Source organism: Haemaphysalis longicornis, unplaced genomic scaffold (assembly GCF_048455015.1).
Source record: "Haemaphysalis longicornis isolate Haplotype H1 unplaced genomic scaffold, Haemaphysalis longicornis Haplotype H1 scaffold_4, whole genome shotgun sequence".
Classification (NCBI taxonomy): domain Eukaryota; kingdom Metazoa; phylum Arthropoda; class Arachnida; order Ixodida; family Ixodidae; genus Haemaphysalis; species Haemaphysalis longicornis.
In genome coordinates, this window is record NW_027526361.1 from 181,460,727 (window position 1) to 181,603,529 (window position 142,803).

A 142,803-nucleotide genomic window follows, 5' to 3' on the forward strand; every position below is an offset into this window, starting at 1 on the left:
TGCTTTTCGCCTCCATCAGAAAAGCGGCCGCCGCGGCCGGGAATCGAACCCGCGACCTCGTGCTCAGCAGCGCAACGCCTGGCAGCATCCTCGCCCAAATAATAATTATACCTGCTAAGTGGGGAAATCAATTATATTGGACAATTTTTGACTGCATTTCCTCAAATACTGCCGCAACATGCTTTGCACAAAACAATGGAAATAAACATTGACAAAACTCTAGTGACTCATCTCTTCTGGCACGTGACTCCCGCGGAATCGTTTCCTTGCTATAGCAGCGCATTTTCTTCTTTATACCTTAGCACGCATTGACATAATGAGTGAGCAATATCCACTACTGCTGCTAAGCTTCCGCTTTAGCGGCAGTGGACATATTCGAAGTCAGTCTTCCGGGAAAGTTGGAGCGGAATCATGAAGCACGCATATCTCGCCGGGAAAAAACGGAAAGGCGGGGGGGGGGGGGGGGGGGGGGAGGCTACACATCTCGGGTCCCAGTTCTGGGGACAAAAAAAAGTCGTCACTCCCCCTACCTCTTTTCACACATACAATGCTGTGATACCTTGTGTTCCGGGAAGGTAGGTGGGGAGGAGGTACATTTAAAACGCGATTCAATCTGCTACATCTACAAAAGGCATATGTGACATCGCATCCTAGTGCGATGATTCAGTGTTTTTCTGTGGAGGCACGATACTAACAGCGCTGTTTTGCAGAAATGAATACTTATCTCACAAACCCAAACGCACAAGAATATTCCAGTGACGAAATTGTGCCTATAAATACTCAGAAAAAAAACAGCAAAACTTTGGTGTAAATCCCTAAACTTCGAAAAAAGAACAATTAAATTTTTGTACACAGCGAACTTTTAAAACAAGCGAACGCAGGCTTGGCCTCATCGTCGTTCACTCGTGAACTTCATTACTCCAGTTATCACTCGCGCACCCCGCCGTGGTCTGAGCCCAAGGACGCGAGTTCTATTCCCCGTCATACATAACTTTCCTTGAGGATACCGTGAACTGTCTATGATAACAACAGTAGAACAGCAATGTGGAATGCAGAGAATTCCACAAGGAGCAAACGCGCATCTACGCTCTATTAAAACAGGTGAAAACAGTTCTTTCACTGCAAAAGAACTCCGTACGCCAGTCCAAGGCGCCGCCGCTCACACGAACTGAACGAACGAACAAACGAAGAAAACAATGAAGAATGACAAACTGAAGCACTGATTAACAACTCATCTTTACTGCACAGGGTCACAAAAAGAAAGAACGAGCCTGACACTGCTTCACGCCACTACAAAAAAAAAAAAAAGAGAAACCGAACAAATTAGTGGGCTGGCGTGCCACTTGTTACACTCCGAACCGCTCTCTCGCTAACGATGTCAACACGTCCGCGGACTACGTTTCCCAAACACAAGCGCCTAGCAAATACCTTGCGCCCGCAAGCAGATCAAGAACTTTGAAGCTGTTTTCAAAGATTGGACTTTCCAGAATTCTTCCGTCCTCTCTCCTGCTGCAGTTCGCCGAAGCGGGCGCCCGGACACAAAAGACGTGCCATCCACCTCCACACCCGGCGATAACCAGTTCTTTTGGTTCCTCTGGCACCCTCCCACGCTAAGCTGAAGTGACCGCGCTGTCACGAATGTCTAGTACGCGGCGTTGCCACTGCCGCCAGTGGCGCTGACAGCCAACATTGCGACCTCGGCGGAGTTCGGTTATCTGCAATATAATATTATTACTGCTGCTAGAGGGGTTGGTAATAATTCTATAAAAGATTATTGTAAATATTAACATAGGACTCACAAGCCGCCGTAGGTTTTTTTGATATCTCGTGTCAATGTTTTCACGCTCAGTTTTCACAAGAATGCGTAGCTGTGGCATAGCCATCGCAAACCGACTTGAAACCAAGCCAATGTCGCTTGGTCGCAATCCCGGATGTGCGGGGTCCGGCGTGGTGCGGTCGTGCGGTCGTTCTCGCTGTTCTGTGCAAATTTATAGCTTTCCTCGTGTTGTTGGCGATTTATGTGCCGTGTGCGAATCTTTTCAACCAGCATCGAAGGTCAGACATTGCAGTGCAGCTGGCGATACATCGAATTTATTGAAGGAAAAGCCATCGTATGCGCTCTTCTACCGCCGGTGAACATCCTTTGTGTCGTGTTGTGTTTGTGCGCTGTGATCGTACGGTGAAGCTTGCGAAGTGAGGTGTTACCATCCCTGTTAGCCACGCTTTGGAATCCGTCAATTTCACCACGCTGGGAGCCCCGCTGGGAGCGACGTTGTTATAAGGTAAGTTCATTCTTTCCGAGCGCTCTTGTGCAGTGCGCGTCAGGCTTGTCAAGGGCAAGCGAGCACGCGGCTTCGGAGCATGCTGGCGACATCTGCTGATAGCTGCTGGGTTAGAGATAGCTTGCCATTGCGCGTGCGTGGATCTCGGACAGGCCCTGGCCGGTCGTCGTTCAGCTTTGGCCTCTAAAATTTGGAGACACCACCACCCGCAACGGGTGCTTCTTTTCTTCGTGCCAGCCGTGAGCGGTGACGCCGGAGATCAGTGCGTTATTTGACGCGGTGCATTATCACCCCAGGGACTTACGTAATCGCACAACAGGTTCGACCGAAATCCCTGCAGTGAATTCTTGTTGCGTGCTTTCCGTTTGGTGCGCTTGAGATGCAGAAGATTGGCGCTCGTTGCTTTATGCGATTACGTAACTGCCTGCGATAAACGCGTCAAACGGCGCGTCTATCTGGCCTGTCACCGCTCATGGCTGGCACTGGGGAAGACCAGTGCCCCTCGTGGGTGGTGGCGTCTGCAAATAACAGTGGCCCATGCGAAATGACGACCGGCCCGACCCTGTCCGAGATCCGCGCACGCGCAATGGCAAGCTATCTCTAACCCAGCAGTTATCAGCAGATGTCGCCAGCACGCTCCGGAGCCGTGCGCTCGCTTGCCCTAGACAAGCCTGACGCACACTGTACATTTCATCATGACAAATGTTGTGCAGACCTTCCTGAATGGCGATACTCACGACTTGGTTATTTGTCGGTATATGAACAGTGTTTTTATTCCCGCCGTCTCCAGATCGACCTAAAGGGTATGATTTCACTTCAGCCTTGCAAAAATACTGTACGTAAGTGTAAAAAATTGAAGGGGGAGGCTATTGTACCGGCACACAACATTTTGACATCAATCAGTGTTTTATTGTCTTCCGCGCTGCTGTATTGCTTTCGCGTGTTCTATATTTGTATGTATCTTAAGCTAAAGATCTAACAAAACCTTTGAAGGCAATTGACGAATGAATAAAATTCCAGATGCAGTGCCGCTACAGAACGGAGCAGCAGCCATGAATTACCTAGTACGAAGTGTCATAAAAAAAGAAAGAACACCATGATGAAGATAAATAAATTGTTTGACGAACGAAGTTAACGAAAATGAAAAAAAAAATGAAAGAGGTTGAATCGAACAAGTGCCTGTTGGATCAATAACAAACGCACGAATACTGTGCCATGCAAGCACACCTGACAGCGCTAGGCTGAGAGGCAGATCTACCAGTCACAAACAGGATAGTGTGTTCAACCAGTTAGGAGACATGGCGGTAAAATATACTTGCAAGCTAAAGTGCTGGCAGCCAGCAATATATTTGCGTATTAATTTGAACGATTGCTTGGAGAAAGAGCGTTCCCTGAGTGCAGAGCAGTGACAAATGTGGCCTAAACCGTATTTCATCCCAGCTAAAAAAATAATGCCCAAGAATATAACAAATTCATTGATTGCTTTTGGAAAATAGAGACTATGTATCCGCAGAAGGTAGGGTTTAAACCCAAAACATCTTTACACAAGTCTGATGTGTTACCTCGGCACCCTAAAGGCAAGCAGACACTTTGGCTTTAAAACCAATGCAGAAAAAAACCTGCTGCGTTAGTAGTAGTTGGAAACAGACTGCACACTGTTGTCATATATTAGTCTTTTACCACTAAGTGCCAATTCTCTCCATATATCTTTCCGTGAATTTCTCATTTGCCAATTTTTGTCACAGGTGCTAGGCAGCTTGCGCTAGAACATGCACAGGCGTCAAACTTTCAAACTGATGAATACCAGTTTTGACTTAAGCACTTGCTCGACTTGCTAGCGTAAATTGAAATTTGCCATTGCTTCTAATCACAACCTGCTGACTGCCTTTCTCGGAGCAGTTTTGAATAAGTTGGGCTGAATGTGGTGTGAGTAATAGCAAAATCACTGAATAACATTTTGGCTGAATGTGGCATCAGACGTGCCACTGACTGATGCTACACCGGCATTGCGCGAGGGCTTAGTCAATCTGTTTTGACAGATGTTCTGCCTCTAGGAATTACCCAAATGATTGGTCGGCATGGTATCACTATACTGTTTTAGTGCTGCTAGTGTATAGAAAATCTCGCCAAGCAAAGGGATACAAGCTTTTAAATTATTTCTCATTTACAGAAACTGATGTTTTTCCCCTCACCAAACAAAACTGTTTCGTGTTCTCCTTGTGTGTAAACTGGCATTAGACGGCCTTGTTATACTGGTATACCCCTCTGGCATTGTTATGATGAAGGCAAAAATGTGGATATACCCATGTCTCATATGATCCCTTTAAGCTGCTGCTTAGTGCTACTTGTTTGGTAAACGTACTGCAAGGCACACACCACACTTCAGCGTTACAAGAGTGTAAAAGACTGCGAAATTCAAGTTATGTATTTTTCCTGTCACGTTCTTTTTGCCACGTTTTTTTTCCATCACGGTTCATGTATGTTTTTCCACTAGTCGGTAAGCACAAAGTATTATGTGCTCATCCATTCATAAAGCCATTTGCGATGATTGCCTGATGTAGTAACTTTAGATTACAGTACCATCTGATCCTAGTTTTTTTTAATCAAGGCTTGTTTTGTAAACAAGTTCATGCAAGTTGACAATTTTCTAATTTTGTTTTACGAGATTTCAAGCATTAAAATTTCAAAAAACAAAATCCACAGGTTGACAGGTATGCTTTTGCACAGGTTTGGGGTTTCTCCTGTCAGGTAGTGGCTCTACCAGTCTTTATAGGCCTATTTGGATTTCTTTTGGGCCTGAAAGATGTGGAAGACACGATTACGGACCCATGTGGGTGATTTTCTGGCTCCCTGCCGCCTTGAAACATAGTCGTTCCTGTAGATTTCAGGCGCCTTAATGCGGAAGGCATTCAACTAAAGGCATTCCACTCCCTACCAATTGTAGAATTAATTGATGCGGCTAGCTTGGCTTACGGCATTAAAATCTGAGGAAAGCTTATACATTTGTTGAACTGCTATCTCCCTGCTTTCCAAACATACAAGCCAGGTAACTTTTAAAATAGCCAGGTACTTAAACCAGCATGCTTAATGAGAAGGGATGCAATCATCATTTCGTACTTGACTGGTGCAAACAAACAAGTCTGTTTTTTGTATTTTGCAGGCTACACAGTCAAGTAGGCAAGTGGACCCTGCGAGGCTCCAGCCCTCCCGTGATGCTTTCGTGAGCAATAAAGCAAGCTTTGCCATGCAACACCTCACTATTTCGCCTGCTCATTGGACACCTTGACGACAGTTTTTAGAATGTTTTTGCAATATTGAAGCAGACTTAGTATATATTTAGTACAGTTAACTGAACTTTACTATGCAATTGTTGAAATAACTTGACAAAAAACTAACAGGAAATCAAACGGGCTGTCTTGAATATGCTCAGTAGGTTTTCATTTGACATTTCTCAACAGGAACTCAACAGGAGAATGAATAGAGAGTCAACACAGACTCAACTGGAACTCAACAGACTTTTCTCAATAGACTTTCAATTGACACGTCACAACAGGAACTCAACAGGAAAAGTGTATTGAGACTCAACAGAAAGTCAATTGAAAATCAACAGACATGTTGACTATAGTCAATAGACTTTCAATTGAAACTCAGCGTTGAGTTTCAATTGAAACGCGGCGGCCAATTTTCAACGAGAACTCAATACAAAATTTCTATTCAAAGTCAATTGACTGTCAACACAATGTACTGAGTAAAGTCAATTGACTTTCAATTCAATCTCAATAACCATTTTTGTAAGGGTTGGTTAACCGCTTCTTTCGCTCAATTGGAACGTCTTCTATACCAAAGACGATGAAACGGTGATCCGACAGGGTCGGGGTGTCCCGAACTGTCCAGAAAACTCCACAAGACCAGACTGGTCCAGCAGTCAACGTGACGTCAATCCCTGTTTCTGTGTAGTCGGTGACAAACGTAGACAGAGAATTCGGGTCATTCAGGATCCGCAGCTGCCGCGAGCTAATGAACTCCGCCAACTGCTGCCCCCGTGTGTTCACCACATCACCACCGCACAACGAGTTTCTCGCATTAAAATCGCCCGCAATGACCACATTTTCATAATTTTGACTGTCTAATATTGACGTTAAAGACGTGAGGATATAATCCAGAGCCACTGATGGAGCGGCGTACACTCCTATCAAAAGTATAGAAATGTCCGGCGCACTCAACACAAGGGCGATGATGAATGATGACACATGAACAGGGAAGATGTCCAAAGATGGGTTAGGAGAAACAACCATGCACCGCGGGGTTTGACCATGGTGGAATTTAAACCACCGGGGAGGAATCTGCGGGACTAGTTTTCCTAGAACATACGGGTCACAAACAACTGCAAAGTCAATTTTTTGGGCTTCAATATATGAGACGACATGTGCTGTCGCTGCGCGCGTGTGATCCAGATTAGCCTGTAAAAACTTGAGCGATGCCATTTTTCGGGAAAACCTAAGCAGACAGTGGGGAAACCGGCGTAATTTCCTCGTAGATTGTCTTCGCTCGAAGACGGGCGATGCGCGCAGACAAGACTTCGCAGCATGGTGCATTAAAAGTATGAGCAAATCTTTATTTCCCAGCCGCACGACACTCCCTGCACACCACGTTATTCTTGTTTTCAAGATTGCAGGCAGCTGCTGAGTGCTCCTCTGCACAATATGGGCAGGTGATGCGATCGTTTGGACAGCGGGTGGACACATGGCCATAAGAACAGCACTTCTGGCACGCCGCGACGTAGAAGTTTTCTTTGATGGGGCAAGAGGTCCAGCCTATGAGGAGTCGGTCACGATTTTTAAGTAATCCATACACCGCAGGTGATACCTCGATGATTTGCACATTGTTTCCCGCGCGGTCTCTGAAATATGTCCGATGACGGAAGCCGTCTTCGGGAATGGCAAGGTTGTTGCGCGCATTGATATTTGCACGCAGGATTCCAGGGAGAATGCTAGGGTCCACACCGGAAATTTTTAATTGCGGAAGACGGCGAGGGGGACAGGAAACCTTGAGAGCAGTTTTAATTTGCACGTTCGAAGCAATGGCCTTCTCGAGGTTGTCGATAGACTCTCGGTCGGCAGAGACGACGGTGAGGCCCGAGCGAGACGGAATAAGCTTCACTTGCCTTACTCCGATACCGGAGGGGTCATTGCCGAAGGTAGATTTAAGTAATGTGATTGTGTCTGGCCCCGGGTTAGCAGATGGCACAACGGGAGACAGCAGAAGAACATGGTTTGGGTTGCTGTAAAATGCCAGGTGAGCGTTTGGACCGACAGCATTCGATTGTTGAAGGGCAAAGGCACCAGCTGGGGTCCGCTGCGTGGCTTCGGAGCGAGCAGGATTTGCGTGCGTGGCACAACTCCCACGGACTGCTTCTACAAAAGTCGGCATCAACGCCGGGGACACAACTGTGCCTTTAGGGCCAGAAGGGGACTCGCAGTGAGACTTTACTTCAACAAGCTGCGCTCGTAATTCTTCAATGCGACCATCCGCCCGAGCAAGATTAGTCTTCAGGCCCACAATAATGCCTTGCATGTCAAAGAACAGACCCATTATCTTCTCTCGCGTGGCGACGGGAACCTTGCTCTGGTTGTCCGAGAGGAGGCTCATTAACTGTTTGCCCAGTATAATGGGATCCATAACGTCTATGGCCGATAAATCGTCACCACTGAGTGGGACGCAGTCTTCAAAGTTCGTCACAGAGCTTGCAGGGCTTTCTCTTGAACGGTGTGCTGGATTGGCCAAAAGGGGATGGGCACCTCCTTCCTGATGATGATTCACAGAACCGGGTAAATGCTCCGAGTCAATCCCGGCGGGATTGCCCAAACCAGAAAGCCTATGGGCCACGGCGCCGTCGGACTGCATAGCTTGCAAATCAAGGTTGTCAGTAGATACAAGATGCTGCGAAGAAACTTGCAACCCGGTCATAGGGAACTGTTTAACCTAATGAAATTGTCCCAGGAGTGGTGAGTCATCACTACCTTCCAGCTATTGTGATCGGGAAGCAATGGCGTTCCAGTGACGATAAGCCTAACTCTGAAGTCTCACGGGCAAAATCATAAACGTTCGCTCAAGGGACTGGGGTCCAGCTCACCGCAATGCCGCTGGTGTTCACGAAGACCGCTGTACAGATGACACACGTTGACTTTGGCTAGGAATTGCCAAAAGCAGGTGAAACAACGGAGGTCAGAAAACACCGCCTTCAACGGCTCTAGGTCGGAGAAGTCAGCAGATCCAGTTCCGCCCAACGCGACGTGTGACGAGAAGATCTTCTGGGCCCAAACAGAACCTGAGAAGACAATCAAGACTAATTATTCTGGAAACGTCTCTCAAGTCTCCGTACAGGACCAAGCCGTCGTTGTACCGCAGGATTCAGCATTTCAAAATGCTAAAGACGAGGCTGAGCTCGAAGGCATGCAAGTGGAAGACAGCTACTAGGTAGCGTCGAGCGTCCCAACGGAAAACGGACGTGGAGAACCCGAGATTATGCCTGCCGCAGGTCACGCCGACGCAGTTGCTGCCTTCCAAGCAGACGATAAAAACCATGGAGTTGCCAAGGGCCTTAAAGAGAAGGTAGAACTACAACCGTGTGAAATCGAATGTATCTTCGTTTCAGTCGTAGTGAAGAGCGAACGCCTACCGGAAGTAATGAAAAGCCGACCAGTTTAAAGCACCGCACTGCTCCTGGTAAGCTTCGGGGTCACATGATCAAACTCAAGAGAAAAATAACAAAACAAAGTGGCTGTTTAGTTCATTACTGCGCTGATTGAAGTCGAGCTTGATGAATGAGTGAATCAGCGACATCGGTACGCTCTGCGGTTATCAGGCGCAGCGCTTCGCTCTCCTTATGCGTCATGCAAGCAATAATCACGGCCATTCGTTTCTGTTATCACGCCATAACCTTGTCACATAGCAGCAGACGATAGCGTGGCAGCAGTGGAGGCCGGGAAGCTGATAATGCAACAATGCTTGCATCGAAGCAGAAAGCTCAACCATGTCACTTAAGCGATTGAAAGAAATAAAGAGATGCGGTAAAAAAATTACACCGTCTCCCCGAAGGGAAACTATGTGGTGACGCAAAGCATGGGGGTTCCGTGTACGTTCCACACCGGAGCAGAACCGGCGCAGGGGGTGTCTCAGAGCAGACTGAACGCCGCGCAGCGCGCGCACCTGCTTTTATACAGCTGGAGGAGGGGGGAATCGAGGAGAGACGCGCATGCGCAGTGGGGGTGTGGACGGCGCAACAAGGGAGGGTCATAGCCCCGACCATGAGATGGCTCCTGGAGCGACAGTGTTGCCGGTGTCTTTCTGAGCCGGCACGAGATGAGCCGAGCGGCGAGGAGGAGAGCGGAGTTATCACCGCTGGCGTGGAGAGGGGGACGAGAAGGAGAGGTGTGGACGCCGGACGCCGACGGACGACGGAGGGTCGACTAAAAGATGCTTTGCATTTAAAAAGATAGTGTTATCTTTAGGTCAACATCCGCCTTTCGCTCTCTTTTGGATCAACGTTACTCGATCGCCTTGTGGTGTTGATGCCAATTTTGACCCGCAGGAATGTGTTTCTCTTGCCAGCCTCACCTACCGTCTTAATTTTTAGAATACATATGCCCAGTGTTTTGATATCTTCTATTCGCAATATTTGATACCTTGGTTGCGATCTTTATGGGTGGAGCGTCATATTACACTGCATGTCGTCGTAGCTATACGTGCATCAGGTCTCTGATTGCTTACGTTGGCTTACGCAATAAACATGGCGAATTCACTGTGAACTTAGGGAGTCGAAAATAAGGCCCATGGACTCTAAACACACAGTGAAACTGGTAGCCATTTTTGCGCGGCGGAGGATGTTGAAAAAGATGACGCCTAGCCTCCCTCATGCCCATCATCATCATCCCTATAAGCTTGTGCCATGAAAAGCCACATCGGAACAGGTCGGTTTCTGCGCAGGAGACAACAGGCGCCATCCGACGTGCATTGATTGCTCAGAGGGGAAATGTTATGATCGTGCGTGGCCTCCGCGATTTGCTGCCGGCGGCGCGCCGCCGGCAGCCGATCGCGGAGGCCACGGATCGTGACTGAAATGAGACATGCGCGACCAGAAATCAACATTGACGAGTTATTTGGAGTTATTTGGACCAGACATCCAAAGCAGCGAACGCTACGTGTCCGTTTAAGACAATCATACGGGTGAAAAATAAACGCAAGATTGTTTTGTCATGCAACACAACAGATTCAATAGGCAAGCGGCACCATAACTGGCGGATTATCAGGATTAAACGGAAACACCAGATAGCATACAACCTAAGTGCCGCTCTTACCTCCGCGCCCTTCGTCGCCACATCCGGTATTGAGCAGACAGCGAAACCATCCACACTGTCCGCACTGCTGGCGTTCAAAGTGTCAATAATCTCCTCTGGCGTTCTACGTAGTATTTCCACCAGGCCGACGTGCAGCACATAGCGCCTGTGGATCGGTCGAGCCCTGCGCTCGTACGATGCGATGTATTTCAACGCTGTAGCAGTTGTAGCTCTCTTCCCATAGAGCAGGCCTACTGCCCCTGGCGAGTCCATGGCATGTAGGACCGCTGCAGCCATTTTGCCCACATTGGCGTCTCCCACTATAAGGACTTCTTTGCGCGCACTGCGTGCTGGGAAAACCCAGTTTCCCCCACTTCGGATCGGCATTCGGCCGTGCTCAATCGAAGACGAAGAGACAAGTTGTTGCAAGTGGAGATCCTTTTGGGCGGCTTCAAGCTGAGCGTGAGCACTTTGAGGAGTGTTGCCAGATGAGTTCCCTTCGAAACGGTCCCTTCGAAATTACGCTCTCTCCGGCCGAATGGGACGGCCGGAGCAACGGCGCGCCGCCGGCAGCCGATCGCGGAGCCCGTGATTCTGTGCATGGAACGGCAGGAGGACACGCCAGGTGGCACATTTCCATTCATGGACGCCACAGCTAATTATCGCTTGTGATTATATGCTCTTTCTTAACCCAAATGCTTCAGTTTCTGACCTAGTTTTGCGTAGCGGGCGCATTAGTCCTCCTTGCGCACAATTTCTGACCAATCCCCCACGTGGTTGCGTAACACGCCGAGAGGCACACTCACGTGCGCTCGGCATTTTCTTGGTATTTTTTCTGTTATTTGAGAGTGCAACCAAGAGCTTAAACAGCTGTGCTGTTAAAATCGCTGCTGTTGTTATTTTAAGTAAGCCATGAAATCTTATTACGTCCGACATGTCCCTAATCGACTCCCTTTCAAGACACTCATAAAAGAGTGTTCATCATTTCCCCACCTTTTCTTGTCTGCAAAACTTTAGGGAGAACAGAAAACAGGTGTGGCCACCTTACAAAACTTTTCGCAGCTTTTGGAAAGTGCTGGAATGCAGAAAGTTTAGTGTGTGCATTCAGGATTCGGTGTACTCAGCGTTGAATACCTTTCAAAAAATCATATTTTATTGATACGAGAAAATCATTATTAGACTGTGCAATTATCTTGTTATCCTTCTAATTGGGCTACGACAATTTCAAGACAGCTCAGTACTCTCAAGAAAAGAATGTTGCTAACTATGGCACAACTGCTAATAGCAAAACCACAATTATATCCAGTAATGTATGGAGCCAATTCTCCAAATAAGACGCTACAGGCCGGGTTTGACGTGAGCATTTTTTTTTATGAGCGGGGGGATTTTTTATACCTCACAGTGTTTAAAACAATATGGGCCTCATTTATTCACAATTAAGTGAACAGCCATTTAACGCCCTTTTCACGCCAAAAAAACCGAGTGTTCTATCGGCCATCCCTCTTTTCTATACAACCATACCTCTTTTCTATACAAACCTCTTTCTATACCAAACTAAACCTCTTTTCTATGCAAGTACAACCATAGTGAAAATAACGGTATTGCGGCCAGAAAAAAAAGGGTATAACCATCTGCCGCCGCCCTAATCACACCTATACAACCCCCTTTTAAGAGATTATAATGTACCCAGAGAATGTGCATTAGTGTGTTAGGATACCAACGAAAAAAGGGTGCAACCAGCCTGGAAGCTTTTCCCAGCTTTTCGAGATGACCCCAGAATGGAAAAAGTTTGTTGCGTTCATCCAAGGTATTTTATCATACAATTCAAACGAAATTCATTCTAATTGATGGGAAAAAACTGTGTTGCCATTAATCTCCTCGACTCACGACTCAATTTTTAGATTATACTCGCAAAAGCAGAATTTGCAGGAACTACCATTGATTGGTGTGCTGTATAATATTGAGTAGCAGCTCTTAATACCAAAAGGAAAATCCAAATATGAAGGGCCCTGTACTGCTTCGAATAGAAGCTACGGCGGTGGACTTGAACACCTGTCACTAACGGTGAGGTGGGAGTGTTTAAAAAAGCTCAGAATACAAGGTGAGCTGATAGAAGGTCACTGTAACAAACCACCTGCTGGTGCAGCATGCCTTACTTGTGTATTCGCTGGGCTTGATTTCAATCCCTGGCTTAGATACGTTAAATCATCGAAGAAAGCTCAAAGGAAGAAACCGTCGTGGTAATCCGATAACACCTATTAAGAACCCTTTCAACACCTTACACTCTTAATCTGGTTCCACGGAATTTCCAGTTAAAACTAGTGATCCCCATATTTTATGTGGATTCGGAATGATATATATATCTATATATATATATATACACACACACACATATATATATATATATATATATATATATATATATATATATAAAACAAAAATACCTTAACATAAATACCCGAGAAAGTGCTGGGGAAACAGCCCCGCCGGTAGCGTAGTGGTTATCGCACCAGACCGGTATTCTGGAGGTCGTGGGTTCGGATCCCACCCGGCGGGCATTTTTTCACCACTTTCTTTTCGACTCAAAAAATTCTTCATCTCTTTCTATGACCCACCACAACCTCCCCTTTGCTTTCCGAGGTTTTCTTGACTGCCAACCCCTATTTTCTGTCCTATTTCACGGAGCCCCTCATTTCCCATTTTCTGATTCGCTACATGCTTGGCGAGGGCCTCTGTTCGGGCAGTCTTGGTTACAAAGAGAGCTTAAGAGGGTTCAACGCTGGTCGACCACTCTCGACATGTCGTAGACACTCGAGTCACGGCCCGGGGGTTAAAAAGAAGGTCCCCTTCACCCCGAGTAGTCCGAGTGGCGCTGGCTACCACCCCCAAGTGCAGGAAACAAAAATTGACACGAAATTTCAAAGCTGAGATAACTATGTAAAACGCTTCCTTTTTATCAGGAGATATCTCCCAGCAAGTTTCAACAGCAACCGTTCAGCGAAACATATTTAAAATCCATTTTAATCTTCGCCCGCACGAGAAAGGCCAGAGCGGGTCGACGTGACATCATCTGCTACGTGCCCCAAACTGTCGACGCCGGGGCTCCCGTGACGAAGCCGACGCGCTGGCTGTGGTTGGCGCGCGCTGCTCGGGCGTGTGTACACGTCATGGTTTTGGGACTGACGTCATGCTGCCCGGGCCTGTGGGGACGGCAAAGACCTCGGCCGGTCTGGGCGCGCGCGTGCGCTCGCTCGCGCGCGCTTCCAGAGAGGCAGCGATACGGCAAGAATGGTGACGCCATGTGGTACATGCTGTCATGGCGGCCGCTCGGCGTTTTTTTGGCGAAACCGAAACTGGCACGAATAAACGACGCCGTAAATGAATGTTTACGCTGCGCTCGACCGTCTAATCTGTCATTCTATGATTAGTGGGCTGGTAGGCACGCATATCAGCGAAAAGAACTTAACATAAAAATTTCGTCAGTACTCCTTTAACATAAATACCCGATAAAGTGCTGGGGAAACAGCCCCGCCGGTAGCGTAGTGGTTATCGCACCAGACCGGTATTCTGGAGGTCGTGGGTTCGGATCCCACCCGGCGGGCATTTTTTCACCACTTTCTTTTCGACTCAAAAAATTCATCTCTTCCTATGACCCACCACAACCTCCCCTTTGCTTTCCGAGGTTTTCTTGACTGCCAACCCCTATTTTCTGTTCTATATATATATATATATATATATATATATATATATATATATATATATATATATATATATATATATATATAAGGATCTCACCTACAACCGTCCACGTTTTTTTACATGAGTGGTTTTTATCTGGAACTAAATAAAGAGGGGAAGCGCACGAAGAGGATACAGTTACTGTTCCACTTATGTTCTAGTTAAATTTGGGGGAAGTCCGCTGTAATACTTTTTGCTGGTGTCTTGTTACACATAACTCGTCCGCTGTAGTGAAGTATACTCTCTGTTTTGTGCATAAACAGAAACGATTAATCGCCTATATATTTGGTGGTCTTTGGTCGAAGATTCACTTGCGCGTTTAAAACACACGGGCATACGCCATGTAAAATTTTAAAAACTTTGCTGATATATATGAAGCTGTCTGGCAGAGTTTACTTTTATGAGGCTGCTAAGACATATACTTAGCGATTTCTTTTGACAGAAAACAAAATCCCAGTTCCACACTGTACGAAGCTGTAAAAGAACAAGGGAAGGATGAGTTAGCGCAAAGAAGAAATTGCAGGAACCCCTTTTTATGCAGTCTAGGGCGCTCAAGTGACGTTCGTGAACACCGTCGCAGGGTACAAGCCCGGCATTTCCTGCACGCACCGAGCGCCACCTACTGGTTCACTTGGTACACTCATTTTATTCGTTCATGCAACTGCTAAAAGAACTCTGCTGTTTGGCCTGAACAGCACAGAGGTTGAATCACAGGTTCTGGAACGAATGATTCGGGTTTGAGGCCCAGCAATGCTAATATTCCCCCCCCCCCCCGAGATCCATGAATATTTTTTTCTTGCAAAATGTTCTCTTAGCTCAAGTCTGCGCATTCTTTACACAAAGAAAAGTGGCTCGGTATCTTTCAGGCCCGTTCCGAGGTGGGGCATGCCATGCCAGCGCATTTACCGTACCATTACTGTTCTGCATCACACCAGAAGTGCCTCGCTTATGCACATCATGTATTGCCCTTTGGGGCATGCCAATGAGAGTTCTACACCTGAGAAAAAGAAAAAGGTTGAACACCTGCACCTGCTGGACCCCAGGGTAAGAGGCAAGCTACATGGAAAGGCATCCGTGGCGTACAAAAGAAACTTTATTGTGTAAAACAGCAACAAGAGCGGCAAGCCGGAGGCGGTGGCAGCAACACTGCACACCGCGGGAAGACCTTGACACATGCGGGCGCCAGCAAGGGCGCCACACACTTTGAATGAAGTGAAGGGGGGCATTGGTGGCGCCCTCTCCGTTTTACGGATAATAGCGGAGAGAGAACACAGGGATTCGGCGACAAGGCATGTTGCTGGGCTCTCATGCAGACGCGCGACTCGAAAGGCATCCACAGGCCCCTCCCCAGTCTTCCCGTCTGCTCAACGAGCAGCTTTGCCGTCATCAGCCACAAGCCTCAGATAGGCTCCCCTAAACCTTATACCACATCATCTTGGTAGTGCAAACACACCTTTCGTTCCTCTCAAAATTCTAGACACGCCACTGCTCTAGAACGCTACCACAATTTACGGCCCCGAATCGCAGCATACACATGGAAATCAAAAGACGCCTCCTTAGTTCAGGCATAAGGATTCCGCAACTCATATTCCAAGAGAAGACTGAAGCAAATTAGGGCTAACTTAAGTATTTCAAGCATGCACAGCCATAATATCTCCCGTGGACCTTTAAAAGGGGGTAGAACAGCCCCTAGTACCAAAGGAGATGCTAGCTCAGCTTTCAAATACCCGACCTCTCCTTTCCATGCTCCGAGACTAGCCACTGCTCAATTATGCTAACCCAGTGATGATTCCTCATTACACTTCCCAACTGCAGGAGCTAAAGCACAGAGTTCAAGCTGCCCTATAACACCACCAATCTATTGAGGAAGTTCTGATCCTCTGCGGTCGGTGTTAGTAGTTCAAGCACATGCAAATTTGTCGTTGTGGGAAGTTGCTTGACTGCACTGAACGCTGAGTTGTTTACTGGCTGGCCCCAGTGGCCCAGGAGGCCATCTCCAGCAGCGTGGCCCACACCTCGAATCGTGACAATTATGGCAGACCAACGAGTAGCGACACTGGCTGAACCAGGATGAGTTAGTGCTACCAACAAGAGGGAGGCTCAGAATCACCACTGCTGGTGGTGGTTAGCTCGCCCGACTCCTATTGGCTGCACTGGCAAGCTGTTCATGCCTTCGAGAGCAAGCTGCCATGCTGAAGGCCAAGCTCAGAGGACCAGGGGGGAAAAATGCATGTCCTTGCAAAGCAGGGGGTGAATTTAATCTGAGACCCTAACAAAGGCAAACAGACATTCCAGCTCCACTAAAAAGAGCAGCCACAAAAACACCCAAGCACCCTTTGTTTACCTACAACCATGCACTGCCCTTTGTTCTCGAGGCCTGCTTATTCGGGCCAAGACTGAGAGCTGTGCCAGTGTGATGAGCTCCCTGCAGTGCCTTTGAACACGCAAATTTAAATTAGTGCACAGTCAACTAAGGAGAGGGGGCCCACCTTGAGGAAGAAAGGTGACAAGTATTAAGTACAAGAGATGCCTGCCGCCAGGGGCAATCCAACAGGAACTCCGTGCAGCCCGCTACAAAATGGAAACGTTGCACGAGTCGACCGCTTGCCTTCTACCACTCGCTAGCTTACACCGCAAGTCAGTCACTTCAACAGCTTAAAAATTCACTGAACACGGCAGGTGTTAGGCCTTCGTCTGCCTCGTGCAAACAAGGCAATGTTGGAATGGTCTAGAAAACAGCTGCGATCTCCCTCAATGCTGCGAGAATTCTACGCGCATCACAACAAAGGGGAGGTGCAGCTTCGAAGCCACTGGCTGAGAATTGCGTTTGATCGCGTCCACCTCCCACGTCATCAGACCCAAAGCGAGAGCATCGTGCAAATCAACAGTCCTTGGAGAAGACACCATTTTGAACAACACTGCCCCTGCACTAGTCCCGAACCTTCAAATGTGCACTTTCTAATATTCACCCGACGCACGTGTGGCGACAAAGTTTTGCGTGCACTTTGGGCCTGAGAGGAAACTGCCGCGTCGTGACGCAGGGTGTGCAACGCAGACTTTACTCCAAACTAATGTGCGATAAGCACACAAAGCTGGAAGCACAAATCGCCACTTCAAATAAAACAAAAAGCTGCGGAGACTGAGCTAGAACAGAACTCTTTGTTCGAGAATCACTCGACCGAACTGCATAGAACCTGTTCCGAACTGACAAAGCAGACAATTAAGATTACTACGCACTTGGCGCTCCTTAGCCTCAAAAACATCCAGCCGCCTTAACGTGGGCACCACTGGTACTGACAGCACCGCAAAAAGAATCTGCCCGAAATGCTCGGACACCAACCAGTGCAAAAACCTGCGTACCACAAAGAGGCACTCCACATTTTCCAAGAAAAATGTCAAACAAACAAATTTTGTTAAAAGTGTGATGTGGCCACGCCTCTAGAGAACAGCACAGCCACCCGCTATTCTGGAGCAGACATGGCCACTTCGATCTAGCACAAAACCTTCGCGCAGGTACACACAAACTTTGCAGGCTTTCTCAGTTGAACGTCGGCAGACGCATGCCTTCTGGGTGAAAATATGCCGCACCAGACCCCATTCCTGCTGCATAGTTCTGACAGGACATGGGTAAATGTACCTGGACTGGTACGCTCCGCCGGGCCGCTAAATGCATCACTGAACCATTGCTCACAAAGTTGTACCAAACTTGCACACGCTACGGGAGAACACTTGCCGCCAATGTTCACATATTCTGGCATGCTGAATACAACAGCCGGCCACTGTGGCAGGGAGGTGTAAGCACACCTAGGAATCACGGCGCTACAGTGCATAGCCATGAGACAAAGCCATTCGCATAAAATGCTCGCACCAACGATTGGCGGCCCGAGCCCTGGATGCACAAAACAGCCACGCTTTTCAAAGTGAGTGTCCCCAATGTCAGACAGCACGCCGAGTACGCCACCTCGCAAAGGGGCACCCCACTCGTGCATTTCGTTTGAGGCATAGTCAGTCGGACAGCACTGCACATGCATTCTGAGACAAAGGCACAACTAGACTTGGAAGATTGCAACGCTGCCTGGCCTGCAATAGAAGTCCATTTTTCCAACAAGCAAACCACCACCTGCGATGCCACTTTTAAACAGTTACGTGCGGTGCTGTTACAAATTACAGTGCAAGACAAGGTAACGGCACCTGAGTACCACAAATGTCGAACACGCGCGCTCGGCAACTTGAAATTTACGCACTTAGCACCTTACGTAAGGCAAAGGTCACGAAACGGTCATTTTTCTTCGCTTCCTCACTAACGAGTTCTGACCACTGCTTCGTAAGCACAGCGCAAGTTCCAGTAAATACAAAGCGTGAGCAAACGCTTGCATGTTTACACTTTACGAAAAGCAAAACCACGACGACTGCGTGAACTATTGCACTGTTTTGTCAAAGCAAGTGCAAAGCCCACACATGCCACGAACCATCTTTTCCCCAAGGCGTAGCACGACATTAAACGTTGAGCATCTTCTATCCACGAGTTTCTAGAAATCTTAGCTCGTATAAAAAAAAAAAATGCACCAGTTCATCATAACCGAAGTCATCACAGCACAAAGCATTTCTGATGTTTTACCACGACTCCTTAGGTTCCGCGGCACAAAACTTTTGTTCCTTTGTTTGAAAACATTTGCACAGTTGTACAGCCCCCATCGTGAAAAGAGCAGTGATATGGTACAGATGGGATTTCCTCAGCGGTGCAAAATTGCACAGTGGAAACGATAACGTGCCGACGCGCGACAAACCCATGCAAACATCTGCATAAGCCAGTTCAACCATTGAGCAACCTCCTTACAAATGATCATGTTAGCTCCTTGCAGTCTGCCCCAATCGCACTTGCTCTGAGGCCGTCTGCTGCCGTTCGCTCACATACAAAAGTTGTCCCTACGTTTGATCGAGACCCCGAGAAAAGGTGCCACACGCAAAAGGGCGCAGTACAGGTGATACATGCAGAGTTGCTAAATGAACCGCTTCCAACAAAAAACGGTCATTCCTTGTTCACAAAGTCTGTGAGCTACTTCACCTCGCTGCAAAGACTACAAGGGAGAGCCAATGCTCCAGCATTTAGTTTTGTAGTTTTGTTTTGTATCAACATGCAAAGTTGTCACTTTTAAAACACATCAATCTGCATGATATGCTATGGTTATCGGAATTTCTTTCAGTTTCCCTTGACCACACAATTACAGAAAATGCAATTTATCGCCAACAAAATTCAAATAAGGCCAAACAACTTGATTTGCATGTGGCTTAGATAGCAGTCAATTGAAAACATTGAACACATATAGCACCCAGGTTGGCCAGCGAGAAAAAAAAACGACATGTTGATGTCGTGTTGATGTCGACATGTTGAGTAGGATATCTGTCTACACCAGTTGTTCTGGCTCATCCCCCCCCTTCCTCTTTTAAATTTGAAGTTGCTGAGTATCTGGACAGAAACTGCTTCCTTTCAAGCGCAAACACATTTAAAAGGATGTCAACAGAAGGTATGCCACTTCAACACACCCCACATACCCGAAATTCTCCTAGTGCACATGTGTGTGGGTTTAATGCAGGAGAGATCTCAATGCCAGCGTTTTTTTTTTTTTTTTCACATGGGATCAATATCTCGATAATTAAGCAGTTGCCGCAAATTGGCCAACACCTAACCACCTAGCTTCGACACAATTCGCTTCTCAATACACGAGCCGACATTGCATTGTTCGGTAACGCTCGAAGTAAATTAATACGTAGTGAGGGAAAAAAAAGAGTTGGGCCAGTTTTTTTGAGCTTCACCAGGGCCAAAACAGTGTAAACAAGAACTGAGGCCAAACTGAAGTCCCAAAAAGGAAGTGCAAGGTTTGCTGAAAAATGTCTTTTAAGAGAAGCAAAATGCTTGAAAGCCGTTAGTCAACAAATAGCTACCAGTTCTCCACTTGGCAACCACTCGGGTCACAAACCACAGTGCAAACAAAGCACAGCCGAGATTTGTGAACCGCATGTCAGTCATTGAATTCGCCCACCCACAACAAGGACCACAACAACTGAAGTTGTTCGAACTTATCCCGCGTGCACAAAAAAGCAGGGCATTCATGGCCATGAAAGCAACTGTTCTGTTCTGTTCTGAAAAGTTCTGAAAAGTTCTGAACTGTTCTGAAAAGTTCTGTTCGCATCCCTCACCAGGCAATGGCTCGCTATGTGGGGTGCTTTGGATGCCCTGGGAGGCCCAGGCTTTGCCAAGCGCAACAACAATGGCCGAACCACATGTGCTCCAAGTTCACGCAAAAAAGCGCCAACATCGAACTGGCACTCACTGCCACGGGGTCCTGTTGGGCTACTGAACACGGGCCGATAGGAGCCCGCCATACTTGACAAAAAGACATGCCCACGCTGCGTCTCGAGAACTGAGTTTCCTTGTGACAAGACGGCAGCAAGGGCTGGGTGTTGTGACTCCCTTGTGACAACGCCCGTCCTCTTTCTCCGTAACAGCAGAAGCCTGACGGCAGAAGAGGGGAAACTGGCAAGAGGCTGTCTCGACGGGGACTGCAGATATCTTCAAATGCACACCAGTTGCCAAACTCCGCTGCTTCATAATCCAGGCGGTGCGAGCACCACTGCTCCACTCAAGCAGAAAGGCAAAGGTTTGAGTGCGGTACCTGGCGGGCAAAAACTGCACTTCGCTAAACATCTGCTCGGTAATTTTAAACAAAACGTAACAAAATAAAGCTTGCCTTTCAAATTAGGACCCACTAGATGGGGTAATCTGTACCTGTGCTTCCAGGGTTTTTCTTCAATGACTCACGGCAGCAGCTGCAAGCACTGCACCTATTTTCTGGCAGGTGGAAGGCTAGTCAACTTGCCACAAGCTAGGCCTTGTTTGACCCCAGGGCAAGGGGACCAACTTTGGACTGGTTCTTGATGCCCGGGGGGGAGGGGGGGGGGGGGGGGGGGGGGAGCTACGGGGAGTTTCGCAACTGGCGTGCACTGGGTAACTCTGGGGGGCGCGAGGCGTGGCACTTTCTTCTCCCCCGTGACCAGGCCTCGCATCAGCGGACAAGCAGGAGCAGGGCCGGCCGTCAGGAGGCGGCAGTGTCGTCGTCCCAGGGGCAGAGCGCGCGGTCCAGCACGGGGAAGCGGAACTCGCGGCACTTGCGGCACGAGCGGATGCCGCAGCGGAAGGCGGCACGCTTGGTGTCCCGGCACCACTTGAGGCCGCACGGGAACCAGGCCACGCACAGCTGCAGCCGGCAGCCGCAGGGCGCGGGAGGCCCCGAGTGGCGGCCCACGCTGCCGCAGCGCACGGAGGCGCTCGGGGCGGGCCGCACCGCCGTGGCCAGCAGCAGCGGGTCCTGGCCCAGGGCTGCACGAGTGTTGCACCAGAGCAGTTTGTTGGCAAAGACGAACGGGCGGTTAGCGGGGAAAACTGGGCGGCGCGTTTCGAGGAACCTTTTTTGAAAAGATCACCCGTTTGCATTATCCAAACAACACTTCCTAAACACCACGCTTGTCCTTTTTATTTGTAGTTGCATTATTTATTACCTCACACGCATTTTCTTATATTTTGATGCTTCTTGTGACGTTTCTTCTTTATTTTATTTTCTTATTTCAATTAGCATGCACTTTTTTATTGTTACTTTGTTATAAAGCTGCACTAACTTCGATGTTAAGGTTGAATAAATCAAATGAAATGAAATGACACTTCTTTGTACTTCTTGTATTCTTTGACTGCATTCTTTTTGTACTGATATTTTGCGTCTGCTGTTACACTTGTAACCTCGTAATTTATTTTTTCTTTGTTGCTTTCCCAACTTTCTTTTCTTGACTGCAGTTATTTGAAAGATGGCAGCGCAAAAACAGACACAGACAAAGACAGCGCACTCCATGTTGTTGTGCTGTCTCCATCACCATCTCTTTTAGCACTGCCATCTTTCAAACAATTGCAGGTTATGCACTCCTTCTGTGAAAGGTGCAAAAGCAGCATGCAGCCATGAAAGGGGGTGTATACTTTTCAAGTTATGACTGCATCCCATTAATACTTCGTGCCTGAATAAAATAACTAATTAAGCTTAAATAACTCCTACTCATGCACTCTTTTTGTTCCTGCTTCAGCTGCTATCACCTTAGTCATGTACAAGTTTTTCCGGTTTCTTATTATTATTATTTTTTTTTTGTCGAACATGATATTGTCACGTAGCCAAAGACGACGCAGCTGTCTTAAAGGGAAAACAAGTTTATTGGAGAGAAGTTTTGCTCCCCTAACAACTAAAAGAATAGACAGGCAGCGAAGCAGCAGTCAACAAAGTGACATGCATAGACTGGTGTCGACGATTCAAATGCCGCGGCGTCTGCTCAGCAGGAATTTATTACTCGGCGCGAGGGTTTCTGGAATAGTCAAATTGTATCCAGAACACTGTGGATCAACGAAGATTATTCTAGGCTGGTGACGTTGGTTTGAAACGCTCTCCCTATCAAAGGAGACAACACGTGCGGTATAAGAATGGAACACGCTCACGGATCCCACAGATAACACAACCCAGTGCAGCCAGTCGGAAAAACAAAACATAAATAAACAAACCTAATGTATGCTTCGCGGCATTACCCCCCCTCTAAGAGTGCATCAACCCTATGCTAAAATAAAAGACAGTCCGAACAACAACAAAAAAAGTCTTGTTATTGTGTGTAATAAGGTTTCAGGTGAATCACGTGGACAACTTCGGGCCGCGTGCGTCGTCGCGATAATCCGGAATCATCATCGGGGATAACCTCGTAGGTAAGTTGGCCAACACGATGTAGAATCCAGTAGGGTCCGAAATACCGTCGCAGAAGCTTCTCACTGAGTCCGCGTCGTCGGATGGGAGTCCAAACCCAAACACGATCCCCTGGGTGGTACTTGGCGTCTCGGCGTCGGAGGTTGTAGCGCCCGGCATCCGCCAGCTGCTGGTCCGTTGTGAGAACTCAAACGAGCTGGCGGGCCTCCTCCGCATGTTGAAGTTATCCTTGGATGTCGGCGTCGAGGTCGTGGTCTTCTACGTGCGGAAGCATGGCGTCAAGAACCGTAGTTGAGCGTCTTCCGAAGACAAGTTCGAACGGTGTCATCTTCGTAGTTTCCTGGATCGCTGTGTTGTACGCGAACGTGATATACGGGGAGAACTTTGTCCCAAGTCTTATGTTCAACGTGGACGTACATAGACAGCATATCCGCGATTGTTTTGTTCAGACGTTCCGTTAGTCCGTTTGTTTGGGGGTGGTACGCCGTCGTTCTTCGGTGATCCATGTTGCTGTAGCGTAAGATTCCTTGCATCAGCTCGGCAGTAAAGAACGTTCCGCGGTCCGTGATTAGAACTTCAGGGCCTCCATGTCGCAGCACAACTTGACTTATGAAGAACCTTGCGACTTCTTGGGCAGTCCCCCTCGGAAGAGCGGCGGTCTCTGTGTAGCACATCATGTAGTCTGTCGCTACAACAATACACTTGTTCTCGGATCGGGATGTAGGGAACGGGCCCCGAAGGTCCATTCCAATCTGTTGGAAGGGCCTAGATGGGACGCCGATTGGTTGCAGAAGTCCGGCGGGTCTTGTCGGTGGCGTTTTTCGTCGCTGGCAGTCACGGCAGCTCCGGACGTAGTGGGTGACGTCGGATGCAGGGCGGAACCAGTAGTACTTCATCTTGATTTTCACAATAGTGCGAGCTGTGCCGAGATGTCCGGAAGACGGGTCGTCGTGGCATGCTACCCAAATTTCGTCACGAACGTCTGCGGGGATGACAAGAAGATAATTCGTTCTATTTCTGGGGCTGAAATTCTTCTTCACAAGGACAGAGTTTTTCAGTCTGAATGCTGGTAAGTTCCATTTGAATGCCCTAGGCATGGCGAAGTTGTGCCCTTCGAGGTAGTCGATTATGGCTCGTAAGTCGGGGTCGGCACGCTGCTGGGCGGATAGGTCGCTTTCCGTCACAACTCCGAAGAACGCACTGTCTTCATTGGAGTCTAGTGGTGGTGGGTCGACGGGGGCGCGGGAAAGGCAGTCAGCGTTGGAGTGTTTCCTGCCGGATTTATAAACGACTGTAACGTCGAACTCCTGCAGGCGCAAGCTCCACCGCCCAAGACGGCCAGAGGGGTCCTTCAAATTGGCAAGCCAACACAGCGCACGGTGGTCTGTCACAAACGCGAATGGTCTACCATACACGTATGGGCGAAATTTTTAAATGGCCCACATAATTGCGAGGCACTCTTTCTCAGAAGCTGAGTAATTTTTCTCCTCCTACAACAGACCACAGCTGGCAAAGGCGATTACTTTTTCACAACCACTTTGCTTTTGGACGAGGACGGCACCCAAGCCTATATCACTGGCATCCGTGTGCATTTCCGTTTCGGCGTTTTTGTCGACACGTGTGAGTACGTGCGGGTTTTGCAAGCATTGTTTCAGCTCACAGAATAATTTTTCTTGGGCACTTTACCAGCTGAAAGGGATGCTATCTTTCGTCCAGCGCGTGAGCGGCTCTGCAATGCATGCAAAGTTTGCCATGAAGCGCCGGTAGTATGCGCACAGTCCGAGAAATTTTCGCACGCCCTTCTTGTTTTCGGGCTTGGGAAGTTCGCAATGGCTGAAGGTTTTGCCGGGTCAGGTAGGACTCCCGCGGCGTTGACGACGTGGAACAAGAACTTCACCTCCTCATACGCGAAACGTCACTTTTCAGGCTTCAGCGTTAACCCCGACGTACGAATGGCCTCGAGTACAGACTCCAACCTTGCAAGGTGTTCGTCGAAAGTCCGGGCGAATACCACAACGTCGTCGAGGTATACGAGGCAGGCGTACCACTTCAGGCCAGCTTGCACAGTGTCCATGACTCGTTGAAACGTTGCTGGCGCCGTGCACAACCCGAACGGCATCCCCTTCAACTCGTATAGCGCGTCCGGGGTTATAAATGCAGTCTTCCCTCGATCTCTCTCGTCCACTTCAATTTTCCAGTAGCCTATCTTTAGATCCATTCATGAGAAGTACTTCGTGTGGTATAGGTGGTCGAGGGCGCTGTCGATTCGTGGCATAGGGTACACGTCCTTTTTGGTGATTTTGTTCAGTCGCCGGTAGTCAACGCAAAACAAACGTGCAGTCTTTTTCCTTCATACATACGTACATACTAGTTGTTTTCGCTCACAACTTTTTATCTCCAAAACACCTAGCATAGGAGGTCCCGCCTGCGGTTCGGAAACCTTGGGACCTCCTCCTGTAAATTACCACTATGTCAATACAACCTTGTACTTTATGAAATTTGAATTCACGAGTACGACCGGCGCATCCCAGGGGCTTTTTGATGGCTGTATAATGTAGTCGCTGAGCATGTCATCGACTAGAGTCCGAATGGCTTCCCACTCGGGTACAAAGACGCGGTAGGGTGACTGTCTGGTAGGTCGGGCTCCATCCTCGGTTATAATTCGGTGCTTCGCCAAAGGTGTCTGACGTACCATATTTACTTGCCTAATGAACCCTCCCCCCACTTTTTTTGTTGAAAATTTACTTTTTTGTCACTGAATAAAAAACGCGGCGGTAATATGTTTTTATTTTAAGCATGGTTGCTGATGCTGTAGGCAATCGCAGTAACTTGATATCGTGCTACAGTACGCGCAGAAATGCAAAAAATGCATTCCAAGAAAAAGAAATCTCATCAGTAGCCGGAGACGTGAGCGTGAATGCCGTGGCTTAGAATTTAAAAATTGCGCGTTTGCAGTGCGCCACCTGTTGAATGCAAAACAAACCTTGCGCCATAAAAACATTGCGGCGTGCAAACAAAGCACCAAACGTACTTCGCACTCCTTCCCTGCTATTTGATGTTCAATCTTGTTCCACCGGCTTGCGAACAAAGGACTAAACGTACTCCGCACTCCTCTGGTCTTGCTGTTACGCGACTTCGCCATTACGCTCGTGGTTTTGTTGTTCAGCTGTGTTCCAACCTTTTTTTGTGGTCCTGCTGCGCGGCGTTTTAAACTACGGTGGCGGAGCATGCGCTGCACATGGAAATGGCACAGCTGTGTGGCACTTCAGTGTTGACCCAGTGCGTGTAGGCTACGGGCGAAAACGAGAGGTTTTTTGGGCGGTGAACGAGGGTCGCTGTGTGTTTCGTGGGCCCAAAGGAAGTTTGCCGGTGTCGGAAAAGAAATTTTGGAGTGCCTTGACGACACGGAAGATGGTGCCGACAACCAAAGTGCGGCTGCAAGCGACTTCAGTGAGGAGGGAAGCTCCATGGCGAAGGGGGACGATGGCAAGTTGCAAATGGTAAGGCTCTGACAGCGCTTCTCTTAGCAACTTTATTGTATGAAATTTCAACTTTTAAAAATCTCTTGCAATTTTTTTCCCGCATAATGAACCCTCCCCCCAAATTTATGCTGAATTTTCTGGAAAAAAAGTGGGTTCATTACGCGAGTAAATACGGTAATTTTGAGTTCGACGAAATACACTCGCCGTAGCAATGCGGCAAAGCCAATAATTTGTTCCGTTCTTCTTGCAATAGTGTTGGATTCACGTCGAAGGGATGCGGAAGCTTGAAGGTATCTTTGGGTGCGCATTCAAAGTCGGCGACCACGGTCACTTCACTTGCTTCTTTCATTTCTTCGAGGAAAGAAATAGCAGCGCCCTTGTTTAAATGCTGGTCTTCTCAGTGAAATTAGTGACCAAAACGTGAGATTGGTGTTGCTTAAACTGCGCAATGCCTCTTGTGACAGAGACACCGCGGTCAAGAAGCAACCTTTGGTCACTCTCTACAATAGCGTCGACGTTACGAGCAGCGTCTTCACAGTAGACGGTGATCATCAAGCTTGCACGGGGTGCCAGGGTGACGTGATCATAGGCGATCCTTACAGTAGCACGGTGTTCGGGGTTCGGTTCCGGCGCCATAGAGTGATCGGAGAAAAAAGTTATCGACTTGGTCTGCAGATCAGTTATTGCACCGTTGTCGGTCAAAAAGTCCATTCCAAGAATTATGTCGCGGGAGCAGTTAGGCAAAATGACGAACGAAGCAGGGTACGTGGTGCCATCTATGGTGGCGCGCGATGTGCACGTTCCACTTGGCGTTACGAGATGGCCTCCTGCTGTGCATATGTGTAGACCGTCCCATCTGGTCGTAACTTTCTTCAGCTTAGATGCAAATGATCCGCTCATTACTGAGTAGTTGGCTCCCGTGTCTATGATGGTGACTGCATCAAAGTCGTCTATTGACAACTGGCCGTCGGACGCCGCTTTCCTCGAGTTCGGGGTGGGTCGTGGCGTCGTATCTCGGCTTGTGTGTGTTGACGGTTGGGCACTGTTGAAGCACCGAGGCGGAGACCGCGGGACGTGGGTGATTCTTTTTAGGCCGTGTCTAGAGTGCCGTCCGACGGTATTATAAGCAGTCCACTAAATCGACGTCCACCGGCGTTTTATACCAAAATTGCTGCGTCTGGAAGTATATTTGCTCTAGATAACGTAAAGCTAGGCAACCTAACCTAAACATAACATAAGATAACCTAACGCACACAAATAAATCATTTAAAACAGCAAAACTAACCTAAGGCATAAAAATTACACTTCAATAAAATATTGAAAAAAAAAAAAAAAAAAACAAGGCAAGAGCCGGTCTCGAACCACCGACTTTGGGATCAAGAAGCTAAGGCGGATCCTCTACACTACAACGACAGACTCTTTGGCCGGTGCTAGTCTAATGTGAAATATTCTAATGTCGTCGGACGGCACTGTAGCAATGCCTGCAATGATCAGCTAAAGTGCCGTCGGATGGCACTCTAGACACTGCGTTCTTTTTAATGGCGGATGGGACTTTACAATGATGGTGATAGCTGAGGGCAGCTGCTAATAGCCACCTCTTCCTCTTCTAATATTTTTAACAGGCACTATGCGTCGCCGTTGTCGTCGTCTATTCAGCGGCAGGTTCGGGCATGTCGGGTACACATCGCACCGTGTTGCTGTCGTCGTGTTCGGGAGTCACGTCAGGGATAGATTGGGTCGTCGGGCTCAGGGCATGTCGTGGATCATGGTCTTAGCGAATTGTTGCATCGTTGGAGGGTTTTCATTTTTCCGCCGTCATGCAACTTTAGCTCTAGAAGTTGCTGCTTTTAGTTTCCTCTACGTGGGCTTGGGGAATTCCCACACGTGAAATCTGCGTTGCTTCGATGGCTTGGCGATGGGTAAGGCGACGGTGAACGGTTGAAACGGGATGGTCCACGGCTGGTGTTGGACAGGTATTCTTCGATCTCAGATGAGTGCTGGCCAGGTTGGGAACGTGGTGTGTCAACAGAGAACCCTCGCAAACCGAGCCTCTTATAGGGGCAGTGACGGTACATGTGGTCGGCCTCTCCGCAGTGGTAGCACAGCGGATGATTGTCAGGTGTTCACCACACGTCGGTCTTCCTTGGGGCGGGGGGTTGCACCGCAGGTGGTCGGGCCGGCAACAGGGGACGACGGTACAGAGCCTCGTGACGATAGGGCGCAGGTTGACGAGGTCGACGGACAGCAGCCGTGTAGGCCATGGCTTGCGGCTCGCGGGGTGCTTCTGGTGTCGAAGTTCCCAGCGCTTGCTGCACTTCTTCTCTAATGACGTCGGTAAGGGAAGCGACTCGGGGTTGCGGCGGCGTTGGGAGAAGTTTCCGCAGCTCCTCCCTCACTACTGCGCGGATAGTCTCACGTAGGCTGTATGCCGGAATCCGCATGCTATCGACGTAGTTCGCATTGGCCGCGCCGACAAAGTTGCGGTCGTACTGCTTAGCACACATTTCGAGGGACTTTTCAATTGTGCTGGCTTTGGTTACAAATTCGGCAACGGTTTTGGGAGAATTACAGACAAGTCCAGCAAACAGTCCCTCTTTCACACAGCGCATCAAGAAGCGTAACTTCTTTGTCAGCACGCCAGAAAAGCCTCTTCATCTCCTCTACGAACACAACAATGCTTTTGTTAGGGTGTTGTGTCCGTATCTGCAGCAATACTTCGGCCCGCTTTTTTCGTACAGCCGTGGTGAACATCGTCAAAAATTGTGTTCTGAATTTGTTCGAAGACAACAGGGAGCTCTCATGGTTTTCGAACCAGATCCGTGCTGAGTCCTTAAGATAGAAGAACACAGCAAATGGACATCAGCGTGACATCATCCCGTGAAAGCCAAAAGAAGTGACGCGACAGCACTCGTCAGAAACTCGCGACGTCACTTCCTGCGCGCGGCCGCCGCGAGGGTGGAGCGGGCGTTGGCGCATTCACAAATGGGTGCACATAGCCAGAGCTAGAGGCATAACCGCTGCCCAGAAAGGCACTGTTGGCAAAAATAGAGTACCACACACGGGAAAGGAAGCGATAATATAGCCCTGAATCGCAATAGAAAACGCCATCAGGACTTTTACTGAAAGCGGTCATCGAATTTCCGCCGCAATGGGAGGCCTAGCAATTGCAGGCAGCTCAGCCGTTCAGCTCCTGCAGCGGCGCAGTCGAAACATCACCCCCACCAGCCTCCCCCGTGTTTTGACGTCCGCACAAAGCGGTGAGGTCATGCCGGGATTCTGTCAGATGCACCTTTCGGGATGAAAGCGCGGGAATTTGAAACAAACGATTTTCAGGTCGTTCAATGGAATTAATTATCGCGCGTGCTGTTTCATGTTCGCCAGACCCTTAAGCATCGATAAAAGAAATAAAAGCAGAACATAAAATTTTCGTGTCAGTACTCCTTTAACCCTGCACCATGTTTGATAAGATTACGTACATAAATTAGACCAGGCATTGTATTTGCCACGTCCCCCCCACAACATTTCCCTGACGTCTTATTCGGTGGCCTAGGAATAGTGTGTATGTGGAATCTTGAACGCAGACACTATAAACGTTGCCTGCAGCATTTACCTTTTAGTCTCCCATCCCTCTGTCTACCTCTGTGGAAAAATGCACCCACTGCAGCCAGTGCTCGCACAATAAGCTCTCCATGCCCTGATGAAATCAGTGTGGGAAGAGCTCGCACGAACAGAAAAACTGCTCATCTTCCAGAAGAAGCTTAGAAAGGAAGAGGTAGAAACAGATGCTCAGGATCTTCAAGCAATGTTTCACCCTAAGCCTTGCTGAATCGCCGTGCAACAAATGTGTAAATTCCAGCAGCCACTCCGACGGCCGAGACCTTTTGTACTTGCTTTACGCTTTCAGCTGTCATAATCGTAATAAATGCCGTCCGAACCCTGATCTGACATCAGTATATACCTCTAACTAACCCAAAGATCCTCACGTGGAATAACATTCCATTAATACTATTGCCAACAGAATGGCAGTGCACCTAGGTCGAAATTTCTAACACAGACCATCTTCACTGCAAATTACGATGTGCCTTATCAAGAGGTGACCCCAGTCATGACAAACTAATTTACCGCCTCGAACTGGTTCAGCATCACTCTGCATGTTCAATTCTTTTGAACTGCAAATGAACAGCAAGCATAACTGTAACGAAGTCCTGCTTCGACCTGTTTTTATTGCGCACTTGCCGCAAAACTTTTTGTCTAACCTTACTGCACAAGGTGTACCGCCACGACGAACTACGTGAATGAACTTTGCCTAACTTCCCAAATAACTACACGAAAAATTAACTTCCCCTCCAGCACAACATCATGATCCCGCCCAAACAGTGGGTTCTGAAGCATGCCAAGCTAAAACTTTACTCATTTATATTTAAAACATTTATATACTCTACTCTGCCTGTGATTGAAACCACTTTCCTGGAGAAATTGTGTCAGTCACCCTTAACTGTATTGTTTTTCTTATGATAATGTCTTAACTAAGGGGAATTTATCTTGTTTGTGTAGCCAACTAACTGGTTTAACTTGTTTATAACCTGTGCTTCCCAACCACTGCCCTCTGCGATTCCTCTGGCCGTGAGGGTAAACAAAAGTGTAAATAAATAAAATGTGTACAAATTCAGAGAATTGTCAACTAATGCACAGTACTCTTGACCTGCTTGTCTTCATTGCGAATTTTTCCTTGCCAGATTTGTGTTTGTGTAGCCAATGATGTCGGGTTATTTTATTTTTGAAGTTTTCCTTTGTTTTTTTTTCGCCAATGATACATGTTTACACTACTATGTATACCGATTAATGGCCCTAACACCACCAAATATACGTTACTGTGCAAATGCAGGGTGCTGCACACTTGGTCGGCTTTCACACGATTTTCTTATTCATTTTCCACCGTTATTACCAGCGCCTTTTTTCCGTCCGTCTGTCTTTCGGGAGGCGCGTACAAGATATGCCCATTTCCAAATTTGTACATTCACTTTGATCTTTTTTTTTTATTTTGCTCTTTTTTAACGTTCTGGTCCTTTAAAATTTCGTTACAATCACCAGCTCCATCTGCGCTTTTAAAAGGACCAGGTGTGCATTTCATGCCGCCTACCTGCGCGTGAGGGGGACGCCGCCCAGGCCTGCAGGTCTTCCTGGCGGGCAAAGGTCGCCTGGGAGGCATCCGCACACAGCGCGGCCACGTGCGGCGAGATGAGCTCGGCATGGGACAGATCCACGCTGAGGTCGAGCTGCACCAGCTCCCGCCCTCGGTCGTCCTCTGGCTCGCGCTCGGCCAGGGGGTTCCTCTGCGCACACGTGACCGGCACGGCAACGACAGTCGCACCCTGAGACTACGCTCTGCTGATTAGAAAATCGTGGGCTTCAGTTGCAGCACAAGCCCAGCGCTTGTGGTGTGACACGCAGGGTTAATTAAACAGGTTGACATGCCACGCAGCGCATCTGAACCGACCTAGGAGATACCAAGACACCATTATTTACGAAAAGAACATAAGAGAAGAAATTAACTTTGGTGGGTCATCAAATCAGGCAGGTAATTCTACACCAAGGCTCCTGAGGCCAAGCTCCTTGAGCAGTTGCTGAAAAGGAGTGCTCCAAGCGAATCAGCAGATGGCACTGGGTGGCCACAGGGCAGTGGGAGGGCGTTTCCCACACAGCGCTACGCAAGGGCTGACCTCTACGATGGGCCAGAACGCACTTGCAGCAACGTGTGGGAGACTCACTCCTTTGAACGGACAGTGAAAGCTCATTAAGCCGAAATCCTTAGCCTCGCTTAACCCACAATGCAGAACAGGGGACAAAAACACAGGGCACATTTGGTGGCTGCTGCCCTATGAGCTTAAAGGAGTACTCAACACTAAATTCTTGCGTTACGTTTTTTTCGCGCCTATAGCTGCCTCTGACCCCACTAATCGTAGAATGGCACATTAGACTGTCGAACCCAGCATAAATAATTACTTAAAGCTCCGTTTATTCGTGTCAGTTTCGGTTTCGGTGAAGTGAACACCGAGGCAACCGCCATGGCGGGAAGGCGCATTTGATGCCACTGTTCTCGTCACATCCCAGCCAATGCCGGTCTCAGCGCTCCAGAACAAGCCGACCAGCCGCAGTCGCACGTGACGTCAGCCCCAACAACTGTGACGTGATGCACACGGCAGAAAAATGAGCATCAACAGCACCGCGGCCGCCTCGACACGTCGTGGGAGCTCCAATGTCGGCCATTTGGGTCGAAGCGCAGATGGCGTCATGAGCTTGCTCGGCGGCGCGGATGACCTTTCTCGTGTGCACAAGGATTAAAACTGGTTTAAAATATGCTCTACTGAACGGTTACGGTTTAAAATTCGGAGGGGGTATCTCCATATAGAATGGAAGCTCTTTACATAGCTATCTGAGCTTTGGAATTTCGTGTCACTACTCCTTTAACACAATGCGGACAATTTTTGTCAGTCCCTCCCGTGTCCTTTTTAAGTGACCGCCTGCCCTGAGTGGCAGAAACACCTGAACAGCTGGCATGAACAAGCATGGACACCAACCTGCCACTACAACAGGCGCCGTGTTCCACATGCGTGAGAGCGTCAGAGCATGCACCATATGTCAGAGGGGCCACAGAGGGGCTCTAACAAGTTTCGTATGGTGTGGGTATTCAGAACTGCTTACCCCTGATATGCAAACTATGCTCGCCTGTTTCATTCCATGATATCAGCAAACAGGCAAAAACAATGCAGTTACGATTTCTCCGGTGCTTTCCCCCTCAAGCCAATCTTAAAGGGACTCTGCAACCGTTCCGATAAACTCCTTCACTATTTCCTTCACGTCTGGAAGCCCTGTGAAAGCTATAGTTATTGCCAGCACACAGCGGCACTGCGTGATTTGCCCGTCACAGCACAACTATCCGTCTTCCGTTTCTGCTTTGCTTTTGTGGCTTTCTTTATATTTAAAGTAGCTACCAAATGCGCTCATTGCTGCAACTGAACGAAAGCCGACCAACAGCTGCTACATGGCCTCTGCTGCAATGTCACTACAGCAGTCGAAGGAAGCCAAGACTGGGAAAGATGTTTTGGGCAAGTTTTCAAGTTATCTGATGGGCACAGAGCAGCCATTTTTGGCTGAGGTACTTTGCAACCCCCTAATCTGAGTACTGAATGTGTTGGCTGACTATGTTCTGCCAGCATTTAGGAGTTCGAAAAAAAAGTTGAAGTGTTGCAAGGCCCCTTTAAGCCAATCATTGCTTCCCCCCCCCTGTCTGCACAGCATGTTGGTGCAGAGCGGACTTGCTTGCAAACAGTCAGATACTGCGACAATGTCGGCACCATGATGAAATTCACACACCACGAACAGGCAAAATCTTACCTGTGATACAAGTGATCAACATGACTAAACTCCCAGTCAACACAACTCTCGCATACACAGGGGACAACACACACGCACAAGTAATAACCATGTTTAGGAAACAGTATTTGTAAAGTGCTTTTTCAGTGTTTTGCCCCAGTCTAAACTATTGTTGTAAAACCCAATATTTTTGCTCAAGCTTGCCAATGTCTGTCTCACATGTCCTCTAGATGACTGACGCGACTCCAACGCGACTGACGCGAACTTTGTAACCCGACGAGATAAAGGACCAACAGGTTAAAATTGAAATTTACTGCACGAACAAATTTATCAACTGAACTTCGGGTACTCAAAAAGTCTCATCAACCCATATTTTACACGCCAAGTGTGAATATAATGCCAGGTTCACCTATCTGGGAATAAATAAACCTAGCTGCTAAAGTTGTTCAGTCAATTGGATGCGCTCGTGTACGGCTGACTGCAGAAGTGTCCAATACTAGAAAGTTGGCGGCTAAAGCACTGGGTGCGTTAGAAGTGAGAGTAGAAACTACCCAACTGTGCCGACCACAAATACAAACGGGCTCTGATGCAGCGTTTTTCTGCTGCGTACGCTTTTCCCGCCCGTGCTCGAGCGGTTGTGATATTCAAAACCCATCCATGCCAGCTCAGCTTCAACAGCTTCAGATGTCACGCGGAAACGTCCTTGTTTTTTGTCTTGGCTTTGAGCGGCTTTGTTTTTTGTCTTGGCTTTGAGCGGCTTTGTGACACCTGATATGGCAGAGGTTATATTCCAAAGAGAATTTTGAAACGAACGCAAACAGCAGCAGGAAAACTGTGCAAACAGCTACTAGTAGGATCAAGTATAACTGAAGCAGTCGCGTCACTTGTCACTTCGGCGGAAAACTTTTTACAGCAAGGAATACAAGATGCATTGTTTTCGAACTAATATACGGTTTACAGCTTTACTATGCAGTAAACGCGAAATGCGTTAAAAAAAAATGTTCTTAACATGACGTCTGCCCTATGCAAACTGTTGGTGTTGGCAGGGCAGACATCTTGCGAAGAACATTCAGGCGCTTGAGATGCGCCTAACAACGGCCACTTCACAGACGTGTCCAAAATTTAGAAGCAATGAATTGCGAGAATATTTCAAATTTAGGTTAGTAGAAGGTCGTTCAAGCAGATAAAATTACGCGAAGGCAAATACATTTTTTCCTCATGGCCCCTATAATAATACCCTAAACACGCATGCTTCCAGAAGTCAATGTTTGTACAGAACTTATAAACAAAATTTGAAGGGACGGACAACCGATTTTTGTCGCGTATATGTTCTCTAGCTCATATGAAAGCCAGCAATTTATATAGCCCAGTAACCAACAGATTGGCGGAAATCATTTTAATTTGGCAGCAAACTTCATGAAATCGGAAGGGTGGCGGTTCGTAGTGTTGAAACTTGACACTACAATATGTGTCCCTGTCACGTGACCTGCAAGCCTAGCAGCTAATGTAACAGCTGAAACGTTTATTCACTTACTGAAAACCTTTTAACACAAGTATTTGTATCATTTTTAATGGTATATGTATTTTTAAACATTATTTTGAAAATTTTTAAGACACGCTGCCCGCCAACGCCGCCCACCGCTGCTGGGTTGCTCTCAGTGCGGCTAAATGAGCCTCCATGCCTAGAATGAACGGTAGCGTTCAGCAAGCAGACCCAGTGAAGGAGCTTTGACAATTCTGCCTGAGTCAGGGGCATTTGTTCTGCCAAAATATTCGATTTCAGTTTCCAAATACGCCAACGGCAGCTTAAAAAAAAAAAAAATACGCGTCCGGGAAGAATTGAACTTCCGACCTCCACAACGTGAAGCCTGTGTGAAGCCAAATTCTACCCATCGTGCATGCCAACAGATGGCGCCTTCATGCAAAAACAACTGGTGAGTTAAAAAAAAACTCAAAAAGGAATAAGAAAGCCTGCGATTCACACTTTTATTTAGCTCGGGACAAGTTTTTAAACATTGCTTTTCATTTCGCATGCACACAAAACTATGTTGCCGCGCTAGTGTATGTCATGGTTGCCAGCCTTATTTTTTGGAGGGACACATACGGCTCGTAGATCTAAAAATTTCAATTAAAAAGTTCTAGGGCGTTATCAGCAAAACCGCTTCTCGTCAAGGGGCTTTAAGTGATGCCCTTTCATTTGGGATAGAGGATATATACTCGACAAAAATCGGTTGTCTGTTCCTTTAAACGGGTCATGCAGACAAAACACGTTTGGTTCATTCGAAAGACTGCCTCATTAGAATCATACTGACACCACTTTTAACGCACACTTCGCTCAAATAAGCTATACATGTGCTTAGCTGCACAGCAATCCACCAATTTGGAGTTGTCTTACACGACACTGGCTGATTGGTGTAGGCGACATTGTCTTACATGACCCTGTTTGTCGAGGATGCTCCATGTTTCACGAAACGATTACTTTCTATGGTAACAAAAACAAGCCCGGTACAATTACGGTCAAAAACAGAGCAATGGCGGACAACAGTCCGCGGCTGACTATGGTAGCGCCATCTGGGAGGACTGATGGCAAGCAAGGCTGCACAGCCTAATGATGCACTGGAAGTTCATTTGAATGCTCGCCCTTGTGATTTCATGGTAGACGTAACGCAAACGCGCGATTAGGCGGGAGAATCAAAATTTTAACTTCAAATGGTCAATTTCTCGGTGAAGAAAGCATCGTTTGCTTCCGGACAAGTGCTGGGGGCACCATAAAACCCGAAATTTTTCGAATAAAACGAACTTGTATTTTGTCTGCGTGGCTCCTTTAAGGACACTTCAAAAGCTCCCAATACTGCCAAGACCGGAAGCTCCCAATACTGCCAAGACGGAAGTTGAAAATACGACATTAAAAGTACTACTACCTCATCCTAGTTTAAAGGGCACCTACTGCCTTCGAGCCCTAAGCTCTAAGAATATGTGGCGATGAATGCCTACTGAGTACATCAAAAACCATTCTATACAGTCCGTTGCTCTTCATCAAAACCCTGCAACGGTGCGGGTGTTTCCCCTTACCTGGCGTGCAGTCCCTGCTAAAGCTCTTTGTGCACTTTTCTGTACCTCACAACATGCAGAGATGCAAGGCCTTAAAATTGCGCAGCGACACTCTGGCTCTCTACCACGCCTCCTCCTGAGAAGCTTAACAATACTAGCAGGGACCCGCTGCAGTAGCTCAGTGGCTAAGGCGTTGCCGCGTTGCGCTGCTGAGCATGAGGTCGCGGGTTCGATTCCCGGTCCTGGCGGCCGCTTTTCTGATGGAGGCGAAAAGCGAAAACGCCCGTGCGTACGAGATTTCGGAGCACGTTAATGATCCCCAGGTGGTCAAAATTAATCCGGAGCCCTCCACTACGGCGCGCCTCATCGCCTGCGTTGCGTCGGCGCGTTACACCCTACAATCAACAATACTAGCAGGACAGGGCACCCTGTGAAGTTCTAGTAGGACCCAACTTTTCCTTTACGCCTGTCTGCTCTCCTTGATTCCCGACAGCTCCCCCTCCTCCAGAAATGCCACAGTTCCAGCCGACGGCCACGCCGTGTGCAGACCAAGAGAGCAGCAGTGCTGTATTAACCCTGTCCGGGTCACAGGCGTACATGTACGTCCTCTGCAAACCCCTTCACAATGGTCAATAACGTACATGTGCGTCATCGCTTGTACGTTTAAAAAGCGCGCCTTTTTCACCAACTTCTCCTGCTTGGCATGTGCTGCCACATTGCGGAAATACGTCAAATTATTTTCTTGCGCCGATGACTCTTCTTTTTATTTTTTTATGATTTACTTCAGCGGCGCGCCAGCTATCGCTTGCACATCCAGTAACGAGGGGGCGTGCTGGGTATCGCCCACCTACGGCCCTTACACCCACCGGGCGCCTCTCGCTTCTTGCGCCTGCCACGTACCAAGGGCGCCTGCGAAACTAATGAGGCTTTCTTCTCCTTTTTTGTATTTTTTAGGAGCGGTGCGCCGTCTATCGCTCGCGCATCCCGCCGCGCGCGCGAAGGCACAGCGGCTGGTTTCGGTATTGTCCTCCAAGCGCTTCCCGCTTTTTGCACCCGCGAAACTGATGTCTATCTGATTTCGATTAACTCAAAAGGTGCCAGCTTGTAACTCTTTCGTTTTTATTTAGATTTTTTCTTGTGTTACTCATGAATAAAATACATGTATGTAACAACACAAACAATTTTTTGTCACTTTATGGTCACCCTAAAAAAATTACGATAATTTTTTCTCGAAACAGATTCATCCGAAGACTTTAAATCAGCAATAAAAAAATCGAACCTGGGGGGTTCGCATTTGACAAAAAAAATTCGACCTTCAAAGGGACTGTCGAAGGTCGAAGTTTGTCGAAGCGCAGCAACAGGCTAGGGCAGGACAAGACACAAACACATGACCGTGATGATGATGATGATGGTGAAGTGCGAGAAGAAAAACGAGGACACCACACACAGGGGTGGTGCATGGTGCATGGGCAGAGTGGCAGGGGATCAGATAACAGCCCTCGCTTCGTGTACGGTAGACGGAATTGTTAAGCGAACTTGCGGAGCAATTCCGTAAAACAAGGCATTTGCTGCTTGCCTTTTGTTCTATCGAATAGCGGTTTCTGTGTGTGCAAAGCAGAGCATAGCTTTGTTTCCGCCCATAACAGGGTTGCAAGAGTCGACAAAGTGCACCGTTGACTACATAACGAGCGCGTGTTAAAGCATAATTAATGCTGCACACAAATAAAGCAAACCCCAAAGTTCACAACTGAAAATGAGGAATTACCTCACAACAAAGGCAATCCGAATTAACGAGCGAGGGCAAAGCATGCAATACCCTGTTTGTTCAAAATATGCAGGCACCTACAGTCGTCAGAAATGGTCAACCAAACTGAAGACAACGTCCAATAAAGTACAACGTTCCATGCGAATATTATTCTGTTTACCATCTGTTTGCGATGTGACACAAAAACATTTCATTCACTTTTTGTCATTTTACAGTGATTGTGGTGTGGCGGCTGGCACCGGCAATCAAAACCATGCAAATGCGACACAAATAAATCCAAAGTGAAGGCGCAGAAGTCCCGTAGTGCCTGCGGCCTTACAGCTAAGCAAAAACCAACTTCAGAAGCCCATCATAGCTTTGATGAAACCGAAACCTTAACCACATTGAAACCACGAACACGGTGTTCCAGCCAAGTTTTTGGGCATGGCGCATCATGGCAGTCGTACCTCACAGCTATATTCGGGCTCTGCGGCACAGGACAGTGCTGATAAACGAGTTTGGCGCAGCATGATGCAGGTAAAGAAGTTTTGTGCTCAATCACACAGATGGCACTGCTGTTCCACCCCAGCACAGATGACTGCTGGCTGGCTTCACCAGGGGGAGGATTTCCGCTGGGGCAACATTCTGTTGATGATTGTTGGGTTTAAAGCGCCAACGCGACGCAGGCGATGAGGCGTGCCTTAGTGGTGGGCTCCAGATTAATTTCAACCACCTGAGGGGATCTTTAACGTGCGCTGAAATCTCGAACACATGGGCGTTTTTGCTTTTCGCCTCAATCAGAAAAGCGGCCGCCGTGGCCGGGAATCGAACCTGCGGCCTCGTGCTCAGCAGCGCAACGCCTCAGCGGCAACATTCTGTTCCCTCATTTCCTCATGTGTTCCTCAAGTGTTCCCTCATGTTTCGAACACTCCTCCTGTTCCTTTAAAGTGAAGCTTTCATGGCCTCACGAATGGCGGTGTCGTAACCAAAGCGCACTGCAGGAAAGCCACCTTTACACGATGGGAGGGCACATTGTGATGATGATGCTGACACAAGAAAAAAACGCTTCCCATGGCCGAAATTGAAGCTGGGTCCCTCGTGTTATGAAGCCGACGTCTATCTGAACGTGCCATCATCACATTCGTGTCCGTCAGCATTTCCTTCGGGTTCACTGCACGGGTATTGGCTTTGGCCCTTGGCTGAGTTGATTGATTGATTGATTGAAGGGTTTAACGCGCTGACGCAACGCAGGCAATGAGGTGCGCCGTAGTGGAGGGCTCCGGATTAATTTCAACCACCTGGGGGGATCTTTAACGTGCGCCGAAATCTCGTACACACAAGCGTTCTTGCTTTTCGCCTCCATCAGAAAAGCGGCCGCCGCGGCCGGGAATCGAACCCGCGGCCTTGTGCTCAGCCTGAGTTGAAATGCCTTACAGCTAAGTCCTGTAATATGTGCCACCTCTTCGATCAAACAACACCGCACACTACAACTTCAGGGCATACTCTCTTCAAACAAGGGTGAGATGCCCTGCGTGTAATGATGACGATGGCAAGGGGGGCCCTCAGATTACTTGCGAGGGATTCGTCTGCTGTTTCTGGAGTTTAGACTTTGACTCGCAGGCAGTTCGCACTTTAAATGTGGCCGCTTGCACTTTGAGACTCTCAGGCTGTTTGCACTTCGATTGTTGATGCTTTGACGTTGAGTGCAGCGGCTTTGACTTTGGCATTTCGCCATCTCATTTTTGCAGCAAGAAAGCTTAGCGTCTCAACCATCGTTGTCATTAGCTTCTGATTTTTATGCAATGAACAAAGGTGATCCGCTGTTGTGCCCCACTGACCTAGGGGCAGAATCATGGGCTTTGGAATGAATTCCACGGACACGAGCCCCAGCAATGACAACATTTTTCCATGCCCCATTAATACTGCAAAATGTTCTCTTGGTTCAGTTCTATGCATCGTTTTCGTAAATAAGGGTGGTTTGGTACCTGCTAGGCCGGCTTTGGGGAGAAGCACACAATATCAACGCGTTCAGCTAATGTTCTGCATCACACCAAAAGTGCCCGGCTTGTGACCAGCATCCCGGAAAGGAACCTGCCAGCGCACGCGGTGGCCCACCTGTCGCAGCTTGGACATGGCGTCGACGGAGATGAAGCCCAGCCGGTTGAAGCGGGTGAGGAAGCAGAGCACCTGCGGCTGCTGCTGCCTGCGCCGGGCCTGGTCCACCTCTTCCTCTGCCAGAACCACCACCCGGAACACCTGCACCTCCTGCGGCAACAGAGGAGGAGGAGACGGTTGGGGTGGTGGCACTTCCCAGATGGGACACAGCTGTCAGGAGGCCACCCGTTATGGGGGCCACCAACACAGCATCAAAAAAAAAAAAAAAAAAAAAAACTGGTTGATTCCTCTGTCATAGGAATCGGTAAAACACGAAAGTGAAATGTGCAGCGAAATCTGCAGCTTAGCATGAATTGTGGGCCGGCGGCTGTATTGTGGGCGTGCTTGGCGAGCAATGTCCTGCTGGCGGGTCGCTTCGGCAAAGGTGTACTGGTGCCATTTCCGTGACGGATATGGCGTCGGTGAAATCTTGGTGTATCCCGGCATAAAACCCTTTTGTGTTAAAATATAAAACCCGAAAACCAACAACCCGAAGTATAACGTACTCTTTCGTACTATAGGTTGCTTCCCCGCAAGAAGACCCTGTGTGCAGGGGTGCACCCTATACAGCCCGCTTGCTTCGTTGTACTGGCATCACTTCCGGGAGGGATATGACATCACTGAAATCTTTGTGTGTCCATGAATAAAACACTTTTGTGTTAAAAAGAAAGACTGCTTTGCATTGATAACAATGACACCAATTTTATCACCGACTTCATACAAACAATTGAGACATTCAGGAAAACAGGTGGCAGCTCCACAGCCACTTTCTGGAATTTTTTCTGCAACATCTCAGAATCTTGTTTGGCCAATTACCGGCCACCAAGCTAAGCCACCCCCAAGAAACACCGACTGGGCGATCACAGTGGGGCCTGTGGTTTCGTTTCATTGTTTCACTTGAACGCTGACGGGTAGCTAAGCTGAGCGCTAAGCTGAGCCGAGGTAGCGGCTTGGAGTTCTGTTTGACGGAGTTAGAGTTAGGCCAATCGCCTTTCTCGAGTTTTGTTGATTTTTACCCAACCGGTCAAACCGCTCCCGCTCATCGACTAGCCAGAGTCAGATTTGATTAATAATCACTCTCAATGATTACAGATGATCGGCCGTCAAACGAACCGCCAAGCTTGACCACACCCGCTTCACAACAAGCAGCGAGAGCAGTCTTTCTTGATATTTACCCAGCCGAACGAAGCGTTTCCGCTCATTGACTAGCCAGAATAACCGTTAATTAGTAATCACCATTACGAACTCCAGATGATCAGAACTCTGGCGATGGACACGTCGGCCTTGGCTATAGTGAGCAGTAGTGGAGCGGCCGGTTAAGTGCAAAATCAGGACCAACTGCTCTCCCCGCATCAAATGTAAAATGGGCGTGAAGTAAGCAGTTACAAAATGCTGGCACAACCATGGAAAAAAAAAAAATAAAGCATGTCCGGGGGAAATCGAACCCGGTACGTTAGCGCAAATATCCGAGGCGCAACTTCTACACCAAATCTGAAGAATGAGCATAGCGTCTAATCAGCTGGTTCTGCTTTCGTCTGGATGGAACTGAACAAATTTCATGCCGGCTCCGTCTGGACGGAACGCTAAGCTCTCTGTTGTATCCCGTCTGGACGGAAGGATAACCCGCAGCGCTCAATTCTGTCTGGACGGAACTTTAGCATTTTTACATCGTTCCATCTGGATGGAACGCTAGCCACAGGCTTCTTTTGAATTAAAAAAGTAGCATTTTTCTTTAAGGCCCGTTTAGAACCTTACCATCCCTTCCAAAGAAAGTTGAGAGAGGCACGAGAGCTTCATCCAATTGAAGGAAAGTGCGTATAATCGATGGTCAAACTTTCAAAGGCCCAAATCACAAACGAAGAAAAAACGTGTGCAATGATTTTTCACGCCCTAAGTAAACATTTCTACGAACAATCTAAATGTATACCAATAAGCAGTTTATGGGATAAAGGTATACCATTGTATTCCTTCTTCACGTTCAATGGGTGCACTGTCTTATCTAGAACCGTTCCTTCCTCATGATTTAGCCCGGTTCTGCACACGCCCCGTGTGCCCACAGATCTTGCCAGGGCTTTTTGGTCAACCAATCGGTCTACGCAAAATGTGCTAGCTCTTCGGCAGAACTCCAGCGGCCCCACTGAAACGCTCTCACTTTGAGAGGGCAGTCCTCTCAGCCCTGCAACCTCAGAGCTTCCACATCGTCCACAAATTGAGAGGGTGTCGGGCTAGCGAAAGAAAAATCCACACTCAGCTGGGCTGCACCGACCAAGAAGTGTTGCGCAGAAGACGCACAAATTTTTACTTACCATAGATTATTTCCCGCTTAACTTAATACACCACAGCGGGTACCTTTTTCTCTGTTGGTTGGTAAAAATTTGGCAGGATAGAGAGTAATACAGCACGACTTTCTGGTGGTCGACCTTCCCAGCTGCTTGTACTTTTTGACAAAGCCACTGACTGAGGCAAGCTTATATGACACCACTGAAGGCATGTGGTTTTCTGTGGGTATACATGACACTGCTGGACTGACAGCAGCAACTGTCAAGTATGCATCAGATTGGGCCCAGTGCTTCGCCTAAAGGCCTTAGTATTGCAACCAGTACCCAAGGCTTGACATGCAATGGTTATTAGTTGACGGGAGTTCTCACAGGGTGACATTAGGCCTAATTCCCTCTCGGCATTAGGCCTAACGTTAGCAAAGCATAATGACATGCCAGGCAATGGCACACCCGCATTAAGTCAAGCTGTGGGTACCGGTCAGCGACGCTAGACTTGAAAGAGCGGTGTTAGGCCTAACACCATTGCATGCCCACATTATTGCCTCCTCCCTCCGCTGCACATTAACCTCTTTGCAAGTAAGTCATAAACTGAGAAGTACAGGAGTCTTCAGAAACAAGGCGTCACAAGAGACGCTTCATGAATGAGGCTTCACAAATTTCCCGCAAAACCGGCAGAGGTAGCCCAATAGTGCTTTCACACTATTCACATAGCAGTTCTGATACACAAATACACAGGTTCTGAAATGGTTGTCTTCTAAGACATTTCATGAAATTTTCCCAATCCTACTCGAAAACTTAGTGACTCATTTTTATTTATTGTAGAATATGATGTACGTCTGCTCCCATGAAAACATTCATCCACCCATTTGTACCCTTTTACAGGTGGTAAGCCTGCTGCACAGTTCCAGCCCACTGTTTGCCCTTTTTCTTTCTTTTATGATCTCCTTTCGGTCGAGGGCCAGAATTGGTGTCGCCGCCGTCCTTGCGCAGTGACGGTGCTCGCCGTGGTAACCGTTCTTTGAATTCCATCGTGCAGGAGAGTGGGTAATTAGTGACATGTCCGTGCGTTTCCTTTCTGCGCCTTTTTTCTTTCTAGCTGGCCCCATGCTTCCCACAGACAGAGCAGAGCCAATGGCTGAACACGTTTGGAAGGTTGCAATGCTTACACCTTTGTGACCCACCTCCCAATTACAGCTGCTTCTCGTCTACTCTGTATCTGTAATACTTTGCTTGCTCATGGTTACAAAGTCTCCCATTTAATCTATATTTTCCATTTTGCAACAATCAACCGTCTGTGGGTCCCACATACACGTTAACTTTTCACCCTGCCTGCAACCAGCAACGTTGCTGCAAAGCACCAGCAACGAACCCATGGACTTCTCTCTCCAACACTCCGAGAAGATTCCTGGCCACACACGTATACAAGCCTCAGGCCTAAAACTCTGCCTTACATTGGCCTGATTTAACTGGACCGCCAACAAAGCAGCCCACTTTCACTGCCATCCTCATGAGCCACTCCTGATGCCTGCATTTGCAAGACAATCCAGCTGCTCACTGCTAAATAATATGCACGAGTTCCCAGCATCCCTGCATTTTGCTTGCATTTGAACTATCTGAAAAAGACATGCGCACGACCGATGGAGATGAAAGCACACAGGGCACTTCGGCCACAAGAGCAAATTACTGTAGCACTATGGTATGGTTCCTTTGCCATGCTCAATCACTTTTGCAAATTAAACTGGGTTCCTAAATGACACAAAATAAGACAGAGAGACAGAGAGTTCTTCGATGTGCCACCAATACAGGACCAAACACTGAAATGAAGCTATGCATACTAAACGTTCACTGCAAAAGGGGGTGACAACGAAAAGAATACACGACATGATTCGCAACACGGGGTGCATTGTATTGCACATCTTTTCTGTCCTTGTCTTTTTGTGCAGTGAACATTTAACACGAATTACCAACCCACCCAAAACCTGCCCCTCATTAGGCTATTCATGCTGGTGGCTGGTATGCCAGCCAGTGATAACTCTTGACTCTTCCCTGTGGAAATTGACAAAAACCTCCTTTCTGTTTCATATATTTACACAACTAGTGTTCCACTTCAGCAAATACACACCAAAGTAGTTTCAGGCAAAGCTTACATGTGGAGGCTTTCTTGCACAGCTTCAGCATTATGCGAAAGTTCAAACCAAAAGGGCATGATTCTTTTAAAAATAGTGCAAAAAATAGCCGCAACAAGAACAGATGGCAAGCGCTCATCCTGCCAATTTTTCCTGTCTTGCGTCTATTTTTTTGCACTCTACTTTAAAGAAGCATGAACCAACTCGCCCAACAGTAAGTTTCATTACCAAGGGGGCATGTCGTGCATTGAAGCTCGGTTTGCACGTTGTGCTGCAGAGCTAACTTTTATTATTAAAAAAAACTTTGGTAAAACTGCCACGAATAGAATAAAAAAAAAACGCCATTCGCAAAGTTTCCGAAGCTTTTAACAGTCACACACCCCCGGTTACAGCTCGTAAATGTTGGTAAATAAGGCCCTTCCTCGTGAAAGTCTCAAGACTGCCTGATACTACTTCATCCTGAAACTCGAGAGCCCAACAGAAGAAGACGACAATCATTACTGTTTCCCTTTCGTTTCGCTGTTTGTAGGGCATTGCGACCAAGGAGGTGCTAAAAAATTAACGCTGCAGAGCCCACCTAAGCACATGCCCATGTGAACACCCAAAACTAAAAGATGGCTGATGCTTTTGTTTGTTCAGGCACAATCTGTTCGGACACATGGCAAATAATGTTGGGAAAAAACAAAGTGCTGTAAACAACATACTTTTCGTAGGTATACTTTATTTTCCCATACCCTGTCGCGAATCCCCTCAGCCTAGCCAAAAATTCAAAAATGAAACCCCCACTTAAAGAACAAAAACATTCGAGACCTTTGTTTCCTTTTAAATCAATGAACAAAGAAAACTATCCTTTCGAGCTCCTAATGTGATCATCATGTATCATTCTGAACCATATTCTAGAGTACAGTAATGCCTTATGAATAGAATCACACCTTTAGAATAAACTCACATTCATAGTCAGGTAGCGTGTCTGCCCAAGTTAGACACCTTGTATTGTGTCGTTACACCTTCCAGGTTGTCTGAAGATTATTTTAGAGCACTTTAGTGAATGGCAAGTCACCTTTGCAGAATTTGGCCATAAGAAATCAACATAAACCAAAGTTTCGTTCATCAATAAGAGTGGCAAGCCCAGGCACCATACTTACTGTGCTTGGTGATGCCCTACTCTAAAATGCAAGTGGGATTTAATGTTTATTTCAAAGAAAACTAAAAATTTACCTCACAACGATCAGCTTCTTTATTTGAAACTAACGTACCTATTTTGTTTCCCTTGTATTAGCAAACATTTTTTATAAATATGCTAACTCCAAGCTACATCTTACAACGTGCCTGAACGTGCCTAGGCGTGTATCCTGGAGTGTTGAAAACCTCAGGATGCGGCACCACACGGCGGCAGTAACGGGCGACATGTCCGGCGTATCCACAAGAGTAGCATATAGGGCGATTGTCCGGCGTGCGCCACGGATTGGATTGCTGCGCGACCACTTGCACTGGACGTCGAAATTGGGAGACTTGCTGATAGCTGGACGGCACAGTCACTGGGATGGTTGGTTCGAACGAATGGGTAAACGGTCGGGGTGGCTGTGTGACACATTCAGCATACGTCAGGGGACCGGTTAATGCAGCCGGTGAAGCCAGGGGAAGAGCAACAGTAGCTACCTGGGGAACAGTAAGGGGAGCAGGAGCTGCTACCACTTGGCGATTAGTTGGCAGGGCCTCGGTGACCTGTTCCCGGATGGTGCGCTGAAGAGACGAAGGAAGGCATGAAGGCGGTGCCTCCGTCCGCTGGCGTGGCTCTTGAACGAACGGCACAATCGATAGTTGGCGTGCTACTTCCTCGCGGACGAAGTCCTTTATCTTCGTCTCAAGTGAAGAGTACTCGGAATTGAAAGTCAAAGCGGAGAGTTCTGCATTTGTCCCCAGAGATCGCCGGACCAGCACTCGTTGCCTGCGCAGCTCATCAAAGCTTTGGCAGAGGCTCACGACCTCCGTCACGGTCTTCGGGTCCTTGGCAAGCAACATAGTGAACGCATCATCATCGATGCCTTTTAAAATATGCTTCACCCTATCTACTTCAGACATGGTCACGTCGACGCGCCTGCACAGATCTACAACGTCTTCGATGTAGCTGATGAAATTCTCCCCCTGCGTCTGCGCTCTTCCGCGGAGGCGTTGTTCTGCTTGTAGTCTGCGTACGGCCGGGCTGCCAAATGCTTGAAGGAAGCGGGTCTTAAAATCACCCCATATTTTGAAGTCACGTGCGTTGTTCAAAAACCACGTCTGAGCCAATTGCGTGAGATAGAACTCGACGTTGCTTAACTTGGTGGGATCATCCAACTTGTTGTGAGCACTCACCCGCTCGTATGTCGACAGCCAATCCTCAGCATCATGATCGCCCTCGCCATTGAAGAATGGGGGATCGCGCTGACGGATGGAACCAGCGCAGACGATCTGTGGCATCGCTGGTGCTTGTTGATCAACAGCGTCAACGGGGGTAGTGGGCATTGGGAGCCTGCGGCTTCGAAGCTCCAGGATTCGTGCTGGTTGACGTTGAAACCGCACCTCCACCACTTCCAATGGTGTTTAATTCGATCAGTTGTCCAAGCGAGAGGCGAGGAAGAGCAGTCTCTTCAAAAAACGGCGAAGCCAGAGATAACCTTGCAAGACGCACAGACAGGCACTGATGATGACCGTTGCAGGTCCGCAGCACATACCCGTGCGTAGATTGGCCATGGTTCCGCACATACCGTTCCCTGCTCCAATTGTTCATTACAATACAAACATAATTTACTTTCAGACATCAGCTTCATTTTACAGTAATGTTTTTGTTCAAGTTCAAGCTTCTTTCACATTTTTGGATAACATAAGTCAGCACAGAAACAAAAGAGGTCCCAAAGTTTCAAACTGCCCGGGGGGACCTCGTTACATAACGTAGTTTTGATAGAAAAAAATTCAGCAAGCAGTTGAGCAGGTTTTACAACATCCTAAATCATAATAAAGAAAAGACATAAATATAGTTTTTGTTCGGTTTATTTGCAGACTGTTTATGGCGCACCAACGATATATATATATCGTTTAATAAGTCCGAATTCAATCTTTGCTGAATCTCAGTGGCTGATTTATGTGATGTAAAGATGGTAGTATCATCAGCATATAGAAGGCTCTTTGAATGTGTAAGTATAGCAGGCAGGTCAATAATAAATAACAAAAATAGTAGCGGCCCCAGTATGGAGCCTTGTGGAACTCCAGTGTAGATTGATATAGAAGAGGAAGGTGTACTGTTGATGTAAACAATTCGAGTGTGGTTCATAAAATAATTACGAAGGAATTTCAAGGGAGGCCTGATATGCCATGTGCTTCAAGTTTACGTAACAACATATGGTGGTTAATTTTATCAAACGCCTCAGTTAGGTCAATGAAAACTGCTCCACCGAGTAAACCTTCGTCGACAGCCTTTTTAATTTGGTCAGTAAAACTAAGCAGTGCCAGTTCCGTAGAGTAGCCTCGTCTGCAACCAAATTGGTGCAAAGAGAGTAGGTTAAATTTCCGGAGGTAGGGCATTAATTGGGCATAAAAAAGTTTTTCAATTACTTTAGTAAAAAAAGGAAGAATGCAGATAGGGTGGTAGTTGTTAATAGATAACTGGTCACCTTTTTTGAAAACGGGTTTGGCTACCAAACTTTCAGACAATCGGGACATTTGCCAGCTTTAAACAACTCGTTGATGATTCGGCTAACACTGGCGATAGTTCTTAAGGCACAAGTGTTATGGTAGAATGGTGAATATAGCCTAGGTCGGGTCTAGTTGTTTTAAGAGATGAAATAACGTTATAAGTTTCTGCTGCCGAAGTAGGACGTAAATAAAAAGAATGAGGACAACGTGAGAGTACGGGTCAAGAAGGATTAATCTGGGAGCTATCAGACTTGGTAAACTGTTCACTGAAAGCGTCTGCAATGACACTGGAATCAGCAATAGAACAATTATGAATGATTATTTTCGAGAAATGTGGTGGAACACTATTGTTTAATAATTTACTGATTAATTGCCAGTTCTTCCTGGTATCATTGCCATTCTTTTCAATTTCTTTTTCGTGGTATTCACATTTGACCCGCTTCAACAACATTGATAGTACGTTAGAATACTTGTTGAACCAGTTTTTCAGGAAAATATTAGAAGGTTGGGCTTTTAACTTTTTTTCTGAGAATTTCTTTCTTCGATATGGAACGTAGCAATCCCGCAGTAATCCATGGATTCGTAGCCGAGCGATACCACTTTGTGATAAAGTTATTGACATACACTCTGTGATGTACGCATTTATTCTAAGAGAAAAATCCAGAAAAGCTTTTTGGCACATTGTTCTAATGCTGCAAAACCCGTCAGTACCATAATGAGAGCAAACATATTATGAAAAATGATCGCTTGATCCGCTTTTATATATATTGTGTAAGCCTTAAAGCACTAACGGCTGCCAAAAAACAAAAATCGGCCAGTGACAAATATCGTATTTTTCGGTCTATAAGTCGCACTCCCCTCAAAACCGCAGTTCTTCCAAAAAAAAAAAAAAAAATGTACGTAAGTTGCACCAGTGCACAAAATGCACTTGTTAATCAGGTAAGCTCAAAGTAGAGGATCAGTTCGTTTGAAAGTGCGGCCAAAGTACATGCTTGCGGCGGCCGCCACCTCTGAACGCCTCTCTCGGTAAGTAGTGCTGGACACGTGCATCTATCGTCGAAAGTCTAGACAGAACTAACTTCTCAAAAATGGTTTATTGATACACACAGATGGCATGTACTTACTTACAGCGTTTAGGCAAAACCATCTTCCTCCTACTCGCTAACAAATAATTCATTCACTTAGACCATAGAGCTGCCTTTAAATGTGCGCTGACATCACAGCACACCTTTTCAAGCGCGGACCATGCGCAGCCGCCACGTACCAAATTTACTCCACACATAAGTCGCACCGGTGGATGCACCAACGAAAATTTCAGAAAAAAAAAAACCCACTTATACACTGGAAAATACGGTAGGTATTGTATGTACCTACATATATGCTTTGATAGCACATTTTTCAGAACTGCCAACAAAACAGGGCTTCGTTACCTTTAATCCTTCAAGACACATGCAATTTCTTGGCATGGCGAGGCATGATTTCCCAAGAGGGTCAACGATATGTTTCTTTAAAAGACCATCGTTCTCCTCCGTCCAGCTCTCAAGCCACTTATGATCTGTGGGCAAAAAGCGAAGAGTAAAACACACTGTGCTCAGACATCTGGGAGAATATAAGCCCCAGTTGGGAAGCGCTTCCAACAAAGTCGGTTTTCAAATATTTCTCGGCATTACTAAACGATTGCAGTGGCTGTCACAGCAAAGCTGCATATGGATAGGTTCCAACCAAATCTGCGCCCATCAACAGAGCCATGTAGCAAAGAATTTTCATCTCCAGAGCTAGCATCAAATGTTCTGTAGCTCTCAATCTAATGCAGCAATTTGGGAAAGTAGCACAGTGAAATTGGCCGCCGAGACAACTGCATCCTAACGCCGAGTTTCATTTACTTGTCCCAGCTAGTTTACAATGAGTTGTAAACATCCCATCTGTCATCTATGCAGGGACTATGGTTACGGAAAATTAGCGTAACTTTTGTTTTGTGGAAACTATCTCAAAACAAATTACCTACATGACAACTGGCAAGTTAATCATTATGCCAATTTTCATCTATCTTTCATATTTACATGGGTCCCAGTGATGTTTACTGTAAATATTGCAGAATTCCCGTCTGCACGAATACAGCTTAGCTGGCCTTCCACCTGAACAGTAGTGAAGAACTCCAAATTTTTTTGCCTAACAAGAACATTGCATGTTTCACCTGTTACTACATGCCACAATTGCCTCATAGTACGTTAACAATTGTGAACCAATTTCTTTCAGCAAAGCATGTTTCGGAAAAGTAACTCTAGTCTTTTCTAAGATCAGCAGTACCAGACGTGAAAATTTCCTGATGCTTCTACATACAACATTCGGTCCATATACTTACGGCAGCGTGACAACAACGCAGTGCATTTATCCTCAGGTCAAAAAAAACACAAGACTGCTGGTAACCAATCAAACAAACAAAACAACATACTACAACCAGGGATGAGGCCGTTTTAGGCTTCATTTAAATAGTGTATAGTTCTAACAGTACTACAGGCTCAAATTGGCACACAAGAAAAACTGACTCTACACAATTTAAGGATACTGTCCCTGCTGTCAGATTATTAACTCTTTAATTGTCCTTCTTTTTTATAACTGTTCCTCCTTAATCCATCACACTTTGCACTGAATTTGTTATTGAAAAAGACATTAACCTAAAATACAGGTTAATAACATTTAAAAAAAAAAACATTAGGCAGGCTCTATGACTGCTACATTTTAATGGGGCAGGGGTGGGGGGAACAATTATCAGGGGAAGGACAAGATGACCATTTTGTTGGTTAACAATCAGTGTAATCCTAGCCAGGAAAACAAGTTTTCACCCCTATGGTTACACGTCAGTCGTAAAAACTGCACAGAGGAATGTGTCGCATCAAAGTCGTGTCTACATCTGGTGGGGTGCACCAACTGCAATAAGAATATTATTGTGCCCCTCACCCTCCTGGGAGGCAGGGTTATAGTCACACCTCCAGCTAGCGGGCAAAGGGACAATTAATGAGCTGTTGCATTAAAGGGGGAACACGGCTCTTAAAACAACTTCTTTTCACTTTCGAGTGAACTCTGTAAAACCTGTCAGTCTTGCTGCTTTCTCTCCACTGATTTCAAGTATGCCATTATTTCTTGAGTTGGTCAATCAGACCCGCTGCAGTGGCTCAGTGGCTAATGCGTTGCACTGCTGAGCACGAGGTCGTGGGTTCGATTCGCGGCCGCGGCGGCCACTTTTCTCATGGAGGCGAAAAGCAAAAACGCCCGTGTGTACGAGATTTCGGCGCACGTCAAAGATCCCCAGGTGGTTGAAATTAATCTGGAGCCCACCACTAAGGCGTGTCTCATCGCCTGCATTGCGTCGGCTCGTTAAAGCCCACAATCAATCGACTTGGTCAATCAGTTCTCAAGATAATTAGGCATTTTTGATGGAACAATAGACAAAACAGTGTCGGTCATCAAACCATAATCTTTATATTCTCCAATACTACGAACCCTGGCGACTGCAATATTATAAGCAGTCTTTTGATGCATCGCTTAAAACTAATTCTACAGCTCGTTTGAAATAGACATTCCAAATAATTCCTTGCAAGTGGCGCCATCAAAGTTTAGTGAGCTCTAGAATTAGGTCCAAGCGGTTCATCAAAAGACTGCTTCTCTTGTTGCATTCACCGGGGTTCAATGATAGTAGTGGAAAACGTAAAGGTTACAGTTTGATGACCGACACTGTTTTGTCTATTGTTCGACCAAAAATGGCTAACTATCTCTAACTGTCTTGGGAACTGACTGACTGGCTCAAAAAATAATGGCAGATTTGAAATCCAGGGGGAGAACACAGCAGGACTGACAGGTTTCACAGCGTTCACTTGAAAATGAAAAGAAGTTGTTTTTAAGAGCTATATCCCGTTAAATGGGCCGTGAAGACGAAATACCACTATGTTCAACCTGAGAGACCCAGCCTTCGGTAACTTACTGCGCTCCATTCCAACGCCGGAAGATGGGCTATTGGTACATTTATAGGTTATAAAGCACTCAAGGAGTGAGGGACGCGCAACGAAAACACGTGCGAAGTGCTTTTTTGTGTCCTTTGTGTCTGTTCTTCAACTCTTCTGCGCTTTTTAACTTCCAAGAGCTCTATCGTAGTCATGGAAGATGCTTGCTTACACGAAAAGAGGCAAACAATGTGGGAAAACTTTCAGAATCTGCGCTACAGTGACGTGTTACAGGCCAGCACTGAAAATCAGTCTGTTCGCTGCACGTGACCCAAATCAGTCGAACAGATTTAGGGGAAATCCCCCAAGGTGGAGTAAGTTTCTGCGAAGGACCTGTCCTTCACTTCAAGTTGTTGATCAATTCACTCTCGCCCTACAAACAGTTAGCCTCCGGGTTAGCTCAGTTGGTAGAGCGACTGCTCCGGTCAAGCGGTGGTCCCGGGTTCGAATCCTGGACCAGGATGAATTTTTCTTCAACTGCGAAGTTTCTGAGAAAGCTGTATAGCTTTCCTTTGTAGCCGTATGGCTGCTCTCAGGTGGACGTCAAACCTTCCTTCGTGACCCAATCAAAAACAACCAGACATCCCACTGCAGTCGGACAGTCATGTTTCGTGCCGGTGGTTTGAGCTGGCAGCCGCCAAGCGCGCGAACAATATTCTGTGCCGTCATTGCAAAATCGCTCAAAAGTGGCCGGGGGATCCCCACTGCTTCACAATGCTGCGAACCATGCGTTGGCTTTGTTTATTTATGTTTTTGCTATTACCGCCCGGTTGGGCTGGGCTGTGCTATTTGTGTCCTGAGTGAAGCCATGTTCCCTTCCTTCTTTCTCATGCCGCACAGATTATCTCATTTGATAGGAAGAGTGTTTCGGCCTAATTTCACTAGCCCAGAGTAGTATTCTTTCATCTGCAGTGTTCTCGATGTAAATCGACGGCTTGAGAAACACCCACGTTGAAAGATAAATGCCCGCAGAGCAGACACCACGGCATTCTTTTCGCCGACACTCGCCTGCTTCTTCACCGCCTGTGTAGTTTTTGAGCAGTTAGGGGAGCACAAGTTTGCTCCAATAAACGTGTTTTTTCTTCAAGCCAACTGTGTCATCTTTGGCTTCATTACAAAATGCATTCTTTTATATCTCAATTATTTGTTCGAACTTTGCAACAACATCGGTATCGCTGTAGTCGGGACACAGCACTCTGGCCCCTTCAACGGTGACGTCACCTCCTGCGAACGGGTGAAGCCAGGAGGACGGGCTTTCGCTGCGTCGTCTCTCATGCACGAACGCTGGCAGGCCTCCTGTGGCAATCCATCATGCTGCCCAGCAGGGACCCCTTGACAAAGCAGCTCGTTAACTTTCGGTCTTTGCAAAAAAACACCAGTACTGTGTGCACGTCGACTGAGACATGCACACTCCTGTCTCCAACAAGGACTCAAGAACCCCACCGTGAATGTGAACAAACCGAAACCACGAGTTACTGTCCCGTGAAGCTACTTCACTGCTTCCAGGCGTTAGAATTTTCAAAGTACAATCAAAGTACCCCAAAAATGTTAAACGTAACCTAATGTGAAGTCAGTGCACATTTCAACATGAATGAAATGAGTGGCATGATGCAGTGCAAAGGGTGCAGTTTTCAAGCCCACTGACGAAAAGAGAATGCGCACCTAAATGATGGCCTGGACGAAGGGAGTAGCAAGAGGGCGTCCTGATTAGGCATTTCAAAATTAAAATTTGGGGGGTGTAAAGCACCTGGGTGTCTATGAGGACAGCCATAATGGAAGGCTCCGGATTAATTTTGCCCACCTGGGGATCTTTTAACGCGTGCCCAAATCTTGATACGCGGGCGTTTTTAACTGCATCTGAAGAGCAACAACCACAACCGGGACCAAACCCCCGTCCTTGGACTCGGCACCACAACGCCTTAGCCACTGCAACAGGCCTGCTTAGACATTTGGTGCCAACCATAATTACAAGATGACCTCAAGCACATCTATTCAGGCCCAGAGCTACCTACAACTACCAAGCACAGCCAAAGTGTGTTCTTTTGTTGCTGAAATATATACCGATTCAATTACTCATGAGACCAGGGACTTCAAACAACGTCCCACCGTTGTTGGTGTGCTCTTTGAAAAGACGTTGGAGGTAAAACAAAGTTTTCCCGTATGGATTCATCAGCTTTTGTCCAGGAGAAACAGAGCGCCATTTCCTGGGGTTGACCAATAAAGTACAAATATCTCAACAAATTTTGATATGCCATCACAAATTCTGAGCCATGGGGTGGTATTTTACTGCAGCAACAGTAAAAGCAAGCCCCCAAAACTTGCTGAATGCATTCTTATGCACTCGTAATGTAAAAACAAAATGTGTTTTGAAAATTTGTGACATCACAAATAGTGATGTCACAAACGTCTTTATTTTCACCATTTTCTCTTTCTACCAAAGCGCAGCAGCAGACTGTGTATTTGTCATTGGATAGCACTGATCATTGATGCAAGATTTCAGCCTTACACCAGACATAACTGAGCGAATCTGTGCGCCAAGAAACTGACAAAGGACCAGACAGCGAAGAAACAGTGCACAAAATGGGAGTGGGCAGTTTACAGGCAGCAAATCAAGCGACAGGACATTCGTCTCGCTGTTATTGACGTCAGAGCAGACTCACCAGCCCAAAACTTCCTTCCTTACCGCACTGCCGCGACTTGAGATCAGCTCCCAGCAAAGCTTTAACAACACTGCCGGTAAAAACTGTTTTGGTGCTCTTTGTGGGCCGACTTAAGAGTGGGCCAACTTCAGTATAGACGTAACAGGCACGCAGGCTTTAATTTCATCACTGTAGCATTGTCATAACCATTTGGCCCTATTCACTACACCAGTTTAATATCCACACAAATCCCGCAAAGGTGCCTCACACACCTTTCATTGCAAGACGTTGGGCCAAGTCCCCATGCGTCTACCCTGCCTGTCTACCTGATCCCAAGGCACAACTGAAATAATCCCACCAAAGTAGGCACCGATTGACCATGGATCTACATTGCAAACCTAAGACTGAGGGTCAAGGTGCTCACTATGACTGCCCAGCCAGTTATCTTTGGTGGGAAACCCGCCGCAGTGGCTCAGTGGCTAAGGCATTGCGCTGCTGAGCATTAGGTCGCGGGTTCGATTCCCGACTGGGCAGCCGCTTTTCTGATGGAGGCGAAAAGCAAAAACACCCGTATGTACGAGATTTCAGTGCACGTTAAAGATCCCCAGGTGGTCGGAATTAATCTGGAGCCCTCCACTACGACACGCCTCATCGCCTGCGTTGCGTCGGTGCGTTAAACCCTACAATCAATCAATCAATCTTTGGTGGGAAGCCCCCAAAGTGTTTGGCCCTCAATGCAGAATGTACACTTTCAAAGGAAGCAAAAATGTAAGCGCTGCATACGACAGGCTATTATTCTCCAGGAAAAGATGCCAACGAGACTTGTTACGGAAAGACGCCACTTCAGGAGCCCTCAATGCACGGTGTACACAGAGTCAAGTGTAAAAAAGCCTGCACTCGGAGACTTGTTCCGGAAAGACGCCACTTCAGGAACCCTTACTGCACGGTGTACACAGAGTCAAGTGTAAAAAAGCCTGCACTCTGCTTTGTCCAGAGTTACCCACCAAAGGGACCTGCCCTGAATGTGGCCCCGGCATCAGTGAAGCGCACTGTGCATTGGGTAGGACTTCCTCGCGTTTCCTGATGCAAGTCGGAGAATGCGAACCAAGCTGCCTTCATCCCATACCTCTGCGACAGGCAACCTCGGAGAAAGTCTCGTGCCACTGCAGCACTGCCTCCCTTTCATTCTGATACCACGTCGAAGCAAAGTAGACCCTAACCCGCGAGACAGAGGTGGCAGCAAAAGGAGTCCATGGGCTTTGCAAGTTGGGACGTAGAAGGTGCGTTGATGTAGCTGGCTCAAGCACAGCCCCATCCACGGCACAAACCCACTCTAAACTAGCAGTACAAAGTGCTAAAGGCAACCGAGCACACTGGTTCCTGGGCAGACAGCTGTGGGCATGTGTGGCAATTGAACTGGCCGATTGACAAGGTGCTCACCTTGCCAAGTAGGCACCGTCACTGGACTTTAAAGTCACGCACAACCACGGTAACGTCCGGGGTGCCGCAAGGCTCAGTTCTCGGATCTCTCATTTTTAATCTATATTAATGAATTACCGTCAGGCATCTCCACCCCCATTCGGCCTTTCGCAGACGACTGTGTTCTCTACAGAAACATTTCTAGTAAAAATGATCAGCTCCTTCTCCAAAAAGACCTAACCCACTTAGAAGATTGGTGCTCGCTATGAATGATGAAACCAAACATTCCAAATGTAAATTTATGCACATCACCTGGAAACACCCTCCCCTTAGCTTTACATAATCGGTTACCTCAACCGACTTATCACGGGTGGAAACCTACCGGTACCTCGGTGTCCTTTTAAACAGCAAACTAACCTGGTCAGACCACACCCAAAAACTTGTACCCGATGCCTCTAAAATCCTCAGGTACATCTGAAGATCACTATCATGCTCACCTGCTAGAATCCGCCAGTTGGCATACACCACCTTAGTACGCGCTAAGCTTGACTACGCTTCAGCAATTTCGAACCCCCATCAAACGTAGTTGATAAATTCCCTTGAATCTACCCAAAATTGCGCAGCCCATTTTATTTTTTCGACATACGGCTTTCCTTCGAGCATCTCAGCTATAAAGTCGTCCCTCGGTCTCCCCACACTTGTTTCTAGGTGGAAAATTGCAAGGCTCTGTCTTTTTCATAAACTATATTATACATTTCCCGACATACACACGTCATCGTTGCTACCTCCATTGCGCACCTCACACCGCCTACATAACTCAATGAGCATGCGGCGTCTGCATGGTTTCACAAATGCATTCAACAAACCATTTCTTCCTATTGCCATAGAGGAGTGGAATAAACTGTCTGAATCTACAGCAACTGAATGCGCCCCTAATAAATTCAAGATGTCATTAACAGTACACGTGTACAACTAGACCCCATGACCTAACAGAGTGTACTACAGTCGACTTCACTTATAACGATACCGTTTATAACACTATATCGGATATAACGATGAACAGCTATGGCACCGTCCGCTTTTGTATGCTTTCCATGGGAAAATAAACCGCTTATTACAATGCGCCAGTGCCGCGATATCGGATATAACAATTGAATCGGGTTACAGCAAGCATCAAAAATGCAAGGTGCCGCCGGCTCTCGACGCCAACCAAGCCGATATCATGCGCAACGATGCGCCTCGCATCGAGGAAGTGAGAGGAGGAGGGGAACAGTTCTTCCAAATACCCCTTCTGATGCCGCCGCTTTGTCCCCGTGCCTCCTGCTACTTTGAATTTGACTGGGTGCCTCTTCAATTACCTCCATTTTTCCACGGATCAGACGTCAGGGACGGCGTTTTGGAAACGTCTGCGTGCCTCACTGAAAAGGCGATCGTTGCGCGGATACGTGCTGCGGACAGCGGTGGCAGTGACAACTCTGACGACGCGGTTGCACAGCCTACTCAGGTAGGACCTTCGCAGGAGGCCCAATGCATGATAGTTCCTCAGGGACTTCGTTTCCACCAATGACCCTTCGCTCAGCTAGGTGAAGCACCTATAGATGCTCTTGAAAAAGATGTGCGCCAGCTTCATGTGCAGCAAACACAGCTGAGACCGAGCATGGCTTCTTTTCCACAAATAGGTAGCAGTACAACCTTGCCTGCCTGCAAATAAAAGGTTTTGAGCTCTGCTAAGTCTTTTTATTTAGCAACCCGCATATAACAATCATCGGTTATAACGATGGGATTTTCTTGGCGCTTGGATATTACTATAACTGGACTAGACTGTACAACCAAACCCAGATGTTAGTGTATAGTTTCCATGTATCTTATCTCTTGTTCTCCTTGCTCTTTTTATTCAGTTTTACCCCATGCGCTAATCTGATTCTCGTTGACACATCCTTCTCCTACTGGCACCCCATGTGATGTTTCCTCCAGATTTTCTCTCGCGACTACATGCGCTCAAACTGTTGCAGGGATCACTACAACCCTGTTGTGCGCCAACATTGCTTGCGTACCCTCCGTACTGCTGGCTCACCTTTTTATGGATGATGTTAAATCTGTTGTTGTATTTTTCTCCTTACGTTTTTTAATCCCTTGTTACCCCATGAGGTCAAACAACTGCTGGGATGAGTCGTTTCTTGTTGCTCCCCAAAAACGACTTTACCTGCTTTACATGTTGGCTGATTTTTTTCCTCTTTGGTGAACACCTCCTGTCATGTTTTTCTTTTGTTTCTGCAAACATGTATATTCTGTCATGTTTATCGCTCTCCCCCATTTGTGCAATTTTCTCGATTTATTGCAGGGTTTAACGCGCCGACGAAACGCAGGCGATGAGGCGCGTCGTAGTGGAGGGCTCCGGGTTAATTTTGACCACCTGGGGATCTTTATCGTGCGCCGAAATGTCGAACACGCGGCCGTTTTTGCTTTTCGCCTTCATCAGAAAAGCGGCCGCCGTGGCCGGGAATCGAACTGGGGTCCTCGTGCTCAGCAGTGTGCAATCTTGCTGTTGTTGTGTTATGTAATCTTGTTCCTGCTGTTGTCGTAATTATGTAGTCATGTTATTGCTGTCATGTTTTCCCCTTAGTCATCATGACCATCGCAAGCCCTTGTTTCTGCCCCCCCCCCTCCTTATGTAAGGTGGGTGCAGTCCAAGCCAGGGCCCTTAATGGTACATAAATGATGCCCATCATCATCTCAACACACAGAACAGCAGGGCACTGCACTTGTAAATCTCAATTCTACCCCCCCAAAGAAAGCCCTGCTAGTGACGCATGCCAAAACTCGCCGTTTGCAAGGAGAACCATGCTCGCCAGGGGCCACCACGGTGTTTGATGGCAATACTAAACTAAGGGATTCCCCAATTTTGTCATTTCTGCTGAGTAGCAGCAGTGGCACACAACAACTGCCCTAGAAGTGCTGCGCGTCATAGCGTTAGCCTAGACAGCAAAGAATTCCCGGACTGTGGCGGGAAGCTAACCTTTACGGCTTTTTCTGGTGGTTATCAGCTTCATTTAACTGAACAGTCCGAAGATATCGTCTTCCCCATCTCCTGCGAGTATTCCAAGCGAAAATAGGCATGTTTCCAGCTGTTGCTGAGTGCAGACGCGCTTCTGCCATTGGAGTTACTCGCACACAGGTTTGCTTTCTAAAATACTCTACCCTACAAAATTTATGCGACGGGAGTTCACATACAGGGCTATTTGCGAATGGGAAATGAAACCAAACCAACAAAAAGCGAACACATAAACCCCCGAAAACTGAAAACTAAACTCGCCAACCAAATAAGGATTGCTATAATGACATATATACAGAAACAAGAAAACAAACGCCGCGCCTTAACTAGCGCCCTGCGAATCAGGTAGCTACGACGTCCCTTCTCCAGTACTATGCCATACATTCTAAATGGTTTCAGCTTCCATCCAGACGCTGCCATAGCCAGAGTTACGTCCGAGCATCTGTAATCATCGGTCGTAATTAACAAGTGCCAGTAACTCTGGCTTAATCGTCACTAAAGCGGGTCGCTAAGAATCAACTCACTGCGAGTTGTGAAACGGGCGTCATTTGGCTCCAGCCAGGCGGCATTTGTGCTAGAGAGTTTGGACGCAACCCCAGAAAATCATTTTAGTTGCATCTGGACGCAGCGCTAGCCACAGCCAATCTTGGAAGGGGCTCAGAGCGGAATAAGGAGCGCACATCATGCCATGGCGCGAAGGCTGACATCGAATATGTGAGCCGACTCGACTGACCGCGCGGAAGTCGATGAGCTGCGTGACGTGCGTGCCGTCGGCTCTCTGGAACTCGAGCGTGATGGTCTCGTCGCTGGTGTTCGCCAGCAGCCGCTCGCGGAGCAGGTCGCCGCCCGCGTTGCGCACGTTGATGACCAGCTGCGCCGGCGCCGTCCGCACCAGGCACGCCCAGATCAGGGCTGCGGCAGCGGGGCCCAGCATTCTGCCTGGCCTGGCCGCCGCTACCGCCGCTTCACCACTACTACGCGCTGCATAACCGCTCACGACCGCACCACCAGACACCCTACGGTGCACAGTCACCGTACTCGTCGAAACTAACTTTTCCCCTCATACTCTAGCGGATTCGGCTCGGCCCTCGACTTGACCAGAGTTGGATTCATACCGGCTTGACTAGTGGCTTCTTTACTCACACTTTATGTAGACCACCGTTATAAAAATAAATGTTATTAGCAGAGTAACTCTGGTTATTAGAGTACGTACCAACCAAAAGTATTTATATGCCATTTTATTTTAGAAAAAGTGTGAGAGACAGGTGGGTGCATTGCCACCGCGTTTCGAAACTATCTGATACTTGCGGCGCTTGTGGCGGCTACTGTTGCTTCTGTGTTGCCAGCACTTTCGCGAGTGACGCAACAAGTTGGTCTCCGCAGTCTCCGCGCCATCTGCGCTGCTGCTGCTGCTGCTTGTTTGTGGGCACTCGCCTTCGGCAGCAGTAACGCCTGCGGAAGTTCATGGCCGCCCTGTATTGAGTCATGTTGAGTCTTGGGCGAGCAATGTAGCGCTGTGTTTGTGGCCCTAAGTGTCGGTAAAAAGCGGGCGGCCAAGATGGTGAGCGGAGAGCCGATCGAGGACCTGCGCTACCTGTTCGACGCGCTCTGCGTGAGTGGTGCTGACGACGGATACGAGTCGTCCGATCGCGAAGATGACGACGACTGCTCGAGTCCGGCGGTGCGGCGCCGGGGGCCAGTGCGGCGGGAGAGCGTGCCGCGGCTGTGTCCGTACGGGAGCGGCGGCGGCTGGCGGACGCCGTCCCCGGACTTATGGCCCTCGTCGGTCGACTCGGCCGTGTCGCTGTCCTCGCCGACGTCGAGCGAGGCGTCGCCCAGTCCCCCGAGCAGCGGCGCTGAACAGGACGACGACGACCCGGACCGGGAGGCCAAAGTGAACCGTATCCTGCGCTACCTGCTTGACCTCGACCAACAGCCGTCTCAGCTGCAAACCAAGCAGCGGCCCGAGTTGCCGGCCGCCGAGCTGCCCGTGGTCGTCGAGGCGCTCAACAACAAGGCCTCGTCTCGCTTCAGAAAGATCCTGCCCCGCGTCCAGGACAGGTAGTCTCATTTCCGTCCCGTGCTTTTATTCGCCGGGCATCGTACTGTGGGCGCGATCGTCGTCTCGCCCTTATCTGCCCCGAACCGGTGGCCGCGCTGTTACTACGCAGCGCCACGAGCGAGGCCTTCGAACGATTCCCGGAAACGGCGAAGCGCGCTCGTCCGCCCCGAGCAGTGCGCGCTCGGGTTTGTAAACACCGGCTGGGTCGCGACCGCGCGTGCCGTGGTCGAGCCCTCCGCTGGGACGCGCTCTTCCGAGCGCTCGCCTGCTCGCGCGCCGTGGGTCGGCGATTTCCGTTCGATCCTTCGCTTCGACACTACTAGCCCGAGCGCGTTGGCGGTTGGTGCAAGGAAAGTGCGCGCCCCCTCGCTTCAAAATAGTTGAAACAAAGGCGCACGCGAATTTCGCTTTGCCGAAGTACTTGGAGGTGTTACGGGTGTAATGGTAGAGGACATGGGCGATAATGCTCGCAGCTAGCGAACTAACGGGAGGCACAAAAACGCGAGAACCTGTGCCACCTGAAGGAAATTCAAGAAATGTAAACTAAGACCGAATTCAGTACCAAATAGGAAGACTAGGAGGGGGCAGAAATACCTCTTGCACGAATAGGACTCGGTTTCAAAACAGTATCTTAAGGACTACAAATTGTGGGAAAATAAATCGCGATAAATGAAAGTGGTCAGCTTAAATCTCACTCGATTCAGGATGACACACAGTAGGCAGCGGTAGCTCAGACTGTGGCTGATGATGGTGCTGTGGTGAATTGAGGTGACTGGTGAACATCCACTGCGATGTGCCTTTCAAAGACAAACTGCCCCCCCATATATCTTAAAGGAGCACTGACACCAATTTTCGGCGTTAATATTATTGCACAGTTCGCTTCCTTCACTCAACAGAATACCCTGGCTGAAATATGAGCGGCCTGCGACGCGAAGAACGTAGTTCAATTGGATCGCATTTATCGCGCCGACGGAGCAGCGCGCAGAGCAGCACTCAGCAAATGGACATCAGCGTGACATCACTCCAGGAGAAGAAAAAGAAGTGACGCGACAGCGCTCGCCAAAAACTCGTGACGTCACTTCACGCGCGCGGCCCCGCGAGCGGCGAGAGGGCGCAGCCCTCTCTCAAGCGGGGGCCGGTGACGTCCGCACAAAGCGGTGAGGTCAAACCGGGAGGCTGTCATATGCGCCGTTCGGGATGAAAGCGCGGGAATTTGAAACAAACGATTTTCAGGCCGTTCAATGTAATTAAATATCGCGCGCTGAAGTATTTGAAGTGCTGTTTCAGGTTCGCCAGACCATTAAGCATCGATAAAATCAATAAAAGTGTAACATAAAATTTTCGTGTCAGTGCTCCTTTAAGCAACTTTTTCGTAACCCCACACGATGTGCCTCACCATTTTGAAACCCATCATCCCCCCACAATTAGGATAGCTGCTTGCAGGCTCATTTTGACGGGCCATGAAGTGCTCTGATACTTCGGGACGTGGCAGCAACTTACGGGCAGTTATCGCCAATCTCTTGTTGCTGCATATTGCCTACACTGAGGCAGTGTGCAAGCTGTGGCACTCAGGAGACGAGAGAGAAGTGACTTTATTAACAGAAGGTGCTCTAAGTTCGCGGCTCCGGGTGTGGAGCTGAGGGCCGTCTCGGCCCATTCGGTCAGCGGTCGCTGGCTTTGAGCGCTTGGGTAAACAAAATACATGCAGGCGACAAAGAATGGCTGAAGTTGCACAAACGTCTTTACAGTGTAGCTTTTGTGCTTGTGAAAAAAATCTCTGGCCATCTCTACTAACGTGAACCCTGGTGAGGGGCGAAGCATGCAGTGTATAAGTGGTCAAAACCGTTGGGAAGGAGAGTCGTACGGCTTTGCTGAAAAGTCTGTTGTCTTTGAAGCACGAAGGTCACTTGCACAAGATGTAAACTATTGTCCCAGTGTTTTAGTACCTGACTACATGAGACGCCAACACCCCAGCCCCTAACCCTTTGAGGGTCGAATTTTTTTTGCCAAATGTGACCCCCCAGGGTGGATTTTTATTTAAATTCTTTGAGTTTTTGAGAAAAAATTATCGTAATTTTTTTATGGTGACCATAAAGTGACAAAAAAATCGTTTGTGTTGTTACCTACATGTGGTTTATTCATGAGCAACACAAGAAAAATTCTAAATAAAAACGAGGGAGTAACAAGCCGGCACCTTTTGAGTGAATCGAAATCAGATAGACATGAGTTTCGCGGGCTCAAAAAGTGGGAAGCGCCTGGAGGACGATACCGAAACCAGCCGCAGCGTGCGCGCGGCCGGATGCGTGAGTGATAGACGGCGCGCCGCACCTATAAAATACAAAAAAAAAAGGAGAAAAGAGCCTTATCAGTTTCGCAGGCGCAAGAAGCGAGAGGCGCCCGGTGGGTGATACCCAGCGCGCCCCTTCATTACCGGATGCGCAAGTGATAGCCGGCGCACCGCTGAAGTAAATCTTAAAAAAAATAAGAGCCATCGGCGCAAAAAAATAATTTGACGTATTTTCGCAGTGTGGCAGGGCATGCCAAACAAGAGAAGTTGGCGAAAAAGGCACGCTTTTTAAACATACGAGTGATGACGTACATATACGTTATTGACCATTTTGAAGGTATTTGCAGAGGGTGTACATGCACGTCCGTGACCCTGAAAGGGCTAAGGGGCTTAGCCCCGAAAATGTGGGGTTGGAGCGCTCGCATCAACATTCCACACTGACGTAGTCATGCAGGTTATAAAATAAGTCCTCCAATTTTCTTGAAAAAGAAGAAGAACCAGTTACTCGGAGACTGCTTTTGCTCCCAGAGGCCACCGAGTGCAACTTTAACTTGTTGCTTGTTTGCTCGTTGATGAAGAATGAACTTTTTGTGCAGGGTGTCTAGCCACAGGAAAAACAGGGAAAAGTCGGGAAATTGTCAAGGAATTTTGCAATCAAGTACAGTCGAGTCCACTTATAACAATATTGAGATGCCGTGAAAATATCATTGTTATTACCTATTATTGTTATAAGCGGGTTATGCTGAAAATAACACAGAAAACGTGACAAACAAGAGCATTTAATGAGGGGAACATGATAAACAAGAGCACTTAATGAGGGGGAAGTTGCTTAAACTTTTCACTTTTTAGCAGGTAGAAAACCGTAAGCAGTCAGCTTCGACTGCTTACTGACATCTTTTGACATCTTTTTGCAAAGCGTCCAACTGCTGCGCGTGGCCGAGCGGAAGGTTTTTAGCAAACACAAAATCGCGCAGGGAGTCGATCATTTGCAACGCTTCCTGATGCGACACAACCTGCATGGGTTCCGGTTCCTCCTCGTCGTCACTGCTGTCGTCTTCCGCGCCGGTGACCGCAGCGACGATCGCCTCGTCGGGGAGGTCCTCATTTGTTGCTACTGCGTCGTCTGCGAGCCTCTTCGGCGCGCACTCGCCGCGGCGAGGCCAAGTGCGCTATCGCCTGGCCGCCGCGCGTATGCTCTCATGCCCTTTTGCGTAATAGGCGGGGTTGGGGTGGCATTGTCGCAGCGTTTTTGCATTTTTGTTTCGTTCAGGGTTGGTTCCAGTGCCCACATTTAATTGTTATAACCGATATTGCACCATGACAGCATTGTTATAAGCGGTTTATTTTGCCATAGAATACAATGAAAAGCTGACGGTGCCGCGGCTGCCCATTGTTATATCCGATATATTGTTAAAACCGGTATTGTTATAAGTGGACTCGACTGTATTACCAGTCAGGGAAAACGCCTGCCCACACAGTTTTATAATAGGGGAAACCAGTGTTGGAGGCCCCCTCGAAGTTACTGCACGCTACACGTTCGCACGTGATGAAAGCATGAACTGCAGGAAACGTTTTCTGGTTTTTGTGCAAGCGAACACTCGCCGCGCATGCCAGAGGAGCGCTGACGCCGCCGCGGAAACCACCCGCACGGTGCGTGCCGAGTGGCGGGTGGCAGCAGCGGCCGTGGAGTAGCGCGGTAGCTCCAACGACCGCTCTTTAAAATGCTACTGAAGGCATGAACGTGCTTGCTTGTGCCATAAAGGAGCCACTGCAGGCACGAAATTGTCGACGCGGCCGTGAAAATACCGCGCACGAATCGCATGCAAAAACTCGCCGTGCAGTTCACGCAGCTCACAGCTGGCTTAGGTTGCTGGGTGCACTTGCGCTGAGGGGCGATGTAGATGGTGCCTCAATCGCACGTACGACGCACCTTTTTTTTCTAACAGCGAATTTTAAGAGGCAGTGCTTTTTGGGAGCTAATCTTGAAAGCACTTCTTCCTTATGACATCACAAGCCAGAATTACATAATCAAAAAGGAACATGATGTACGGTTTACGCGTCACCATGTATTAGGTGTCAGGTTGCATGTCAAGCCAGGACAATCGATTAAAAAAAAGAGAGAGGTGCTCGCTGAAGCGCAACTTGAAGCTTCTGCCCTGCAAGATGAAGTGAACTCTCTCAAGCCATAACTGAAGGCAAGCAAACCTCAAACGAAACAAACAAACTGAAGTTAGTCAAGGTGAATTTTGAGAATGAGGGCAGATGCAACAAATGTGTTTTTCCCTACGATAGCATGTGTTTTTTTTACGCTTTTTATTTGCTTCATGGACCATTTCCACAAAATGGTGCCTGTTGTATCGGTCAGGGAATTTCAACTAAAATGGTCATGGGAAGACCTGGAAAAGTCAGGGGAAATGAATTAGGCAATTTGCTGGACACCCTGACCGTGATTGAATTTTCACTTATTTCACAAATTGCCTTCAGATGTTCAACAATGGGCTGTGCAAGAAACTTGTGAGGCAAAATGCAAGTGGTTTGAGAACAGCAGTAAAAGGGAGATATGAGCGAGCCGGTACGGTTGCATGATTGAAGGAGGCGCGAAAGTAGTGACAAAACACCGAGAAACAAGTGGGTATCGTTTATTCCTCATTGAAGGCAGCATTAAACGTAGGCTATTTTCTCTTCAGAAGCAGGGAGTGGAAGGAAACTTACTTTCAAAGCCTGGCATGTGATAATCATGTGAAGTCTTAAGTGGGTGTTGCAAATCCGCCAGGCTAGAATGGGCATTTATTTTCTCCATTGCTGCCACATACGTCTGTTATAGGTTTCGACTTTTTCTTTTCGTTGAGAGTGCCGAGCATGCAGTTGAAAGAAGGCTTGGAGAATGCTTGCCAATGCCTCACTTACGTATTAGCCACACAATAAATGTATGGCTTTTCTTGCTTTGTGGTATAAGTCCTTCAGTACTGGTTTTTAAGGAGAAAATCAAGTACATTCAGCTCCAACTTCGCAACAAATCAAAGCGAAATTTGAATGAGAATTTAGCAAAAAATCTAGTTTATTCAGTCATGGCGGCTCGAGAAAGTGCTGCTTTCGTCGCACATCAGCAGCTTTCGATTATCTGTATCTCGAGAATGCCAGCGTCGCCCACCATTGCCATTGGTGCCATTGCCATTACCGCCATTGCCATTTGCCATGGCATCCCCTGCAGTTTCATGCTTTGGCGCCTGTTTCAAGCGTTTCTACTAGACATTCAAAAAGTGTCAAAAGCATTTTTCTCCATTTGTACTTCTCAGCACTTTTTACGTCTTGTGCAACATGTTTCAACACATTTCAAGTACTTCCAATGGTCCGAGTTGGATGGCATTTTGCACACAGTCTCTTCAAAGTGTGTAGAATGTCGATATCTATTTGCATTTTCAAAACCTGTGCTGCATTTATTGGCAAAAATTTTAAATGTTGTTCCTGAATTTCTTTTTACAAATATAGGAATTACGTGAATAAATTTTACGTAGTTTTCGACTTACTACCTTGATTGATTGATTGATTATGGGGTTTAACGTGCCGATGCTACTCAGGCGATGGGGTGCGCCTTGGTGGAGGGCTCCGGATTAATTTTGACCACCTTTAGCATGCGCCGAAATCTTGTGCACACGGGCGTTCTAGCTTTTTGGCTCCATCAGGCCGGGAATCGAATCCGCATCCTCGTGCTCAGCAGCACAGTGCCTTAGCCAATGAGCCACCACGGTGGGTGACTTACTATCTTACCTAGGCAGCAAAATAAGATATTTCAGGCTGCTCTAAACAAAGATTTACTTTGAAAAAAGATGCGCATGAACAGCCCTATATTTTACTTTTGAGGGCTGTCTCACACAGAAATGAATAAAGCTGCATAAAAACTACGAACATATTTCGAATCAGCATTAAAAACTCCATCTGTGACCGAAGTTTCAGACCCTTGGGTGCGATGTTTAAAAAAAAGTGTTTTCGAGGAGTGTCTCGCCTTGAAGCAAAGCTGTATATTGGTTGACTGATTGTGATGCTTAACTCTTTCAGGGCCACGGACGTACATGTACGTCCTCTGCAAATACCTTCAAAATGGTCAATAATGTATATGTACATCATCACTTGTGTGTTTAAAAAGTGCGCCTTTTTCGCCAACTTTTCTAGCCCTGCCACACTGCGAAAATAGGTCAAATTATTTTTTTGCGCCGATGGCTCTTTTTATTTTTTTATGATTTACTTCAGCGGCGCGGCGGCTATCACTTGTGCATCCGGTAATGAAGGGGCGCGCTGGGTATCACCCACCGGGCGCATCTCGCTTCTTGCGCCTGCCACAGACCAAGGGCGCCTGCGAAACTGATGAGGCTCTTTTCTCCTTTTTTTTTTTTCTTTGTATTTTATAAGAGCGGTGCGCCGTCTATCACTTGCGTATCCGGCCGCGCGCGCGGGCGCAGCGGTTGGTTTTGGTATCGTCCTCCGGGCGCTTCCCGCTTTTTGCGCCCGCGAAACTGATGTCTATCTGATTTTTTCTTGTGTTACTGAAAAATAAACCACATGTATGTAACAACACAAGCGGTTTTCTTGTGACTTTATGGTCACCCTAAAGAAATTAGTATTATAATTTTTCCTCGAAATAGGTACATCCGAAAAATTTAAATCAGCAGTAATAAAAATCGACCCTGGGGGGTCGCATTTGGCAAAAAAATTCGACCCTCAAAAGGTTAACGTGCCGACACCGAAAAAGTCCTTTAAAGGAAACCCATGCACTTGCAAGAAAAAAACCGGGTTGGAGAAAAGTTAACAGGATGGATTAAAAAAAAAAAAAAAAAGAGTCTTTCGCTGTAATCTGCTGCTGCTAGAAGCACAGCTGAGGCGACAGTGGGGGCCGTGGCGGTGCAGGCGAAGTTGCAGCTTCTCCTTTACAGTTGCACTTACACATGGGCGCATTTTTTTTTTTTATTCGCAGCACTAAACATCTTATTCATATCGTGGACAAGTTCTGACAGCCAGCCACTTATTGTCTCCCAAGTGGAGCTCTGTTGGTCCACCAATGTATCGGAGATGGTTTTGGAAACAGCACGTTAAAACAGGACCACAAATAAAGAAACCAGACAGGACGAGCGCCGACTGTCGGCTAAGATTTATTCAAAACGAAAAAAACATTTATACATAAAACATTGAATCTGCGTGTGCGCTCTGGTAAGAATCGCATCCAAACACTTATAGAGATAACAGGTGCGTCTAAGTGCTCTCACTCCAGTTCCTTGAAAGGTGCACTGACATCTCATTTGTCGGATCACTGTCGTTCATGTTCCTCACTCTCCTGTCCAACCCCATTCAGATAAAACTGTTCCTCTGTTCCGTCATCCCGGTCCGTTTAGGCGAGAAATTGTAGAGGCGTTCAACGTAATCAGGCCTGGTGAAAAGTGCGTTAGTCAGGCCTCCGTTTGCTTACACGAGAAAGAACTGGCCTTCCTTGTTTGTAGTTAAACGCAGGAGCAAGGGGTAAAAATCCTTCCTGTTATCTCTATCAGTGTTTGGATGTGATTCTTATCGTAACGCATGCGCAGATTCGATGTTTTGTGTGCAAATGTTTCCTTCGTTTTGAATAAATCTCAATTGATTGTCAGCGCTCGTCTTGCCTGGTTCTTTTATTTATTTATTTACATACCCTAAAGGCCCCGAGGGGCATTACATAGGGGGGGAATTCACACAATCAATACTTAGAACGCATACAACAGAAGGGAGAAAAGGGACATCGTGGTGAACTTTAACGATGACATGGCGGGTTTAAAATCGGGTCAAAGTCACCAATATTCAACAGCCACTGTCAACATTGGACAATCGCTTACAATCACCGCAGAATTCTTGAGACTCGAAATAGGCAAAAAAGGGCTTTCTGAAATGAAGCAGGTTCCCTCAATGCCACAATGCATTCCGATAATGCGTTCCATTCTTTGATGGACAATAAAAGGGGGGAAGTTTGATACTTGACTGTTCTTGCAAAGGTGGTTGATCACATTCTTGTGAATTCGTGATCAACACGCGTGGAAATGTGATGCACAGGAAGAGTGTGCGTAGCAGCGAATGTAGAATCACCAAAATATCAAGAGCGAAAAAAATGTGAAAACTTGCGTCTAGTGTCAAGGTTTAAAAGATTGAGTGTGCGTTCTAAAATAAGTGCAATGTCATCTTCGCTTAACAATGTGGGCGAGGCGATTGGTGTGCTGTCGTAGTCGCGACCAAATGGGTGTGATTGCGATGCTAAAATTTTGGCCTTTCTTCAAATCTCAATTTAGCATAGTTGTAATCTTATAAAAGTTGCTAATGTTAGCATTTTTATCATAGGGTGAGTAAATAGTGCAAGATCTTTTACGAAACTCATATAACTCGTTTCACAGCCATTTTCAAACTTGTGGGCCGTTGGAACACTGTGGGAGTGGCGGCAACTTCTTTTTTTTTTAACTGAATGAAGTGAAACTCGGTGTCATTGTGAGTTGCCATAGTGCTAAAATGTGGCATAGTTTGTTTTGAAATGCCTGAATTAGACTGACTGAGAACCATTTTCTGAGGCCATATTGGGTATTAATGAAGAAAAACCCTACCCAATTCATACCATCCATCGCGGAACAAGAATGCAATCGTAGCACTTGAAATTTAGCGTTTGTACACAGGGCACTATGGCCTGAGAATTTTTCTAATCTGGGTTACTGCAACATTCAAATCAGCCGCCGTGATCGCACCCATTGTTATTCCACTGTATGTTCGAGTGTGACCGATAACATAGTTTCGAGAGCATTTGCGAAAACTTCACGAGAGGATCACACATGGGGTAATTGAGAGCGCGTGATAGGGTTGCTTCCTCCATGTATGACTGATTATCTAGTTTTGCAGACTGATAACAGGTTGCTTGCCCGACCCCTTTCCTCTCCAACAGTCGGTGCTATCTACCCTATGCTTAAGTGATGAGTCAATGGTGTACAGGCCACACCAAGTTTTCACACCAAGTCTATTATAATGGGTTTTCACAACAAAGTCCATCACACCAAGTCCATTATATATATGTTTTTCACATCAAGTCCATTATAAAAATCTTCAAGGAATACTTCCTTTCAAAATGTGCTTGCGCTCTAAGCATACACTTTTCACCTTAATTAAGCATTAGCTAAGGTTAGGGCCACATATATACCCAGTTTGGTAAATGGCAAAAAAAAAAAAATTGTGTCACGAAATCACGCTTGCGGTCGCGCTTTACAGGGAAAGCAGGGAAACTAGTTATTTAAACCTCAAAGAAGGTATTTTTTAGTATATCTCAGTGATGTCATTTTTCAAGGTACGTCCCAATTTTTAGTCAGGTGTGTTCACGGACAATATAAGGACTTTAATCTTTAGGTGCATGTGTACCTGTTATATCTGCTGCCTCTACCCAACTTTCTTAGGACAGATTACGTACTAGTGTTTGTACTGAAGAAGGAAAATGCACCGAAAAGAAAAAAAAAAAAGGATGAGGTAAAAGTATAATAATGAGTGAGCAGTAATCAGGATTCTCTTGTGGAAATTTTTTTTTTCTAATTTCTATGACTTGGGCTAGAGTGAACTAGAATAGGCATGGAGGAAAGAAAACCTTTTCTTTCCTCTATGAGAATAGGGGAGTGGCCCGAGCGGGCGGAGACGGCGTTGCTTTCGGCGTGCCGCGCGCCGTCGACCACCGCTAGGGTGGCTAGGGGCGCTGGTGCGCGATCTCGCAGCCGGTCAGCTGCGCCCGCGCTGTCACCGCAGGGCCGCAGCCCTACGGCCGAAACGTAGAACTTGGAAGGCGGTTGGTGCACGTGCGTTCGGTGGAATCGGTGCGGAGGTTCTTACGTGTTTTTCAAAACAGTGAAAGAGTGCATTTCGTCAAGGACCAGCATGTGAGGAAGATGGCGAAAAGCAGGACTGATGCGCACTGTTTTGCCCAGGCTGTCACACCGGCTATCAGGTCTCACCAAAGGCGTCTTTGTTCGCCGCCCCAAGAGACGAAGAGGTTCGAAAAAAGTGAAAGCGCAATTTGCGCCGGCAGGAGAGAGAGAGAAAACTTTTTTTATTGAGCTTTTAGGTACTGGTAAAGCGTGTACTGGTGTACTGCATGTACTGGTAAAGCGCTCTTCCGTCTTTAAGCGGGAACTCGTATACTTGAAGTCATATACAGAGTACCTGTCAGTGTTTTAGTTTAGATTGTATTCCAACACTGTTGGGTTACTTCTTTGCATACAGGCAAAATAAAATAAGTGGAAATATGGATCAGCAGCCTGTTTGCTAGCAGTCCTGTTGGCTGCCAGGCAGCGTACATGACGTCGGTGGAACTTAAAAATGCGCTCGTAAATTAATCCCTTTTATTTGCCTGCATAGACAGTTTATGGGCGAACAAAATACGGAGCTTCTTCGGAGCTACTCAGAACTGCTCTTCTGAGCGCGCAAATGAGAGAGCCGCAATGCTTGGGCACGTCGCCTGCAAAACCGCTTCACCCCGGAAGGGATCGAGTGAGGCTCTTCGATGTGTCTCCGGGAGACAGCAGCTGAGGTTGCAGTGCGTGCGTTTTTTTATACTCTACTGGGGAACAGCAGTTGCAAGTGGCGTGAGGCCAATGCAGTGGGTGCTCTCTGGTGTTTTGTTCTCTCGAGACGCCAAGATGTCTTCTCCTTTTGGTGGACAGGCCCGAGCTCGAGGAGACGTCGATACGGCCCCCGAGCACTCCGCGGCAGGACCAGCAGCGCTGGCCCTTGCGGGAGCAGTTCCACGCCTCGCTGGACAGGAGCCTGCTCAACCGCGCCTGGGTCTCGGTGGCCAAGCTGCGCAAGGAGGGCATGCTCGAGCTGCGCGATGCCAACGGCCGCACGTGAGTCCCAGGGGGCGCTTCGAGGAGGCTTGTAGGGAACGGAAGAGTTTCATGCCAGTTGACACGATAAAGAAATCTTGTACTAGTAGTGTCCATATATATATGATGCAATATACGATACAATAGATACACATATACGATAAGGAAATCTTGCACTAGTGTCAATATATATATATATATATATATATATATATATATATATATATATATATATATATACACAGTTGAACCCCTTTATAAGAGACACGTACCGGGGAGCAGTTTCTGTCTCTTATATCAGATGTCTCTTATAAGCAGGAAACCATTTTTTCACTTATTAATCAGACCCTAGTTCAATGTGGGCACCATATGACTAAAATAAGCTCAAAAGAACGCTACAGCATGTTGCAAAAGATCCATTCTAATTTATGTTTGGCCCCCAGAATTTATGAAACAGTTCCGAATCTTGTTTGCTTCATGACTGTATTTACACTGTATTTTACAACCGATTCTGCAAGCTTTTTTTTCTTTCCTCGTTTGTGGAAGATGAATCGTACATGTTGAGTTCACAAGCCTGATGAATAGGCAGAGCGCACAGCTTCTTCTGTTGTGGGCTCAGGCTATTCATTATGCTTGCAGGACTCAACATCTGCGATGCTTCTTGATTGGGAGCTATGCGAGTGGGAGAACCCGCATGTGCGATCGCACTCCATCCAATAGATGGCAGTAAGCTTCAACCACTTCTGTAAGTTGCATTTCCATTGGCAGGGCTTCTCATCGTCATCTCATAGCTGACTGAATGAACCACTGTGTGTTTGCTGAAGTTATAATAAATAGTGACTGCAGGCCTCTGTCATTCACCTGTGCTTCCAGGATGGAAGCAACTGCAATTAGTGACTGGTGGCACTGCGTCTGAAGTTAAAATGTCTGTTACAAGCGAGATTATTGATTAAAGTTCAAGGATGACTTGTCCCTTATAACCAATCTTCTACATCCGATGTCTGTTATAAAAGAGGTCGATTTAATGGGAAAGATAGGGCAGCCAACCATGTGGGTCAATAGTGTCTCTTATACCCATTTGTCTCTTACATCAGTGTCTCTTATAACGAGGTTCAGCTGTATATATATATATATATATATATATCTGATACAAAATACATATATACGATAAAAAATCTTGTACTAGGGTCCATATCAGTGTTGTAGGCGTTACCGAAAAAAAGTAACTAAATATGTTACTCGTTACTTGCAAATAAAAGGAACGCATTACCGTTACTGATAAAAAGTAACGCACGTTACTGTTGCGTTACTTTTCATTCACGAACTAAAACATTTGCTGTTTCCTGTTTCGACATTTGATATGTGCGTAAGGGCCATAGCTAAAATATGTCCATGCGGAAACTTAATTACCCTCTCTTTTTTAGGGTTTCACCCGAATAGTTACAAGAAAAAACGCGGAAGTGTATATGAAGCTGATTTATAACATGTTGGCACGGAAATTAACAGGCAGGCACGCCCCCCAAAAGTCTCGCTCTCAGAAAACTCCTGCCGAAAATTTGCTCGTCCTGCAGGCCCTTTCGCACCCACCCGTACTGGGTTCCTATCAAATGAATATCGCAGTAGCAGGGGCACATTCCCGTGACTAATCTTCAGGGGTCCAAGCAACCTTTTTTTTACTTTTTTTCAACTTCGTTCGCCTGCTTGCAGTGTAGTCAACCTTAATCGTCTTGCCCCTTCGCTCTGCTTCCGGCCGTATTGTTTTTTTTTTTTTTTTTTTTTGCCGGGGGAAAGTTCTCTCTGTCAAATCTCGCCCATGCCCTCCACGGCGGCCTTGATCTGCACATCACGTGGGTTCGGAGCACTTAAAAAAAATTAAAATTTAATTTTTCCAAGTTCTGCGAAGTAAAGTAACGTAATGTAATTTCGTTACACGTTACTCAAAATAAGTAACGTAAGTACGTTACCCGTTACTTCTCTGGAAAAGTAACGAGTACGTTACTACGTTACCAAAAAAAGTAACGTGTTACTGTTAACGCCGTTACTTGTAACGTGTTACCGCCAACACTGGTTCATATATATATACGATACAATATATACGTATATACGATAAACAAATCTTGTACCAGTGAGCTGCATTAATCGGGCATTCGGTCGTGTATTAGGCAAGAATGTTCCACTTGTTGTTGGCACGGCTCATGAAGCGGCTGGACAGTTGCGTGTGGCTGCGAAAAAAGAACAAAACAAAGCAAAAACAATACAACACAATTGCAAAAGATTATTTGGGGTTGTTTTACTGAATAGAAAAGTGGAGCTCGAAATGGTTTATTTGCCAAGCATTATTTAGAAGCTTCACGCGAGGTGAACAAAAAGGATTGTTACCCTTTGTTGCTGATTTTGACTTCGAGAATGACGAGAAGCCACGTGGCAAGCCAAGCCAAGTAGGCGAGGAACTTTTCTAGCTGTCATGGCGGCACCCACGATGCCACCCAATGGCGGCAACAGGTTTCTTTCTAGTATATATCTGTACGAAACTCTGTGGAAAGAAACCGAAAGGGCTCATTTGCAAACATGCCTTTCTCATGGGGTAGCAGCTACCCCACCCACACTCACTGGACGACTTGTGAGCAGTGCCAGTAGTTGACAAAAGGTTGTTTATGTGCGTGCCTTGCATAAATGATCATTGTTACAGTGGACATACTTCTTGCAATGGTGCACGATCCTTTAGGAGCTAAAAATGACCTTAAAGAGCCGTGCCGAGGCACCTGCTGTGGCTTGTAAAAATATGCTTTGCATTTACTGTATTTTCCTGCTTGTTCTTTAGGCTGTCTGAAATCTAAGGTTGCAGAAATACTGTTAGCGATTACCTTGGTAAGTACCTTGTAGACGACTGACAGTAAGCTGATCGGCCTGTAATTTTTCAAGTCCTTCATGTCACCTTTCTTATGGATTAGGATGATGTTCGCGTTCTTCCAAGATTCCGGTACACTTGCGGTCATTAGGCATTAGGAAACGGTATTACATCTGTTCAAAATGGCATTTCTGGCTGCTCCTAAGCTGCTCCGAAAATGCCTTTCTGGCTGCTCCAAGCCTGCTACAAAAGGCATTTTTGCCTGCTCCCAGGACTGCTCCCAAACCCATCTACCCTGTTCCACCCCTGTATAATAAGCTGCATTTTGTTTTTGCAACCCAATTTAATGTTACTTTGAATTTATTCTGAATTGTAGTTGCTGCACATAGCAGAAAGTGGCGTGCGGTTGTCGCAGGCCATTATCATTATGTTTTTGACTAGAAAAAGCTGCAAATTCTTTGGTTTAACATCCTGAAGTGACATACGGGCTATGAGAAACACCGTAGCGGTGGGCTTCGGATTCATTTAGACCACAGAGCTGTGTCTCTTAATGTGCGCTGACCACACGCAGCGACCACAAAGTGGATTTATTCCACACTAAGTCGCACCGGTGGATGAGACGCACCGACGACTCGCACCTGCTCACGGGATCTCCAAGACCCCGGTGTAGCGGGTGTGGAGAGGGCCTATCCGTGATACACATCCTCATTCAATGCAAGGCACTCGACATTATACGACACTTCCCACAACTGCGCAGACGACATATGCCATTACACCCGTCATACTTTTTAGGAGACGATGCTATGTCTTCTGTTCAGCGCACCTTTAAGCTTCTGTCAGAAGTTCAATTCTTACAGCTCATCTCATACCACCCATAGTTTTACCTTTGGTCCTATACACCCGCCACCTTGTTGATCTTTTAACCGCTCTTGGTCTTCACCCTGGCTCCCGCACTCCAGTCGTAGTCATATTCTTTAATTGATTTTATTTGTTTTCCTTCTAACCAATTTTAGTTCTCACCTATTCATCGAAACACTTTCTTGGCGCTCTTTGTCCTAGTTGGCCTTGTGCCATTACCATTCAAACATCATGGTCAAGACGCACCAACGAAAATTTCAGAAAAAAAAAAAAACGCGACTTCTACATTGGAATACAATCGGTCCACCGTTGACCCCTGTTCCAAGGACAGAGAGAAGCAGGCACGGGGCAAGTGGACTAGCCTGGCAGAAAGTTGAGAAGAAGCAATACAAGTGTAGTGAATTTAATGTAGTGTGTGTCCCAATTTGAGAAGCAAGGTTATCGAAAGCAAATGTTTAGCCAAGTTTAGCCGTTGCCGACCATAGAGTTTCATGCCAATATACACTAGAGGGGAATCTGGCGCCACCGTCTAAAGGAGCCGTGTTTCAGCGAGCGTTCCGCCATGTACCGGGCAGGCACGTTCCACTTGTCCTTTGGCATGGCTCACGAACAGGCGGGAAAGTTGGCCGTGGCTAACAATATTACTTTAGAAGGTTCAATAAATTTGTTTCGTTATTATAAAACTGAACCTCCAGAAGGAATAATTTGTCAGTGATTATGTAGAAGCTTCGCGCACAATGAACAAAAAAAAAATGTCACCCTTTTTTGTTGATTTTGGCTTTGAGACAAAAAAGAAGCCACATGGCTAGCTAAGCCTAGTAGGTGAGGAATGTCGCGACAGATATGAGTATGAAACTCTATGGTTGCCAACACAATTGCCACCCAGCTTTAGTGGAGCAGGGGTGCCTGCACGGCTCGGACTCTGAAGCAGGGTTTGGCTGGTGGGGAGAAGGAGGAGGAGGGTGTCCTGAGGTGTCCTGCCCCCTCCCCCTGTCGGCAGGTACGTGCACGAGGCGGTGGCCAGCGAGAAGCTGGAGCTGGTGTACCGACTGGTGGAGAGGCTGCAGCGCGACCAGCGCCTCAGCGTGCTGGACCTGCAGGATAGCCGCGGCCAGGTGAGCGGGGGGCCGTAGGAAGGCCACGGCTTTTCGATTCCACTATGCCTGGTGGAAGCAAGATTTCGGTGTAGTGGCGTGCATTGTAGTCTGTAGTAGCGTGCAACTCATGTTGCACGCCTCACACTCAGGTACAAGTTTGAGGCGTAGAACCTTAACTTTTTTTTTTTTTTTGCGACCTTGAGGGGGCAGACGGGTCTGTGGGGGCGAAAAATGGTCAAAGAAATCGTTTTCTGAAAAATGGCATTTTCAGCATCCACAGCCATTTTTCTGTCCGTTTGCAATTGTTCTCATCAAAAGAAACCATACTTTACTGTAAAGAAGGAGCATTTTAAAGTGCGCTCTGCAGAGCTCAGTTTCCGCAGAATTCGATGGTCAAACGGCACTTTTTCTTGCAATGCGAAGCTAGCATTTTGCCCTCGGATATCTCGGCACCCAGAGAAAGTACAACTGTAATTTTTTTTTTTTTTTTTTGCTTCTAATACCTAAATGTGTGGAAAATACTTTGTTGGAAAGAAATTTTTCAAGTGGAGGCTTTGTAAAATCATTATTGTGTTCAAATGGCACCACCTGCGGGCTACTTCTGGCAGATTGTGGGAGGAGCGAAGCTCATTGTGCTGTAAAACGACCAGAAAAAGCTAAATGAAAAAAAGTTCTCCCAACATTGTATTCTTTAGTTATCTGTCTACCTAGCCACGTGGTAATCGGCGTTCTGTATGGAGTGGTTATTTCATTTCATTTCATTTCATTTATTCAACCTTAAGGGCCCGAAGGCATTACATAAGGGGGGGCGTACTTCGAAGTTGGAAGTTTCATAGCATGGCAACAAAATGAAGGTACACACTGATTACAAGAAATAAAGAAAGAAAAAGCGAAAAGAACACGCATAGCAAAACATGAAAATACATTATAGGCGATAAATTCTGCGAGCACAGTAAATACACACCTATAAATGCGAGAAGTAAATGTGCTGTTAGGACGTATCATTTGTATCTTGAAAACGGGTTAGTTTATCGCGAAATATTTTGCGGTCTCTGCAAGTAACAATGTTATCTGGTAGCGCAATCTGGTATCTGTTATCTGGTATTTTGCAATTGTGACCCAAAATGATGGCAATTAATCATTAATTTTTTTTCGAAAGATCACCATCTTGCAAAAAATGTAATTGCAGATTTGAAATCAGCACAAGAAACTCCATAATGCTATGCAGTTTCATAAAAATTGTTTAGTGAATAATAAAAAAATAGCTCTAAGATCAGTCTGCCCCCTTGCAGAAATCAGGTTAGGGTTCAGTGAAATCAAGAGCAGCATGCTTTGTTCGAGGATCAGTCACGGACGCGCAAGGCGCCATAGCAGGTAGCCTTGAAGTTGGGTGACTGCATAGTAGTGCTAAATATGAATTTCGCGATGCAGAAACGAAACCGAAACTGATGTAAACTGTTCGTGAATGATCCCGGGGTAAGTAGAACTACCACACAACTTAGAACAACGTGCGCAAAAGCAATAAAACTGCCTAAAACCATAAAGTAGCTTTGCAAACAGGCACTGGCTTGACATTTCCAGCCAATTTCTGGGATTATTAGTCAGAGTGCAAACCTGACGATTGAAAATCGTTTGCTGGTTCATCATTCATGCAGTTATAACAAAAAACAAACGCTGATGCAGAATAATTACGAGTGGCACACATTTTTCGTTGGTAGCAGTGACGCGCGATGACCACACCCCTTTTCCACACCCAGGTGATTCAAACGCGTGTCAAAAATTACGTTTTCGTTGCAAAAATGAAAACAAAACTGAATTTGAAAGTCCATTTTCTGATCTAACTCCAAACAGCTTTACTTGTTCGAGCAGCGCCTGGAACGCTATGAAAAGGTGCTCCCAAAGTATTGTTCAAATTGAACGATTTTGAATAGATGCGGTAAGGAAGGAGTAAAAGGTAGGCCATGAAGGCAAAACCCAATTTTGTTTAATTCGAAAGATTTCGTGTTCTATAGCGCCCCCAGGGCTTGTCCGGAAGCAAACGATGCTTTATTCACTGCGAAATTAATAAACACAAGTTCAAATTTTGATTCTCAAGCCATAACGTGCTTGAACGACGTTTGCAATGACATCATAAGAACAGGTCTTTCAGCTAAACTTGGTGTGGCTCGGAGACTTGCTTACTGTTAGTCAACCTAGATGGTGCCACCACACCGTGGCAAGCCGTTTTCTGCCTTTGGTCTGTTTGTGACTGTATTTAAACCTCGCTTGTTTTTGTTCACGGAGAAAATAATCATTTCGTGAAACATGGTGCTCGCTCGACAAATATGGTCACGTAAGACACCATCGCTTGCTTCAATCGGCCAGTGCCGTATGAGACAACCCCAAAGCCCCGCAGTCCTGTGCATCTAAACCAAGCATAGTGCGCGCAGTACCAACTGCAGTACGCATCGGTACTTCTATGTTTACAGGAGCATTGGTTACTTCCACTGTTTATCCCACCATTCTTGCTGATATAGAAAGAATGTGCCCTATATTTAAGTGCAAATAGCTCGTTCGGCAAGCTTATAAGCCCTGCCTAATTTGCGTTTACTGTGCGTTTCTTTCTTGTCTGTCTGTGGGGAGGCTTTAGAAAATACCCTGACAAGTAAATATCTGAAGGGCTATGCTTTCACATGAATGAAACAGCTTTAAATAGTCTTTGAGCAATGATATGTGATTGCTTCGGCACGCTTTAGCTTGTGTTTATTGGATCTCATCACAATGTGGCCACTGCCTAGTTCGTCTGGGTGGTTATCATATGGGTCCATTAGCAGTTCATTAAAGGCTGGTGTGCAGTGTGGGATGGGATTGCCTACTGTGCCACCATGTTGAGTTTCACGCTGATGTATACCATAGGGAAAAGTGTCTCAACTGTAGGTCCCACGGGGGCCACTATACAGCAGCTGACTTCGCCGGGCTTGCAACATGGCTTCCTTTCGCTGCTGAAAACCAGCGTTTCTTTCTTGTTTGTCTGTGGGAAGGCTTTAGAAAATGCCCTGACAAGTAAATATCTGAAGGGCTATGCGCTCGCATGAATGAAACAGCCTTAAATAGTCTTTGAACAATGATATGGATTGCTTCGGCACGCTACGTGACAGCACGCTCATTAAAGCATGGCTTGCGTAGATACTGTACTCGGGTAAAACTTAAGAACGACAATGAAAGTTGTCCCTGTATCTCATCCGTGTCACGCACAGAATGCGGTATTGTGGGTAGTGTGAATGTGACGCGGGGGCATTTCCGTGACTTGTCTTTGGCTGAATGTGCTTATGAATAAACAAGTGCAGCAATGAGAAACAAGCTTGGTGGGAAGAAGGGGATAATGTCACGCACTAGGCGCAGCCGTCTTTCAAAATGTGCGCATGTTAACGTCACTGGAGCGACACGGTATATGCGCTACCGCCATTTGTAACTCGTGCACGTGACTAGATTCCTCCCTGGTCCCCTTCTTCCCCCCGCGGCAGACGGCCCTGCACTACGCGTGCCAGCGGCGCCTCCCCCTGCTGGTGGGCTATTTGTGCGAGGTGGGCGCCGACCGAGGGATCCCCGACCGGGAGGGGGCCACCCCGCTGCACCTGGCCGCTGAGCGGGGCAGCCACCTGTGCGTCGGCCACCTGCTCGCCCCCCCGCAGCCCTCGCCCGTCTACGCACAGGACAGCCGAGGTACTCGTAAAACTATTTCTTTTCATTTTTAATAAGTGAACTCTGCAAAACTTGTCACTCTTAATGCTTTTCCCCCACTGATTTCAAATGTGGCGTTATTTTTTGAGTAAGTCAATTAGTTCCCAAGATAATTAGAGGTTGTTAACCATTTTGGGAGGAACAATAGACAAAACAGTGTTAGCCATAAAATTGTAATTATTACATTTTCCAATGCTAATAGGAACACAGGTGAATGCACTAAGAGAATCGGTTTTTGATGCACAGCTTGGAACTAATTTTACAGCTTATTAGCCTTTGCTGTTTGAAATGGGCGCTCGAATTGGTTCCTTGCCACTGGTGCAACCAAAGTTTAATTAGCTTTTTTTTAATGAGCTTTTTGTAATTTTTCAATTAAAGTTTAACTCCCGTGGCCCCTTGAAGGTGCCACGGGGATGGATTACACGCTTCTGCCTTCTGAAAGAAGGAGCCTTTGGTAACTTGCTCCAGTTCCATTCCCACCACAAGTGAAGCTTTTTTTAACGAACGCAGGAAGCATTGAAGCACTTTCAGTGATGCAATGTGGGCAGTTAACTACACATTAGCAGTGTTCTCTCTTATTCTTAGTCATCAACGTTTGCGCTGTAATTAGGGTTGCCACCTTTCCGCCAAAAGAAAACCGGCCCTCCAGCTCGGGAGGGGGTAATAGGACACTGGTCTTGAGGACGAAAAATTTGCCAAAAAAATCAATTTTCTGTATTAGTTTTATTTGCAGTCTATAGGTCCCAAAGAATGTACCTGCAAAATATCATAGCTGTACCATAAGTATTTACAAAGCTATCATCATTTGAAGTTGGCTAAATGGCCATTTTCCCCTGCATTTCCGAACTTTGTGCCTTGTTTTTTCAAAACCAGTTTTTTTCCCACGAGGTCAACTGTCGGGTGCAATATCTTGGGATGTACTGGTCAGATTTGCGTCGTTCTTGCTGCTTTTGAAAGCTTAAGAACTGAACAGTGCAATAAAAGCACAAAAATATATTTCTTTGTGCTAGTACAATTTTTTATGCATTTTGTTTTGCGAAAACATTGATAATTGGTGACCTGACATTTGATAAGTTCAGAGCAATTGCAGAAACAGTGATAAAATTACTGCTGTAGTATAATTGCACTTGTTACAGTTGAACAAAAATTATTCAAGTACAGTTAAACCTCGATGTAACGAACTTCAATGTAACGAAACCCTCGATGTAACGAACCACGGAATTTTTCGTAACTTCAAGTGTATGCACACCATGTATTTTTACCCTCTGTGTAACGAAGTCCCGTTTGCCGAAATTTCAATGTAACGAAGTTTCACGGAGAACTAGGCACGAAATTTAAGTTGTAGAGGTATATTTTGGGAGACGCAAGCGCCGAAATGGGATCTCAATAAAACGCAAACGGCAACACGGGCCGCCCGATGCCGCGGATGCAGCGAGCCGCGGAGTCTGAGCGAGCCCCTTGCTTAAAAACTGTGTGGCGTGCATACACGGGTGGCGCACTGTTTCTGTCGGAGCCTAATTGTCTACGCGGGCATCAGCGTGAACGGCATGGGGCGTTTTCTCACCGCAAAAACGCGCCCCGCAAGCCATATGCGCGCTGACACAGTCGCGCAGACCACCCGCGCGATGTGGGGTAGCTGCAGCGACCGCTTATAACCGCTCGCTGAAACGCAACTCAATGGGCAAACGAGAGGGGCACGCGAGAAAAAAAAAAAACGTATAACGTGGGCGAAATTTTCACCGTAAAACCATAGTAAAACGTCATGCGCGCCTCTTATGAAAGCGCCCACCAAACATCCTCCGCTGTGGTAAGCCTAATCGCCTCTTGCGGGGCCGCCGCCCCCGCCGCTTTGCCCTTCGTTCGAGTTCGCTCATGCTCGTTGGGTTTCATCGTTCCATCAAGCATTTGTGAAGCTTTATGAGCCTTGTGCGCGCGTTTTTTTTTTTACACCCGCGTCTGCGATTGGGGAGGCGCGCACCCTATGGCGGGAGCTTCGAAGCGCTCGGGGATGCCGAGGATATTCGACTGGCGCTTTCATAAGCGGAGCGTATGACGCTTTACAGTGAAAATTTCGCCCACGTTATCCGCTTTTTTTTTTTTTCTCGCATGCCCCTCTCGTTTGACCCTCGAGTTGCGTTTCAGCGAGCGGAAGCGCTCGCTGGAGATACTCACATCGCGCGGGTTGTCTCCGCGGCTGCGTCAGCGCGCCTGTGGCTTGCGGGGCGCGTTTTTGAGGGGAGGAAACGCTCCATGCGGTTCACTCTAATGCCCGCGTAGACGATTAAGCACCGACAGAAACAGAAACAATGCGCCAGCCGTGTATGCGCGCCACGTTTTCTTTTGCAGGAAATGCTTCACGGGATGAACACTTCATTAAAACCGCGAATTTCAATGTAGCGAAATTTCAATGTAACGAAGTAAATTACGAATTTTACCGACTTCGTTACATCGAGGTTTAACTGTATATCATAAGCAGATAATTAAAATTGTCCAAAATGCAATGACAAAACATGTTGCAGAACTCTGAACTTGGACTATATAGATAAAAACTGACTGCATATTTGTGCTCAGGATGTTAAAACACACTTAATGTGCAAATTTCAAGGATATTGGTTCAAAAATAACAAAAATGTCTTCAAAACCAGTGTCCCCCCTAAAAAAACAGATGCCACATGTTTTTTTTTTCCCATGCAATGCTGGTTATTGTACCGTTTTCCAGTGAGAAATCAACATAAAATTTCTGCAGAAAGTGACAGTGTATCTAAACACGTTACATATTTTCTTTGCTCACATGCCTTTGCGCAGCTTGTTGGCACATGATTATCGTTGTAGTTGCTGAATTGACGTTTATAAAGCTCCAAAAGGATCATAATCGCAGCACGATGGACAAAAAATCGGCAAATGATGGCCGGTTTTAAATATGGACTGGCAACTGGCTCCCTGTTTAAAAACCAGTTGGGCCGGTCAAAAACCGCCCAGGTGGCAACCCTAGCTGTAATGTGCCCCACAGCTGAGTAGGTCACAGTCCACAGGAGCTTGAATGGGCATGGGATTTGAACTCAAAACTGTACGTGGACAAGAAATGTTCTCTGACAGTCTGGTAGCTGACGTCTTGTATCATCATCACCACCACTACCAGCCTATGTACGCCCACTGCAGGGCAAAGGCCTCTCCCATTACCGTATTTACTCACATAATCCTCGCACTTTTTTTTTTCGGAAAAGTCATTGCAAAGTTAAGGGTGCAAGAATTATGCGGGGGGAAAAAAAAAAAAATCCGGTGCACAGTGTTGCCAATTTGCCTTATGCCAATCCCGCTAAATGTAGCGGTCGTTATTTGTATATGTAAGCTCAGTGTTGCCAACAGCAGCTATTTCTTTTTATTTTAGTATTTACAACGTAAACAGTCTTCCGTCGGCGATCATGAAATTGCGGCCTTTGCTTTCTGGCGCGCGCCCTATCTCGTCGTCGTATGTGCGTGCCCTACTCCAGTAACGCACGCTGAAGTCGGTGACGCCGAAGTGCCTGCCCGCGGCACAATTGCCGTGTTCGATCGCGTACTCTTTCGCTTTCGATTTGAAAGCAGCATTGTAGCTGGCGTTCTTCCCCATGGCGAAGCGGCACCAAGCACAAAACAAAGAGATCAAAAAGTTCTCAAAATGGCAGCAAGCTATCCACCAGTGACGCGAGTGACTCACTGACTGCTGCCGCTCAACGACGGGACCACGACGGCGACACGACGACACAACAGCGGGCTGCGCGAACACCATCTAGTTGCGCGCACGCGAAACATGCACGAAACCGGCTCAAGGACAGTGTGAGTAGCGTATTAGGGCGCCTGTTAGGGAGTAGCCATGCAGGTTGTTAGGGCGCCTGGATGGCCTTGGATACGCAGCGCTCTCCGCCGAACGGAGAGGCGGCGGGGGAGGGCGCGTGCACCTGCGTGCACCATGCGGGTTTCGCGAGCAGGCAACTTTCGCCGCTGCAATGTTGGGGGTGCGAGGATTATGCGAGGAACCAAAAAATCCAAGTTTTGGTGGCTCACATTAGGGGTGCGAGGATTACGCGAGTGCGAGGATTACGCGAGTAAATACGGTAATATCCAATTACCCCGGTCCTGTGCCAACTGCGACCAATTTATCCCCGCAAACTTCTTGATCTCATCTGCCCATCTAACTTTGTGCAGCCCGCTGCAACGCTTGCCTTATCTAGGGATCCACTCTGTTACCCTTAATGACCAACGGTTATCTTGCCTTCGCATTACATGCCCTGCCCACGTCCATTTCTTCTTCTTAATCTCTACTAATATGTCCTTAACATGTGTTTGTTCCCTGACCCACTCCGCTCTCTTCTTGTCCCGTAATGTTACACCTATCATTTTCCGCTCCATTGCCTGCCGAGTCGTCCTCAGTTTAAGTGGAACCCTCTAAGTGAGCCTCCTAGCCTCTGCCCCGTAGGTGAGTACCGGTAAGATGCAGCTGTCATACACTTTCTTCTTCAGGGGCAATGGTAGGCTGCCATTCATTATCTGAGAATGCCTGCCGAATGCACTCCACCCCATTCTTATCCTTCTAATTATCTCTGCCTCGTGGTTGGGACTCATGGAATTTCTGTGGACCCCGCGTGGGACGTGGAGTGAACACTTCCCCTCCCCTGCTGCGCTGCTCCAGGGCGCACAGCGCTGCACCTGGCGGTGCTGAGCCACGGGGGCCAGCTGTGCGACCAGAGCAGCGGGGAGGCGCGCTACGAGCAGCTGGACTGCCACCAGGTGGTCAAGCAGCTGGCCGCGGCCGGCAGTGCCAGGCTCCACTTGCAGGACCGCGTGGGGGAGACCGCCCTGCACTACGCCGCCCAGACTGGCAAGGACGACCTGGCGCAGGTGAGGGGTGGATCCGGCTCTCTTCTTGAAAGGTCGTGACGCTTGAATCGACTCGAACGTCAGTGCGAGAGCGGCATGGCATTTCTGTCCGTCGCAAAGATGGAATGTCGATTGTGCTGGCAGGCTGAAATTCTTCCCCAAGGGGAGTAGCGTGCGTGTTGAAATGGTTGGCCACCCTGTGCATGCAGCAGCATGGCATCAACTGCATCGCGGCCGCCGGGTCGAGAATACTTCAATATTTCGTTCCGAGATGGGAACAAGCCCGGCGCTTCCAGGGCAATGCTGCGTGTTAGTTGAACGAGTTGATATGCCATGCACAACCCCTAAACCGACACAAAAAGTAACAAACCACCCTTATTTGCGATAACAAGGTGCACAATTGAGCTGGGAGAACACTTGCGAGTAAAGAAAAAAAATCCCATGTTCTTGGAGAAATTTTGCATAGCTGGGGATCGAACCCGGGCTGCTTGCTGAAAACCCGTGACCCTAGGCTACCGAGGCTAAACATTGGCATTGTTTTAGCAGTTGTTCAAAAGAATGGGATGATTGCTCCAAGCAAACTAGTAGATGGGGCTGGGCATGTAGAGGAAGAGCGGGGTTTGCGCCTGGGGTTCAGGGTTGCTTGCGTCTTCGTAGGTACAGTAGAATCTCGATGATACGAATCTTGCGTTACCGCGAGAAATATTCGTATCATCCAAAATTCGTATAAAACAGGCAAAAAAAAATAAGCGCAAAAACAAGTTTTCGCTTAATTCTTTTCTTACTTTTGCGTGAAGAAATTAGTGGTGTTTTTCTGCTTTTTTTTTTTAACCTCCATGTCACTGAGCAGTCCTTTTTGGAGCACCTAAAACTTCGCACTCGTCTCCTCACTCTCAATGCCCAAGCTCACTACACGCCGCAACAGTCAACAAGGCGTGAACCGCATGGGGCGTTTTTGCCCGCGATCCGTGTGCATGCGATTTTTTTCACGCCCGCGTTGATGATTCCGCGCCCACGGCAGCTGCTGCCTCGGTCAGGAAATGATGCACGCAGCATTGTGAGGAACCTGACAACTTGCGCCAATGCAGAGGTGCGCAACTCATGGCGGCAGTTTCGAAGCAGTCGAGACAGCCAACTGGCTCTGCGGGAGATGCTTACCGTATAAACAGCTATACAGGTCGAGTTTTTTTTTTTCCAAAAAACTCCTCACAAAAGTCACCCCTCGTCTTATATAGCGGTCGTTGGCAGAATGTAAATGGTTGTCTGGCAACAATGCCTAGGCATAGTCTTCGCCATCACCCTTTGTGTCGGACTGCTCTCTCGCACTATCAGGCCTTTATTTGCTTTTCGCTTTTCTCTAGTTTTTCGTCTTTTACTCGTCTATTGTGTGTGTGTGCGTACATCTCTGTACGTGTCTGTTCCTAGGTGAGTTGCGGCAGTCGACGCCAGTTCACCGTGGCGTTTAAGCTGAAGGCGATTGAGTCGCTGAGCAGAATGGGGGGAATATGGCAGCGCAACGCCAGTTTGGCGTTTCGGAATGAAGCGGCGGTACTGGCGGAGCCAGGAAGCTAAGCTGTGTGCGTGCAACCCCCGGAACAGATCGTTCCGTGGACGTCAAGCGGTGCACCCCGAGTTGGAGAACAAAGTGGCGGACTTCGTCCGGGAACTTCGCTCACGATCGCGCCCGGTTACAGCGGAAGCCATCCGTGGACCGCCTCCGCGAACTGTACAATCAGTGGATAGCCGGCGACAACGAAAAGACCCATACAAGCCGGCTGCGAAGACCATCCCTCGTGACCGTGTCAAGCTGGGTGTCCTTCTCTTGGCAGTCGCTGCCCGACGACATGGTTGCACGAGCGTTTAGGAAGTGCTCCATCAGCAACATGCTCGATGGCACTGAAGATGACAGTGAGAAGCAGTCATCCTCGGACGACTCTGAGAGCTCGGACGAGTGACTTCGGCAGGCATAGTGAGTGGCAATGACTGACGGGCGTCGAAAATAAATACAGTAGAATCTCGATGATACGATTCTGGGTGATACGAATTTCGGGATGATACGAATTTCTGAAAAGTCCCGGCAAAATTGCATTGTTTGCAATGGGAAAAATTTCGGCTGTTACGAACGGACCTGCGCGGCCCGGCGGATGATACGAACGAGCCGGCGAGGCGCCCGACTGCCGAACAAGCAAGTGACGGCTCTCTCCCCCCATTTGTCACTCTTTTTCCTCCAGAAACGGCCGGGCTGTTGTTTTCTGCTCGCGAAAACGCGCCCCGCACGCCCCATGCGCGCCGCGAAGCCTCTCGCACGCTGCGCGCGCCGCGGCCTGCGGCGGCAACATGGCGGCGGCTTCGGCCGCGAAGTGGCACGGCCGCTTGAGCGACTGCTTCTAGCCGCTCTTTAAAATGCTGCTCAAGGCAGACACGAAGTTTCTTGTGCAGTAAAGGAGCTGATAACGTTGGCAAAAACGGTACTATAAAACACCATCCGCGCCGCTAGTGAAAGCGCCCATAAAATATCTGCCGGAGCGCTAAGCCTAAACATCTCGGGCGGAGCCAGCGGGCTGTCTCGAGTGTTTCGCAAGTCGTCAGCGTCTTTTTCGGACCGAGGTAGGAGATACCGCGGGCGCGAAATCGTAATATGTGGCCGTGAAAATACAGCTCGCGCAAAGCCGAGGCGTGCGAATCGCATGCAAAAACGCACCATGCGGTTCACGCTTGACTGTTGCGGCGTGTAGTGAGCTTGGACACCGGGAGTGAGGAGACAAGCGCGAAGCTAGGCGAAGCGTTACGCACGCCAGAGAGGACTGCTTTGTGACGTGGGGGTTTAAAAAAAGCAGAAAAAATCACGGATTTGTTCACGCGAAAGTAAGAAAAGAAATAAACGAAAACTTTTTTCAGCGCTCAATTTTTTGGTCTGTGTTGGTTCATACGAATTTCGGATGATACGAATATTTTTCGCGGTCCCGCGAGATTCGTATCATCGAGATTCTACTGTACAGACATTGTGTGTGCGTTCTGTGCCGAGGTATTTTTTTTTGTCAACTTTTCCCACCTCAAGGTAGGGGGTCGACCTATATTCCTACTCGACCTATAATCCGGTTTATACGGTAGGCTTACCACCCCGGCAGATATTTCATGGGCGCTTTCATTAGCGGCGCGGATGATGTTTTATAGTGCCATTTTCGCCCACATTATCAGCTCCTTTACCACACAAGCAACTTTGTGTGTGCTTTGAGTGGCCTTTTAAAGAGCGGTTAGAAGCGGCAGCTCGAGCGCCCCGCACCACTTTGCGGCCGGTTTTGTGGCAGTGTCGGCGCACCCGTTGGGTACACCAACCATCTTCGCGAGCAAGAAACAACAGCCCAGCTGTTCCCGGAGAAAGAGCAACAGAGAGCCTTACGTCGCCGTCTCTTGCTCCCTCGGCAGTCGGCCGCCTCGCCGACTCATTTGTATCATCCGCCGGCCCACGCAGGTCCATTCGTAACAGCCGAAATTTTTCCCATTGCAGGCAATGTAAATTCGCCGGACCTCCTCAGAAATTCGAATCATCCCAAAATTCGCATCGCCCAGAATTGTATCATCAAGATTCCACTGTACACATCAAAAACAAAAATGTCCCAATGTGTTCTCCACCGTGACTGCCCACTGAACGAAACGTTAAAATCTTCCTAAAAAGGAGTGCTGCACAATTTTCTCACATTTCCTTGTACAGTCAGACCCATTTGCTTTTGGCAGTTGATTTCGATGTTGAAAAACACCGGCATTTACCAGCATATAGCATGCAAAAATCCCGCTGTACAATTTAGTTATGACAGAGTTCCGGTCACGGCACGAGTAAACCGACAGAAAAGGTTGTAGGCGTGAGCTTTTTGGCCCGACTAAAGTGAAATAACGCGAGCACCTGGTAATTTGCTGGATGACGTGGCTGAGACTCAAAGCCATTTCATTTCTTTTTAAGCCTCACAGAAGACATGATCATAACCACAAAATTAACATTTTCGTTACAACTTGGATGTTCTCACATTCAAACAGACGAACAGAGGACACCAACTTTCTTTTAAGGGGGGACACTGGTCTTAAAACAACTTGTAATATTCAAGCTAACTTTGTGAAACTTGCCAGTCTTGCTGCTTTTTTCCCACTGATTTCGAATACGCCATTATTTTTCCAGCTGGTCAATCAGTTCAGAGGTAATAAGAGATAATTAGCCATTTTTGATGGAACAATGGACAAAAGAATGTTGGTTGTAAAACTGTAATCTTTATATTTTCCAATACTCTGCAACCCTTGTGAGTGCAATAATCGAAGCAGTTTTTTGCTGCATCGCTAGTAAGTAATTTTACAGCTCATAACTTTTTGAAATGGGCACTCAAAATGGTTCCTTGCTGCTGGTGCCACCAAAGCTTAATGACCTGTAAAATTAGTTCCAAGCGATGCATCGAAAAACCACTTCGATTATTGCACTCACAAGGGTTCAGAGTATTGGAAAATATAAATATTACAGTTTTACAACCAACATTCTTTTGTGTATTGTTCTATCAAAAATGGCTAATTATCTCTAATTATCTCGGGAACAGCTCACTGGTCTTAAACCAGAAAAGTTTATTTTTGCGGTTATGATGATGAAAATTGGGGGGCATATGTAGTTTTTCATTCTGATTGTAGATATAAAATTTGTTTTCGAGTAAAAAGTAGGGGTGTGCGAATATCAATTTTTTAATTTCGAAGCGAATACGAATAATGAAAACAAAGTTCGAATCGAATCGAATATTTTTCGAATATTTTTCGAATACGAATACTTATTGTTTTTTGTAAAATTAAAGTTTTCACCATCTAGAAACACAAAAACTGCACAACAAATCCCATAAAGTAAAATTAGGAATTGCACAGTACCATTGCACTCAACAGGTTAAGGTCTGCACTCACTTAAATGTTATCATGAAGAAAGGTTAACTGCTCAACATGTTCCGGGAGCAGTGAGCTCCTGCTCGTCACGACTCTACCAGATACCGAAAACAGCCACTCACTTGAGACACTAGTGGTAGGCATCCGTACACATTACCGCGCGCTGATACAGTAAAATCTCGATGATACTAATCTTGCGGGACCGCGAAAAATATTCGTATCATCCGAAATTCGTATGAACCAACACAGACCAAGAAAGTGAGCGCTGAAAAAAGTTTTCGTTTATTTCTTTTCTTGCTTTCGCGTCAGGAAATTCTTGATTTTTTCTGCTTTTTTTAACCCCCATGTCGCAAAGCAGTCCTTTCTGGAGCACGGAAAGCATCGCGCTCATCTCCTCACTCGCGATGCCCAAGTGGCCCAAGCTCGCTACACGCCGCAACAGTCAAGCGTGAACCGCATGGTGCGTTTTTGCACGCGATATTGCTCACCTCGGCTTTGCGCACGCTGTATTTTCACGCCCGCATCGACGATTTCGCGCCCGCGCCTACCTCGGTCAGAAAATGACGCACGACGCGCGCGGCAGAATGGAGGAGCCTGACGACTTGCGAAGCGATCGAGACAGCCGGCTTGGCTCCGCCGGAGATGGTTAGGCTTAGCACCCCCACAAATATTTCATAGGCGCTTTCACTAGCAGTGGGGATGATGTTTTATAGTACCGTTTTCGCATGCATTATCAGCTCCTTTACCGCACAAGCAACTTCGTGTCTCCCTTGAGCCTTATTTTAAAGAGTGGTTACAAGCGGGCGCTCCAGTTCCCGCGCCACTTCACGGCCGGAGCCGACGCCATGTTGCCGCCGCCGGCCGCGCCGCGCGCAGCGTGCGGGTGGTTTCGCCGGTTTCGCGGCGGTGTCAGCGCGCGTGGGGCGTGCGCGGCGCGTTTTCGCGAGCAGAAAACAACAGCCCGGCCATTTCTGGAGAAAGAGTGACAAACAGGGGAGAGAGAGCCATCACTTGCTCGATCGGCAGTTGGGTGGCCTCGCCTGCTCGTTCGTACCCGCCGGGCCGCGCAGGTCCGTTCGTACAGCCGAAATTTTTCACATTGCAAACAATGCAATTTCGCCGAAACTTTTCGGAAATTCGTATCACCCAGAATCGTATAATCGAGATTCCACTGTAACCACGAATAAACACCGATACAGTCTGCGAAAGCACGTATCGTTCGCCGTGTATATGCTTCGCGACTTTGCTGTTGAGACACGTCCTGAATATTTTTTTTTTAGTTTTGGATGGTTCGAATATTTCGAACAATAAAAGTGCCGTTCGAATCGAATCGAATACCGAAAAATTCGAATCGAATATTCGAAGTTTCGAATATTCGCACACCACTAGTAAAAAGATTATATTAAGATTTATTTGGATTTTTATATTCGATTTTTTGACAGCCTTTGTAAAAAAACTGCTGAAGGGATGCAGCTAAACAAGGGTACCATTATCGTTCTATCTGGTCTGTTGCAGAAGTTACAACCGTTTGAAATTTGGGCTTCCAAGGTGGCAACCAGAAAAACCGGTTTTCCCTTCCAACCCCAAATTTTAAACGGTTGTAACTTCTGCTACAGACCAGATAGAACAATAATGGTACCCTTGTTTAGCTGCATCCCTTCAGCAGTTTTTTTACAAAGGCTGTCAAAAAATCGAATATAAAAATCCAAATAAATCTTAATATAATCTTTTTACTCGAAAACAAATTTTATATCTACAATCAGAATGAAAAACTACATATGCCCCCCAATTTTCATCATCATAACCGCAAAAATAAACTTTTCTGGTTTAAGACCAGTGAGCCCCCTTAAAGACAAGCAAGGCAATGTCATCACAAATAGGGATAAAATAGTCACAGTAGCCGAGGAGTTCTATGGGGATCTGTACAGTAGCCGGGACATACAGGATAATGCCGAACGAGAAAGAAATGAAGGGGGGCAAAGCACCTGGTGAGGATCCGATAACAGCAGACCTCTTGAAGGATGTCGGAGAAATTGGACTTGAAAAACTGGCAAACCTGTATACGCAATGCCTAATGACTGCAAGTGTACCGGAATCTTGGAAGAACGCGAACATCATCCTAATCCATAAGAAAGGTGACATGAAGGACTTGAAAAATTACAGACCGATCAGCTTACTGTCAGTCGTCTACAAGGTATTTACCAAGGTAATCGTTAACCGAATCTCTGCAACCTTAGATTTCAGTCAACCTAAAGAACAAGCAGGGTTCCGTAAAGGTTATTCAACAATGGACCATATTCACACGATCAATCAGGTGATAGAAAAGTGCGCTGAGTGTACTGAACCCCTATACATAGCCTTCATAGACTATGAGAAAGCATTTGACTCGGTCGAAACCCTAGCAGTCATTCAGGCATTACGGAACCAGGGGGTAGATGAGCATTATGCAAGAATACTAGAGGATATCTACAATGGGTCCACAGCTACCATCATCCTCCATAGGGAGAGCAGTAAAATGCCTATAAGGAAGGGTGTCAGACAAGGAGACACAATCTCTCCAATGTTATTCCAAGCATGCTTACAAGAAGTATTCAGAACGTTGGATTGGGAACAGGTGGGAGTAAGGGTTAGGTAAGGTAAGGAGAATACCTCAGTAACCTCAGATTTGCTGATGACGTTGCCTTGCTAAGTAACTCGGGGGACGAATTGCAAACCATGCTTTCCGCACTGGACAAACAGAGTAGAACCGTGGGCTTGAAAATTAAGGGGGGACGCGGCTTTCAACTTCGGAAAAATGACCAAATCATCGTTTTTTTGAAACCCACATATTCGGCTTCTATGTTTCCTATTCTGTGCGCCTGCAAAGTTTTTACGCTGAAAAGCGTCGCAAAGTGGCATAAAAAAATACTTTTGTCAGGCGCGGTGACAAACTATCAGCGCAAAAGGGCGAAAAAACGGCAATTTTCGGAGCGCTCTATCTCCGCAACGGTGCCACCGGGCGCGGCCATTTTGATATGGTTAGATCGGCCGAGCGATCGTCTTTCCGGTTCCGCTCGTCTCTTGTATCTTCGTTCATTCACAAACGCACAAACGGCAGAAAAGAAACGACGCACAAACGAAACTAGAAATAGATGCTGAAGCGCTATTGGTCCTCCGGTCTCCTGATTGGATGTCGTGGGCGCAACGCAAGATGGCGGCCGCCTGAGCTGCGTAGCGAGCGGATGGAGTTCATTTTCGCCGCTTCGCTCGGCCGAGTTTCTGTTCAATCTGTGGTATTCAACACGCACGTTATCGCGATGGGAATGCCAGAGATAACGAGCCAGATTACGGGAAGTTGTGTGGCTCGAAAGGCGGAGGTCATCGAACGCTTCGTGGTGCGCGTGACTCTACCGTCGCCAGACCTTGGAGGGTGACGCGGTGTGCGCGCTTGCGATAGCGGTTCGTGACGTGAACTTTTAGTCGGATTTGCGATGTTTACACGCTTAGTTATTGCTGTGTTTTGACTGTGGGCTCGCTAGCCTTGAGAAAGAAACGGTCGACGCGTCAAACGCTGCGGCGCGCACGGCATAGCCGACGCGCATTGGAGCATCACATGACTGGGCAACCGGTTACGATTGAATGCCAGTAGTTGTAATTAATGCCTGCGACGTTAGATTTAATATTAAAAGTGACCTGACAAGCCATATCAGGGATAATCAAAGTACGATATGTCGCGGTAAGCGTGCGCTGCGATGCGCGCGAGTCATATCGCCTTTCTTGCGCTACGTTTTTTATTCCTGTGCACTTGTAATTTTCATACAAACAGGTTTGAGTTAGTAATATAGGAATAAAAATATGCTCTCTGCGTTAAAAATGTACGTTACTGTGGCAGCATTTAACAGTGATTTTTTTAGGGAAATTATTGATACCATTGCTTAGGGCATACTGGCTGTGCTGCGAGAAATATTGGATGCCTTGAATGTCAAAAGTAGTAAAAAAATATGCTCTTGCATTGAAGTTGGGAGTTATGCAGAATACTCTACCAAGCTTCAAAGTAGCTCATTTTCATCCTTGTGGTATGCAAACTTTTGGCAATGAACACCTGCACGTATGAGTACTAAGTTGCTGTGCCAGGTAAGATAAAGCATAAAAAAAGCCAAAAATGTTCAAATTTAAGTAAAAAAAATGCTTAACTTGTTGCCATGGTGACAACACTGCAAAAGGAGGTTGTCCACTGCGATACAGCCAACCCGCTAACCTACTTTGCATTGAAAGCCCATTGAAACCCATCTTCCCCTCCGTTTGGTTTGCAAAGGGGGTATGTACTCTTCACGGAGGAGCTGAAAATGATGTTTTCTGGAAAGAGAAAGGCTGTATAAGGCACTCCAATTTCAAGGCAAGGCCTTCCAGAAGCCCCATGTTCAAAAGGACATGAAAGGCTGCAACCGTGGCGACTTTTGATAAGTGAAACCTATGTTGCAACTTCGGAAGCCGTTTTCTCAAAACAGTTTTTTTTGCCACCTATGTCGCTTGTACCAGGGATTTCTTCGTGACCACTGGGTCTATTTTGATTCCGTTTCTTGCATTACATTCCTTGATGAACAGTTCAGGTCGTGACACTTTTGGTTTTCCAGATTTGTTTTTTGTGACTTTTTTATTCAAATAGTCGTTCACAGTCGACATGCCTGTTGCACATTAACCTCTAAAAAAATGAAAACTAAAAAATATTGTTTTGTAAAAAAAAAATTCTAAAACTGTCACGACCTCGCCCATTCATTTGGGAATGCAAAGCACTTCGAACAAGTTTTCTATCGTGTTTTATAAGTCGCTCAAGCTCGGTACAAGCGGAACAGAAAGAAAATTTAATAAATAAAAAAGTTATCAAAATATTATCTTGAAATTTTTATGGTGTTATCACAGAAGCATTTCCAGTTGCTGTGCCAATTTTCATCAAAATCCACTCAGAAATAAAAAAGTTGATTTTGAAAGCCTTGTCCCCCCTTAATATGCAGAAAACCAAAGTAATGATCAATAACCTCAGGACAGCACAGCGGTTTGAGATAGGTGGCGAAGCAGTGGAAGTGGTGAGCGAATATATCTACTTAGGCCAAGTTATGACCCCGGATCCCAACCATGAGACAGAGATAATTAGAAGGATCAGAATGGGTTGGTGTGCATACGGCAAACATTCTCAGATAATGAATGGCAGCCTACCATTGTCCCTGAAGAAGAAATTGTATGACAGCTGCATGTTACCGGTACTCACCTACGGGGCAGAAACTTGGAGGCTCACTAAGAGGGTTCAGCTTAAATTGAGAACGACTCAGCGGCCAATGGAGCGGAAGATGATAGGTGTAACATTAAGGGACAAGAAGAGAACGGAGTGGGTCAGGGAACAAACGCGTGTTAAGGACATATTAGTAGAAGTTAAGAAGAAGAAATGGACGTGGGCAGGGCATGTAATGCGAAGGCAAGATAACCGTTGGTCATTAAGGGTAACAGAGTGGATCCCTAGAGAAGGCAAGCGTTGCAGGGGGCGGCAGAAAGTTAGATGGGCAGATGAGATCAAGAAGTTTGCGGGGATAAATTGGTCGCAGTTAGCACAGGACCGGGGTAATTGGAGATTAATGGGAGAGGCCTTTGCCTTGCAGTGGGTGTAGATAGGCTGGTGATGATGATGATGAGACAACCAGGCAGGCGAAGAACAACCAGCTGAACCTGTGCTCACGCTACTTATATCCTGGCACAGCTGATCTAAGCCACTGCTAATTTTTTCACTCTAGTGTTACCACCCTCTCCGTTGCACCCACCTGGCACTGGGTCAGTTATGGCAGCCGTCACACCAAGAAAACTCTTTGTTTTGTTTTTGCTAAAAGAAACGTTATGCCTCAAGGACACGGTTTTTGGCGCATCTGCGCCACAGGTGTCCTAGCGGTCATCGAGTGAGACGTCACAAGTAAAAAAAGTTGAAAACGTGGATTTCTTTTTTTAGAAGGACGACAAAGGCTGAAAAGTACCTGGTGAAGCCGCAGAATGCGAAGAGACACCTTTTCATCAAAGCACAAAGCCAGAAAAGCAACCGGAGTTGCGGATCACATGGCGCAGAGACACGTATCGAATGCGTGAATTCAGCCACTTCTAACTTCGGTAAAACAAAATGATGCAGCATGTTTTTCGGCAGTATTGTTGACCCTCATGGGGGTCTCCTTTCTGTAACCTTGAAGAAAATTAAGATGGGATTGTTGTTTTGTTGTTGTTGTTGTTGTTGTTTTGAGTTTTAAAGTTGTGCATTTTTAAAAGAAGCACTGCAATCTTTTTTTGAGGATATATTTATATTTTTTCTAGACAAGCGATATTTCAGGGTCGTGTTTGCAAATATCTGGTCGACATTATCTATCACTGACAAGTTGGTCACAATTACAGATACGAAGATAGGGGGCATCAAATTTGACGACAATCTGGCGTCTGGCGCAGTTCCATAATTTTTTTTCTAATTTTCTTGTTCATGGCAGAACGCAAAATCCGTTTTGACCTCTTTGTCAATTTGGTGTAGTTTTTGTTTTCAAAGAAATTTTAGCCGGAACGATCAAACCTTGCCGTGCGCAAAGCCCCGAAGTTCGAAAAAATCTGCAATCGTCAGAAATTGCGCGTCACCCGCACCACCTTTGCAAATTTTTTTCTCGCGAAGTATGCATGCTAGAGCAAAACGGATTGCGGTTTTACGCTATTCTCTGGCTTGCGCATAAGTCATAAAAAATATGGGGAAAAACGAAAAATGTGCGTGTCCACACGTTTGTTGTCTCCATGGAATCACTCTGTACCTTTCTTTGCCAGTAACATTTCTCCATGAAAGGACGTGGATATGATAGTTCACCTTGGCCCGTGTTTTTGTTAGCTCTTGTTAATCAACACAGTGTGTGGCATGTCCGAGCAATGTGCCTGGACTTTGGCAAATTGAAAGTGTCCGAAATTACTTCCTCACATTACTAAGAAAGATGTGTGGTTTTCATCTGGGCAAAGTTTGGGAAATGAAGGAAATTTTATCACAAATCACAAATTTTATTTAAAAAGGTTCATCATATCGAGGTTTCACTGTATAATGAATGCACCAGAGGTCATCAAACTTCTTCAGTGTTTGTTTACTCGCGCGTTAAGAACATAGAATGCGTCAACACGTTTCCCTGTCGTTGTTGTTGTACCTGAGGGGCACGTCTGCTGACCTGAAAAGGCGTAGATAGCTGCTATGTCGGGAGAAGCTCGCCTGCGATGCCTGTTATCCGGTAGGCTTGGGTGCAAACACTTCCGTATGCTTTCCCTGACCTTGAAAAAGGCCTCTTGATAAAGAGAGGGTAACGTTCTTGACAAAGGCAAGATAAAGTTTGCGGAAGTTGGGACAACGCTATGTCCAGTGCAAAACAGTCGAACTTTCTTTTGTCGCTGACAATAGGGACATTGGAATGGAGGAGAAAAGCAAGTGCAACGATGGCTGTGGTGATCTGTGCATCGTTGGACCGTGCACATTGTGCTGAGGCTGCTCTTTGGGGAAAAATTGCGATCCACAGCTCAACTGTAGTTGCGAGATTTCTCAATTACTGGCGCAGGTTGTACGGATTAAAAACAGTACGTGGTTGTGTTACAAAGTCCGCTGTCTCTTCTCAGTGGTGCCAAAAGACCACCCAGCAAACTTCAGGCCAGCTTCGAATGAGCCTTCCGGCCAGAATGTGTAGACAGGGTCGCAGCTTGCTAATGGAGAAGCTGACTGCCAACCTGGTACCCAAGTCAACTGCACTAACCACGTCTGACTTTTGCTGCTCGAGGTTGCATGTACACACACACATGCACGCAACCCTACGCGTAGAGTGGGATCGAGAATGAAGCCTTAATGGTGTGAATCCCTGGGGCAGTGAAGTATACAGTCTACACTCATTACAAAGGACCCTCTTAATCCGGAAAAAAGTCCGCTGTAGCCAAAGTATGCAGTATCCGACCGGGGTTGATGGGGTGGGGTATATGAGCGCAAAAGTGCGAATTTTGACCAGTACTGCACATACATGCTACAGACACTATGTTCTTTGTACGTACCTGCAGCACCTCTGCACGGCGATCACGCGGGGGAAAGAATCTTCTAAAAACCCTGTTTCTGAAGCTTAGCACCTAGTTTACTGCTTGTTAAACTTTGATGTTTGAAATGGGCTTTCGAAATAGTTCCTTGCCGCTTAATGAGCCGTAAAATTAATTTCAAGCAGCGCATCAAAAAACTGATTCTCTTATTGCACTCACCAGGGTTCGTAGTACAGTGTAGACCGCTTATAACGTATGTCGCGGGAGCCGCAAAAATCCGCACTATAAGCGGTACCGCACTATAACCAAAACGTGCGCGAATTCAACCAAATCGCGACCTATCTCTCAAGTCATCCTAAATTTTTTATCACCCAAACGCACAGCGCCTAAAAACGAAGGAAGGGTCTATATTTCGTATTATTTTTAACATCAGCCGCTGCTGCCGGGTCTCACACATTGCAAAAGCGCGGTCTTACAAACGGCGAGTGCGGCTTTAACTTCCGTTGTATTTGTATTTTGAAAGACCATGGCTGCGTTTTTTGCGTCTATGAAGATGCCGCAGGACATGATAAAAAAGGCCAGCCGGATGTTTTTTTTTTTTTTACCCCACTCTGTGTTCACGATGCCGAAGGCGGCTGCTTATCAGCGCAACGTACTGGTGGTGGAAATCTTCGCGCGGCTCGCTTGTTCGGGAAGAGCGGTGGCTTATCGGCACAACGTTCTAAAGCGTGAACCGCATGGAGCGATTTCTCGCGAAAACGTGCAGCGCACGCCGCAGGCGCGGCGACGCCGGCGCGGATACAACTGGCGTATGTGTGCGGCGCGGTAAGCGGCGGCAAGATGGCGTCGGCACTGGCCGTGAAGCGGTGCAGGCAGCTCCAGCGACCACTTCTAACCGCTCGCTGAAATGCCGTACGAGGCGCAAGCGAAGATGCTCATGCAGGAAAAGAGCTGATAATGTGACCGCAAAGTGGAATATAAACTGCCATCCACGCTGCTTGTGAAAGCGCCCATCAAAAAATACCGCGATAATAAGCCTAAACTAAAGTCCCTTCATCTGATCGAGGGACTTTAGCCTAAACACCTCTGGCGCGGCTAGCCGGCTCGGAGCGCTTCGAATCTCCCGCCATTAGGTGCGCGTCTTTCCGTTGGTGCCAGTCATCAGGCTCCTCCCACTGCCACGCGAAGAAGCCACCGCGAGCGCGGAATCGTAGACGCGAGCATGAAAAAAACGCACGCGCAACGCCGATGTGCAAAATTCGTGTGCGAAAACGGCCCATGCGGTTCACGATTAATAGAAACAACTTGCCACGCCCGGACGGGGAGCCGGCCGCTATCTTCCGAGGTGCATCAAGCAAAGTCAGTTGTGGTTATCACGTACGCGCGAACTAAAGGGTGCCTATTTTTTGCTTCTGTTGCGCGCTGCGTCAGATGGCCGATTTCATCATTTCTTTTTTTCTTTTGCTACTCTAAAACGATGCCCCAGCTGCGCCGGTCGATGAGCAGATCCGCCGAAAAACCGCACTATAAACGGTATTGTGCTTCTGCCAACCGCATCTTAAGCGGTATGCTTATGCATTGAGTTCTATGGGAGGCAAACCGGTGGTCACAAAAACCCGCGTTATATCCGGTCCCGCACTATAAGCGGTTACGTTATAAATGGTCTACACTATTGGAAAACCTAAAGGTTACAGTTCTATGACTAACACTGTTTTGTCTATTGTTCCTCCAGAAATGGCTAATTATCTTGGGAACTAATTGACGGGCTCCAAAAATAGTGGCATATTTGAAATCAGTGGGGGGAAAGCAGCGAGACTTCAAGTTTCACAGAGTTTACTCGAAAAATTAAAAGGAGCTGTTTTAAGAGCAGTGTCCCCTTTTAAGCGAGGTAGGCCTACTGGGCCTACCTGCGACATGCGATCACGGGGCCAAACGCCTTGTCCTGAACGGAGGAGCAGCAGGCGGGGTGGATGACAACCAGCCAGTGTCCACCCTCGCAAAGCACGCGTGCCACATTTAATGGGTGTGGTTAAGGGAGGGTTAAGAACAAAGATTGTGGTGGGGCACTTCTTGCTTGCTGGTGCGCCGGCCTGCAAGACGACGTAGCGACGTGATGTGGCTCATGGGGCGAATGAACACGCCGCTGAAGGCCACACTTGCTGGAAGGGCCGAAGGGGCTCTAAAGGGTCCCCACAGTACACAGGCTGTGGCGAAATTTCCTCACTTCCTTTGCACATCCGTGTGGCTCCTTGTTGACGAGGTGCATTGCTCCATCCAGTCCAGTCCAACTCATTGTAGCTTTGGGACTTCAAATTACCGTATTTACTTGCATAATGATCGCACGCGCGTAATGATCGCAACGCTGAAGTTTTGTCGTCAAAATACAACGTTTTTTATTTCCCGCGCAACGATCGCACCCTGAACTTGCCGTGTGTGGGCCAAGTCTAGCTGGCGATGGTCGTGCTTACCCATGTTTCCTCCTCTTTCAAAGCGGACATGGCGACGTTATTGCCGCAAACTTTCTGGTGTTAGCGATATCGGCAGGCATGAGTTCATTATTGGTGCGGAAGAAACTCTCACTATGTGCGCATAATGTGCTCACAAGAGAAAGAAAAAAACACGCTCAGCTTGCTGCGTCGGCAGCCGTGTCTGTTTTGATGTCCCGCACTGCGACAGCAGCAGCCACTTATTGGTCGACCTGTTCTCACCTCGCAGGAAACTCGTTCCGGCGCGTTCCGTAATTCATAAAAACACTGCATTATGCGTCACTTTTCAATGTGGCTGGCGGTGGTCCGTGGAGTTTTTATTATGTTTTTATTTACTGTGGTTATTATGCATGTTCATGAGACCTATCCTAAAAAATTCTGACCTGCAACTTACTTGTGTTTCTTGCGCTGAAACTTTTTTCGCAAAAAAATTTGCCTCGCGTAATGAATGCACTTTTAAATTTGCATCGTATTTTGGGGGAAAAAAGTGCGATCATTACGCGAGTAAATACAGTGCCAAGAAGGGGCTGTGCTGAAGTCTCACTCATCGCAAGTTGTGCCATACTGAGTGTAATGAACAGAAGAAAGCTAACGAGTCCCTGTGCATGTGCGCACAGGTGCTGCTGCTGAATGCTGACTGCCCGACCTCCCTGGCGGCCGTGAAGAACCACAGCGGCGACACGGCCCTGCACATGGCCTGCCGCTCCCGTCCGCAAGGGCAGGGGCAGGACAGGGAGAACGCACTGGTGCGGCTCCTGGTGCGCCACGGGGCGCCCCTGGAGGTGATGAACAACAACGGCCTGCACCCGACCGACCTGCTCAGCCCTGAGCGGGCACTCGAGGTGAGGAAGCGGCAGCAGCGCTGCTTCAGCCGAACCGCCTCTCCTCGCTTTCCAAGTGGAGTTGGTTGTCCAGCGTGACAGAAGGCGCTTGATGTTTCATTATTCATCTCTTAAACTGAGCTTACAGGTGTTTAGAGGTGAAAATTTGAAAGGACAGCCATATTTCAGCCTAATGGTATTTGTGTTTGAAGCCATTTTCCACTTTGAGTGAGCTTTTGTTTCACGGAACCACCTATTTTTTAGAAAAGCATAACTCAATGCCCTAAAGTGCTAATTTTGAGTTGCTCACGGTTCTTGAATGATGTGGCAGACAGCCACCTTGTTGTATTGTTTTTTTATTATTATTATGATTATTTTCTACTGTGTGGCACAATGGACTCGACTCGTTAGCAAAAAAAAAGAACTAACAAAAACGTGGAAATTGACTCTACTACATTTGTTGGTGCTCATCACGTGCCAAAATGGGTGGTTCTCAATGGTTCGGACAGTTAGATGCGGCTGCCGTTTGCAGTCTGGGCGCAGCAATTTGGGTGTCAGCATGGTACAGATGTGAAGCACAGCCAAGCAAGTACCGCGGGGCTCACACTTCAACGAAAAAGGCAAAAGGTACGCAGCAACCAGGCTGGTCGGCTTCAGGAACCTTTGGCTGATGTCAGAAGCGACTGTCAATCCGCGGCAGTTGGACATGGAGCCGTCAGCATCTGCACAAACCAACACCGCTGTTGATCTGTTGCCTATCAGCCAGCTCTTTGGAAAAACTGTGGGCTGTGTGTGTAGGGGCGACATGTTGGATAAAAAATTCAGAGCCCTTCCACTCCGTGAAGAAAGAAGCTGGTAGAGCTCTGACTGTGGTGGGTTTTCCAGTGGGGAATTTACATGTTGTCATTGTTGGCTGACATCGGCATTCCCAGGCGGGCAAGTTGTTCTTCATCTGGGAGGTATTCGCAACCACTCGGTGATGTGGAAGTTAGTGCGGCACTGGCTTTCTGTGGTTTTCGCACCTGTTTTGACTGCTTCTGTGCGCGCTAATGCTCCTTCGATTTCCGCTCTTCTTCCTGCTAGTACACAAAGCGAGAAAAAGGGTTTGGAGTGCATTCGTTGAGTTTGGACATCTTTTTGTGAGCAAGCTACCGTGCGTCACAATGGAGAGAGAGAGAGAGAGAGAGAGAGAGAGAGAGAGAGAGAGAGAGAGAGAGAGAGAGAGAGAGAGAGAGAGAGAGAGAGAGAGAGAGAGAGAGAGAGAGAGAGAGAGAGAGAGAGAGAGAGAGAGAGAGATGTCTTAAATGAAACTCACGAGGTTAGCCTGGCATAAATGCCTGGCTTGCTGCTGCAGGTGGCTAAAAAAACTGGTGATAATGAAAGATACGGTCATGATGATGATAAACGAACAGTTTATGGCTTCGCCTGGACGGGTTGTGGGAACCAAGACTGTTGCCGTTGTCCTTGGCTTCAGGTGGGCCTGTTTCCGGCACTCTGAAGGCTATCCCCTCTTCAGTCAGCATCCGAGACCACCAGGGGTGCTGTTCAACGCTGGAGTGCTGGACCACCCATGCCAGCCATGCTACAAGGGCCCCGCCATCCTAGAAGCGGCCCGACATTTGTTCCACTCCGTTTGGTATTCTCAGCGTTGCGAGTGCTGGACTGTTTTTGTTTCTGTGTTTTGTGCTCCTTTGCATTCTTGCCTGAGGGGATGAACGAGCTTGCTGCAACGCCATCTGAAGGCGGATCTCTCTCTGCTTGCGGAAAGTTGGAAGCACGGGCATTGCTAAGCACCAAGCAAGAGCGTTTGTGACGTGTGGATGTCTTTAAGGGTTGTTCTCAAGCCCGTGTCATGTAGGGTTATTTGGGTAGCCTCTCCAGATGTCTGTCAACTGTCCACAGTCTCCGCGCAATGTTTAGATTAATGGCACCGGCTAAAATGTGTTTCGCCAGGGTAAAATATGTTTTCGCCTTCACTGGTGAGGAAGGCTTCCATGTGGGAGCCAAAACCTACTTTTTTTTTGTTTAACGCAAATACGCATCGCAACAAGAAACGTATCGCAACAAAACAGGCTTCCATCAGAAACCCTGGATTTTTCCATTAACTTGCTGGGGAAACCAGTGGAACCTTGCAACGTGCCTTGACAACAGGATTTATGCATTTGAGGGCTGTGCCAGCAACTGGCAAGGTTATTTCATGGCCTTTAAGCATGAAGCTGTTGCAATTCTTGGAGGCTAATAAGCTCCCGCATTGCATTACAGTAAAGCCCCATAAACAAGTTCCTGGTTATTGCCTTTTTCCAGGCAGTTGTGGTGTTTGGAAAATATGCTTTGCGGGACCGTACATGGTCTCTTGAAACATGCACCTACAATGTTGTCGTCTAATGTGGTACAGGGACCAGTGCTCTATGCCCGAGTAACGTTTTGCAAGTGCTGCACAGTCTTGTATCTTTGCTAGCTCGCTAGTTTTACGTCCACGTGAGATTCTGGCAATTCCTCTTTGTGCAATTGTCTTTGTGTACAACTGACTTTTAAAAAACGCCATGATTTTATGCGCTGTACGCTCGAAAGCATTACCGCAGTGCGCGTCAATTTTGTTATATTTTGTTCCTGTTTCTGGCAGTAGCTGGACACTGGCAGAATGAAGTGTGCACATGCCCAGGTCTGTGCCTGTGTGGGAGACGGGGCTTTGCGAGGAAGCTGTACGGACTCCTCTACTGACATGGGCAAGATTTAAGCCCCCGTTGAAAGCTCGAGCTGGTTGAAAGTGACGTGCCACACCTGCCACGGTGGCCCAGTGGCTCAGGCGTTGTATTGCCGAGCCCAAGGACATTTGCGGGCTCGATCCCAGATGGAGGTGACTAGTTAAAAACACGCGTGTGTCGAGATTTTAGGGCACGGTAAAGACCCCCGGGTGTTCATAATTTGTCCAGAGCCCTCCATTATGACGTGCCTCATAGCCCAGCATGCTAAACTCCCCAAGTTTCTTCCTTATGAAGCCACGAGTTCAAATGCTTGGTGCGTAGGTATAACGCGTTGTCTAAGCTGCAGGTATGCACGTTTGACGGCATGGGTTCTGTCGTCTTCAGCCAGGAAAGAATTCTGGTGAGACACAACATGCATTCAGATGCCTCTTAGAAAACCATTTCTCGCAGCAAAATTGAAAAATAATCGGAGCGGTGTCATCGTGTGAAAGCAGTACTTTTTAAGGTTCCGAATCGTGTGAAAGAGAGGCAGGCTTGGTTCAGGACAATTGGTGCAGAACAAGCAGTCACGCAGCCTTAGTTGCTTCAGAGTACAGTAGAACCCCAATGATGTGTCCCCTCATCTTACGACGACCTGCTTCTTACGACAAATCACTGCGGTCCTAGCAAACTCGCCACGGAAGCATTGCATTAAAAACCCTAATTATACAATGCTTGGGTGCGCACACGGTCTGCCTCATACGACGGACCCTAGCATGGATAAATTGGCATTTTTCCCGTCTTTTACACTTCTTTGCCACCCCGTCCCGACTTTTCTTGATTCTGAACCCCCGTTTGACGCTGCTTGATGTGCAAAGGTCCACAGGTGGGCCAGACCACTTGCTGAGCAGACAAGCGGGTACTCGCGAGCGGGCGTTGCCCCGCGACGACCCCACGCAGCAGCAGAACTGTAATGTGCCAACCGCGAGAAGTCAAAGTCCAGGTGGCTGGCGGACTGCAAAATTGCTGCTCCTATCGAGCGGACAAGCGTGAAAACACATACCGTATTTTCGCGCGTATAACCCGCACCTAAAATTCGAAAGTTTCAGGGGGGAAGTAGAGGTGCGGATCATATGCGAGGTATTTCCTTGGTGCAGCTTCACCGCAATGCGCGTTGGGCCGTGATGCCCCTGCAGCAGTGATAGCAACTAAGCCATTGTTATCCCATTGATAGCGCTTATTTTGCGTACACAGCTCAACAATGTACCAACCGGAAAACATGTATGCAGCAAGTCATCTAGTTACGTAGTCAGCTAGGCAAGTTCTTTTGCATAAACAAATGTGTAATGTTCCTTGAGTAGTAGATTTGGTCCACCCTCTTATGTCTAAAATATGTGGGCAATATGCGGGGATATGTTTCTTTTATTCGTCGACGGAAAGTGGAGGTGCAGGTTATATGCGGGGGCGGGTTATACACGCGGAAATACGGTACGACGCAACCCCATGGCGATGACCGAACACCCACTTTCCTTACCAGCTCGATCCAAGTTTCTTTTTTTTCTTTTTTTCATGACGTTCTCTCTCCTCCTCTTTGCTCTCTGCTTGTCAGTGTCTTTCAAAGCTGCGTTGTCGCTCCGTACCTTACTTTCCCGCCTTTTTTTTTTCCATCACCGCCTTGTACAATGGTTCGTTTCGTTTGGCCGGGGGGGCTTCACACTCGCGTTTTCACTGCTCAATTTGCTTGTCTCTGCGTCAGCTTTCCCAGCATAGCTCGATGCACGGGGCTGGCGGGCTAGCACAGACACGAGAGAGGGGGGCACAAAATAGGCGTTTCCTTTTTTCTGGAAACTTGGGATTTTAGAAGTGCAAATTACTCTAGAACATGCTAAACACAGTAGTTTAAGTTCTTAGCCCATATCTCGTGTGAGACTGTCTACCGGGCGGGCATTTTCCCATACTCCAATCATACGATGTCCCAGTTGTACGACGCTTTCACACACTCTCTTGAAAATTTGCATTGTTGGGGTTCCACTGTACATAATAAATTTCGGTGTCTGAAGCAAAAATCTTCGATTCGCTATTTGATCAGGCCCTGAGCAAGCTAGAGGTGATGCATTTCATGCAAAATAGGAGTGCACGTAAAGCATTTTGTGACAATCAGAATCGAGCGTTGCCGAAGACTGGTGTTCTTGTCTCGTAGCCTGGCAACATTGACCTCTTTCCGGGTGAGTGGCAAGTACAAAAAGAAACACCCTGTCCTGAATCCGAAATTATTGTTACCTCATTCTGAAAGACCTTCCTTCGATTCACTGGCACTGTTTATGCAAAACATTCAAAGTGAAATTCAAAGACCGTAAAAAATGTAAAGAGGAATGGGTGCTCTGGATAGGAAGGAAAGAGTGAATTGTGTATGAACAAAAGTTGTACCATTTTTGTTCCAAGCATCGTTATTGATTCCAAATGATTTATTCATGTTTTTCTGTGACCTTTTTATTTCATGTGTTGCTGACAGCATGCGTAGAAAAAAAAGCTCCCTCATTCAGACAGTGCTTCGTACCCGGTGCTTTTCACGGCCAGGCTCTAACTGATGTATTGTTATAACAAGCTGTATGTTGGTAGAGCCACATTTGCTCAAGAAGCACTGTCCACTCAAAACGCACAACCCTATGTTTTTTTTATGCTTCCCTTTGTGAATCATTACGTCCATTTGTTTCTTGTTTTTTTTTTTTCCGTCCCATATTTGGCACTGCTGCGAGTGCAGTTAAGTACAAAAATTCTTTCTCGCCAGAATTTTACTTCACTCACAATGGCACAGTACAAAAAAAAAACACCCTGCCCCGAATCTGATACTTACCGCATGAATCGTAAGTACAGACGTTTCAGCCACAACTATCAGGAACTGCCCACTTCCTGTTTAGTCGCAGCGTAAGGAAGCCCACTGCTGGCGGCGGAGGATCACTATTGGGCAAACAACTTTGCCGTTTAAAAAAAAATGTGTGCTGTGGACCAAACCTTAAAAATGGGAGTGGGGACTAATGGGGGGGGGGGGGTCCGCCACAAGTGCTGGCGCACTGGAAAAAATTGGGCCCATCTCCCCGTGAGGGGGACTCGAGTAAATGCGTCGCATAGGGGGTGGGTGTATCGCGTTAACGTTTAGTGTTTGGGGAGTTGGTGGTAGCGAATGCGTTGTATCAGCAGCTTCTTGACGTAGTTTGAATGAGTCAAGGATATAAGGCGCGTTCGTAGCCTCCCATTCTGTGTTGGCTTTGTGGCGCAGTGGGTAGAGCACCATGTACATTGCGTTCCGCCTGCAGGGTCGTGGGATCGAAACCAGGCGCCGGATAGTATTTTTTTTTATATAGTGTAGGGGGAGGGGTGCAGACAACGACGGTGCGGACTACGACTACGGACGTCGACGCGGGTGACATTGTGAGTTCACAGAAAGGGGACAAAAAGTGTGACACATGACACAACCCAGGAAAAACCCCCATAAATACCGAAAATGAGACACAAGAAAAGGGTGGTGAAACTGATTGGCTATTCGCAGAGGTGCAAGGATTAATAACAGGTTATGTAATAAGGTAGCTAATAACTGGTGGCAGTTGTTAAACCATGCTGGTAAAAACGGAAAATGATCATGCTTTTCAGATTGTGTTGTTGGGTGCCATACGAGATATGCATATATATATACTCAGGAATGCAAGTACATGCTCATTTTCACCATAAATGCAACTTGAAGCTTACGCGTTTTTCCCAATGCCAGCCCCGTTTCCATTTTCCCATTCCTGGCATAGGTGGCTCAGTGGCTAAAGGAGTGGCACTGGTCAGCGCAGCATCGTCAGGCTGATTCACAGCCATTGTTGTTGTTCAGAAACAAAAAAAAATGGCTTAGCTCAGCTAACGTTAGATATGAAAGCAAAAGCTTGGCTTAGTCTGTTGGTTTTGCTTAGTTAACCTTTGATGTAGCTGTGTTGCTGACCACGGCCCAGAGCCGTTCGGCCCCGTGCAATGCTCACAGGAGGAGGCCTGCCTCACTTTCATTCACGGCAAACGCGGCGTTCCTCTTCGCCGGGCACCAGACGAGTCACGTAGCCCGAGACGACCCAGCGGTGCATGCGGGGGAGGCGGCGGGGCTGGTTGGCTGTCGTCAGTTGAGCGCCGCAACTGCACGCCACTCAGCTGATCAGTATGACTGAAAACGGTACCTTGTGCACAGTGCTGAAAGCAGGCCCGGCAAATCACACGAAGCACTTTAAGGGGTGTGGGGGTGTGTCTGCGGTCAAAAGGTGATTTGCACATCCGCGGCGATACCCCTGGACAAAAGTAGTAAAGCGTTGCTTTAAAATCGAACATCTGCACACGGTATGAGTGCATTTTGCCAACCCTTGTGGGGTTTAAATTAATCCACAGCAGTGGGTGTCTTGTGCACATACGAATCACCACAAAAAAAAAAACACAAAAACAAATTGCACTTTTACGTCGCCAGCAGCAGGGCCGCCTTTCTTGTTTTATTGCGTGAATTCAGATACGTTGATGTTTGGGACAGGCCCGGGGCAACCACGGGAGAGACACGAAAGGTCCTTGATTAATGTAAAAGAAGAGGCACCTTTTTTTGGCGCTCTATGCCACATTTAATCTTTCGAGTGTTCGTTATCATTTGCGACCAATTTTTGTACGGAGTTAGTTTCCCGGAGGCTGTTGTGTTTTTTGAAATGTTGTTTTTATCTGTTTCACTGCAGTGTTGTTGTTATGTCCCCGTGCCTCATTGCCGAAGTCATGCAACTGCATTTTATTGCTTATATTTGACATCTGTCACTTGCAGTCGTGTTTGCCTTTTACGCATCGTACCTGTTGGTGTTACGAACTGTACCACTCAGCGTTTGCCACTCGGGGGGGGTGGGACAGCCCCTCTCGGTGCCTGTGGAGTCCCGCTTGTTGCTTACATTGGCACCAGTATATGGATTATCACTTGTTCTCTTATGAGTTGTACTCGCTGGTCATGTCATGTATCGCAGATTACTTCTTTATATATGATTGTTTGAATAAACGAAATGCTACAAGCCCTTTTAAAGTGCAGATTCCTTGCTGCTTGGTGGTGAACTGTGAGCATGCATTTTCTAGGTGGAAAGATACACTCGGTAAACCTAACAAGAATTAATAATTGTCCTGTCTGTTCCAGCTTGGGAGATGGTTAAAACGGCAGGGTTTAAAAGACTAAGACATTCCCACCAGATGAAGCAACTCTGTTGGCCGGGTTTCCTCCAAAAAGGGGCGTTGATATGACGTCCATAAACACTGAGAGGGTGGGTGCTGTTAACAGGCTTTCCATCATTTGGTGCAGTGAAGCACGACAAGAAATTGCACGAGCAGCCTGGGATTTGCTGTTCTACAGTGAGGTGCTTTCATTCACTTCGGGAAATGACGGTGCTAGACTATCATCACAGCTTTTGCACTTCTCCAACCTACACTGGTGTTGATTTCGTGGTCTCGGGTGAAGTTAAGTGCGATTCAAGGTCTTGGTTCCCAGGCTGTTTAATTGCTGCTTGTTCTGTTTGAATGTGACCTTTTCTTAACAGCAGAACGGTTTAAGCATGCACTTGGTCCGTTTTATTTGCAAAAAAGAAATACCAAGGCAGAAAAAAACTCCCCCAACATGAGGCGCCCAGCACAGCCTTCGCACAGTGGCTTTAGCAAAAAAAAAAAAAAAAAAACCGAGTGCATGCGAGTGTGTGCCTCGTGACGACCACCTGGCATCGTGCAGACTAGCATGTGGGCTTGCGCCACGAGGAGTCCCTGTGTTCGTTGTAGAGTAGTGACCGGCGTGCCACGGATCTGCTGCGCTTAAGACTATGACGATGAATCAGTCGAGCCATCCCTTCACAATCACACGTGGAGATGGTGAAAGGACCAGCTGATGAAGAAGTGGACCCCACACGGGTCACCTTGAGTAATCTTGGTGACTGTATTGGCGACACCACGGACCCCGAGCCGCCCAACATAACCTACCGTGGTGATGTGTTTAGAGGTGAAGGGTAAGAAACCGCAAACGGTAGTTGTTGGAGCCCAGGTCAAGCTCCGGCGGATGGCTTCCCTGTCTGTTTACCAGGCAGGGAGCTCCGGGACTTCTCTCGGTATCAGGGTAACCAGAGCGAAGTACCACCGTCCCCTGCTTTTTTCTATGCTCTAAGGAAAATTCAAACCCCCCTCCAAAACATGATTGGTCCCTGAAACCTCCATGAAGGTTTGAAGGATCAGGGCATCACAGCCGAGCGCCGCATCACGATGCCCAGGGATAAGATAATCCCCAAGAAACATTATCCTGACCTTCAATCGCTCCTCGTTACCAGAACATGTAAACGCACGCTTCATTCGATGTTCCACTCGTCTTTACATTCCGAACCCGCGCCAGCGGTTCGGCCACAGTACAACCGTGGCAAAACAACCTGTGCCAAATGCGCCGCACAAGACCACCCCACTCACAATTGCAACTCAGCTACCCTCACTTATTGTTGTGGAGGCCCACACGTGGCTTACTCCAGAAAATGTGGAAAATTTCAACTTGAAAAGAAAGTAATCGACATAAAAGTAACAGAGAACATCTCCTTTCCAGAGGCGCGAAAGAGGTTCGCCTCTTTCTCCCTGGGGAGGTGCGCCGATCACAGCTCGTCGGGGGGGCGGAGCGGTGTCTGGTTTCCACAGGGACCCAGTTCAGCAAGTGTGACCTGACCGCACCCCCTGCTACCTGTCACCACACCGCTTGCTGAGCCCACAGCGGTTGTGGTGCAAACCGCTTCTGTCGGGACCGGTGCCGCTCCTGCCCCTGCCTCCCGGTCCTCCAAAGCGTTGGCGGGTGCCAAGGGCATGGACACCGGGGGCCCCACATCAGCTCCCACCTTCGCCTTACCGCTTGGGCCAATCGGGGCGCTCCCGACGCCAGTGGTGGTGACGGCTCTCACAAAGGGTGCCCGAATGGGTGCCAAGTCCAGGGGGTGCAGTTCGTCGGGCATCCCCAGGACATCAGACGACTAGATGGACGTTGGACCGTTCTTGCCTGCAACGTACTGCAAGGAGCGGCCTCCGACTCCCAAGCCAACAGAAAGACCCAAAAAGCCCCCTCCAAGAGCACAAGCCCCAAAAGACAAAACGTGAACACATACACACAGACTCCAGTGGCTCCTAAATCTCCATAATGGGGAGAGAAAATATTCGATGGAGCTGTAGAGGCCTCTTTAAAAATCTTGATGATGTCTATGAGATATTGCATTCGAATCAGCCAAGTGTGATGTGTCTTCAGGAAACACATTTAAACTCTAGACACACAAACATCTTGAACAGCTACATGGTATTTAGAAAGGACAAGGATAGTGGTGGTATGTCTTCAGGTGGTGTGGCCATCATTGCCCCAAAATCCTATAGCCTGTCACCCTATCCATCTGAACACTGACCTTGAGGCTGTCGCATTCCTCCTGATCACGAGCTATCAAGCTCCGAGTTTGAGGCACTGTTAGACCAGTTACCAGAACCATTTCTTAGAACTCAATGCTCATAACCAACCCTCTGGGGTTCTTCCGGACAGATGCCCGAGGACGCCTCATTGAAAAGTTTCGAACATCATCGGGAGCGTGCCTTTTTAACAAAAAAAAAAGCAGCCTGCACACCATAATCTAGGACACAACACATTCATACCTTGACTTGGCAGTGGGTTCCGCAGCTCTCTTTCCATCACTCGAGTGGGACGTGGACACACACCCATATGGTAGCAACCACTTCCCACCCATATATTAAAGGCCCCAACAGTTCATCTTCCCATAGCAAGTTTAACAAAGCAAAAGCTAACTGAAGTACTTTCACAGAGACATCTAAACTACAGCACACAGCCATTGCACACTTACACGTAGACGAAGCTGCCCAACTCACGGCGCACATCCCCGATGCTGCCAGAAAGTACATTCCCCAGACCTCCGGTGCCTCGCGCAACCCAAGGAGGCCCTGGTGGAACGAGGACTGCAGGCGAGCGCGGGAGGTCCAGAACAAGGCGTGGCGGGTCCTGCGCCGGTACCCCACGTCCGATAACCTTCTATCGTTCAAACGGGCAAAGGCACTTGGGAATAATGTGTGTGCGTGAGGCAAAAAGGGAGTTGGCACGCCTTCCTCACATCCACAAACTCGTATACCGACACTCACAAAGTCTAGACACGTATACGAAAACTCCAAGGACAACAAACACGCAGCCTGCCCCTGGTTAGTACAACGCTGGAAGACCAGGCTAACACACCTGCACAACACGTGTCAAGTTCTGCACACTACACAAACACTTTCATGCAGCACAAAACGTCTCCACAAAAGAAGCTCTTACGTGACAAGAACAAGTCAAAATCTGCTTACAACTCTGAATTCACACTTCATGAGCTGAAGGTTTCTCTTGCCACTTGTAAGCCTTCGGCTCCAGAGCCAGACAACATTATACATGCACTATAATACAGCACCTACAGCAGACACTCTTGAGACACTCCTACATTTATACAACCAGATTTCGGGGCAACTTCCAAGGTCTTGGAGGGAGGCCGTGCTTTTCCTAATAAGGGAAAGACCCTTCCTCTCCCGCCACCCAGCCTGACAAGCTGCCTGTGTAAGCTTCTCGAGAACATGATAAACCGTAGGCCCGTGTACTTTCTTGAGTACAATGGTCTTCTCGAAAGCTACCAGGCAGGCTTCCGGGCAGTGGGATCCACAAATGATCAACTAGTTGCAGTACAATCATGCATTAAAGATGCCTTTGTACGCAAACACTACTGCATGACCGTATCTTTTGGCATCGAAAAAGCCTATGATACGGCATGGTGTTATATATCCTTGCAAGCTTAAAATCTTGTGGCATAAAAGGTAACATGTTGAACACTCTTGATAGTTACTTGTCCAAACGGACGTTTTGTGTTGGAGTCTGGTCGGCACTGTCAAAAGTTCACATTCAAGGAAATGGCGTGCCTCAGGGCGGACTTTTGAGCTGCACGCCCTTCATTGTCAATATGAACTCACTTCAGAAGGCATTGCCTCCATCAATCTCCTGTGTAGTGTATATGGATGATGTAGAAATATCTTTTAAATCTTGCAACATATCCATATGTGAACGTCAGGTCCAGCTTGGGGTAAACAATATTCTCGCTGGGCAGGCGAAAATGGTTTCAAACTTGATCCCGGGAAAAGTACCTGTGTTGTATTCTCAAAGTGACGCGGAGTAAGGCCCGATCCTGACTTAAATCTCAATGGTGACCAAATTCCTGTAAAAAAGGAACACAAGTTTTCGGGTGTGGTGATGGACGAAAAACTCACATTCATCTTTCGCATGAAACAGCTCAAACGATTCGATGCCATTCACTGTGTTGGTTTCCTGGGACTCGTTAAGACTGCTAACAGTGCAGTAGCATTCACACATTGTATGCTTCATAGGGAGGCTTTGGCGTCAAAGAGGTTGAGTCCAGAGCTTGTGCGTCTTATGCATCACGTCGTCAAAGCCGTGAACAGAGTGAAGGCAAGGCCTATCTAGGCCAGCCACCTCTTCGAGGTCCTCTGCGAAGAGATGGGCGTGGAGCACTAGCACCTGCCCCGCACACCAAGGTGCACGGGTTATGCGTGCAAAAGTGCTTGCAAGGGTGTTCGAGCATAGGAATTGGAGCTGAGTGTTTTTTTGGCAGAAGATATGGGGCCCTCGGAGATCCTTTTCAGGGCGCATCTTTTCTAACAAAGCTTGCCTATCTGCGTGACCTGTTTGAGCAGCTAAACCATCTTAGCAGCATGCAGGGCAGGGGCACTAATGTTGTATCTTCAGGGGGAAGGTGAGAGGCTTCTGTAAAAAAGCATCAAAATTGGTTGAGCCAAGTTGGCATGCAGAGAAGACCAATCCGTTTTCACTCTTGAACTTGTAAGTTTATAGGGAAGTACCCGAAAATGACAGAGCCACAATCAGGACCAATCTGAGTACATTAGGCTGCCACCTCAAGGACTACTTTTCAGAATCTGCCCCACGTACCTGGCAATTGTGGCTCCTTTCGAAGCTGGTGTCATCAATGTGTCGAAGCAGGAAATCATTTGATGGAGCTTCAAGAAAACTCGGCAATGAAGGGGAAGTTTTGTCACTGCGAGCCTTGGCGCATTCTGGTTGTGAGCATCTGAAATGTTCTCCTTTTTTCATGAGATGATGGCCCTAAAGCTTCTGCTGCAGTTTCGGTCAGCCAGGGATCAGTTAATCACGTACCACGATATAACTCTGCATTACCGCCTCTCTCACCGTCGATACCCTCCTGCCCACCCTGAGCTAACCAACCATCAGGAGCACTTATAGCGACTCCTGCAGACAAACTCTTTGGCCTGCCGAGCACTACTGCATCGCATTCACCCCTCGCAATCCGCCTTTTAAGTGCGATGCACTTTATAAGCGACCCCGAACCTTCCGCCGTCCGCATTGCTCCTCCTCCTCTCCCCTAGCAACGGCGCGAGGAGCGGAGAGGAGCGTCTGTAGCAACGGCGCAGCGACGTCACACCCCACGTGACCCGCGCCGTGGCTGCGCGCGCCCGCGCCGGCTCCCGCACCGCTCCTCGCGCCGTGACGTCACACTCCCACGTGACCGCGCGCTGGCGCCTTTGCGTCTGCTCCCCCTCTCCTCGCGCCGTGACGTCACATGCTCTGCAGCTGGCGCGCCTCTCCCCCCGTTAGGTTTGCACTCACCCTCGGCGGGCGCCTCTCCCCTCGCCTGACAGCTCCCCCTCGCCGGTACTGTGCCTCTCAAGGCGATGGCAGAATTACTACGCCGTGTACTCTCGGCGCAAGAAATGCATTCGCACTTCCTCACGATTCCCTTCGGGGAGGTGGGGGCAATTTTTCATTGCGGTGTGCTGCCACCTAGCGTGCCTAGCGGAAGTTGAGGCGGTAGGGTTTGCCGGCGTTTCCTCCGGCTGCGTTCTTGTTGTATGCACGGCAATCCCACATTACGGCGAGGAGCAGCCGAAGTTTTTCTTCTGTGTTGGTGTTATAACGCCTTAAGATGACAGCCCCTGGTCATCACATAATACCAGGCGGCTTCTTATCACTGAACGAAGGCTGGCAGAGAAATCTCGGACAGATCCGTGTGTCATCCGAGTAGCAGAGCGAGCAGCACTTGGAGTCGTCTGGCATGAAGTGCGATCGCCAGCTCAACAAAGGCCGGCAGTTCGCAAAATGCCTTTAAGCGCTGCACACATGTACGATTGGTACACGCGATTCGCATGCGACTGATTGTTACGACTGTCGCCCCGACTAGTCGTACGCGTGAATTTGAGACGGCCCGATGCGCGCATGAGATGCGTCGTCGGCGTCGCTCCGCCCACTGCTTTTGCTCCATGGTCAACTACGATGATCGCTGAGCTGAATTTGTAGAATCTGCGCGTTTGTTCGCAAGAAATGGATAAAGCAAGCAATCGTGAAGCGTTTTCTGCCTTCGGAAACAGTCCGCGCACACGCCGGCCGCGCCTGCCAGCTCGGCACACTCGGCTCGAACCGGCGCAGACCACGGTAGCAACCGCGCTTGTCGCTGCTCTTCTGAATCAATCTGATTGCTAAAAAGAAGTTCCACATGCGAGAAAGTAGGTGTTAGTGTGGTGAAAAATTGTGCTAGGGATTGTTGTCAGGGCTTATTTTAAAAGCGGCGAATAGACATTTGCCGCGATGCAAGCCTACGCTGACCGGTCGCCGCGGCGCGCGGTGCGCCGAGCGGCCCAGAGATGGCGATACCTGCGCGGAAGCATCGAAACAGGCTACGCAGATGTCTTGGTCCGATCGGGGATGATAGTGTAGTGAAAAGTTGTGTTGCGGATTGTCATTCGCAGTTGTACAGATAGCGGCGATCAAATATCCGCCAGGATGCGAAGCCTAAAGTTCCCATCACCCGAGCCGACGCGAGTGACGCAAGCCGCCGTAGCCGATCGCGTGCGGCCGACGGGAAGCGATAGAAGCCGACACCGTTCCCTTTTCGGCACTCCGAGTTACAGCGGAACGCAGCACAAGTTGTGGGCATTGTTCCGCGCACAACGAGCACACACAAAAAATCAAACGATGTAAATACAACCACGACCCCTTCCCGCTTGTGCGGTAGCTACGGGAGCTGTGGGGAATGTCGTCTGCTGCCCCTACCGGACTGCTCAGGGACTTGGCCGCTAGGGGACTGCGCATGCGCAGTGGGGTTGTGAAAGAGGCGGATTCCCCTCGCCAAGCTGTCCACTCTGTGGGGACCTAGCCACACTGGTCCACTCTATGTGGGCCTGCCCTCAAGATTCCTTTCCCTCCATATTTAACGAAGAGCAGTGGGAGGGAGCGCTGAGCAGCTCAGACCCAGAGGTCCAGATACTTCTGGCGCGGCCGCTCGATGGAAACTAGGTCCGGCCTGCTCATTCACGCGCCGGCAATGGGCGGCGGCGTGAGAGCGGAGTTGTCAGTTGCCGCCGCTACTTTCGGCGGGGGCGCCGCGCATCGGTGACAGCTCCCGCGGCGGTCGCTTCGGGGCGCCTACGGAATACCGACGGTCATCGTTCCTTCAAACGTCGTTCACTCGCGTTGTAACATGCGAATCTGGAAAATAATAACACCACAATTTACGGCAAAGACATGCCTTCAACATCTAAGAATTTCATCTGTTTGACGGCGGTAAGTAATTCTTGCTCGCGGTTTAAAAGGACGAAAGCGATGCGACCGCTCCCGCGACCCAGTTCCCGCGATGTTCGGGAATATGACTGTAGATGTTACAATGCCAATTCGGTTGAACACTGCAGCCCGTTTGTGCTGGAAAATAAAATTCTGTTAAGCTGCCATTCACCATATGCTAATTGAAGGACAATGTTAAAACGGCCGTGTTTTAACATGGCCAAGCACAGGCTCAGCAGCACCAGGGCTGTCTCATGTTTGAATTCAGGCACGGTAATTTTGCCCCGAACTACGTGTCCCCAAATGCGGAGAAATAGTTGGCCACATCACTTACTAAACCAGTTATTTACTCGTTAAACAGGGACGTAAAATGCTGAGATGCGCTGCGAACCTGATTGTTTTGCTAGAGAAACACCTGCGTGCTATCGGTAATGTGTTTGTGGTTTGCTTTCTTCTTTCCGTATTTCGTTTGAATCGTGGTTTGATTTCGCATGTGCGATCGAGTGTCCCGTATGTGTGAAATTTGTTGTGTGAAGTCTGAAAGACCGCTTGGGTGTGTATTCAAAGATGTAATACAAAGTGCGTGCGAGTGAGAACTTGTGTATTTCTGCGTGAGTCTGTGTCGTCTAGCGTTTGCACTGCTTGCCGTGTTTCATTTTGAACAGCAACGAATTAGCTCAGCTTCCAGTTTTAGTAATCCGTACATGTTAACTTCAGGAGAACAGCAACGAATTAGCTCAGCTTCCAGTGTTAGTAATCCGTACATGTTAACTTCAGGAGAGTGGAACCGGAATAACCCGGGCATCCAACACGGTTGGAACACGGCCCCTCGATGGGATCCATCGAGCAGCCGTGGTCGGAAGGATTAAAGGGACACTGAAGTGATATGTAAACATTGCGGGATTACTTGCGCAAATTGTAGTCCGGAGTCCCCAGGCCATGTTTCGACCACTCTAGGCGCGTTTACGCGATTTTATTTAGTAGAAAAACTAATTCGAAAACGCTGTCCTCCTCTCTTTACGCTCGCCCATTTTCTGTGGCGTTTTCGTGTGACGTCAGGAGGGGATGAGCTGGCAATTGGCTGCGCCACGGCTGCGCTACTGCACGGCTCCCCGGCCGACAGAGCCAGTCGGCCCAGCGTTTCGTCCGCCGGCCGCCGGCGGGTCGTCGCAATCAAGGAGGTTAAAAAAAATTGCTTGGTCGCAATTCGTTCGCTTAGTTGAAACGAAGGCAGGACACGTTTGTGAATGGAAGAATGTGCCTTTCTTTACTTGGTTTGTTTGTACACTGTATCTAGCTCCAAGTCAAGGTCGCTTCACACAAGCGCTGCACATGCGACGCTTCGCTGACTGGTACGCCAGTAGGAAAATATAAGGCCTCTTGAAGGCGGGACAAGAGTCAGCGAAGTCAATATAGGTACTAAGCAAATAAAATCAACTGATATTTTTACCGTACAGCGTAAAACTAGGGCGCGGGAAGCACGTTTTTGCGCTGGGCGAACAAGCACAGCGGTCAGCAGCACGACTACGCATCTGCGAACGCTTTTCCGTCTACGAAATGCAATTGCTAGACGTGAGCTACTGTGGAAACTCGGGCGACGCTTACTGCACGATCGCAGTACAACAAATAGTCACCTAAGCGGCTTGAAATGCCAAAACTAAATAAAAGTGTAAACCGGTTGTGCAATATATACCCTATATTAGCAACGCATTTGCGTCCCGCTCCGTGGCCTAGCGGTCTGAGGCGCTAGGAATACAATGCGTATGTTTTGCGAGTGACGAGTTCGAATCCCCGCGGGTACGTGCTTTTTTTTTTTTAAGTTAACTTTTTTGTTTTCCGCCGATGTTTTCTATATTGAGTTCACCTTTTTTGGGGCCGCAACGTTCATGTCTACACGAACTAGTTCACAAAACGCGCGCAGGCTGGCACTGGCGCGCTAGCGAGTTCTCGTTGGCGTGCTGTTGCCATAAGCACCGACTGCTTGCAGGCAGTGGGCACAGGCCAGAATGAACAGACCCTTGGCCTGGTGCGAACACGCTTTTTACGATACAGGCATGAGGGAGGCAAGCTCCAAATATGGGGGAAAAGCGCATGACATTTGGGCGTCTGCGGGTACGCGGAGGGCGTTCATGCACTGCGTAGGTCTCGGCTAGTGAATGCTACGACTACAAGCCGTCCTGTGAGGCTTATCTTGTGCATTTTACAGCCGACAACATGGCAGAAGCGCGGTACGATGATTACTGAGATATTGAGAATGCCCATCCAACAAAGCCATTGGTTATGTTTTACAGAACCGAAACCGAAACCGAAACTTGTTTGATTGCTAACCTTGGGCATCGTCCAATCACGGCGCCCCTCCTCTCAACGTCACAGCCTTAGTTGGTGCGGCCGCCGCAAACCGCGCATGGTAGTTTTTCTTCTTTCGCGCTTTGTAAAATAATTACCGATTTGTCAACCGTATAAACGATGAAAAATGTGCTAATTTGAGCCAGTCTACGCAGTGCAAGCAAAAACGGGAGCTTGACAAATTCACTTCAGTGTCCCTTTAATGCGGCTTGCACCATCGCGCGTGGGCGACGGGCGAGGTCATGAAAGCGAAGCTTACGGTTGCCGCTTGTACTCGCAGTGGGGCGCCACGTATCAGCGCAGACTACGGTTTGGGCGCGAAAAGCAGCAGTGGCGGGAATGTTGAAGCTCGCGTGAGCGCTTTGAGCTTTTCGTTTCGCATACTTCCGCGCATTGCGCGCTTAATATAACGTACTAGTGTGCTTCAGGCTATGAAATACCTAAGTACTGCTGCGTGCCGCGCTGCAAGTGGAATTCCTCGAAAACCTCGGACGTCTGCTAGCACGAGTTTCCAGCCAAAGAGCAACTCAGTGACGCCTGGCTGCACAACATCTCCCGTCAAGGTATCGACAAGGGCAGCCAATGGAAACCAAGCTCCCGATCAGTCGTTTGCTCGCTGCACTTCAAAGAGGATGACTACGAGGTGGGATTGAAGCGCAAATTCTTGCTACCAACAGCTGTGCCGACAAGATTCCCGTCGTACCCAACGTACATGCAGCCGGGAAGCCTGAAAAGAAGGAGGGCGCTTGTTCGGCCGCCGCTCGAGGCGTGTGCGCCGTCATCTCAAGCAAGCAATGAAGAGCAAGTGAGCACAATGGTTGCATAAAATTAAACGATTGAACGTTCAATTCTGGACCTAACTGGGAATGAAGAAAAAGATCAACCGCACTCACCGGCAGAGGAAGACACAATCCTGTACGCTCTCACGGACATGCTATCATGCGGCCAACGTAATTTTGAGACTCGAGAATGCCAGACTTGGTTCGATCTGGCAGGCTTTTTCGATAACACCAAGAAAAATGCCCGCCGCCTTAAAATGAAAGAAAACAGACTAAACGAAAAACTACAAAAAATGAAAAAACGCTGCGACGAATTTCGCGAACAAGTGAAGAAGTACGAAAAGGACCGCGCTGTACAGGCAGTTCGACACAGCAGACAAATTTGTAAGCTCCTTTCGGACACCGTATTCCCACACCTCGCAGACTGTCCGCTGATGTGGTGCGCCATCAACAGGGACCCGTACCACTGTCATGAGCTGTGCGAAATGGTCTTGAAAAAGCTATTGGGGCTGCTTCTTGCCACCTGGGCTGGCGACGTTAATAGCTCTGTGGAGAATTCACTGAAGCTTTCGCGAAAACATTTCTCACCAAAGGTTTTCCGCTTGTAAAGCTGATGGCCGGTGAGCCATAGGCGAAGAGGACTTACATATTTTCTGACAAACCCAATAAATCCCCCTTTAAATGGTGTATTAAATTTATCCTTGATGTCCCAGGGATTTATATTTCAATTACCTTTCAACTGTATATTACTTTTTGCAACTAGTGTAAATCAAAGAACGACTGCCACAGTTTTACCCCATTCCAACTGCATCCTTTCCGAGTTTTGGTTCCCATGTAAATAGTGCTCTTGTTGCAATTAATCAGTTCATAGTTGCGTTCACCGTGTCCACTTTATTCGTGTGTCCTCCATACTTTTGTGTACCCTGTGACCTAACGCGCAGTCTAACAATATTTCCGAAAGAAATGGGCCAATGGACCCTGAAAGGTATTAAGATTATTTCAGTTCTCTTTGAAAACGCAGTTAAATCAAGGTGTGAAAATATCCAGTCACATTTGTCAAACGCGCATTGAGAAATGGGCGTGTACGGCGCAGCATAAAACGTTTACGTAATTTTTACGTACGCGCAAGTTATAACGTCTTTTGTTATAAATAAATGCGGTTGCTCAGACTAGCTTGCCACGCCAAATATTATTCCTGAAAGCCTTGGGAAAGTCTTTAGAAAGAAATCCGCCTAATGCGCTCGACTTTGTCAATGCGCCACATGATAATGTCGCATGCGGCGCGCTAAAAGGAAAACAAATTTAGCGCTGTGCCTACTTCTGAAATAATAGTTAGTACGTGACGCCTATATTGTGAGTTTCCCCCTCACGTATCACCGCATATTATTATAAATTATATAGATGCTGACTTCTGCCGTCGGTGCAGTCATGAACAACTTACACCGCATTGAAACCGTGACCGCGGCCGGCAGCCGCCGCTCTTCTTTCACCGATGATTAGCGCCACGACTGACGCTGCGGCGGAAAGGGAAACTAACGCGTCACCGGCGGAGAGGCGCGTTCGGCAGGCCGGACCTAGTTTCCATCGAGCGGCCGTGCTTCTGGTCAACCACACTGACAACGTCGCCGCCGGCCTCAAACCGACGGCCACACCACTCCCGTGAACCCGGTTAAGGCTCAATAAAGTGGTCTCTCTCTCTCTCTCTCTCTCTTTCATCGCGCACTTTTTCGTCGCTCGTCTCTCACTGTTCACTTTGCGGCAAAGATTGCCAGGAGCAGAAAACACGAGGTCAACACCCGACCGCCCTACTATTTTCTTGAGCCTGGAGCCGTAAAGTAGCCTTTGCCGCAAAGTGAACAGTGAGAGACCAGCGACGAAAAAGTGCCCGAAGAAACATGCTAAGGCAGCGAAGCCCTATGCCAGGGGGAGATACCACTGTCTTGTAAGCGGTCGTGCGTGGGACAACCGGGGCGCTGCCTCAACGATCGTCTTCGGGAGCACGTGTGCGACGTAAGAAGCGCCATAGCTACATGTTGCTAAATTCCCAGGTTAGTTGCCTCTGTTTGAGAAAAGCCACGTGCTGGCGCGATACCGGGACCGGATGCGACAAGAGATTAGAGAAGCCTGGGAAATGCACACCCGGAAACAGGATTGCGTCAGCGCTCCCTCCATTGCTCTCACGGGGAAAGAAATTCACTTTCTTGGTGATACTGTAGATAAGTAGGGTTGTGGTACAAGGCGTGCTAGTTGCAACGAATGGGTTAGTAATGCAGACTGCTGTACCTTTTAGAACTGATTGTATTTTGTCTCTTTCTTTTCGTATTTATTGCCCGTTCAGTGACAATATGCGCCCTTTCTGTAGTCCTGTTTGCCGCGCTGTTTTATAACTCGCCTTGTACTAGCTGTTTGAAGCGCGAAAGGCAGCTTCAAAAGCTACGTATTTGCCATAGGCTTCTTATCTAGGAGCGAAGTATTTCCTATAGACACATCCTATCAAATGGAGAACATTTCTGGCAGACCAGAACAATAGGGCGCGGCCTAACCCCACGGGGCGTTCAGATGGTGACAGAGCAACCGTTTAGCAGCAGTCCGTACGCCAGCAGGCGCTGGTAAAATGAGACATAATTAACCAATTAAGAGACCTAATGAAGTAATTAAGAAGAGACCTGATTAAGTAACAAGGCACGATTCGCGGCCGTATGAATTAAAGCTGTACTGTTCGAGCGATTTTGGCGGTTGCATACGAACTGCGTTTTTCGTGGTATTTAAATTTCCCTCACTTACCAACTTTTTTTTTTTTTGCAAAACACGGCATAGCAAAATTCTTGTTTTGTTCTTTTCGAAATTCAGAAGAATCTCGCCACCGCTGCCGTCAAACTTTTTCCCTCCATGATTACCGTCCTCTAAATTTTGAAAATTTCGCCTTAACGTCGCCATCTTATACTGGTGCCTAAATGGTGCATTCTTATTGGCTTTTGGTAATCATGATGACATAAAGAGCCAATCAGAACAGGGTTTTTGGAAGGTGGCGACGTGGAGTGAAATATCAGGCATATTCGTGAAGTTGACGCTACGCCACTACGCGTCGCTTCGGTACGCCACGTTTTAGCTTATTTTCTCCGTGCGTCTGTCTTTGTAACCGAAAACGCGCGCAAAACGCAAAAATCCTCCATGTTCTGTGACTGCGCGGCTTTCTTGCACGATGAATCCTACCGCGGTTACACCGGAATGCGATTCAGTTTCGTCGGTTGAGTCCGGTGCGGCTGCAAAGCCTGCGCAGGAGAAGATGAAGAAGAGCACCGGCGGCGGTGGGCTGGAGCGGGAAATCGTCGTCAACTGCTACCACTTCTGGCGCAGCAAACAGCCGGACCGGACCGCAGAAGAAACGTGCGCTTTCGTCGCCCAAATGCTGGGAGTGAGCACGCAAGCCGTGCTAGAGGCCACGAAGCAGGAGGGTGCGCAGCCGTCGAGGAAGCGCCGATGAAACGAGTGGTGACAGCTTCCCGTTGCAAGCACGCCGATGCCCTACAGGCACGTCTGTCGAGTGAAACACTGTGCAGGTACGGACGGAGATGGCGCCTCCTCTAGCGGATCCAGTGGTGTGCCAGCTCTTGCTGTGGTGGGGCCTGTGCAAAGTGTGTGTTTGTGGAGAGCGCGGTTCACCGCGTGTCTACTGACGTACCATTGGCTTTCGGGACAGGCGATCTAGCTGAAACGACGGGCACGTTTGGAGGAGTGATGGCAGTGTGGTGAGCTTTCGTGTCGTTGGGAAAAGGGTACTTTTTTGTTCGTGTTTCGGAATGAGCTTGTAGTATTTTCTTCTTCTTTTGTTTCATATTTGGTTTTCGTGTAATTGCTTCCCTGTATTGCATTTGTTTTGTGTGAGTTCTGGATACACTGCTCACCGAAGTGGCTGGTATAAAGGGCACAACCTTTGTTTATGTTCGGAGTATTTCCAAAAGGCAGAATTAGAACGGGTTGTTGTACTTCGGTATTAAATTGTGGTGCTATTTGCATTGCATTATCCTAAAGCCTTTGTGTGATATGCTGTGACTCCCTCTAACCTCTTTTACGTTACATGTATACTTCGTCAGTTGCCATGAGGAGTTAAAAAAAAGATGGTCGGTTTTGATAGCAGCTAAAGTGTTGTTACATGTATACTTCGTCAGTTGCCATGAGGAGTTAAAAAAAAGATGGTCGGTTTTGATAGCAGCTAAAGTGTTGTTCACCCTTTCTGGGAATGGTGGTATCCACCTTTCTTGCCTCACTACAAAGGGAAAGTTTGACCCGAAAGAAAAGAGACGACGAGAAGCTTGTGGTTGTTGATCATCACTTGCCGCCACTCCTCTCTAGAACGAGCCGAACGGTGGCCGAACGAGCTGCGAGAGTGCTCCGGTTATGTTTGCTTCAAGATGTGATGTATGCAACGTGCGTACACGTGTGGGAAGTTGCTGTCATTGCGTATAAGTGTGTCCTCCGTGGTATGGATTGTCAGGGATTCAAGATAAGGCCGTGAGGTGCGATTCTTCTCTTTTCCAAGTATTTGTGCATTGGCCCAATCTATTTCATGGTGAGCTGCTTCTGCGCGTTTGGCGAGAGCGTTAGAAGACACGTTCTTCTTTCTTACGTCGTGCATGTGCTACTTGAGCCTCTGCTGAAAATTGCTTGTCTCACCGACATAGCTTCGGTCGCAGTCTGCGCAGAGAATGTTGTAGATAATGCCTGGAAACTTGAGCACACTCAGTTACTCTTAAAACCGTGTTCAAAGTTGAAACCATGACACTGCAAACGAAATACAAGTAGCATTAAACTTTTCCTGGGCCATGCAGGCAAAATATGTTTGTTTTATTCGAAAGATTTCGTGTTTTATAGTGCCCCCCTCCCCAGCGCTTGTTCGGAAGCAAACGATTCTTTATTCACTGAAAAATGGATGAATTCAAGTTAACATTTTGATTCAGTCGCCAAATCGTGTTTTCTTTAAGCTGCTGTGGAGCCTTGTCTAACGTTAGTCAACCTATATGGTGCCACCATACCGTGGCGAATTGGTTCTGCCTTTGCTTTGTTTTTGACTATTTGTACCTAGCTTGTTTTTCTAGTCAAAGTTAGAAATTCTAGTCAAAGGTAGAAAATAATAGCTTCGGGAAATATGGTGTTCAATTGAAAAATGTGGTCACATAAAGATACATACGACAATCGGCGAGTGTCGTCTGAGGCAACCCCGAAGCACCGCAGTGCTGCGCATCTAAAACAAGCATGGTGCGCGCAGTACCAACAGCACTACGCATCGATGCTTTTATGTTTACGTCTACTTTCGTAACTTCCACTGTTTGCCCCACCATTCTTACTGCTACAAAAAAAAATGTGCCCAAAGTGCAAATAGCTCGTTTGGCAAGCGTATAAGCCCTGCCTAATTTGCTTTTGCCGGCCTCAGCCAATTGCAGAGCTGACACATATGACATCATAGGTTCCATTGCGGGAAATGAGCTAGTGGGTTGAATGGCCATTCTCTTTTTTTCCTAATTGTATAGCTTATTTGAGTGAAGTTTACATTGAAGGGGTGTCAGTACGACTCTAATGAGGAAATCTTTCTAATGAACCAAACTTGTGTTGTGTCTGCATGGCCCCTTTAAGTGTCCTTCGCTGCTCTGCTTAGATTTTCGCTTTTTTAGCCCCACCTCCGTGACTTCTAACATACTGGTCCCCATAAGAATTAAGGTTAAATCATGAATGCATCACTTTGAAGCATAGTCAACTTCCTTAGGACTTTTGCTATAGCTCACTAGGTCTTTAGCGCATGATTTATAATGAAACAAAAGAGAAATCTTAGGACACCTGAGCACTCCTCAGCATGAATGCCCAGCTAGGTGCCTGAGACACCTGTGTTTCACTTTGCAATCTTGCTGCTGGGGAAACTTTGCCATGTGACCCAGGCTAGAATGTTCCTCAGTGATCACCAGTATTCTCAAACTTATTTTACAGTTTCAGAACGAATTGCATGGAAAAATAAATGCTCACAGGACAAACGCCGCGGCATTCGATTCGCCAACACTTTCCTGTGCACATCACTTTGTTGAATGCTCATTCACTGCTTGTGTGCTCTTTGAGTTGTTAGTGGAGCACAAGTTCGCTCCAATAAACTTTGTTTTTTGAACAAAAATGCATCGTCCTTGGCTGCATGACAATATTCATGCAGGACCGGACAAAATAAATGCTCACAGGACAAATGCCGCGGCATTCGATTCGCCAACACTTTCCTGTGCACATCACTTTGTTGAATGCTCATTCACTGCTTGTGTGCTCTTTGAGTTGTTAGTGGAGCACAAGTTCGTGCCAATGAACTTTGTTTTTTGAAGAAGAATGCATCGTCCTTGGCTGCATGACAATATTCATGCAGCACCGTGCACAGTACTGTAAGGTGGCTATAATAAAAATGAAATCTGAAGCAATTTCAATCAGTGTCGTCGGCATTTTGGGTTTGTGAAAGCCGAAACAATGTCTCGGTGATTGTTCGTTCATCCTATAAAGATCTTGGATTGAAGCTGTTTTGTGGGATCGTGAATTTACTAATGTGTCACCACTTGTTTAGATATAATAATTTTGCTTAGCAGTAGTTGCTTTTCGCATGCGCGTTTTATGATCGTGAAATGACAATGGTAGTTTGAATGTTCACTGATAACAGATATTGGTACTCTAGCTTTGAAATGGTGGGGAGTATTGAGTGACATGTCGAGTTTAAATTGAAAAGGTTTGTGCCTTTATGTTGGGAAGTTTTATTGGTAGCTCCTGGTTTAGAAAGCTTGTGCTTAAGTTGGCCTGGTCTGTTCTAATAAGTTCTAAAAAAATGACCCTAAATTTTAGCTACATAGGAGTAGTCTTTCTTGCAATGAGTACTGTCTTTGCATACCTTGCAGTGAAATGTTATGAAATACGGTCTTGTATTATGAAAATTTCTGGCCTGGGTGCCCAGGCCCATTTCGGAACAGAACAAAAATTTGTCATTTAGGGTACACAACGGTACAAGTGACTACAGCGAAGTAAATGAGCTTGCTTAACAATTTCAGCATACATGTTGCAGTTGAAATTTAGAACAAATTTTTTTCAGCTGGGACTTGAGAAATGTAAACCTGCCTTACATTGTCATGAATCTTAAAATTTATCGCTTCCACATCCTACATAATAACTACTGAGTCAGTTGCAGTTTACATATGCTGCTTCGCAGTAAAAATTATCTTTCAGAACAGAACACATTTCAGTATTGAGTCGAATGGTAAGACTACAAGATGGAAAAGCAGTGAAACAAAAATCTGGCATGAATTGCAATAAAGAGACGCGGGTTTGTTCCACAACTGGCTGTGAATACAGGCTGCAGTCCCTCCAGTCATTCACCCTATCTAGTTATGCATGTTACTGGCTGGTATTAACAATAACAATACTTTATTTCAACCCAGGGGGGCGGGGGTGTGATGGAAAGGCCAGAGGCCCATACCGAAGGGCCCAGCTGGTATTACCTGACTGCAGTCAGGTAATACCAGCTGGCAGCCAGCCAACAAGTAATTGATTCTTCAATTTTCCTACCAAATCAAGAGTGAAACTGTGCTCATAAATTTTACCCAAGTACCGTTACACGTCACCATACGACCGTTAGCATGCATATGCTTTGCTCAGGGCTAACCTGTGTTCGGCTTTCTTGCTCAGCTTTGGCGTCGCGCAAGCAAGCTAATCCACGGGGGCTGGCCGTGCAGTGAAGCTTTAACGTATCTATGTCGGGTGGCAGAGCCAATTATACCCTCTCATATATTTCTCCATCTTTGCGGAAAGTTTTGCTAAGATGATCACGCATTTATCATCTGCGGCAAGGAAACAAACTATTCCGAACATTTTGTCGGAATGTGATTGTATCCATCTAAATCGAAATGTTGAAAATATTCGCCTTCGCGGAGCCCTGGAGTTTACCTGTACATACAGAAGGAAAAAAAGGAAGGAAGGAACAGTACGAGAAAGGCAGGGAGATTTTGCAGGAAACAGTCCGGTTGATTACCCTACACATGGTTATGTTGTGGAGATGGGGGAATAGAAAGGGAAAGAAAGGACCGGTGTATAATAAAAGAAAGAAAATTGGGAAGAGCCAAAAAAAAAAACAAGCAGTGTAAATTATTCTAGAATTGTTTTTAATTATCGGGTATTTTTACAGCAAAGATGTTTGTGTCTAGCACTTCTATGCACCATCTGTATGCGTTCCCGGTGGAACTACCCGAGTGTACAGGAGTACTGGCACGAAAGTTTAGTGTTATATATATTTCTCGCTGCTATTTTTCGCCGGGCGCCCACTGATCATAGAGCGGCTTATTAGATAGTCGTTCGCAGTAAATAATTACTTAAAGCCTCATTTATTCGTGTCAGTTTCGGTTTCGGTATCGACGCCCGCTCGGGCGCATCCAGACGGTTGTGATCGCACGTGTCCGGGCAGCATGGACCCCAGCCTTACAACTGTGAGTGATGTACAGGGCGAAGCAGCGCACACGAACAGCAGCCGGCGCTTTGACTACGTCAGGGAAGCCCTGACGTGGGCAGTCTGTGGCGAGGAGCAATGCCGATGTCAAAACGTATCCGGTCTAAGCTTTCTGCGGCGTCAAAAGATTAACATTGATTTGAAATTTGTTATGCTTAACGGTTACGGCTGAAACTACGTGGGAGTTATCTCCATGTACAAATGAAGCTTAATTATCTCAGCTTTGAAATTGCCTGTCAGTACTCATCACCAGCTCTTTGGCTTTGATGCTGTCGTGCATGCTGGGAGCAACGCAAACGGCCGCATGCATTGTCAGCGTGTACACGTCATAGTTCAGGGCATCTGTGAAAGGAATCCGGCCGCGCATGCAGTTTAATTTTATCGTGGGAACCATAGATGGGGCATGTCAGCAAACATTTTCGCCGTCGATCCGTCTCCACACGACAGACATTCACTCCGCTGCCGACGTTGTCGAAACACGGCTCGTCACATTGTCAGTTGTCAGTGCACTCATTAGATGCCACCTCGATGGCTCAATATGACTCCCGACGCCGCGTGTGCGCCTCGTAAATTGGAGTGTGCGGTGTGTCCAAAAGCAAAAAGAGCGATGGGCAGATGCCACTGCTAAAGCGAGAAAGCGTGACCACTCAGACGTTTAGAATGGAAAGCACAATTGACGTAGTGGGTGAGGGGTTCGCCAGAAGTACTGTGTTGCGAACTTCTAGAGCACGAGCAACGCGTACGCATCGAACCGAGTCTCAGTCGAGGAACAGGGATGAGATGCCCACCAATAGATCTTCAATAATTGTTCTACCTTGTTCCCTCGGAGACGGAACAAGTTTCGTCGAAGGAAAATTTCTTTTGACGCAAGTAATTCTGACAAGCAGACTGAATGCACTTCACGCTGAAGCTGCCCCGAAGTCAGAGTGTGCGCTCCCGTTTACGTACGTTTTGCCACGTGCACCTGCCATACTGCGCGCATCAAGGTTCCATTCTGTCAAGGTGGCGATTTACCACCGTGGTTAGAGGATTTGGCTGCTGCTCTGTTAAGATGACTTCAAGTCCCCCACCAACCCAATTTATTTTCTTTTTATAGTGGCGGCCCCGCCGACGACCATGTAAACGGTCACTTGTCGCGTTCGATGTGACGCCTTCGCCTTTAAAGTTGGCGAGGCTTGCACTAACAAACAGAGCTTTTCCCTTGGGACACTTTTCGGTGCCTTAACTCGTTTCAAGAACCAACCTTATGCTCAAAGGGCGCCTTTTCGCGAACTTATCCGACCGATAAGTCAGCTAATATGCCTACTTTAGAAAAGTAGTGTTTGAAAGCGTGAAGTTTTGTTGTAGAATTATGCGTGCCACGTGACACCATAACGTGATACCGCGTGAGTAGTACAGGTCACATCAGCCGCGCATAACTCTGACTGCTCAAGATGTGGCGTGTGCCACTCTGCTGGCTGAACTAAGTAATTCGTGTCGTAACATGAAAAAAAAAAAACTATAGCAAAAAAGAAGAAGACAGACACAACCTCGTTGCCACCTAAATGAAGTTGGTTAAAGCAATTTGTAACCAAAGACAACGAAACATAGGTGCAGAGAGGCGCGAATACTAGGAGCAGGAAAGAAGAACTGAATAAGTAGGCAATGACTACAGTGCCGTCCGACGGCGGTGCAGCTGTGTGCGTGCTCCTAGGAGGAGGCGTATCCAGAAATTGTCTTCGGGGGACGCTGTACGCCGCCGGTAAAAAAATTAATGAAAGTAATTATATCCGGTGCCCAAACAGTATCTTTTTTTTTAATACGTGGATACAACGTATGAATAACACGGTAGAAAAAAGAAAGCTAAAAGGAGGGGGGAATGTATCACTCATACAATTTTGTGGGGTTTTCTGGCACCGAAACTATTACCTCCACTATCGGAACCCCCCCTGGTTACGCTCCTGATAGGAGGGCTTGGATAACTGAGCGAGAATGAGACGCCGCTCGTAACAGAAAGTGAGGGGCCATCCACTCAGAAGAATCACGTGGGAAGGAACAAATGCACCGGATGAGCTCACTGGATTTAAGTGATTTGGCGGGTGAGCAGATAATGAAGTGAAACGCGCCCATCTACGCCCTATTTTCTGCGTCCATGTCTTTGTCCTTGCCACATGCGTGATGGTGTAGGTGGTGGTGAAATTTATTGAGCTGTCCTCTTGAGAGTGGTCCCGCCTCTCACTTTGCCCTTGATTTCGTTAGCGCCCCTGAACATAATCTTACCTTCCGAGCGCAGGCATAATCTATTCACGCAACAAAAAATCGCGCACTGCTATCGGTTATCCTGTAATAGAAAGCATCCCTCCCCAAGCAAGCCGCTACCCAAGAACAAGAAAAAAATTTTCCGTGCCTTGCAGGTTAAAACGTTTTTACAAAACTAGATGCGCCTCCTTGATTCCGCACAATTTTCTCCGTTTCCTGCTTCTGTGGTGAATTTAAAACCCTCAAACATACAGTGAGTGGTTGCGACCAGTCTACCGAACACCCACCGTGACAAAATACACCTTTCCACAGAGCTTTTTGAAAGATCCTTGGGCAGCACCGGCCTTAAAGGTAATCTGCGCTTGATAGGAAAGGCTCTCCACGCGACTAAAGCTCAGGGCATCTATGTGAGTGGGCGCCTATATGAAGCGTTTCCTTTATTTTCACAAAAGTTCGACCTTTTTCCCTCGCGCGCGTTCAGAATTGCGAAAAAAATGAAGCGAAAAGAGAAATTGTCCCAGCTCGAGCTTATCATATATCTGTGTGGCTCCCCGCCGAAGTCAGCATTATGAAACTTGCATCCAATCTTTTTTCGCTGCCATCATAGTTTGGTCGGTTGCCTAAATTTTTGATGGCAATGAGTGTCCACGAAAGTGTCACTTCCACCGTCCCCAGAAGGCACGTTGGCAAGCCAGGGGAGGTTGGGATGACTGCCTGCTGTCTCGATTTCTCGACCAGACGAAGAAGAAACAAAGGAGAACACGCCCTCCGCGCGCTCATGCTTCCTTAACGTCTCCGCTAACTGTTGTCATGGCTGGCGCCCGCATCGACTTTACCGGCGCTTTGGTGATCTTGCTAGCGGCTGTTATTGTTCTAACGCTACTCTGGCTCATTGTGAAGAAGTGCGTTCTTGGTGACTCGAAGTTGACGCCAGCCGAGACCCAGGCTGCACAACCGCGTATGGCGACCGATCAAGAACCGGCGGTGGTAGCAGCCTCGGCGCAACCTCCAGGAGCTGCCAGCACGGATGACCACCCGCCAACCGGCACCACGTCAGGACCCACTAGCCAAGAAGTCCACCCACCCGAACGGCGAGGCCTTGAGACCGCTGCGCCGCGAGCCCCCACGGCCGTGAGTCAAGACGTTCAAAAGGAGACTGCTACCGTTCTGCAGTCCTTGTCACCGTCGAGACCTGTGCGCACACAGGTAGGTGAGAATCTGCCTACGCGGACAATGGTTGAAGAACGCGATATTTTACCAAGGAGAGGTTTTTCAGCACTACGTTTGCCCTACGACAGTCAAATCTACTCCACAGTGCAAACGTAATCTCGTGGTTTTCTCTCGTCACTCATGCATGCTTAAGACAACCCGCGGCTGGTTCTTCTCATGTCTCACGTAGGGCAATATAACGCTTCTTCTGCCACTCACCGTAAATGTGGTGAAATGTTGATCAGCAAATTTTTCACGTTTGTCGTCGCCAAAAGCCGTGTGATGGTACCAGAAGGTTACGCTGTTCCTAGCGACCACCATGCGTGAGTTCTGAGAATAGGCACAGGTGCCGGCATATGACGCCGTCCTACCCCGTCCGAGAAACTAGCTGAGTATCTATGCTCGACGTCCTTTGAACCTGCTTGAATAGTACGCGCACTACTTGGATATTTCTCGAAAATTAAGAAGTCCTTCTATGGACATTGACTTAAAATATACCACGTAACTTGAGCTCCTCAAAATATTATGCTTAAATTATATGACGGATAACTTGTGAGCCGAAATGGAGCGCCCAGCTATATGTGCCGAATTTTACTTATTACGTGCTATTCTAATTTGCATTCAGAAATTATGCGCAAAAATAAATTAATCGAGTGATTGCCTTAAGAGAAGATAGTGAGTAAAAAGTTTAAATCCCTTTGAGAAGAAGGAATCGCCGATGCCATAGTGACGTTAAGACGAAGACATTTTATTCTAATTAAGCAGGATGATGACAACTAAGAAATGCAACGCGCAGGTGGTGACTTCCTCCTTCTTGCTCGCTTCTCCCTGGATTCAACCTCATTTCGCTTCTTCAACCTAGTTCATGAGGAGGGTAGCCTGCCCTTCCAGCGCTTTGCGCTTCCTCATGAGCATTTCTCCGTTCATGTTTCTATCTGTTTTCTGTTTTTTCGAGTGTTTCTCTCTCCTCTGTTCTTAGGCCTCGCCTGTTTTCTTGATCCTGCGATGCTATTCCACGGCCTTGATCCGCACCACGACGCTTTTTCAATCAGCGTTAAACTCGGGCCATCCTGTTCACTTATGGTCAGGTTAGGTTAAAAGTCGGTTGTAATAAAGGAGCTAACATTTTGAGCTGTCTAAACTTCGTTTTGTAGACTTTATGATGCAGCCCTGTCTATTTTTTTGTTACATAGCACAGCAGCGAGGGGGACCTTTCATATGCCCCTTACAAGAAGCTTGGTAGGCTCTGTTTCAATGTGCGAACGTCCATGTTGCGACGAAAATGTTATAACCACTTCACTTTAATTTTATGGTTATGGTAATGTCCTCTGAGAGGCTTGAATCTCAGTCATATCGCCAGATTACCAGGCGTCCGCGTTATTTCACTTTAACCGTTCCAAAAAGCTCTCAACTACGACTGTTTCTATTAGTTTACTCGTCCTGTGACCGGAACTCTGTTATAGCTAAATTTCACAGCGTAATTCTGCAGGCTATAGGCGTGTCCTGGTAAATTTTGGTGTTTTCCCGACGTCAAGATTAACTGCAGTTTTTTTTTATTTTACATTATTCAGATAACTGCTCGGTTAAAGAAGTTATCAAGTTAGCTTTTTATCAAGTGGCTGGCACAAGGTCAGTTACGGCAGTCGACGCACCAAGATAACTTTTTGTTTTATTACCCTGCTTTTAGATTTTGCTGAAACAACGTTACGCCCGCAAAGACGCGCTTTTTGGCGTGCACTTCGTCACAGGCGCAGCTGTGCTAGCGCTCATTCAGTGAATCATTGCAAACAAAAAACATTTGTAAGGTGTTGTTCTCTTTCAAAGGACTTAAAAAGGTTGAAATGTCCCTGGAGTGGGCGCAGAATGCGAAGAGACACTTTTTTTTTATCAAAGCGCGAAGCCAGAAAAGTAGCGGGAGTAGCGGATCTCACGGCGCGGAAAGACGTCTCGAAAGCGTGATGTCAGCCGTTTCTAACTTCGCTGCCAACAAAACGATGCAACATGCTTTTCAGCAATATCGTTGAACCTCTTGAGGAGTCTTTCTTCCCCAATTTTGAAAGAAATCAACACCGGCTTTTTTTATTTGCATTTTTGAAATTATGAAGTTTTAGAAAAAAAGTGCAGCAGACAATCGTTTTGGGGTATTTTTATATTTTTTCTAGACAAGCAATATTTAATAGATATGTTTACAAATGTCTGGTTACCCGCCGCGGTGGCTCAGTGGCTAAGGCGTTGCGCTGCTGAGCACGAGGTCGCGGGTTCGATTCCCGGCCGCGGCGGCCGCTTTTCTGATGGAGGCGAAAAGCAAAAAACGCCCGTGTGTACGAGATTTCGGCGCACGTTAAAGATCCCCAGGTGGTCGAAATTAATCCGGAGCCCTCCACTACGGCGCGCCTCATCGCCTGCGTTGCGTCGGCGCGTTAAACCCTACAATCAGAATCAGAATCACGAATGTCTGGTTGACATTACCTGTACTGACAGGTTGGTCACAATTACAGATACAGAGACAGAGGGCGTCAAAATTAGAGGCAATGTGGCATCTGGTGGCATTCCACATTTTCCCCCTGATTTTTGTCTTCACGGCAGAATGCAAAATTTGTTTTGACCCGTTTGTCATTTTTGTGCATTTTTTGTTTTAAAGCAAATTTTAGTCAGAAAGATCAAAGCTTGCAGTGCGCGAAGCCGCGAAGTTGGAAAAAACTGCAGCTGCCGGAAATTGCGTGTCACAAGCGCCACTTTGGCAATTTTTTTTCTGGCGAAGTACGCACGCTTAGAGAAAACGGATTGCAGTTTTCAGCTTTTCTGTGGCTTGCGCATCCCGAATAAAAATATCGAAGAAAAAAAAAATGCGCGTGTGAACGCATGCTCGTTTTCTCGTGCAATCACCCAGCAGGGATAAGTTAATAAAATTCTTCCTTTGCACTATAAAGATCACCACGAACGCTATGGAATTCCCTTCCTCGCCTGCCAATACCTCCATGTAATTCTCACTGCGTTGCATAGACGTACTGATGAGAACAATGCTAATGGATCCAAAACGTTGCCGGTGGATGTGATATGAAGTGCAAGCGCACCTAACAATTTTCTAAATGCATATCCGACAGGCTTTTTTCGTCGCAACCAGAAAAGTAGTGAAGCCTACGACACGAAAAGAATTATTCGTTCATTAGAAAAGGGGGTTTAGCAGCAAGGTAGAAAGGATCTATGAACTCATTAATGTCATCACCAACATGTCTCTCACTAAAAACGGGTTATTCTAACAATGGGAACAATTCAGGTCATAAGCAACGACCGCATGAATAAAAGCATACCCTTGAAGATCAACCGCAAATATTTATACAGTGAACTTCTTTCATATTGATTCCAACTTGCATTTCGTATGCACGACATGCATTTCGTATCACTTCCATTGACAAAAGCACAGTAGCCAAACACCTACGTTCCGTTGACCGAAAAAGTTGAAAACACAAATCCTGTTAGGTAGAATTCTTCAGAAAGTGCGCCTTACAGGTGCTGTCTACACAACGTCCTTGAAAAATTTTGGCTCACTCTTTTTGGCAGATAATTAGTAGGCTCCTATAGGCGGCATCATGGAAGTTCAGTACCACTTCCCATTTTTGGTGAAAAATGCGTACTGAATGTCAGTAACTCCGATGAATAGACAACATCGGCAACCGATAGGAAGCCATATAAGCACTCTAGATAATGATGGGACAATTTTGAGGCGACCCACCACATGTATACTCTCTGTTCAAAGGTTCGAGGCGTAATAGTAAGAGTGACAGAAGTCGTGGTAAATTATCTCACGTCTGCATTGCTGTTGTGGCGTTCTTATAAGGCATCAGTGACATTGCTTCAGCACATTTACATCATCATCACTGTCACCATCAACCTGCTTGTATTCACTGCTGCATGAAACCTTCCCCGAGCATTCCTGGTCGCTTTTATGGCATGTTTTTCGTGTCCATTCCTTGCTCTTGAACTTTCTTTGTTCACCTCGCCATCGTATTATTCACCTTCCCACACATCGTTTACCATTCTTTTTGTAGCCATTCCGGGGAAGAGATGGCCTATCTATTGATACATTACACGACCTCCCCTCAGTACAGACGGAGGATAAAGTCGAGCATTTAAGTCAGTTGTCTTTAGGTCGTACTTCTTGAGGGGTAGGAGCACGTTTCCAGACCCACCGATAGATGGCGCAGTGGTCTCGCAGGAACCTCCGTGAGGCAAGTCTGATCACTGGGCGAAACACTTGGGCGGAGAAGGGTGCGGTGCCACCCGTTTCGAAGCCGGTTCTTTCCCTAGCACTGGTGGAGGGAAAGGGGAAAGAGGCTCCTGCATCTGACGTTAAGCTGCGGGTTCTTTTGCGCGAACAGTAGAATTGGCGCGGCGCCCACGCTGTCGTTCTCAGGCGAGCGCCCGTTGACGTTCGAGACGACAAAAAAAAAAAAAAAAAACTGCTGTTTCATCAGATGTCGCACTGGGTGAAACTGGGGTTATTTTTTTCTCTAATTTAAACTAGAATGTCCCTCACCCAAGTTTGTTTCATGACTCATGCTGCTATTTTTTATCTCTAGCTATTATCCATGGCACATTTCTTTCCAAGGCTCGCTGAGCTGCTACAGGTATTACCGCCATAATTTCCACAAAGATTGTTTCTACCCAGTGGTGTGCGTGACCAGAGTAATTACCCTTACGCAAGTGTGCCTGCTCGCCCCGTAAGTATTTAGTTATCTAGTGAGACCCCATGTTTATACACCGTAGACCATTACCAAAAGCACTCACTTACCAGTTTTTGTGATGACAAGTGTTGCTGCTCTTTGTACAGTTTATAGCTCATAAAAAGAAAGTCCGCTCCTCAAGTTTAGAAATGACGCGGAGAATGTCTTCGCGCTTTGAGACGTGCTCACTACTTCGTTCCAACTTCCAAGTCCTGCACTTTTAACGCACAACTATTGTTGCCGTTATGACGCAGCGCGATTCCTGCTCCGAGGATGTGTCGTCAGCTGCGAGACGGGCTCGCAGGGCGGGAAAACGCAGAAGAAAATCCACCAGGAAGAGCACTTCCCAGCGAAAGGCTTCGACGCAAGAGCGCTCCTCTCGGGCGGCCAGGAAAGCACGTACGCAAGAACCCCGCGCCCCACACCTGGATATCTTCTCGGAGGAACACTTGCCCACCCCAGAAACGCCTGTGAGGCAAGTCTGAGCGAAACACTTGTGCGGAGAAGGGTGCGTTGCCACCCGTTTCGAAACCGGTTCTTTCCCGTTTCGAAACCAGTTCAGCTACGCGCATGAATGCTGCAGAACCGGTTTTTGGAGAGGGAAAAACACGTGCGGAAACTCGGCGTTCTCTACACGCGGGTTTCGCCATGGTTTCTCTCTTGAAATGCCTGTGACCGCCGCCTAGTCTCGAGTAAACTACCGCGTCTGTTTTCAGTGCTTTTTCTCGAATAACGACGCGATAATTCGCACAGGTAGTAAATGTGAGCTGAAGGCTCCGTTGGAGTGGACGCTGTATCGCTTTAGCCATAAATTCCCCGGAACTATGATGCTACAATATCGCAAAGTGGTCATCAAAAAAAAAAAAATTGCACCAAAGACATTTGTAAGAAGCGCCGTCAGAACTAAAACGTTTCCATGCTCGGCACTCTTAGCGCACCCATTATGTAAAGCACATTCCAGCAAGTGCAAGCCACCGTTACATGGTCTCGTCCTGATAAATTTGCAGTTCGCATCTTCTGTAAATTAGTAAATTACGGCCCCTACCCTGCGGGCGACATGTACGGTTTCTGTCGAAAAGGTTAGCTTAAAGGGAAGCTGAAGCGCTTTCCAAAAAAATTGAGTTAGAAGCGCGTTTATATAGTCTCTTGCGCGCTGACTCCGAATGTCACATTGAATTTTATCGTACATGAGTCCAACCGGAATTTATCTAGCAAAACACGCGGTCCCGTTTGAAAGACGCGCGCTTTTCGTTTTTTGATGCCCCTGATTGGTTGGGCCCGTCATGACGTCAAAGGAGGACACCCTTCGGCCGCGCGGGTTGTCGGAAGCATTGGGAACTATCGTACAGCACCGGGGCTTGCCTTTTCGGCAGTTTAGCTTGCAGTTTAATGTTCACACATACTTGTAGTTTATTTTATAACTTTCCGTGCTGTTCCTTCAATTATCTTGGAGCTTAGACATGGTAAAAAAGCGCACTAAAACGAGGACACAAGAAAAAAGCGGTGACACGGGACGAGCGCTAGACATCAACTAAGGCTTTATTCACAAGAAAGGCTATATATACACACATACAAATGCGCAGAAACGCAAAAAGATACACAGGGCGCAGCTTTCACAGAACATGATATTGACGCTGTAGATAGGCTTTCTCTTTTGTGTGCAAGGCCAGCGACGGAGTGCTCACGCAGTCATCTTTTTTTTCCTTGAAAATACAAAACGCCTCAAAGATTTCCCTTTGTAGTTGCGTCCTAAAGCTGCGCAGGACGCGGGTATTATGAAACTCAGGCGTGCAGGTGCACCGCCGGCAATGATCTGCCAAATGTCCTCCCCCCACCAATGAGTTTACGGCTGCGCGGTGCTCTCTCAGTCTATCATTAATGCAGCGTCCCGTCTGGCCGACGTAGCATCTTCCACAATCTAGTGGGATCCTGTATACCACACCTACTTTACATTCCATAAAGCGTGTGGCGTGCTTAGTTGTGCAGGCAGCCTTCCCAGCTTCATTATTCACGGCTTTGCACATGCGTGCAAGCTTTCCTGGGGCCGAAAAGACAACCTGGGTGCCCCACCTTCCCGCCACTTTTTTGAGCCGGTGGGACAGGTTGTGAACGTACGGCACGATCACGGGCCGCACCTTCAAGCGTTCTTGTTGATTGGCTCTGGGCTGGTTCTCTGAATTTGCTTCTTTTATCAAGCTTCCAGCTATGGAAGCCAGCAATTCTGCTGGAAAACCAGCATTGCTCAAGCGTCGAGCTTGGTGCTGAAGGCTGCATGCCACCTGGTGACAACACGACTTTTTGAGAGCAGCGCGCATGCAATTTTGGCAATACCCTTTTTCACAATTTTGGAATGGGCCGAATCGTAATGGAGCTTAAATTTGCTTTAGACGTCCGAGAACCCCAAAGCAGTGACTGTGGCGTCGACTAGAGGGTTCTGTAAAAATATTTACGAATTAGGCAATCAGCATAGGGGGTTTCTATTTCTTATGTTGATATTAGGTACTGCCTGAACTGTTTGTTACTATATACGAAACCATTTATGCCGAAGATTAAGCGCCGTTTTATAAACAATCTACCAGCGAAAAGCGCGTACGTGCACTGCACGAAAAAATAGCGTTCATACGCTGTAAACGTATATGCGAGACATATGTTGCCGGTACACGCATAAACCAAGAAGCGGACTCTGCTTCCGAATTTCCTTTGTTTGTTGTCGCCCACCCCAGCCCGTTACTCATCCCCATACACAGACCCACACGCGCGCGCGCGCGCGCCATTTGTGCAGCGGCGCTAAGGCGCCTCCCCGATCGCTAGCTGCACTCTGATGAGTGGCGTCTTACTGCTTGACATGCATTTATTCCGAAAACACTGTAGCATACTGGGGCCTCCGCAGCATTATCGGCTTTAGTAGGGCTTGATTTTCGCGTGTGCGTTGCGCATTCCGCTACAATATTACGGACACTTCATTAAAATTAACAGACCAGTCGGACAAGGCAGTTACGTTGTAGTTACGTTACTTTAGGTAGCAATCACCAAACGTTTGTGATAATAGAACGTTGGCCTGTTTCAGCATTTCTATATTTAAGCATTTACCGCGCTAGTCGGACAAAGGCCGTATATTTACTCTTCGCTCCTAATTTTTTTAGTATCATCGTCATACAGGGTGTTTCAGTGAACACTTTCAAAAATTTCTAAAGGTGGGCTTTTCAAGAAAAATAGGAATTCCCTTAAGGAACAAGCTATCATGTTCGGCGGACGTCAGCAGTTATGAGAAACATGCGAATTACATAGTTAATTACCTAAAAGTGTCTAATGAGCTTTTTAATTAGCGGAGTTTGGCTGTTATTTATTGCCAATGGCGAGTTTGTAGCCACGGAGGCGACGATAACCGATCAGTTTTTAAAGCAAAGGAAAATACACTCTGTAGAGCCCTGCAGCCTGCGAAAGTCAATTATTTTTCCCCCATGAAACCGAAACGCAGCGCACATGGTGCGCCAGAAGTCTAGTGCATACGCAACATCCGCTGATGACGTGTTGCAGTGACTGTGTCGCCCAATTCAAGAAGGCTCTGGTGATTCCCCACGCTAGGGAATCAGCTGATATCAACGCCATCGCCTCTTGTATTTTTTCAATGATCAACACTCACCTTACACCACGGCTAGCGTTATCTTTTCTTTCGTTGGTAGGCGGAAGAAAGATGCTAGCCATTGCCCACAACACGGTCGCTCGTTTCGGGAGCCCTAGTGGGCGTTGGTGACAGTTTTGCTTTTATTTTTTTATTATTGTCTCGACCACATCTGACGTGGCTACCAGACGTGCAAGATGTGAAACGTCACCATCGGTTCATTTTTTTTTTTGTTACTTTTATCTGCTGTTCGTTTATAATCGCTGCGTGTTAGAAAGCGCATCAGACAAAGGAAATGTTTGTTTGGTGGGCGCGGAGGGCTTTCGCGGCTGTGGCTGCATGATGAGGCTTCCTAGCTAGGAAAAATTGAACTTACATTTCGAATTGGCCGCCACATTCATTGAAACACGTCACCAGCCGACGTTGCGTTCGCTCAAGACTTGCAGCGCTGCTCGAGCGCCGAGTTTCGTTTTTGAGCGAGAAACAACGGCAGGTTTCCTCGCGCTACAGGGCTTTAAACGCCGACTTCTTCGTTGTTTTAAAAACTGAAATGAAATCGTCTACTCCGGGGCTACAAAATCACCATTGACAATAACCACCAAACTGTGCTAATTGAGAAGTTCATTAGTACAGTTTAATTACCCACCTAACTAATGCGCACACCCTTGATACTATCTGGCGCCCGCCGCAGCTAGACCCCCTGTATTAAATATGATACACGGAAATGTGAAGCAATTTCAAAGAGTGGGCGGACTTTAAAAATGACAATAAAGAGATCATTTTGGTCTCGCAAAATTTTGTCATGAGTAAAATGGCCAAATTTTGCGTGAAAGAAGAAAATATTCACTGTTTTTCAACTAAAATGATGCCGGTTGGATGCCGTCGCGGGAGCTCCCGCGTGCGGTCGTATTTCTTGAGCGGTTAGCATACTGCTGGCGCCGTCTTTCTCAACTGCACACATGGAAAAACACCCCGTCAGTGTACCAAACGCGGTACTCAGGGCTTTGGTCGCAGCTTTGTGATTTATCGTCCCTTTCTGGCTTCTCAAACA

The 142,803-nt window shown here is 47.4% G+C and overlaps 2 protein-coding genes and 1 long non-coding RNA gene across 4 annotated transcripts; 2 read left to right on the forward strand and 1 right to left on the reverse strand.

Moving 5' to 3' along the window:
* The first annotated feature begins 1,904 nt into the window (after nt 1–1,904).
* Nucleotides 1,905–5,539, forward strand: LOC144179542 (uncharacterized). The gene is made up of 2 exons (XR_013324280.1): nt 1,905–2,282; nt 5,443–5,539. It is a non-coding gene; the product is annotated as an uncharacterized LOC144179542 (long non-coding RNA).
* Nucleotides 5,540–15,431: 9,892 nt separating this feature from the next.
* On the reverse strand, nt 15,432–61,227 carry Oaf (BRICHOS-like domain-containing protein out at first). 2 transcript variants are annotated; one of them, XM_077707935.1, is made up of 5 exons: nt 60,866–60,998; nt 50,455–50,579; nt 40,909–41,058; nt 31,765–31,957; nt 15,432–21,734 (listed from the first exon to the last, which is right to left on the reverse strand). In XM_077707935.1, the coding sequence occupies exons 2-5, from the start codon at nt 50,488–50,490 to the stop codon at nt 21,451–21,453; spliced, it is 663 nt and encodes a 220-aa protein (XP_077564061.1). In that variant the 5' UTR covers nt 50,491–50,579; nt 60,866–60,998; the 3' UTR covers nt 15,432–21,450. The 2 variants fall into 2 exon arrangements, with proteins under 2 accessions (XP_077564061.1, XP_077564060.1); XM_077707934.1 differs by lacking the exon at nt 50,455–50,579 and having other exon boundaries at nt 60,866–61,227.
* A 256-nt stretch (nt 61,228–61,483) lies between these two features.
* On the forward strand, nt 61,484–107,904 carry LOC144179543 (uncharacterized). Its single transcript, XM_077707933.1, has 7 exons — nt 61,484–62,193; nt 73,178–73,360; nt 78,046–78,160; nt 81,646–81,844; nt 86,532–86,740; nt 102,768–102,992; nt 104,446–107,904. Exons 1-7 carry the CDS (start codon nt 61,691–61,693, stop codon nt 104,467–104,469), a joined length of 1,458 nt encoding a protein of 485 aa, XP_077564059.1. The 5' UTR covers nt 61,484–61,690; the 3' UTR covers nt 104,470–107,904.
* The last annotated feature ends 34,899 nt before the right edge of the window (nt 107,905–142,803 follow it).

Coding starts and splice junctions, on each gene's coding strand:
- Oaf (XM_077707934.1), bottom strand. CDS start 61,066: ATGCTGGGCCCCGCTGCCGCAGCCCTGATCTGGGCGTGCCTGGTGCGG. Junction 41,059..60,865: donor AGCTCATCGACTTCCGCGCG/GTCAGTCGAGTC, acceptor CTGTTGCCGCAG/GAGGTGCAGGTGTTCCGGGT. Junction 31,958..40,908: donor CCATGTCCAAGCTGCGACAG/GTGGGCCACCGC, acceptor ACGTGTGCGCAG/AGGAACCCCCTGGCCGAGCG.
- LOC144179543 (XM_077707933.1), top strand. CDS start 61,691: ATGGTGAGCGGAGAGCCGATCGAGGACCTGCGCTACCTGTTCGACGCG. Junction 78,161..81,645: donor TGCAGGATAGCCGCGGCCAG/GTGAGCGGGGGG, acceptor CCCCCGCGGCAG/ACGGCCCTGCACTACGCGTG. Junction 81,845..86,531: donor CTACGCACAGGACAGCCGAG/GTACTCGTAAAA, acceptor GCGCTGCTCCAG/GGCGCACAGCGCTGCACCTG.